This window comes from Zootoca vivipara, chromosome 1 (genome assembly GCF_965207765.1).
Source record: "Zootoca vivipara chromosome 1, rZooViv2.hap1.1, whole genome shotgun sequence".
NCBI lineage: Eukaryota > Metazoa > Chordata > Lepidosauria > Squamata > Lacertidae > Zootoca > Zootoca vivipara.
Genome location: NC_142582.1, coordinates 124,152,812 through 124,296,990, shown reverse-complemented (window position 1 = coordinate 124,296,990; position 144,179 = coordinate 124,152,812). Strand labels below are relative to the sequence as shown.

Sequence of the window (144,179 nt, the reverse complement as noted above, 5' to 3'; positions counted from 1 at the left end):
AGGACGCATTCTATTCATGTAAAAACACGCTGATTCCCAGACCGTCCGTGTGCCGGATTGAGAAGGCGATACGGCTGGAAGATTCCCATCTTCCCCGACCACTGGTCCTGTTAGCTAGGGATCATGGGAGTTGTAGTCCAAAACATCTGGAGGGCCGCAGTTTGGGGATGCCTGGTCTAGCGCTTCTGCTGCCACACCTGCAGATTTAATGGAGGAGACCTGCATCCCAGCAGCATCTTGCTGACAGTATGCTCAAGAACCACTGGTGACCAACATCAGGAATAAAACTGGACCCTGAAGAAGCTCACATGGAAGGCTCCGTGCAGCTGAGCAGCACTCCCTGGGTACCCTCTGAAAAGGACCATCCACCAGAAAGTGAAAGACTGCATGAGAAGCAGGGAAGGGAAGATCTCCCAGGCTGGGAGGCTGGGAGAAGAAAGGAAAGCTCCCAGGTGAGAGCTGGGAGGAGCCACACCGTTTTGGGTGAGACAAGGGTTCAGATCTGATAGAGGCCTCCCCCCCCCCCTTGTTCCTTCCCTTTACCTCCCTCTTCTATGTTCCTTTCTTTTTTCATTCAGATTAATCTGTTTTTATCGTATTCTATGCTGATAAGTTCCAATAAAAATAAACTGAAAAATTAAAATGGTCATCCAGGTAGGACTGGAACAATCACAAAGAAGGATACTGACAAGCTGGAACGTGTCCAGAGGAGGGCAACCAAAATGGTCAAAGGCCTGGAAACAATGCCTTATGACGAACGGCTTAGGGAACTGGGTATGTTTAGCCTGGAGAAGAGAAGGTTAAGGGGTGATATGATAGCCATGTTCAAATATATAAAAGGATGTCATATGGAGGAGGGAGAAAGATTGTTTTCTGCTGCTCCAGAGAAGCGGACACGGAGCAATGGATTCAAACTTCAAGAAAGAAGATTCCACCTAAACATTAGGAAGAACTTCCTGACAGTAAGAGCTGTTCGACAGTGGAATTTGCTACCAAGGAGTGTGGTGGAGTCTCCTTCTTTGGAGGTCTTTAAGCAGAGGCTTGACAGGCATATGTCAAGAATGCTTTGATGGTGTTTCCTGCTCGGCAGGGGGTTGGACTGGATGGCCCTCGTGGTCTCTTCCAACTCTATGATTCTATGATTCTAAGTACCACCTCACCCCACCCCATAGCTGCCAAGTATCCCGTATCCGCCGGGAAAACCCCTTTTTTCTTACTGTTTCCCGGCGGTCTCCCGTTTGGTGATAAATCCCGGCATTCTCCCTTAAATTCGCTTCTTCCCGGCGGCCATTTTTCTGGTGCCTCTTTGCCCTTCTATGGGCACCAGAAAAATGGCGCCGCCGGCGCCGGAAGTCGCTTCCGCGCATGACTGGAAGTTGCGTGACGCAACTTCCGGTGGAGCTTCGCCCTTCTATGGGCATCAGAAAATGGTGGCGCCGGCGCCGGAAGTCGCTTTTACGTGTTTCCGGTCATGCGCGGAAGCGACTTCCGGCGCTGGCGCCGCCATTTTCTGGTGCCCGTAGAAGGGCGAAGCGCCACCGGAAGTTGCGTCACGCAACTTCCGGTCATGCGCGCGCTGCCGATCCCGGATCTTTACGACCCGGACTTGGCAGCTATGCCCCACCCCCAAGTGAGGTTCCAGCCCCTGCAGAATACCATGGTTGGTGGTATTTGAAAGCCCAGGAGAAGCCCAGGAGAATTAACAGGGACACACTCCCCACCCCCCACCCCTAGTCGCTCTCTCTTCCTCCCATCAAAGGGTGACCAAGGCAGTCTCCCTGCCAAAACAGAGCCTAAACCCTGATTGAAACGTTCTTCTAGAAAACCACCAAGCCCCGATATCCATATGGCTTATATCAAAACCAAAACAGCAATAAACCAAACCATAAAATACTCCAGTGAAACTTCATCAGTCAAAACAACGCAGAGAATTAAAAAGCAATTTGAATTGAAAACAGAAAATAGGACGCATCTCCCTAGGAATGGAATATTGCGAGTATGGGGCTATGTCCAAAAGTCTCTTTCTCTGTGTCTCTGTCTCTCTCGGTGTCTCTCTCTCTCTATCACATTCTCTCTTCCTCTGTCCCCCAGGACTTGTGGGTTTTATTAAGGGCTTCTCACAGCTCTCATGATCTTCAAGCACTGCGCAGACTTTTAGCTAGCTGCTTGTGGGGAGCAGGGCGCTGGTCTAGACTGGATCTTCCAGCAAGGGAGTGATTATATTCTTGTTCCACTATATGCTGTTTTGATTTTACAAGGGGGGGGGGTCTTTTTCTACTTGGCTTGCATGTTAGGTTGAATACACTCCATAGCTGTTGGTTGGTTGGTTGGTTGGTTGGTTGTGTGTGTGTGTGTGTGTTTAGTGCCACTCAATGCATTTAAACACGGCAGAAACCGAAGCCAGTAATGAGAAATTGGTTGCGCTTTTCAGAGAGTGTGCCGCTGGAGTGACATTGCATGCCGTGAGAAATCATGTGAAACGGAGCCTCGAGCAAGAATGCTTAGCTGTACTATTTTGGTTTCCTCATCTGTTGCATCACACCTGACCAAGTATTTTATTTCATAGCTGTCATTGTTCATCAGCGGCTGAAATTCATACTGCAATAATGCATCTGAGCTTGGCTTCTCCTTCAAGCGCTCTGGGATACTGGTGCAAAATGCATATTTCAGCGTTTATTTATTTTTTTTGCTTGCCTTCTGTAAACTCGAGATCAACCGAGCAAATGAGAAGTTACCATTTCTCTCCATGGCAGCTTCCGTCTCTACTAGGCTCCTTTTGGCACCCTCAGTCCCAGCTTTTAAATACTTTGAAGCTGAAACAAGAGGAAGGCAGAGAATGAAGAATCAGAAAGGAGTTTAAAACAGGAGGAAATGGGATGGGGTGTGTGCCTCCCGCCCCCCTGCAGATTACCCTCTTCCCTTAAAAAAGCAATCAAGTGGTGTGTAAATTATATGAAATAAAATAATAATAACCTCCCAGCAATCCCCAGCAACAAAGTCTATGGCCGAGGATGATGGGAATTGTAGTCCACCAACATCTGGAGGGCTCATTGGCTGCTCTTGTACTATGGCAAAGTCTAGCTCTCATTTGCATAAATGAGTGGTTTGTTTGCCATCCTTCTGATTGCGCTCTCTCTCTCTCTCTTTTGAAAGCATGTCAAGACAATTTTGTCTCACCTTTTATCTGAAGTTGATGGAAATCTCCTTCCAGGGAGTTTATTGCCTTTCACTCTTGCCTTGTGTTGCGTTTTATGGATGGTGATATGCTTGTTGTTTCATGAACTTTATTGTTCGTTTGGCTTTGCTGATTTTTTTTCGTGCTGTGAACATCTCAGAGGGCATCGTTTCTGAGCTGCTCACAAATGGAATACCAAAGAAATAAATGCTATGTATTTCCTTCATTTTCTCTCTTTTGTGTGTGTGTGTGGGGGGGGTTGCCTTAGCACTTAGCAACCTCTTTTTCCGGAGGCTTTTAAGCATAGGTTGGATGGCCATCTGTCATGGATGCTTTATCTGAGATGCCTGTATTGCAGGGGGTGGACTAAAGGACCCTTGGGGTCCCTTCCAACTCTACAATTCTACAATTCTATGAGTGGGAGCCAGACCCACTCATCACCTATGAGACACAATCCTGTTGTTGTTGTTGTTGTTGTTGTTGTTGTTGTTGTTGTTGTTGTTGTTGTTGTTGTTGTCTATTGGACTTTAGCAGCCCCATTTGATTTCTATTTTGTGGTGTGACTCCCTCTGATCTTTCAACGGGAAGAGAACTCCACCATTGGAAAATTAAAGATGTACCTACGGTGGACGACTGGCAGTTGAAGCTGATAGAATTTATGGAATTGTCCGAGCAGACCGGGAAACTCCGGGACCAGAGGGAAGAATCGGTGGAAGAAGATTGGAAGAAATTTAAAGTTTATTTAGAAAAGAATTGTAGGATTAGCAGTTTTTATTAAAAGATTTGGATGTATAAGGAGGTTGTAGAAGAGGATTAGTTGAGTTATTATTATATATTAAGATTTAGTTAAGTGTTGTTATTGTATTGTATTGAATTTTAAGATTCAACTAGAATAGAATTGTTTTTTTTAAGATAATTATAAGAGATTTATAATATTGATAAGCTAACAAGAGTTATAATATGTTTAGATAATTATTAAAAAGACTGAAATCTAGATATTGAAAGTACTAAAGAAGTAAAATAACGAAACGCAGTTGGGAGGGATTGGAGGAAGTCGACAAAGATAGAATCTTTGACATGTTTTGATATTTTTTATTGTAGTGTTTGTAATTGGTTTTTGTGCATATTTTGTGTCTTTTTATTTGTGTTGTATGTCTTATTTTGTAAAATCAATAAACATATATTTTTAAAAAAGAAAAACTCCACCCGTGTTGAAGCATTCCTGCTTACACTTCCCCATGTCTGGGTTATCTTTCTCTCGCCGCTCCCGCCGCCCTGAACCCTTCCGTCGAATGCGCTTTGCAGACGTTGTCTCTGCCTGAGCATCAATGCCTTGTCTGGCTTAGCCTAATGCTGAATTTGCAACTCCATCTGCAGGCGCCATGGATCTGGCATCCTGGTGCAAAGCCCTTATCTGGAACATAAATTGAGCAAAAGAAGGCAAGTAAGCTAGTCACTTAAATAGAAATATAAACCCAGTCTCTCCCCCCCCCTCTGTCTCTCTCTATATATGTAAAGCCATTGAAAGGAGCACTTCAGTGGAAGAAATAATTTTACATAAGCATACTGCTGAATTTTTCCAGTTAGCCAACGAATGGAGATTTCATTGATTTCTGCCCCCGTCCCTCCCTTCCATTTACTGTAAGGTAACTTGGAGCAGGACTGTAACAGGAAACTTACAAATGCTCTTCGCGGGAGCTATATTTAGGCAGACCCACTGACATGATACTGCAGAATAAAATAAACATGCAGGAGATGGCCGCTCCTTGGGGACTTGCTGCTTCGCCCTCGTGACACACGAGGAATGAGCACATTATTCTGCGGCCTCCTGTGTGACCTTTGCTATAGGACCGTAGAGAAATCAAGGCCGTTGTTGTGTGAATGAGCAGGTAGGCGCCCTCCTATTCTGCCCACCCCACCAAAAGACCTGGGGCGAATGCTAAAGCAGCGTCCGTTTCCGCCGATTGCAATTCAAGGGGGTGGAGAGCCAGCTCTAAGAACGCCAGGCCATGTTGTCACCGAACAAGGCATTGCGCAGTGAGCTGCACATGGGATAGGAATGCAGCTTAGCAGTTGCTGGCATCCGTCTGTCTCAGGAGACAATGGGCGAATGCGCCTTTGGGAGTGAAGTCAAACTGCTGGAAGGTTGCAGCACCTCATCTGGCTGTAGAGACCGATACGGGAGAGACATGTTTTGTTGCAGCCAGGGCAGATGAAGGAGTTCGGTTGTGTTGCTGCAGGTGCACATGTTTATTCTCTTTGTTCTCCTCCCAGCGCTCATTTCTCTTCTGGTCACTGATGTGGATGCACAACCTGACTGCAATGCCCTCCAACATTTCTCTGATGAAAACAGGGACATCTTATTCCATAATAATAACAGTAACCATTATTTTATTTATACTCTACCCATCTGACTGGGTTGCCTCAGCCACTGTGGGTGGCTTCCAACCTATTTGTTGTTGTTTAGTCGTGTCCGACTCTTCATGACCCCATGGACCAGAGCTTCCAACCTATATAAAAACATAATAAGACATAAAGCATTTTAAAAAACTTCCCTATACAAGGCTGCCTTCAGATGTCTTCTAAAGGTTGTATGGTTATTTCCTTGGCTTGGGGGTTACATAACTTCATATCCTCCAACATTTCTCCAATGAAAATAGGGACGTCCTACCACAGAGCCTAGGGCTTGCTGATCAGAAGGTCGGCGGTTCGAATCCCCAGCATAGCTGCCAAGTTTTCCCTTTTCTCGCGAGGAAGCCTATTCAGCATAAGGGAAAATCCCTTAAAAAAAGGGATAACTTGGCAGCTATGATCCCCACGACAGGGTGAGCTCCCGTTGCTCGGTCCCAGCTCCTGCCCACTTAGCAGTTTGAAAGCACGTCAAAGTGCAAGCAGATAAATAGATACTGCTCCGGCGGGAAGGTAAACGGCGTTTCCGTGCGCTGCTCTGGTTCGCCAGAAGCGGCTTAGTCATGCTGGCCACATGACCCGGAAGCTGTACGCCGGCTCCCTCGGCCAATAGAGCGAGATGAGCGCCGCAACCCCAGAGTCGGACCTAACGGTCAGGGGTCCCTTTACCTTTAAGGGAAAGCAGGGCATTCCAGGATCAAATCAGAAACTGGGACAGCTTCTGTAAATCCGGGATTGTCCCTGGAAAATAGGGAGACTTGGAGGGCCTGTGACTGCCTGTCTCCAGGCCCTGCGTTCGTCTGTAAGGGATTCCCACAGGGCGGGGTGGATGTTGCTAGCCTTCATGTCATGTTTGCAGACATCTTTGTAACACAGAGTTGGTCTGCCAACGGGCCTGAAGGCTGAAGCCAGCTCCCCATAGAGCATATCCTTGGTGGGGTCCTGCCATCTTCCATTCTGACCGAGCAGTAAAGCATATTAATTGCATACAAAAAGTCTCAGGTTCAGAGATCTTCAGGGGGCTGACGCCGGAGTACCTCCTTGGCCACTTTGAGAAAGGAATGCTGGACTAGACAGACCTTTTGTCTGATTCCATAGGGATGCTCTTAAAGGAGTTGAGCCGTGGTGTTTGGGGAGGGGCGGGCGGAAATGTAGCAACTGGGCCAGGATTAAAGAGGACTTCCCATCCCTAAATATGGCGATCAGTCAGACCCTCCGGGACAATGGCATTTAAAGTGGTGATGCCCTGAGACAGAAGAGTGGCTCTGCATATATCAATCAGCAAATGCACTTATGGAAGCCATGTACCAGGGGCGGATTTCAAGCTGTGTGAGAAGGGCACACACACTGGGCTCTGAGCCAAGGTGGTACCGCCTCAAAGCCAGGTAAGTGAGGCACCGAGAAGGAGGCACAAGGCTCTCTCAGAGTCCCAGAGTCTTCCTGCCTCCTTCCCAAAGCCAGTTAGTACTTCCCCATAGGGGGGGGGAGGAGGAGGAGACCTCACCTGGAGTACTGTGTCCAGTTCTGGGCACCACAGTTCAAGAAGGATACTGACCAGCTGGAACGTGTCCAGAAGAGGGCAACCAAAATGGTCAAAGGCCTGGAAACGATGCATTATGAGAAACGGCTTAGGGAGCTGGGTATGTTTAGCCTGGAGAAGAGAAGGTTAAGGGGTGATATGATAGCCATGTTCAAATATATACAAGGATGTCATATAGAGGAGGGAGAAAGGTTGTTTTCTGCTGCTCCAGAGAAGCGGACACGGAGCAGTGGATTCAAGCTACAAGAAAGAAGATTCCACCTAAACATTAGGAAGAAGTTCTTGACAGTAAGAGCTGTTCGGCAGTGGAATTTGCTGCCAAGGAGTGTGGTGGAGTCTCCTCCTTTGGAGGTCTTTAAGCAGAGGCTTGACAAACATATGTCAAGAATGCTTTGATTGTGTTTCCTGCTTGGCAGGGGGTTGGACTGGATGGCCCTTGTGGTCTCTTCCAACTCTCTGATTCTAGGAGGAGGAGTAGTAGTTTGGATTTGATATCCCGCTTTCTCACTACCCGAAGGAGTCTCAAAGTGGCTAACATTCTCCTCTCCCTTCCTCCTCCACAACCAACACTCTGTGAGGTGAGTGAGGCTGAGAGACTTCAGAGAAGTGTGACTAGCCCAAGGTCACCCAGCAGCTGCATGTGGAGGAGCAGAGACGCGAACCCGGTTCCCCAGATTACGAGTCTACCACTCTTAACCACTACACCACACTGGCTCTCAAGGCAGGAGGGACCCTCTAGGACCCTTTGGGAAGGCAGCTCAAGGTCTGGAGAGGGCACCATACTTCGGCCTCACAAAAGACACCGTAGTACCCAAACCTGCCATTGCAAATAACGCTGCAGGGGGTTGGATGTTTTTGGAGGGGAGTGGAGGACATTTGGGGGCACATGCTCCCTGACCTGCTGGGCCTGGCTGCTGTTGCTCATGTGACCTGAGCACTCCCAATACCCTCCGGCTGTTGCACATCATGTTGGATCAGGAGCAGCGATGCTGCTGGACTCCAGCTCCCATCAGCCTCAGCCGGTCTGGCCAATGGCCAGGGATATGATATGAGTTGTAGCCCAAAACGTTTCTGGGGGACTCCAAGCTAAGGGAGACTGGATTGGAGATTTCAGACACTCCAGAGCAAAGCTCTCCCCAGACTAGCTGAGGAGCAGCCTGCTTTCCTTCCCGCAGCAAGTCTTGTATCTTAAGCTTTCCGAAAAGCTAATGCAGTGAATTAGCATGAGATGTCTAAACAAAATGCCAGACAATTAGATGTGTTTGCTGATACTGCTCCGTCCTTACTATATTTAGCCATCTGAGCACCAGGTGGGCCAAGCAAGGACTGGCCCATTAAAAATAATCTAATGAGTGACCTCACTTCACTGCTTCCAGAAGATCTTGCACTCCCTTATGGCCCACCAGCAGGCGCTTGGGCATTGCAGCCCACACTGGGTAGTGACTTGCTGGCGATCCCTCAGTTTCTCAGCATTGATTCCAGGAAGTCACATGTAGAATAGAATAGAATAGAATAGAATAGAATAGAATAGAATAGAATAGAATAATTTATTGGCTAAGTATCAACCATGTGGCGCTGTGGGTTAAATCACTGAGCTTAGGGCTTGCTGATCAAAAGGTTGGCGGTTCGAATCCCTGTGACGGGGTGAGCTCCCGTTGCTTGGTCCCAGCTCCTGCCAACCTAGCAGTTCGAAAGCAAGTCAAAATGCTTTTTTCTGGTGTTGGTTTTCATGATATCATGATGTAAGATGATGATACAAATGGAAATATTAAGTTGAAAATGTCAATAAATATAATTTAAAAACAAAACAAAATGCAAGTAGATAAATAGGAACTGATACAGCGGGAAGGTAAACGGCGTTTCCGTGTGCTGCTCTGGTTTGCCAGAAGCGGCTTAGTCATGCTGGCCACATGACCTGTAAGCTGTACGCCGGCTCCCTCGGCCAATAATGCGAGATGAGCGCGCAACCCCAGAGTCAGTCACGACTGGACCTAATGGTCAGGGGTCCCTTTACCTTTATCAACCATACTTGGAATTTTGCTTCGACTACATTGCAATGTAAAGAAAAACATACCTCAGACATGGGGGGGGGGCAGTTTTCCCTACACTATTCTAACCACTTTTGAGGTGACAGAAAACCGAGCTTATTCCCCCCCCCCCGGTTCCCCCCACTGCATGCACCCATTCCATAATATAGAGGGGTGGGAGGGGGAGAGAGGCATGGGAACCCAGGCGACCAGGATTCAAATCCCGACTTGGCTATGAAGCTCCCTGGGTGACCGTAAACCACTCACTGCCTCACAGCCTAACCTACCTCACAGGGTCGTTGTGGGGATTAGATGAAGGGGGGGAGAGGAATCATGCATACCACCCTGAGTTCCTTGGATCAAAGGGGGGATATAAATGCAATAAATTACTTACTTACACACACACACACACACACACACACACACACACACCATACATCTACCTTTCTTGGGGTGAGGGTCCTCAAAAATTCAGTGACGTGCGGGTTTTGAAGCATGGCCGTGTTTCATGTGGGTTTAGGGCGCTTCACCTTTAAAGGCAACTCGAGTTGAATTGTCTCCCAGCCCTACTTCTGTTTTGAGACACACCCACAAACCCACCCTCCACACATTTGGAGGGTGAATGTGCTAGGTCTCTTTTTTTTCCGGGCAGGTGGAAAGGTCATGGCCTCAGCCCCACATCCTCCTTCCCACATCCAGCAAATATGGGCTAGGCAGGGGGGGGGGAAGTCCCCCTGCACACCATTTCAGCTTGAGGACCAAGTGTGGGGACCTTGTAGTCCTCCGGATATTCTTGGACTTCATTTCCCATCAGCCCCAGCCGGTGTGGCCAACGGTCAGGGATGCCAAAACTGTAATTCAGCAACCTCTGGGAAGCTGTAGGTTCCCCACCCCTGTTACAGATTCTGCTATTTGGCTAGAAATGCAGGTGCTCCTCAGGAGCAATCACATCAATCGATTTGAAACACAAATGCACTACTCACCCTTTGCAAATACACCCAAAAGCTTGCAAATACCGTACTTTCAGAAATAAACGATAAATTGCAAGAACTCAGGCCAGAAGAAGATGGAGTTCAAATAAATCTTAGGTTTATTTAAAGGTTTTATTTATGTGATGCGGAGTTTAAATAGGAATCAATCCCAATATTGAAGGCAAATAAAGGTAAATTCCAGTAAAAATCAGGACAAGGCCCTGTTTCGACTATTCTTCGTCAGCTGGAATATTGAGAAATTTGAAATGAATCTTAGAATAATTCTCCTTATAATAAAAATTCATTCAGATCTCTAAACATGAAGTTTTATCATATGTAAAAGACAGAGAATATGTCTAAATGAACATAACAGGTATATCTGTGAGTAACCAACCTTACATCAAACTTACATTCTGTTTTCTAAATAAAGAGTTAAATTGCTTATAATGTACAAAGATAGCTTGTCTGTGCTTTAAATGATAAACCATCCTATATAATAATCTCCAAGATGTCCCTGCGTCCAGTTGTCCCGTGTGTCCCTGGGTCACTGCGCATGTGCCCCAGGGATACAGGGATTGGACAGCAGAGACTGCACGCGCGCACTCTCCCCCCCCGCCTCCTCCAACCGCCACTCCCGCCGGAAACTGCCTCACTGCAGGGCACGTCAGGGAAGCGAGGGTGGAGGCCGGCGAAGGCCTCCTCACAACCCTCCCTGGCCGTGAGGAGCGGCGGTTGGAGGAGGCAGGGGGGAGAGTTCGCGCGTCCTTCCTGTCGGCGGCTGGGGGAGAGGAACGGAGGAGGAGAACGCAGTGCTTTCTCCTCCTCCGTTCCTGTCCCCCTGCCGCCGACAGCAAGGACAGGTCCCAGGGTTCGGAGAAGCACTGCGCAAGCGCTTCTCCGAACCCTGGGATGTCTTCTCCGAACCCTGGGATGTCTTCTTCCTGTCGGCGGCTGCGAGAGAGGAACGGAGGAGGAGAACGCAGCGCTTTCTCCTCCTCCGTTCCTGTCCCCCTGCCGCCGACAGCAAGGACAGGTCCCAGGGTTCGGAGAAGCGCTGCGCAAGCGCTTCTCCTAACCCTGGGATGTCTTCTTCCTGTCGGCGGCTGCGGGAGAGGAACGGAGGAGGAGAAGGCAGCGCTTTCTCCTCCTCCGTTCCTGTCCCCCTGCCGCCGATAGCAAGGACAGGTCCCAGGGTTCGGAGAAGCGCTGCACAAGCGCTTCTCTGAACCCCAGGATGTTCTAGCGCCTGTTATTAAACGGGCTGAAATACACTAGTCTTAAAATAATAATCCTTATTTCAGGAATACATGTAATTTTCTAAAGACAAAGTTATATTACTTTATATATATCAAAACGCAATTCAATACCATACTTTCAACCAAAAAAAAAAAGTTTTCTTTTTTAAACATCAGTTGGAAAGCAGCAGCGGTTTTCTGAGAATTATAGTGGTTCATTAATGTTACCCTTTTTTGGCTTGAACCTACCCATCTGCAATAGATTGTGGTGTGTGCAATAATTTTGCGTTGCACGGCTAATGCCAGCCTCCAATCAGTTAAGAACTACACAGCTCAAGAAAGGGTTAATTAATGTCCCATTTTCTTCCTAGTGACATGAACCAGCTTGTGGAGAAAAAGGGGGGGGGGTTATGAAGCACGAAACTTCTGTTTAAAATTATAGCTGTAAGCAAAGGGTCCATTGAGCAGGCCATATTAGGCAAAGTGCAATCTTTTCTTGTAAAAAGTCGAAGGAAAGGGAGCTCCGCTGTCCCCACTTGCAATCAGCCCACTTGGATATCTGGAATAATAAAAGCAAGAAGGGCTGGGCTCCCCATTCTTCTGTGTTGGGAAAGAAGTCCACAAGCCTTCAATAAGAGGGTAACACAGTGTGAGGTGCCCCTTGCCCACTGCAGGGGATTAATCGGTGCATTCGTTTAATTCAAATTGGTGCATTCGTTAAATTCAACATCTTTATCCATGACTTGGATGATGGGCTTGAGGGCACCCTGAGCAAGTTTGCAGATGACACCAAATTGGGAGGGGTGGCTAATACCCCAGAAGACAGGATCACACTTTAAAATGACCTTAACAGATTAGACAACTGGGCCAAAGCAAACAAGGGAGAAATGTAAAGTACTACACTTGGGCAAAAAAAATGAAAGGCACAAATACAGGATGGGAGACACCTGGCTTGAGAGCAGTACATGCGAAAAGGATCTAGGAGTCTTGGTAGGCCACAAACTTGACATGAGTCAACAGTGTGATGCAGCAGCTAAAAAAGCCAATGCAATTCTGGGCTGCATCAATAGGAGTATAGCACCTAGATCAAGGGAAGTAATAGTACCACTGTATTCTGCTGATGTTGGGAAAGATGGAGGGCACTATGAGAAGGGGACGACAGAGGACAAGATGGTTGGACAGTGTTCTCGAAGCTACGAACATGAGTTTGACCAAACTGCGGGAGGCAGTGGAAGACAGGAGTGCCTGGCGTGCTATGGTCCATGGGGTCACGAAGAGTCAGACACGACTAAACAACAAACAAAAACAAATTCTGCTCTGGTCACACCTCACCTGGAGTACTGGTGCCTAGTTCTGGGCACCACAGTTCAAGAAGGATACTGACAAGCTGGAACATGTCCAGAAGAGGGCAACCAAAATGGTCAAAGGCCTGGAAATGATGCCTTATGAGGAACGGCTTAGGGAGCTGGGTATGTTTAGCCTGGAGAAGAGAAGGTTAAGGGGTGATATGATAGCCATGTTCAAATATATAAAAGGATGTCATGTAGAGGAGGGAGAAAGGTTGTTTTCTGCTGCTCTAGGGAAGCGGACACGGAGCAATGGATTCAAACTACAAGAAAGAAGATTCCACCTAAACATTAGGAAGAAATTCCTGACAGTAAGAGCTGTTCGGCAGTGGAATTTGCTGCCAAGGAGTGTGGCGGAGTCTCCTTCTTTGGAGGTCTTTAAGCAGAGGCTTGACAGGCATATGTCAAGAATGCTTTGATGGTGTTTCCTGCTCGGCAGGGGGTTGGACTGGATGGCCCTTGTGGTTTCTCCCAACTCTATGATTCTATGATTCAAAGCAAATACACAAGTTCTCTTTTCAGCTATGGCTTCGCACTTCTCAAAATGAGTTTTGGGATACTCCTGGATCCAACATTGTCACTGGTGGCCTGCTTAGAAGAAGGCATGGAGGAGAAATTAAGAGTCGATTCACATTTAAAGACTTACCTACCTAATTCACATCCATCGTTTCAAAATTCGCAACTCTCTGAATTTTGTGGCGCAGCTCTCCAACCAAGGAAATGTGTACAGATATGCATGACTATGGTGATGTGTGGAGAAGGTCTGGCTCTTCTGAATCTACTACCCCTTTTCAGTTTCTCTGGGAGGATCCTGAATTCCAGCTCCGGAATCTAAGTGTGGAGCACGTACGCGCCTGGGCAGGGGCGTGTCGGCAGCGCACAACCAATAAGTGCGCCTCATTGTGCAGAAAAGAGGTTTGTGTGGAAACACCCGGCCATTTGCACTGGGCTTTCCTTTCCGCCTACCTGCGGAAGATCCTCCGTTCAGAGCCTCGCATGCAATGCGTTAGAAGTCTGCTATTGTATAATGGGAATAAACAACGGCCTGCCGCCTGTTCTTCATCCACTCAGCATTCGCTCTCAAGCGTGCCTCAAATGTACAATCGCACATTAAAAAGTGGCTGCATAAACAAAAAAGTAAGCAACCTTCCTCAGGAAGAGGGCGAAAAAACATAAATTACCAGCCCTTTAAACAAATGGTAAAAACTTTCCTTATTAGGCTTTAGGGTCTCGTGTCTGCGTATGTACACATCCCTTGTTTTTTTCCTTTTACTTAAAAAAACCCTTGTCGTTCCAGTGGCTGCAGATCTGCATTTATTTTTTTATTTTTTAAGTGTTCCTCCCTCCTCCCTTTTGCACAGATCCAAGAGCCTGTTGCTAGAAATCCCCAGGACTGCCTGAATTTGAGAGTCAGTTCAAGGTACTACGGTACATGGCAAAGTTATGGTCTGGATTGATTCATGGGGAGAAGGGTTGGAAAGAAATGCTTTGAGACTGAAACTTGTGTAAAATTCCTCAGGTGGAAATGCAGGCACCCACCGAAACCACTACCTTGTGTGTCTCTTGCATTCTTCTATAACCAGGCCTTTGGCTTTTAAATGTGCTTGTGGGAAGGGGGCTATTGGTTTGTTATTGGTTTTTTGCTACGTATTTTGTGTTCTTGTTTTGAATTTTTATGCTGCAAATAACCCTGTGATCTTCAGTTGAAGGGTGGTATAAGTTTTTTAACAACAACACTGTACCCAGTTCTGGGCACTACAATTTAAGGAGGATGTTGACAAGTTAGAATATGTGCAGAGGAGAGCAACCAGGATGATCAAGGGTCTGGAAACCAAGCCCTATGAGGAACGGTTGAAAGATCTGGGTATGTTTAGCCCGGAAAAGAGGAGACTAAGAGGAGATCATAGAATCATAGAGTTGGAAGAGACCACAAGGGCCATCCAGTCCAACCCCCTGCCGAGCAGGAAACACCATCAAAGCATTCTTGACATATGCCCGTCAAGCCTCTGCTTAAAGCCCTCCAAAGAAGGAGACTCCACCACACTCCTTGGCAGCAAATTCCACTGCCGAACAGCTCTTACTGTCAGGAAGTTCTTCCTAATGTTTAGGTGGAATCTTCTTTCTTGTAGTTTGAGATATGATAGCCATCTTTGAATATCTCAAGGGCTATCACATGGAAGAAGGAGCAAGCTTGCTTTCCCCTGCTCCAGAGGGTAGGACTCAAACCAATTGATTTCAAGTTACAAGAAAGGAGATTCCGACTGAACATCAGGATGAACTTTATGACTGTAAGAACTGTTTGACAGTGGAATGGACTCCCTCGGGAGGTGGTGGCCTCTCCCTCCTGGGAGGTTTTTAAGCAGAGGTTGGGTGGCCATCTGTCATTGCTGCTTTAGCTGAGATTCCTGCATTGCAGAGGGTTTGACTGCAAGACCCTGGGGGTCCCTTCCAACTCTACAATTCCATAAAAATGATTTGATGACATTCTGAATTTAAGGGCCTATGACTTGGATCATCTCCCCCTGCCGCCAATATTCAGTGCTTGGCTCTTACCAAAGACGATGGAGAGATGCCTTATATCTGCACCTTGACATGGTAGAAGCTGTGGGAGGAAATTTGGAGGTGGAAAAGATTCAGTACTCCCTTTCCAGGCTGCTAGTTTTTCACTCAAAATTCCAGACCTATGAATCTGTTTTCCATAAAGGGGGAGGGGGAGGGAACAGGATTTTGTTATGTTCATTTGCCTACAGAGTGTGGCTTGCCCTTAAAGCACTGTAAATATTGAGGTTATGTAGCTTCTAATAATTACTCAAACAAGAGGCAAGGCATTAAGGCAGGCTCCTGTTATTGACAGATTAAACATAGCCTTGTTTTATGTCCTAATCTCAGAAAATGTAAACCTTCCCGCGGAGATATTATGACTCCCTCCTGAGTTGTGGCTGCCTCTGTTGTGCCATGGCATCGCCATCCCTGTTCTAAAGCATTCTGCTTTGCATGCCAAAGAACCCAGCATCTCCACATAGGGCTGGGAATGTCCTTTGGCTGAAACCCTGGAGGGATGCTGCCAGTCTGGGTAGACAACAGTGAGCTACATAGATAGACCAATGGTCTGACCCAATGTAACATAACCTCCAACATTCTTCAGATGAAAATAGGGACATTTCTCACTCCACCCACCCCAACTGACCCTCCTCGATTCCCCCATTTTTGTCCCTGACCTGCAAAATATTTCCAAACAGAGGAAGGGGGACTTGGGAAGACAGGCGAACTAAGACCAGTGTACTGGAAGAAGCAAAGATCCCCAGTTTTGAAGCAATGATTCTTCAACATCAACTTCGTTGGACTGGTCATGTTGTGAAGGTGCCTGATGATCGTCTTCCAAAGCAACTGCTCTATTCCGAACTTCAAAATGGAAAGCATAGGTTTAAAGACTCTCTCAAGGCAAATCGGAAAAAAACACCAACAATTGGGAAACACTGGCCTGCGAGCGCTCCAGTTGGAGACAGCCTTTACCAAAGGTGTCATGGGCTCAAACTCAGGATGCAAGGGAGAATCGTGCTAGGAGGAAGGCACGCTTAGCAAATCCACACCGTGATCAACTCCCGCCCGGGAACCAATGTCCCCACTGTGGAAGAACCTGTGGGTCCAGAATTGGCCTCCACAATTGCTTACGGACTCATTGTTAAAACCGTGTTTATGGAAGACAAGCTTACTCGGCTATGAGTGATCGCCAAGGAGAAGACGCATGCCTTATTGGTTTTATTTTATTCTTTTGGTAGATCTACAAAAAGGGAAAACAAATAAATTTTAGAAACGAGCAAGATTAGACGCGGATGCACAAAACATTTTTTAAATAAAAAAAACGAGAGTCCTTGCACTCCCAAATTCTTCTTGCAGCCTTTCCTCCCCCTCACCTCTTCTCCAGCAGCTGCTGTGAGCTGCCCAAGGGAGGAGGCCAGCGGTGGCAACCAAGGGGAGGCAAGGAGATGCTCCCTCACTGCCGCTGCCATTGTCATCGTTCGGGACAATCGCTGACTCATCCTCCTCCCTGAGTTCGGCTGCGGCAGCCCTGGCAGGGAAAATAGGGACATTCCGGGATCAAATCAGAAGCCAGGATGGCTTTCGTAATTCCAGGACTATCCCTGGAAAATCAGGACACTTGCAGGGTATGGTATAAGACACCTTCCTAGGTGGTCCGCTGGGTCTGCCATCTTCTCCCAGCCTGGGGAGGAAAAGAACTGTCTGCCTGCTAAGAGGAGTGGGGGAATTCTGTGGTTCTCACTCGGACACCAAAAACATGGTGCTTATAGCTTAATGTCCGACCCTGTCTGCCGACCCTCCTTCCTTCCTTCCTGCCTGCCAGCCCCTTTGCCCATCCCTTTCCTTCCTCTGTGAAATGCTGCCCATGTCAAATTCATTGCTGCCATGCAGCCTTTGATGAAACAGGAGACCAGCAAGCAAGATAGTGGAGAGGAATGACCACGAGGCCTCTCTATACGGTTCTGTTCGCTGACTGCAGGAAACAGCTTATAAGCCCTGCAAACACAGAGCTTTATCTAGCTTCCAAATGGTTATTTAGTTAAGTACGTAAGAGGCACTCGGGGCTCCCATTATTGACAGATTAAACATTGTCTTATTTTATGTCTTCCCCCTCACCCTGTTGGCAGAATAATACAAATGAACAGCGTGGAAAGTGGTAGGCCCACAGCTAGGCAGAACAAGGTGGTCACTTCTGTATCATCACAAAAAAATGGCGGGGGAGGGGGGGAGAGGATCCATTACCAGAGCAAGATAAAAGGGACATAGGTGTCCAAAAGATTCATTAGCAGGGGGAGGGGCAGAGTAAATATTTTGAATGGGGTAGGGACTTGATCCAGCAAGCAGTCTGAATCCTTATTGTTTCTTGTCAACCAAATACAACAACGAAAACCTAACAGGGCCGAAATGTTGCATTCATAGTTCCCAATATTTTTTTATCATAATCCCAATCTGTTTATGAACACAATTGGTTCCGGAAGTCTGTTCATAAACTGAAGCGTTCATAAACTGAAGCGAACTTTCCCATTGAAAGGAATGGAAAGTGGATTAATCCATTCCAGACGGGTCCGCGGAGTACTCATCCTGAAGCGTTCATAAACTGAAGCGAACTTTCCCATTGAAAGTAATGGAAAGTGGATTAATCCGTTCCAGACGGGTCCGCGGAGTACTCAACCTGAAGCGTACTTAACCCGAAGCATGGGTGTAATTGGTTCCGGAAGTCTGTTCATAAACTGAAGCGTTCATCAACTGAAGCGAACTTTCCCATTGAAAGTAATGGAAAGTGAATTAATCCATTCCAGATGGGTCCGCGGCGTTCGTAAACCGAAATTTCGTAAACCGAGGTGTTCATGAACCGAGGTCCCATTGTACTAGTGGAAAGTGCCTGGCGGTGCCCAGGAATTTTGAGAAACCCCTATATATTGTGGTTTTAAAATGTCATTTGTGAGTTTGGACCCATCCTGCCAAAAAGTGGACGAAGTCACGCCAAAGTCCCATTTTGGTCAGACACCAGGGCCTAGTGTCAAAACATCAACATGGACTGTACTGCCCCCACCTGAGGAAAACCTCATGCTGAGCTTGGTGGTGGTATCTTGAGAGGCAGACGAACCTATGCCCCCAAATGGGCAAAGTCACACCAAATTCACGTTTCGGTCTGCCATCTTGATTCAAAATGGTGGACAGCATCTTTATCAACAAAAAACGCCGCTTCCACCTTGGGAACTCTCATGCTAAGTTTGGTGATAAACTCTCCAGAGAGGGCCAAACCTATAGAAAACAATTTTCCAGAATGTCTAGCAGAATTAGGCCAAATCTGCCTAGCCTGCTTTGGTTGCTGTTGCAATTGTCTTTGTTTTATATTTTTAATTCTATTAGCATTTAGCTACATTTTAATGATTTGTCATTCCTATACAGTATTTTTAGCTTGTTCCATTTTATCTGTGTAAGCCACCTTGAGTCCCAGACTGGGGAAAAGGCAGGATACCAACAACAAACAACAACAACAACAACAACAACAACAACAACAACAGCAACTGTCCCTCTGAATTCCCCCTGATTGATCCTCAAAATTACCTTTCTCCTCCAACTAACTGCCATGGTGATGCAGAGATCCAGCACTTGAATGACAGGGCTTTCGATAGCAAAAAAAAAAAAAAAATGAGGCTGGCGCAAATACAGAAGAGATGCAAGCTCTCTCCATTGATGCAGCTGGAACACCACCAACCTTTGATTCCTCCTCTCCTGCAGTTGTGTCCGGCCCATGTAGCCATTGGACGAACTTGTGCCTAAGAACTGGCATCCGAGTTTGCTTATTTCCTCCCCGCTCACATTCCTTTTTCCTTTTGTGTTGTGTCTTTTTAGATTGTACAACTGTGGGGCAGGGACTGTCTTGCTTTCATTGATCTGGAAGCCATCCTGCAAGCCTTTATACGTAAGGAAATATGTTTCAGGGTGAAACCTGACCTTGAAACCTCTACCGATGTGCGAGACCTATCCCACTGTCAGCGCCAGATTTAGGGCAGTGTGGGTAGTTCCCCCCCCCCACAGGGTGCCGGAACCAAGGGGGCAGAAAATGATGATGATAATATTTAATTTTAAAAAAACCTTAAGTATTTGTTTGGGGTAACTCGGACCATTTGGTTTCCAACCAGTTGGTCCTGGGTCTCAACAACAACAAACAAACAACAACGGCCACCCATATTTATAGAGGCACCCTATATGTATACAGGTACCTACTCAAAGTTAGGGGTTGTTGGATTTAGTACCTACTCAAAGTTAGGGGTTGTTGGACAAAAGTTAGATTTTGTCCTCCCCTGCCATTTTGTATGCAGCCTACATGCTGGGAAGCCATTCTGAACTGCCCCTAACCTATCAGTGACTCTGGTTATTCTGCCCCAATCTCGCCTTATAAAACCATAGTTGTTCTTGCCATACTTCTTTAGACTCTCAACAACTCCCTCCCCGTGCCCCATATCACAGCTCTTGTCCCTACGGCAAGAGCTTGCGAGGAACCCTCCATTTTGGTGTGTGGGGTTATGGCTGCCCGATCTCAGCCAAGATAGCAAGGTTCGGTGCATCTGCTTATCACATAAGCAGCGATAGTTTGCGAAAGCATCTTTGCCGCGACAGATTTGTCTCTCCCAAAGTAGCGCTGACAAATGCAAATGAGGGCTAATTAATGTTTTCCTGCAGTCATGTTGGCAATGATAGCCCGGCATTCATGTCATTTCATTGCGGGTGACAATGTTGCTAATGGAACTGGGTGCAGATGGGTGGAATTGTGTTGCGAGCCCACATGGTTATCATGGGGAAAAAACCATTCACCCAACAGAGAGCCGAGTTTGTGCGTTGCTGGGAAAGAGGTGCGGTTCACATACGGGAGGTGTGGGGCGGGTGATGGAGAGGGGCGATGGGAGCTAGATTTGGGCAACACAGAGCCTCGTGTGTGCTCTGAGAAACAGGACCCCTGACAAGGCCATGCTCCTTTGCAGAACACCTTTGCTGATGAAACAGAATTCCCCACACGAAATGCCTCTGCCAAGCAGAACACCTGCTGCATCAGAAGAGAACACATTATTGGATCTCTCCGCATCCTCCTCAGTCTGTTCTGTGCTCTGCTGTCACCTAAACCATTGCATTGCTCCATCTTGCGCAAGAGAGTTCACCATAGTTCACATTAAGCGGTCTCTTAAAATTATATTTGCTATAATATAATTATAGCCGAGACCACATAACACCGGTCTTGGAAGACCTGCATTGGCTCCCAGTACGTTTCCGAGCACAATTCAAAGTGTTGGTGCTGACCTTTAAAGCCCTAAACGGCCTCGGCCCTGTATACCTGAAGGAGCGTCTCCACCCCCATCGTTCAGCCTGGACACTGAGGTCCAGCGCCGAGGGCCTTCTGGCGGTTCCCTCACTGCGAGAAGCAAAGCTACAGGGAACCAGGCAGAGGGCCTTCTCGGTAGTGGCGCCCGCCCTGTGGAACGCCCTCCCATCGGAGGTCAAGGAGATAAACAACTACCTGACATTTAGAAAACACCTAAAGGCAGCGCACGTTAGGGAAGTTTTGATGTATTTTAATGTTTGTTGGAAGCTGCCCAGAGTGGCAGGGGAAGCCCAGCCAGATGGGAGGGGTATAAATAATAAATTATTATTATGATTGTTGTTGTTGCTGCTGCTGCTGCTGCTGCTGCTGTTGTCGTTGTTGTTATAATACGGCAGCCTTATCCAGAAAACCACGTTTCTGGATAACCAAAATCTTTGTGGTCACCAGGTCCACTCTCCTAACGCACGCGAGAGAAATCTTGCCTCTGACCTCACACTTCACTTCCAAAACACACCGGCGACAAACTCTTGGGAGTAGGGGAGTAAGGGGATTGCACCTGGAATTGAAACAAGACCAGCAATTCATGTTTTGCTAGACAGACACATGGTAGGAGCTGAAGCTCACAGAGTTTTCCTGTAAGTTTGCTAGAGAGAACTCTGTGAGAGACACTCCCACTGTGCCCTGACACAGAGACAGCAGAGCTATGTATATTCTCTTACCTGCCTGGGCACATCCTTTCTTTTTCATCACTTCCCACCAAGCAAGCAATGTGAAAAATATCCGCTGAGTCTGAGCTACATGATGGAGCTCAGACACCATCTTAAACTAGACTAAGGTTTATCAGATGAGGTTTATCAGATATTAAGTGTATCTGAAGAAGTGTGCATGCACACAAAAGCTCGTACCTATGACAAACTTAGTTGGTCTCTAAGGTGCTACTGGAAGGATTTTTTTATTTTCATAGAATCACAGAATCATAGAGTTGGAAGAGACCACAAAGGCCATCCAGTCCAACCCCCTGCCAAGCAGGAAACACCATCAAAGCATTCCTGACAGATGGCTGTCAAGCCTCTGCTTAAAGACCTCCAAAGAAGGAGACTCCACCACACTCCTTGGCACCAAATTCCACTGTCGAACAGCTCTTACTGTCAGGAAGTTCTTCCTAATGTTTAGGTGGAATCTTCTTTCTTGTAGCTTGAATCCATTGCTCCGTGTCCGCTTCTCTGGAGCAGCAGAAAACAACCTTTTACCCTCCTCTATATGACATCCTTTTATATATTTGAACATGGCTATCATATCACCCCTTAACCTTCTCTTCTCCAGGCTAAACATACCCAGCTCCCTAAGCCGTTCCTCATAAGGCATCGTTTCCAGGCCCTTGACCATTTTGGTTGACCTCCTCTGGACACGTTCCAGCTTGTCAGTATCCTTCTTGAACTGTGGTGCCCAGAACTGGACACAATATTCCAGGTGAGGTCTAACCAGAGCAGAATACAGTGGTACTATTACTTCTCTTGATCTAGACGCTATACTCCTATAGTTTGCTATACTTCTCTATATTTTGTTTAGACTAAGGTATGTCTTTGTAACTGAATTACCATTTTAAGCCTGCCTGATCAAAGCTGCTGTATCTGTTAATTAAATGTTATTTTTACAAGGCTGTTTGTGCGATTATTGTTTCTAGGGGGAGAAAAGGGGGAAATACCAGGAAAATCCAGCCTGTCTGAAGGCATCCTGGATAACTTAAACTAAAAGGCTAACACTAGCCTATCTAAGCTTCCTTTTAAGCTGCAAATGAACGCACTCTGCCAAACTCACAAACATGAGGTAGGGAGGATAATATCTAATAAATATATCCTCCACTAGCATCTATTCATATCCCTACTTCATTTCTATCTCAACAGTCAGAATCACCCCTTCCATTGCAATAGGCTACTGAGATTTTCCAAGCCCAGCAGAATTGCAGGATCAACTCCTGCCCTCAATGCTGAAATCCATCTCAAGATCCATTGCAACACCAAGAGGAGGTTGGTCTGCAGTTGAGTACTTCTGAAGCGCAATGCAACTTGCACACACAATCACTTTCCTTTCTTCCAGCTCCTGTGATTCACCTGAACTCATTACGCTTGCCAATGGGCAGCTGAAACTTGCCACTGCAAGTGCTTCAGGTGAAACTGGGGGCCTCAGGTCTCAACGTTTTGTTTATTTCTATTAGGAAATCCTGACATGCTTTCTGCCCACTCCCAATCTGACTAGCAACGACCCTCGGAGTTTTAGATGCAAGTATTTCACTGATCTATCTGGAGATGTCAGGATTTGAACCCAGGGCCTCCTGCTTGCAGATTGTATGTTCTACCACTGAACCATGGAACCATTTCCAAATGGGCAGTGGTTTTCTGAACGCGGAGTTCTTGGGAAGCAAATCAGTGGTTCCTAAATAAGGGGGTCGGCAATAGTGGGTGGCTTTCATTAAACCACAAACTTGGCCACCACTACAATATGGATCTTCCCCTACTATGCAGGGTGTTCAGAGTGTTCTAGAGTATTGGCCTTCCAGGAGTTGGTTGGGATTCCCAAATGGACCACTCCCTGCCCTAATGGTTCTGTGTCTCTTGTGCAAGGGATTCTTTCAGTTGCATGAGTTATTCCACATACTCAACAAGCAGGAAATGCAAAGTCAGTATATATTGGGAAGGGGAACATTTTATAACATTTGTCTCCTGAAGCAAAAAAACAAAAACAAAAACAAAAAACCAACAACCCTCTAGCATCTCTCCTTTCCTGGAACAAAGTGGATTGCGCATTAGTCATGGTATATGAATTATTAGACTATTACTGAAACAAGGTTATAGAGGGAGGAGAGTGCTATTTAAGAGGAAGCCACTGCTGCTGTAATTTTGTTATGGAGCGTGGTTGCAGTTAAAAGCCTTTTAAAAGTAGGATTCTTTACATCCTTCCTCCTGATGGGAACTTTCTTTGATATCAGGTTGGATCCAAATGGCTGCTTCTAACACATTGGATAATAAAGTCAAGCCACATTATAAGTCTGATCTTTGCCACATTGACTTTCTAAAAGATGGCAAACATCATTTTTAATTGTATATCTCCCGTGAGAGATTCCTGTGCCGAAAAGGACTACAGAAAGCAAGAAGTATGCTCTCCATCAAGAAGACAACGCCGGTAGTTTCAGCTTAAAGTAACACATTTCAGTCAACGTTTTAGCAAGATAATATTTCATGTAAATGCATGTAAAAATGATAACGCACAGGGCATATATACAGTCAAGTACCCAGTACAAATGATTGCATAATATCCGAGATACAATCCATAAACCCTTGGTTAAAATAAATTCACAATATAATCAGTTCTACGTCTTCCTTGGATTTTCCTTTCTTCAATTTCATTCTTCCAGCATCCATTTCAATCCTGGATTTTCAGAAGGTCGCCTATATTGCCCCACCTCTTCTACCTACCCTTTTCCTTGACCTGCTGCCCTGGCAAAACCCCTAGAACAATATTTATAATGAGAGTTTTAGAAGAAGAAATGATTTAAGAAGTAGAGAGTGCTATATTAGTTATAAATGGAAACGTGGAGGGGGGGAAGGAGGAAGTCGACAGAGTAAGAAAATTTATTGGAATATTACATTGTAAAAGAAATGTTTTCTTTTTTGTATTTTTTATGTTTTCTCTTTGTTTTTGTTTTGCTTTCATCTATTTTTGTCTGTATTTGTTATAAAATCAATAAAAATATATTTTTAAAAAAGAAAAAAATAAAGAAAATTATTCCCTGATCAGCTGGGCATTCCATGCCACGACAGCAGCTCAGCCAATCAATGACTGTCAAGGCCCAAGAGGGTCAGAGACAAAAAAAAACATTGCCCAAACATGTAAATGGTCAGATTCCAAGGACTAAGATGACAAGAGGCAGAAATGATCCAGGACAGGTTGGCCATTGGACACGAATCAAGACGCCTTCTCTTATGGACAAGTGGAGAGCCAAGTCTAATAAAGGACCAGGTAACCACTCGATTCTTCTTAGGGAGACTGCATATAGTTTATTCTTCTTGCCACTATCAAGGGAGGATCCTGTGGTGCCGCAAAGGTCAGGTCAGGCTTCTATAGCTGCCCCTGTGGCACAGAGATTAGAAATGCTAGACCCTACTGCAGGATTCTCTGTTTGGGACCATTAGATAGATGGTGGCTGCAGTGGATGTTGGGGGGGGGGAGGCAATGGGTTTTATTGTGGGTCTTATTGCAGTTTTAAATGTGGGTGTCTCACAACCAGGCCCAGAGCTCTGTTCGATGGGTTGCTGATGGGCACATGGGAACTGCAGGGAAAAAATCTGACGAAGTCCTATCCCAAAATTATCTCACAGGCACTGCCGAAAGAAACTCCGGAATGCCAGGAGCATTCCAACCGTACCAAGTATAACGGGGTCCCTACTGAGCTGAGCTAGCACAGCTGCTCCTCCAGATCAATGGCAGATCGTTCATTTGGAAAGCTAGGGATTCTGCTCTGCTTCTCGGAGGGACTTCCTTGCATACCAAAAGCACATATTGTATGCAGGCTGGAAGGCGGCAGAGAGATAAAGATGATTTGTGAAGGCCTCTGGACAGAGTGAATGGCCCTCGAGGAGCAGAGAGCTTCCCTGACACATGCAATCTTCAGAAAAGGAGAGTGGCTCTGTGGTTTGAAATGAGGCTGGCTGACACATCCAGTCAGGGTTTGCACACAGCGCTTGTTGCACCAAAACATGGGCAGATGCAAACAAGTCAAAAGTCTGTGACAATAGATGCCGTCAGGAACCAAAGTGTTCTGCAAGCGACTGTAGGCAGGGAAGTAGCTCCGAGGAGTACCAAGTGAGAAAAAGGAACAGCAGAGCAGCTGCCATTTTAGATATCATTGTAAGAGATGAACATGTGGATATAAACATTTTCTTGTATTCTATTAAAGGTAAAGGGACCCCTGACCGTTAGGTCCAGTCGTGACCAACTCTGGGGTTGCGGCGCTCATCTCGCTCTATTGGCCGAGGGAGCCGGCGTACAGCTTCTGGGTCATGTGGCCAGCATGACTAAGCCACTTCTGGCGAACCAGAGCAGCGCACAGAAACACCATTTACCTTCCCGCTGGAGCGGTCCCTATTTATCTACTTGCACTGGTGTGCTTTCGAACTGCTAGGTTGGCAGGAGCAGGGACTGAGCAATGGGAACTCACCCCGTCGCGGGGAATTGAACCGCCTACCTTCTGATCTGCAAGCCCTAGGCTCTGTGGCTTAGACTGTGAACTGAATGTAAGTAAACTTCTTATTACTTTTAAAGAAGATTGTTGTGTCTTGATTCTTTTTAGGAGGGATAAAAGGGGAATTGGCCAGGAACAAAACTCAATCTGGACAAAGCCAGATTGGATTGCTTAAGCAAATAGATTCAAATGAATCTAACAACTAGTTTCCTGCTATATACTGGGGAATGTACTCTGCTGCTGACTCACTAGCATGAGTGAGGAAGGATAATATTTAATCAATATATCCTCTTCTAGTATCCACAACATTCCCATACCTTGCACCCAGGAACAACCTTGCAAAGGTCACAGAACCATCCCTTCCCATTGCCAGCACCTCGTGCAGTGGTCCAATGCATGCAACAGCTCTTTCCGACTGGCGTTGCTGCAGCCGAGCTGCAGAAGCAGAGCTGTCTGATGCTGTTCAAGACCTCGGATGCCTGGCTCACAGCCCAGCTCAGAAAGTATCAGGTCTCTCTACATTTCCCATTATATGTCGCCTCCTCTCTCACTGCCAATTTAGATTTTAAAGCAGAGCCAGGGTTGCAATACAACCAGCATTGTTGTTTTTAAGGCCATCTCGTTGATCTTCAAGTGGGAAAAATCCCCAAGATTTATGCTAGGACAATGACTTTATCAAGCTAAGCAAAGTATCAGAAAATAGCGAGCAAGCTTTGAGTTCTTGAGAACCCTTAAACAGGTTATCCGTGTTTCCCAAACTTTGGTTTCCAGCTGGTTTTGGACTACAACTCCCATCATCCCTAGCTAGCAGGACCAGTGGTCAGGGATGGTGGGAATTGTAGTCCGAAAATGTCTGGAGACCCAAGTTTTGGAAACACTGGGCTAGATGGTAAACAGGGCAATTGTACAGGGGCAAGGAGAGGGAAAAGGTTGGCCAATGGCTCAAAACTGGATTGTAAACCGCCTTTGAAAAATAGGTAGGGTGCAAAGTAAGTAAATAAATAACCGAATGAACAGATGTGTTTGTGTATCATTAAAGGCCTCAATATTGTATGCACTTTACTTGGAGAACACAGTTGTCTGGATTGAGGAGATGTCTGGGTACTGATGTGGTGTACTCCAAGGAAGACCCACTAGACCAGTGTTTCTCAAACTTGGGTCTCCATCTGTTGTTGGACTACAACTCCCATCGTCCTTTGCTGGCATGACCAGTGGTCCTACACGAATATATCCAGTCCTCTTTAAAAGCCATCCAAGTTGGTGTCTATCACTATGTCAAGTGGGAGCAGATGATCCACATTTTGATGGGGGCTTCTGTGGCCTTCCAGATGGTGCTAGACTTCCATCCACCTCACTCAGTCGGGGATGATAGGAATTGTAGTCTGGAGGGCCACCACCCCTGCAGTAAATAAAACCAGGAAAGAATATTCTGCAATCCACAGTGCGTAGCTCCTGGTTTTGAGGAGCTTGTATATCAATGCCACATTAAAAATCCAGGATCACTTCATTTCATTGCTTAATAAACGTCCAACAACTTAAAACTTTGTCATATATTCAAACACAGCGCTTCTTGAAGGATCATCCCTCAGAATGGCTTTTGTTTTGTTTTGTTCCCATATTCCAAGTACTGCAATCTAGCACAGAAAACCCTCACCATAGCAACTACCAACATTGTTAGAATTTTGCCACTTATAAAACACACACAGACACACACACACACACACAAAGGGGGGGGGGACAAAACACAAGAACCCAGGCTGTTTGTTTACCTCTCGGGGATGAAAGAGCAAGCCAAAAATTGCTAGTGGATTGGTGTAAAAATTAAGATTGACAGGCTGACTCTGATACATAAGGCACACAATGATGATGATTATTATAATTGTAATAAAGAGAATGCAGGGTGGCCAAAAAAATATATTTACAGGGGCCAGTGCATTCTCCAAGCCAGTCACTTTTGGCAGGCAATAATAAACAGAGCTCCACCATGAAGCAGAAAATGGTTTCATGGTTTCATACTGCATGCTATCATGTCTATGGACATAAATACAGAGCAAATGGTGTAGGGCCAAAATGCGGAATATCCCCAACTCTTGCAACATAAAAGCCGCTTATCTTTTCCTTACAAGCAAGGACAAGCTTTCTGCCACACCTTGAATAAAACAGAGGTGTCACTGGAGCTTGTGATTGTCCTAGATCCTGTCTCAGAGGCTCTGGTGCCACCGGCTGCAGACTTGGACCAGGTTCCTGTCTCCGAGCCTGAAGACCCAACGGAACCAGAGCTAGGACTCCCACGGGTGCCTCCCCTTGGACCCATAGGACTGAGTGTCTCCCACACCATTCTGGGCAGGGCAGGGAGCACCGCAGGCGCGAAACCATGGAGTGAAGAAGCGGCCGTTTTCAGGCCAGAGGACTGGCCCAAAGATTATCAGAGAGGAGAGGAGAGGAGAGGAGAGGAGAGGAGAGGAGAGGAGAGGAGAGGAGAGGAGAGGAGAGGCAAACCAGAGGCAGAGGACCAGACAGCCTCTGTTCATCTCCAGGCTCCATTGAGACAAGCTGCTCACCTGGAGCTATCTGCGGTTGTGCAACCGCTGGGATCCCTAGATGCACTGGGCTCGTCTTGAGGACCAGGACAGAGCAGCAGTTAGCTGGCGTGGAATTTGTCCAGCTCATAATGCTGAGCTGCATCATGACCTGAGCAGCCTTTTACCCCCAAAAGACGGCTAGGGATCTGAAACGAGACTGTGTGCATGAGCCCCGTCAGCACTCAGCACATCAAAGCCAGCTGCTTTGTAAGAGCATGCGCTGAAGTTCTTGTACTCTGCGTTCATCATCTGAGGCCCTTCTTCGTGTGCCTTCTCCACGTGAGGGCCAGAGGGTGGGACCACGAGAACGGGCCTTTTCTGCAGTGTCTCCCCGTTTGTGGCATGCTCTCCCCAGGGAGACTCACCTGGTGCCGCCATTACATATTTTTACGTGCCAGTCAAAAACCTTTCTCTATAACCAGGCCTTTGGCCGATGGATATTCTACAGCCTTTAAAATGTGTTTGCGGAGGGGTATAGTTTTGCTGTTTTTATTTTAACTATTTCATCTTGTGAATAACCCTGGGGTTTTTTGGATAAAGGGCAGCATATAAATCTCAGCAGCAGCAGCAGCAACAAAATCCTATACTCTGGCTAAAACTCCCATCATAGAATCATAGAGTTGGAAGAGACCACAAGGGCCATCCAGTCCAACCCCCTGCCAAGCAGGAAACACCATCAAAGCATTCCTGACAGATGGCTGTCAAGCCTCTGCTTAAAGACCTCCAAAGAAGGAGACTCCACCACACTCCTTGGCAGCAAATTCCACTGTTGAACAGCTCTTACTGTCAGGAAGTTCTTCCAAATGTTTAGGTGGAATCTTCTTTCTTGTAATTTGAATCCATTGCTCCGTGTCCGCTTCTCTGGAGCAGCAGAAAGCAACCTTTCTCCCTCCTCTGTATGACATCCTTTTATATATTTGAACATGGCTCTATCATCAACTGCTATGACCTACCTGGCTGCCCCTACATGGCTTTATGATAGAATCACATAATTGTAGGATTGGAAGAGACCCCCCCTCGGGTCATCTAGCCCAACCCCTGCAATGCAGGAATCACAGCTAAGGGATCTGATTAATTCCAATACGGGGAACCACAACCAAGAAGACCCTGTAACAGGTCAATGCCAACAGGGGAGCCTCCAGCAGTGGCACAATCACCACTAAGGCCTCCCCATAGAGTTGACATGGGGGGGGGACCATAAACAGAGAATTGTCCTCAGACAGACCTTCAAACAGAAGATTTTGGCCACCCTATTTGGCAGCAGTGGCAGACTTTGGTAATACGGTGCCCATCACAAGGACAAAAATTTTGCTCCTTAAATATTTCTTCTATTCACAATAATTCCTTTTGGAACAGTTGCTTTTTATGGATCTTCTCAGCAGTTACACTCATAAATAAAGGTAAAGGTAGAGGGACCCCTGACCATTAGGTCCAGTCGTGACCGACTCTGGGGTTACGTGCTCATCTCACATTATTGGCCGAGGGAGCCAGCGTACAGCTTCCAGGTCATGTAGCCAGCATGACAAAGCCGCTTCTGGTGAACCAGAGCAGCACACGGAAATGCCGTTTACCATCCCGCTGTAGTGGTCCCTATTTATCTACTTGCACTTTGACGTGCTTTGGAACTGCTAGGTTGGCAGGAGCTGGGACCGAGCAACGGGAGCTCACCCTGTCGCAGGGATTCGAACCGCCGACCTTCTGATCAGCAAGCCCTAGGCTCTGCGGTTTAACCCACAGTGCCACCTGCGTCCTACACTCATAAATATAGGCTTTTAAATTATTGTTGTTGTTAGTGCTTCCTTGGCTTGGCACTCGGTGTGCTTGAACCGCCCTAAATCCTGCACAACTCACACAAATAGAGGGACAGGATATTTGTAGAGGGGGAGCAAAGTAGCACAAGAGGGCTAGTTCAGCCCATGGCCATTTGTTCCCCCCTGCAAATTACACAGAGATACCGTTAGGTTTCTATTCCTCCCTCACTGTGCAGGTCACATGCCTGTGTTATGCATTCCAACAAAGATTGTTGGAGTCACGGGAGCGGGTGTTTGCTGTATTCTGTTTCCGTTTGTTTTTCTTCTCTCAGCGAGAGGAGACATGTTTCCTTTTGTTCTGCCTTACGCTTAATAAAGTAGCTTTTAGTACACAACCTCAGCCTGGCTTCATCTGCGTTTTATCTCTGCTGGACTCTGAATATGTACTCAGTGTCTCCAAGACATGGGTCGTAATCATAGCTGCCAAGTACCCCGTTTTCCCCGGGAAACCCTTGTTTTTTACTTACCTTTTCCCGGTGGTCCCCCGTATCACTTCGTCTCCCGTTTTTCTCCTGTCGGCGGCTATTTTTTTTCTTTCCGATTTGCCCTTCTATGGGCACCAAAAATGGCCGCCGCCGGCTTCAAAAGTTGCATCTATGCATGTCCGGAAGTACATAGACGCGACTTCCGGTGTCGGCGGCGGCCATTTTTGGTGCCCATAGATGGGCGGAGCGACACCGGAAGTTGCGTCGACACACTTCCTGACATGTGTACAAGCGACTTTTGAAGCCACCGCCAGCCATTTTTTGGTGCCTATAGAAGGGCAAAGCGACACCAGAAGTTACGTCAACGCAACTTCCGGTGTCACACGGCTGCCGGTCCCGGATTCTGCAGTCCGTGACTTGGAAGGTAAGGTCGTAATAAATCATCGGGAAGGGTTGTCAGAACTCCCTAGAGCTGCACGCCCAACACTGATGGGAGAGACGGGCTGGATTCGTTCCTGCATTATGCCTGTGGATCGTTCCTGCCCCCGGCTGACCCGACAGATACAACCAGCCAAGCTTAATAGGAATATCAGAGCCTGCTCTGCATGGGCGGTTAAAAATGTGGTCATTTGCAGTGGAGAGTGGTCAGGCACAGGAAAAGACAAGTGTGTGTAGAAACTATCCGGGTATACAAAGGTAAAATTAACACTAATTCCACTTTTGCCACTGGCATGTGGCCCTCTAAAGACTGCAATGTGGCCCCCGGGCTTATACGCTTCCCTGGCCCCTGCTCTTGTTCTCTCTCTGGGATCATGCCTCTTCTTCCCTGTGATGTAAGGAGTGCTCAGAGGCGCTCTGCCTTTTGCTTTTCCCAAAGAAAACAGCCTGCGAAGACTCTCGAGAGCCCTGTTCAACTCTTTTGCAACATCTATGCGCAGAGACCGACAGATGCTCCCCATTGAGAGCAAAGTACTTCTACATATGGACTGGAAGCTCATATCCAAAGCACAGCTTGCCTTCAGCAAATGACAGAAATCCTTATGCATTGTGGAAATGAATCTAGTATGAATCACTGAATGGTTCCCTCTGCCGCAAGTTGTTATGTTTTTCATCTTGGGCCTCTGCCAGAGATTTATGAAGCCTCTCTTTTTTTTTGTATATTTGGTCCTTGGCAGGTGGAGCGATCTGTTTCTTCCTAAGTGACTGCCTGCTTGTTCCATGGCGCTGCCTGAACCATTAATGTTTTCTCTAACCACATGCTGACATTTTCCCAGCAATCTGGCCTTGTGTAAACACCTTCGCGAGACTGTTATCCCTCTCTCGCAGGAGAAATTTTACCATAGATCAGGCGCAGGTCTCAGCAGCCCTGCTGAGATGTGCAGCCCGATCCTAAGCGCATCGCTTCAGATGCCAACTCCGCAGAGTTCAGCGGAGGTTAGTCTAGGAGATGAACAGATCTGTTAGATTAAGTTTCCAATTTTTCCATCTTAACTCCGGCTGACATTTCCACATCAGTTTGTCATTTTTAAGTCATCGCAAATATCTGTCAGCATTTGTGAAAAATTCTCCTTGCACATTTTTGCATGCCATTTCCCCAAATATAAAGCCACTCTGGGCAGCTTCCGACAGAATATTAAAAACACGATAAAACAACAAACATTAAAAACTTCCCTAAACAGGGCTGCTTTCAGATGTCTTCTAAAAGTCAGATAGTTGTTTCTTTCCTTGACATCTGATGGGAGGGCGTTCCACAGGGTGGGTGCCACTACTGAGAAGGCCCTCTGCCTGGTTCCCTGTAACCTCACTTCTCGCAGTGAGGGAAGTGCTAGAAGGCCCTTGGAGTTGGACCTCAGTGTCTAGGCAGAACGATGGAGGTGGAGACGCTCCTTCAGGTATACTGGACCGAGGCCATTTAGGGCTTTAAAGGTCAGTACCAACACTTTGAATTGTGCTTGGAAACGTACTGGGAGCCAATGTAGGTCCTTCAGGCCCAGTGTTTATATCATCTTGGCAGCCACTCCCACTCACCAGTCTATCTGCCGCATTCTGCATTAGTTGTAGTTTCCAGGTCACCTTCAAAGATAGCCCCAGGTAGAGCGCATTGCAGTAGCCCAAACGGGAGATAACTAGGGCAGGCACCACTCTCGCGAGACAGTCTGCGGGCAGGTAAGGTCTCAGCCTGTGCACCAGATGGAGCTGGTAAACAGCTGCCCTGGACACAGAATTGGCCTGTGCCTCCATGGGCAGCTCTGAATCCAAAATGACTCCCAGGCTGCACACCTGGTCCTTCAGGGGTACAGTTGCCCCATTCAGGACCAGGGGGTCCTCCACACCCACCTGCCCCATCCCCCCCAAACCGTACTTCTGTCTTGTCAGGATTCAACCTGAATCTGTTTTGGTATTGTGAGGGACGAGGGATACAGGGAAGTCCCTCCCATCTTAAGTTCCAGCCCATCCCCAAGCGTGGGAGAGAGTAAGGAGAGCTCTGCCTCCAGCGGAGAGTCAGGAAGTGGTGTCCGAGGCTCAGGCAAGGTTGTGGAGCCCAGGCCGCAGGTGGGACAGGAAGTAGGACGCACAGGGGGGAGGCCAATTCCCCCAACTCCCGAATTGCGACGCAAACGTAGGGGGAAGAGGTTGGGTCTGCCAAAGCTGTGGTGCTGGAAGAAAACGCGCCAATCGCCATTCGGGAGTTCAGACACCTCACCTTAAGGATGCATTTTTACTGCTCTGAACACTGTAAATAATCAGCACTTAATAAAAACCTTAAAAGACCATGCTGGAGTCGTTACTCTAGAGTAGCCATACCAGGCCCTCTGACAGGTATACAGGTGTTTTTATTCACTAGCCTGCCCCTAATCTGTGCACTGTTGTACATATCCATATTTTAGCCGGAAGACCACATTGCAAAATTTGTAGGAGTGTGTTGTTTCAGGAACTCTGAATGAGATAGACCTGTGTTAAAAGTGTCAACTGGATCGAACTTTGCCTTCATCCCTATGTCAGACTGCTGATCAGGTATTTTTGAATCTTCTTCCACATAAAGAACCCATTGCCACCAGAACAGCAAGGAGAAGGCTGGTCTTGAATTATAATATGCTTTTTATTAATAATCACAAGGCGTTTGTTGCCTGGAGAATTCAAAAACAATATCCCCACCTGTAGTCTGAAATGATGGCGTCTACAAATTCCATTGCCTCAGTCTACCACCTCATGCCCCTGCATGGTATAGATTAGGTCTGAGACTTTAAATGACAAGCAAAGCTTCTTCAGGTTGGAAAGCATTCCAATTTATTACCATTCTGCACACATATTGTTTTTGGTTTGCCTTCCTTTGGTTTTACTAGGTCAACTTTCTTTATATTGTTGTTGTTTAGTCGTTTTGTTGTTGTTTAGTCGTTTAGTCGTGTCCGACTCTTCGTGACCCCATGGACCAGACCACGCCAGGCACTCCTGTCTTGCACTGCCTCCCGCAGTTTGGTCAAACTCATGTTGGTAGCTTTGAGAACACTGTCCAACCATCTCGTTCTCCTAGTGCCCTCCATCTTTCCCAACATCAGGGTCCTTTCCAAGGTCTTTCCAGGGTCTTTTAGTCGTGTCCAATGCTTTAATGCAAGTTGCCTTGAGCAAAATGTTCTCTGAAAAGGCTGCCAATACATTCTAAAAATCAATAGATAATATTGTGGGAAAGCTGTTGACCACAAACTTAACTTAGAAATCAGATTCCATAGTTGCTGCAGGATGCCTGCAGGAAGCAGTGAACCAGTGGAGGCCCAACAAATTGAAACTCAGCCCCGACAATATGTGGTGGTTTAGGATGGCCCCCCTCACACATTGCCAAAAAAGGGAAATTACCACCCACCAAAAAAGGAGAAATTACTTCCCACCAAAAGGAGCACAGATTTGCCTATACAGACTCACATTGCTAATTTATACTACAGGCTCACATTTGATCATATGAATCAAAAATTTGCAAAACACACACAAAACCAGTGAAAATTGCAGTATGAAAATAAACTATAATAATAATAATAATTTATTATTTATACCACGCCCATCTGGCTGGGTTTCCCCAGCCACTCTGGGCAGCTTCCAACAAAATATTAAAATACAGTAGTCCATCAAACATTAAAAGCTTCCCTAAACAGGGCTGCCTTCAGATGTCTTCTAAAAGACTAAATCAGGCATCCCCAAACTTCGGCCCTCCAGATGTTTTGGCCTACAACTCCCATGATCCCTAGCTAACAGGACTAGTGGTTGGGGAAGATGGGAATTGTAGTCCAAAACATCTGGAGGGCCGAAGTTTGGGGATACCTGGACTAAATCAACCTGGCTTTGTCTGTGGCTACGGTGCTATGCTTCTGTTTGAAAAAGGTATCCACGGTGGCTGTCAACAGAGAGAAAAGACATCCTATGTTTCTGTTTCTTAAAAAATAACAACAACCCAGCACCTTAATACAGTACTTGTTTTGTATTTCAGGCACTCTGGACAAATTTAGTGCTTAGTACACAGATAGGGGTGCAAAACACTTTGAAAACAAAAATAACTGGCTCTTTCTTTTTTAAACATAGTGCATGCCGCTTTGTGGAGGATTTCTTCAAAAAGTGAGCTAAAAATTGTGGGATAATGATTAAGTCTTTCATACCCCCCCCCCCAATTTTTAAATATGGGGGGAAGGTCGTCCCCCCCCCACGACACTCTTCCTTTTGCTTTGGGATGGGGAAAGGGGAAATGTCACTCACAGGAACGAGACAGAAATTTGTTTCGGTCCGCCATGTCTATGAGAAAGTAGCTTGCACTTCTTGAATCAATACACCAAGACAATCATACAAGACAATCATTTATTCAAAAATGGGATATGTATAAAAGTTACTTACAGAAATATAATAGTGGCACAATATCTATGGCAGCATTTGAATGACCCTTGTTTAAAGTAATTGTTAAGAAATAAGGTAATGAGTACAAACTGTTGTAAGAAGGTATTACAAAATACAGAAAGAGTAAGGTGATCACGTTAAGTACATTCAACGCTAGAAAGAAAGTTTACATTGGGAAATGATAGGAAGTCCATTTTCTGTTAGTAAAAAGATAGGAAAAAAGAGATTGTATAAATTGAAACTAAGTTTAACTTTTGTGAATCCAAAGAAGAGTATTAATGCACGGTTGTTTTCATTTTTGTCGAATTAAGGGTCTGCATATTGTGTATATTATGTACGTTATTTATGAATTTCAATAAAGTTATGGTTTTTTAAAAAATCAATACGCCGTTCACGCTTTTCTGAATTCCACGATAGGCTTCTCCAACCATTCAGATTACAGAAGAGCATGCATGTAAACGCCTACGTCTGTGAACATAACAGAATGCATTGCAATACACAAAAAGGTGAACATTGTTCAAGCTGCATACCAGAAAAAAAGTGCTCGTTGGGAGAAGGATGTACATGACGAATCTTCCAGAGGATTTAATTTTTAAAAAATCACAAACTGCTGTGGAAATGAAATGAAGATTTTTTGGGGGGTTTGGGGTTTGGGAGGGGAGCAGGATGAGAAACAACCAGAATTGACAGGTCCCACCCCCTCTCAGCCCTAACCTCTAGGCAGAGACCAGCCTCGGTATTGGTGGCCCCAGAAAAGCATGAAGGTACGGGCGGTGGGAAAAGCAAGTATATATAGGTATTAAAAACCACACGCAATGAAAGCACAGATATGGTTAAGGTGCTGAGGAAGACGAACCGCAGCAGCAGCAGCGAGAGAGAAGCTGCCATCGCTGTAGTAGTGGAGGCCTGGGTGAGCAGCTGGCTTGCATTTAGCAGCTGCCGTGGTCTCAGCCGAGGGAGGGGGCTGCAGCTGCGCGCTGGCCATGAATAGCCAGAGTGGTGTGCCGGCTGGCGAGGCTGGGGTGTCAGGCTGGGATTCTGAAAGGGAGTGGGGAGGTGGGGGTGGCTGGCTTTGTGAAAGGTTTCCTAGCCCAGCAGGGAGGCTGCAGTCCTTTGACTTCTGGGTTATTTGTTCCCAATGAGGCTTTTCAGTGGGGCATGGGGGACGGAAGGGTTAATGGCAAAGGGGAACATGGGGTGGTGGTGGTGTCATCGCATGGCCTAAAAGGTGAGAACTGAGTTGTAACACACACACACACACACACACACACACACACACACACCTGTTTGTGTAGATGGCATGGATCAAAGTTGCTGTTTTTTGCTGCCCTGGAGGGGGAAAGGGGAAAAAAACCCCACCTCCAAACAAACAGCTGGAGCCAAAGGATTTTGCTACAGGTGCCTGAGCAGAAGCTTTTGAAGAGGATGCAGATGCTGTTGCCCAAGTGATGATTAAGATGGCCAGGTGGAGGAGGAGGAGGAGGAGAAGGGGGCTCCTGCAGCTTTTAATAGCAGTGCAGAAGAAGGAATTTCAGCAGGTGTACCTGTTTAAATTCCCTCTTCTGCACAGCTATTAACCATTCCTCTTTCACAGCTGCCCCCCCTCTTCCTTGTGATCTCAGCAATCACTCCTAACAGCAGAGTACCAAAAAAAGGGGGGGGGGAAATGAAGCAGAACTACTAACAAATTATTAAACTATTCAGAGGGAACCCTGAGGTTTGCGCATGTGTAGATGACGCCCCCCGCCCTCCAACCCAGAAAAAGACCTTGCTCCCCGATGCTCGGTGGATGTCGCGGAAAGTTGAGCATCAGTTGGGGCCGTCTCGCTGAAGCCCAGTATTCTGATGAGAGTTGCGATTCAGCCACAACCAGATGTTCTTGGGATGACAAATGTGTAAGAGGACACTTTGCCATGCAAGGGACACCTGATGAAATTCCTTCTTGGACACAATTATTAATTCCTTCCAGCAGCCCCTTAGAGACCAACTAAGTTTGTCATAGGGACCCAGGTGGCGCTGTGGGTTAAACCACAGAGTCTAGGGCTTGCTGATCAGAAGGTCGGCGGTTCGAATCCCTGCAATGGGGTGAGCTCCCGTTGCTCAATCCCAGCTCCTGCCAACCTAGCAGTTCAAAAGCACATCAAAGTGCAAGTAGATAAATAGGGACCGCTCCGGCGGGAAGGTAAACGGCATTTCCGTGCGCTGCTCCGGTTCGCCAGAAGCAGCTTTGTCATGCTGGCCACATGACCCGGAAGCTGCCTGCAGACAAACGCTGGCTCCCTCGGCCTATAGAGCAAGATGAGCACCGCAACCCCAGAGTTGGACATGACTGGACCTGATGGTCAGGGGGCCCTTTACCTTTAAGTTTGTCATTGGTATGAGTATGCCAATGACAAACTTAGTTGGTCTCTAAGGTGCTGCTGGAAGGAATTTATTTTGTTTCGGCTACGTCAGGCCAACCTGGCTACCTACCTGTAACAATTATTAATGTGGGCAGAAGACTTGCCTTCATTTGGCCTCAGCTTTCCCATCACTGGCACAGTATTTAGCATAAGACCAGGAAAAGCTAGGTTCAGATACCCAGTCAATTCATTTAGCCAATCGTGGACTTTCGGTCTAACCTACCTCACAGGGCTGTGCATCGCCATGTGCTTCTTGAATGAAGAAATAAAATATATACAGTACAGTGATGCACGTGGATGATAGGTGATGAACAGAAACGGAACCCAGACAAGATGGAGGTGCTCCGGGTTAGGAGAGTGATGGACTCCAGAATAGGGATTCAGCTTGTTTTGAACAGGATACTGACATTTCCTTTTTAAAATCAGGTGTGTTGCTTTGGAGAACTCTGATCTAGAAGCCGAGACGGTCACTGTGGCCAGCTGTTGTCTTTGCTCGCACCCTGAGACATATCTTGGTTATGTCGAGATTGGATTACTACAATGCGTTCCTACCTTCTAAAGCAGGCATAGGCAAACTCGGCCCTCCAGATGTTTTGGGATTACAACTCCCATGATCCCTAGCTAGTGGTCAGGGATGATGGGAACTGTAGTCCCAAAACATCTGGAGGGCCACGTTTTGCCTATGCCTGTTCTGAAGTGTCTTTGGAAAGGCAAGGATGTTAATGGGCACTTACCCAGGTGATACGTTTATTTCTATTATTCAACAGCTCCACTGGGTGCCAAATTGTTTCTGGGTATGATCCAAAGATTTGACTGGATTAAATATTTGTATGCCACTTTCCCGACAACACAGTTGACCTCAAAACAGTTCGTGACAACAGCGGAGCATTAGAAAGATACATTTTTTCCATCAATATAATATCACAGATCCATTACCGGAGAAGCAAAAACAGTTTAGTGCTGTTCAATAGAACCACATAACTCAAAAAGAGTTTATCAGAAAATGGTGCTGAGCACCAGCTGAATTTGATGACCTTTTAAGGCAACCTTTGAAACTCTGAATCAGGAAAGGGCAGAATCAAAGATCTGAGTTCCTCTGAACATGTTCTAAGTCTAGGAATTGATTTTCAGTACCAGTCTTAGGAAACTAGCAGGCTGCATTATACTGAGCCAGGCCATGGTCCATCTAGCTTTGGACGGTCTACAGACTGGCAGTGGTTCTCCAGAACTTCAGAAGGCTCCTCTCTCCCAGTCCTACCTGAAGATGCTGGGGACGGAACCAGGGACCTTCTGCAGTGCAGATACTCTACCACAGAGCTCTTGCAATCCTTTCACACAAAAGTCCAAAACCCGGTAACTCCAAGCTTTCTTCATTTTAGCATCCAATGAGCCCTTCCAGACTCCTGGAGGCTGCTGTCGTTTTGCAAGTGTATTATGCGACAGCATGCCATTGACACAGGAATAGTGCATTAGATTTATACTGGACATTTTTGCACACCATCCCGCTTTAAGAGTTATCCTACGATGCTTCGCCAATGTTTCCGCAATACTGTCATCGCGAGGGGAACTCTTGCGCTATATAGAGCAAGGAAAGTGGGGCAAAACCACCCCCAGACCATGGTTGGTATAGAAACTTGCGGGATTTCAGCAAGGAGTTACAGGACACGCACTGGTGGGAAACAAAACAGTACGCCCACCGGGAAACTCTTGAAAGTGCAAGCAAACTGGAAGTGGAGTCTCATGTAATTGCCCCGACACCATCATCAACGCAAATAATCATGAATGCAGAATAGAAAGGACCTCTGGAGGGGTCCTAATTTAAGGGTGAAAAGCCTTGTCAGTCTACATGCAAAAAACCTACCATTCTGACCTGCATTGTGTTCACCCTGCCATTAGAAGAGTTTGGATTTGATATCCCACTTTATCACTACCCGGAAGGAGTCTCAATATGGCTAACATTCTCCTTTCCCTTCCTCCCCCACAACAAACCTTCTGTGAGGTGAGTGGGGCTGAGAGACTTCAGAGAAGTGTGACTAGCCCAAGGTGACCCAGCAGCTGCATGTGGAGGAGTGGAGACGCGAACCCGGTTCCCCAGATTACGAGTCTACCGCTCTTAACCACTACGCCACACTGGCACAGGTGCAAGACACCTGACAGACCATCTCCTCTTGGACCAGGTTGCCCGCTCCTGAAGGTGTACTTCAGACCCCCTTCTCTGTGAGCCACCTATTGCTGAAGCATGATTGGTAGGGATGTGCAAGAAAGAGAAAGAAATTATTGCTGGCTGTGCCCTGATTTTTGGATTACCCTACCCAGAAAGATCTGATTGGCCCTCATTGTTTTTCTCGGACTGGCTAAGACCTTCCAGTTTTTATCTAAGCCACTCCGAGCCATGCAAGGGCAGATGTTATTTGTGGGTGGCATTTGACTACTCAGCGCAGACCCACTGAAAGTAATGAGCATGACTAAGTTCGGACCATTCCATTTCTATTGGTCTATTCTGATCAAAGCTTAGTTGACCGCTACCCTAAATAAATGCACACTGGAGACTTAAGGGCAGATGTTTTAGACTACAGTGCCCATCAGCCTTGGGGAGAGGCTTAAAAGGCCTTAAGGTGCATGGGCTATACAGACTAGTGTGTCAGTTCCTGTAGAAACTAGCCTACTGTACAAAGGTACTTCTATCATTGCTTTCTCAATCTGGCCTCTGGCCCCTAGACAACTCTAGCATGTGGCCCCCAGGAGGCTGCTTAGAAAGGGATGCGGCCCTTCGACTGTAAAAGATGCTCTCCTAAAACAGCATTGATTTGTATGACTCTTTTGGACTTTTGTGGTCCACCACAGAAGGTTCAGGGTAGGGTCCAATCCTGCTGGATCTGTGTGCCAAACAGTCAAGGAGAACAATGCAGTATAATGTGCTGAAGACTCCCAGCGGTTGATCACACAGCCTACCTCCTCAAACACAAGCCAGGCTTTCACTCTGGCTGAGACTATTCCACCTCTGCACTTTTTTTGAAAGGACCAGGCTGCAAACCTGCGTTGACTTACTAGGGAGATGGACCAGCTGAACTCTGTGGATGTGCCTCTCCAGAGTTGACATCGAGGGTTTGGCACAACGGAGGACCCAAATCCCCAGCACACCCGCTCCTTCTCTTTGCCATTGCATTGCAACCTGCCCATAATTCCATCTTCCTCCTGCTCTAGCCAGAGGAGATGAGGAAGGTGAGAAAGGGCTACTGGTTGCTACCACCAGCAAATTGCTCATTGGCTCCATCTGGCAAGCAGGCAGATGGAAGCAACAAGGCAGTAGAACAGCAGCAGCGGCAGCAGCAGCAGCTGGCACTCATAACACTGAGAGGGTGGGCTCACTGAGCAAGGAGGGGCCATTGAGGGTGTCTTGCTCAAGCCCCCTCCTCCAAAACTAGGACTGGGTTATTACTCACTGCAAATCAGAGTTACCTCAGGCCATGCACTAAACGTTGCTACAATTTGGTAAGCAGGGTGGGAAAAGGACATTCCTGTCTCATTAGGATCATTTTCTAATTTATTAGGCCAAGGCCCTCTTTGGAATGACAAGTATACTTCTGCCAAAATGATAAACTTTGCAGTTTGTTGGGGCTCCAAAATACTTTGTGGGCTTCCTCCACTGACTGACCTTATTTGACATAGTGTGATATTCCTACTGTAATTCCCCTTATAAAGGCCATACTCAGGAGCATGCTTACTTGGGAGTAAGCCTTATTATTGCACCAAAGGCCTTTCCTCCAATTCCTACTTTTCCTGCGGTGGGAGTTCTGCTGCTGGAATACTCTGAAGGCTCGACTCTTAAAAAATTCAGATTAACAACAGTGAAACGAATGTCGCTGGGGTTTAGAGGAGATCCGGGATCCAAAAATGCCTGGTTCGGGAGCCGATCCTAAGGACCCTTGCGAGAGAAGTTCTCGAGCAGGGGTGCCAACTTGAATAAAATATTGGGGTGGGCACATAATTGACCACAAGACGTGATTCCAACATGCCATTTGAATGGCAATGCCCATCAACTTTAAGGGGCCCCGGCCCGGCCCGCTGAAATACTAGTGTGAACGAAGGGACCACAACACCTTGTTAGGTATAAAGAAGCTTAGGATCGCGTTGCGCGCGCCACGCAACCATCAGCGCGAAAGGCTCTACCTGCACGCACGCGCGGGAAATGAGAAAAAAAGAGAGAAGAGGGCAGCCACTTTTCCTTCTTGCTCCCTAGTTCGCGGGCGGCGGCGCGAGCCGACGTGCCGGGCTCAAGAAGGCACACGCCCGATCCGCACCCCCGTGCAGCCGCGCACGTGCTGGGTCGGGCCCGGCCCACGCGCAACAAGTGGCTTGCGCAACAGCCCGCCGCGGGGCGGACGGCGAGCTGCAGGTCGGCGGCTGCGGCGCCTCCGACGGCTCGCTGGGAACCGCGCACGCTCCGGCGTCCCCGCCTTGGCCCGGCCTTGCCGCTCGCTCGCTCGCCCAGCCCTTTCGGGAGCCGCGTGGCCACACCCGCCCGCCGCCGCCTCCTCCCCCTCCCCGGACCCTCCCCCCTCATGAATATGAAGGCAGTGGCGCCGCCGTCTAATGGGCAATGAAGCTGTCACTCCGGCACCTACTTGTTGGCTGTTCGCGCAGCAGAGGCGCACAGAGGAGCGAGCGCAGTGGCTAGGCTGAGCTGCCGGCGGACCCGCGCTTCCCTCTGGCTGCCGCTGCGGCTGCAGGAGCGCGCCAGGCGCCCGCCAGGATCTGCCCTGCCTCGTCCGTCAGCCCGGGGCTTTGGGGATAAGGAGCGGCGGCGGCGATCTGCAGGCTCCGGCCGGAGCTCTCCACCTTGCGCGCGGCGCCCGCCCTGCTGCCCTTCCCGCCGCCGATGCTCCGAGCAGCGGCCGGTCGATGGATTGTCTTCCCTGATCGACGGCGTTCAGCTCGGGGTAGCAGGCATGCTGGATTCTGGCAGGCGGCACTGGGTTCTCCTCGCGGCGGCGCTTAGGCTGTGGCTGCTTCTAACTTTATGGGTGCAGGTAAAACAACGCGGTCTCTATCTTTTGGGGGGCGTCGTTGCTGTCTTGCAAATAAATAGGAACAACGGGAAAGGGGTAGGGGAGCGGAGAAGACCTTTATCGCAGCGCCCGCCTTACCTTTTTTCTTCAGCCGCCTGTGCTGCAGCGGGGATTGCCTTTTGGATAATATTTTTCCCCCTAAGAGTGGCAATCTGGAGCGCACCCTTTTTGCGAAACTTAAGCCCGATCTCGCTTAAGGCGAAGAGGAGAGAGAGATTGGAGAGCGTGGCTTCTGCTGCAGATCTCCGCCAGCCTCCCTTTCCAAACGCGTCGCTTCCAAGCCGGTGTGTTTGCTTTGGAAGAGCGCAGGCAAAGTTGCCGTGTGCAATGTTTGCATGGAGAATTTCGCTCCTCTTCTCTCTCCAATTATGATTTATAATCCATTTATCTGCTCACCCGCGGAACGCTTTCTTCTTCTTTTAACAGAAAACAAAACCGGTTTGCATAGCTCGGCTGGTCACCCTTAAGGCTTTGCGGTATGAATCCCAAATTATTTTATTTGGGAGTTGCTTATTTCAGTTGCAAATGGGAACATTCTGCAGTTCCCTTGCACGGCTTTTGAATGTGTTCCCTCTCTCTATTGCCACAGCTAGCCGGAATTGCGGCACCGTGTCCCCCCCCCCCAAATAGCTCTCGATCTCATCTTTTAATAGCACCGTCTAGTTGTGATAGTTTTTCGGGAAGACTTGCTTTGCCGTAGGAAACTCCAGAGTGGCTTGCTGGCTTGTAATTCTCCGCGCACTTTTTCTTCCCAAGACACTGTAGTAATGAGGTTGTATGTGTCTGTCACCCCCCCCCCCCTTCCTTCCCTCTCCCTTATTTTTAGGTGTCCCAGTCCACGGGCTATTTCGAGCTGCAGATTAACTCGGTGAAGAATGTAAACGGAGAATTGTTGAATGGGGAGTGTTGTGATGGCATGAAAAAGCCCCAGAACCTGGACTGCGCGCGGGACGAGTGCGACACTTACGTGAAAGTCTGCTTAAAGGAGTATCAAGCCAAAATCACGACCACTGGAGCATGCAGCTACGGCTCCGGATCTACTCCTGTTCTCGGTGGAAATACTTTTTATCTCAACAACCGCAATTTTCATCAGGGGAAAAGTCACGACATGGGCAGGATTGCTATCCCTTTTCAGTTTGCGTGGCCGGTAGGTCAACTTTCCTTTTAAAAATATATACATATAAAAATGTGCGCGTGTGTGTGGAGATATGCCTATTGTTTAATGGTGAGCAAAAGTGGTTTTGTGCACGGTATATAGGCTATGCGCTGAATGGTGTTTGGTGGGGGGAAGAATTAGTTGGATGACCTTCCCTTTTGTGGCTAGCTGCATTCTGTAACTTGAGGTGGTTTTCCTTCCGCCCTCTGTGGTTTTATGCGAAGTGCAGGCAGGGACTGGCTCAACTTGAATCGCGGTTCATTGCTTGGAAAATGCGAGGCATTTTATTATAACTGACAGACGAGAGGCGCGCACTGATCGTTTTCTCTCGGCTGCTCCCCCGGAAAGGAGAAAGAGGAGCGGTTGTTTGTTTCCTGGGGGTGGGAGAGAGAGCAACCTCGATGCCACTAGGCTTACATTATGGATTTGCAAGGAGGGCTTTCTAAGAGCAGCGACAGACTGTAGCAGACAAGTGACTTGCACAGCGCGAATGTGCAAGGATGTGGCAGCTGGTGGTGCAAATGGCTGGTTATTTACTGGGAGCGGGGGAATCGGGCAGTGGAGGTTTTTTCAGGGAGCCCCAGGTGTTGGGGATAATGAACTCCTAGCAGCGTGTTGCATGGAAAGTAGGGGGGGGGGACGATTCTGCCTAATAAAAAAACCTGGGAAAGGGCACACCCAGAGGCATCTCCTCATAGGGGCGTGCCTGCTCCTCATAGGAGCAACTGCGAGCGGCGGGGAGGAGGAAGTGCGTTGCGTGACAGCCTCCTCCCCGCGCTTTGCAAGATCCAGGTGTGAGCGGCCGAGGCTGTGCAGAGAGGGTGGGGTGCTGTAGATGCGAAGGTGCTGTTGGCTTGCATGGGCTTTGATCCACACCCTTGGGTGTTCGAGGCACAAGGCGCTGCTGCTGCTGCGAACTCGTTAGTTAATTTGTTTTCTTTAAAAAAAGGGGAGGGGAATGCTGTAAGCAATTCCCGCCCGCTGTCCCCCCAAAATGGGGCGTGTATGTATTTTGCAAAATAAAAATAAAATAAAATGGTACCTTCTCCAGCAGGGGGCGCGTGCGGCCAGCCTTGCGCTCGTGCAGTTTAATTACATAGAATACATGCGTATGTAAAATGCACAACTCCATCCCGCTCTCTCAATGCAATGCCTAGAGAACATTAGGGCGGGTGTGTGTGTGGAAAAGTGTGCCGGCAGGGCGTGGAAAGAGGCGGCGGCGGCGGCGGTTTCGCAGTGCAAAGCAGCTGCGCTTTAGCCCCGGGCTACGGGGAAGCGCGGGGCGCGCGTGCTGCTGCTCGCTTAGGGCGCGAGCGGCTTGGCTCCTGGGACCAGACCTGGCGGGGAGGGCGGGGGCGTGGCGGGAATGGCTCGCCCGCCTGGCGCGCGCCTCGGCAGCGACCGTTGGAGCGGGGAGGGCGCGAGAGGGAGCCGCCAGCTTCTCCCTCCTCTCTCTCTCCCTCCCTCTCCTCCTCCTCCCCCTCGCAGGCTCTGGGTTCAAGTAGTGCGCGTCGCAGTAGGGCGCACTTCTCTGAGGGAGGAATTCCGCGGAGAGGGCAAGGCATCTCTTCTCAACTTGGGGTCTTTCCAAAATGCATCCCTCCATGCCCAAAGTTTGAACTTTTGCCCATGAAAACCACATGCAGCTGCCCCTGCCTTCTGAATTTTTTTTTTTAATAGGAGCAAGCAGAGAGTGAGGTCATGGCGCAGTGTGGTGACCTACAAATGTAAACTTGGGGTGGGGTGAACCTGTTGACATTGACACGCTACTGACAGACTTAGGGCTGTTAGTCGCACGCAGGCCTGGTGTCTCTGAGCAAGTGCAGAGTGAATTGTGTCTGAAACGACTGCGAGAAGCTCGCTTTCTTCAGACGTTGGGTGGCAGGTGGAGGATGCGACCTGAGAATTTGTCTGAGGCTGCAGGTCTCCTTTTTATTTATCTTAAGCCTGGATTGGATCTGCTAAGTTTATCCATATGCACACAGCTGGGGTGCCCCCCCCCAATTTCTTCCTGTCAGAGGCCTGTGACTGACAGAAAACATCCTTCAGTCAAACAGCTGCTATTATTGCCATGGTGTGTGATTAAGAGAGGTTATTCTGATCCGGTGAACTTTGAAGTTTTCGCCATTAAATTACCAGAATTTTGGAGGTAGAAGTTTGGCATATTTTATTTTGTGTTTATAAAATTGTGTCCCCTTTTAAATCTCTATCTGGTCTAAATGGGCAGACCATGTGAAAGCTCATGAGGCCACCAACTTGCTGAGGCAGGTTTGGGCCTGGTCAATACCACATGGACACAACCTTGGGTTCCACAATTGAAGGAAAGTGGGGCTAAAATATTAGTAAGCGTTGTTCATGTGCGACTCGGAGATTTACTGTGTCTTCCACCAAAAGTCCGCATATCAAGTACAGAGCAACTGTATGGGGGTTTTTTCATCGACATTTTCAGCCTTTCAACAGCTGTGTGATAGTCCTTTTCTCATCAGCTGGTGCAAACATGTGTCAGTCAAATAGACCCAAGGAAATACTGGTAGTCATGTAGCTTGGTCTTCTCTTGCTGTGTCCACAGGATGACATCGCAACTCCACAGTAGCAGGTAATAGAACAAGGTGTGTCCTGTGTGCTACGAAAAGGAGTTGTCTAAAACATGGTGGTTGATCTTTAGAAGAGCTCTGGAATGGATTCCTCTGGACTCTTATAGTACATAACTGTTAGCAGTAAGCTCAGCTGCCAAAGACAGACTGGTAGATGGTTTTGTATATATTGGAACACAACTTTTTCATGCTTCTAGATACTGTAGAAGTATGTTCTGTTACTATGAGAATTTGCTTTGCAGACTCTGGGGTTCGGAGTTAGGCAACTAAGTGTTGTGGAAGAAACTTGATGGCAAGCAGTGTTCTAATAGTTCTATTTTCTGTTTTAATTGTTAAACTGTTTTAATGGGCATATTATACATTTTAATGATGGATGTTTTATGTCTTGCACATGCTCATTATTATGCATCTTAATTATGGGCAGCTGTATTTTTCCAAGTTGGCTTTTATATGTTTGCAAACCACCTCTGTATTTCTTCTTGAAAAGAAAGATGGTATATAAATTCCAGTAGTAATGCTGTTTGTTAGGGGCTGGGCTCTGAGCTTAGAAATCTGAAGAAAGGATTGTGTATTGAGTCGTTTCAGCGCTAGCAAGTACAGACCATGCCACCTTCTGTATTCAGCAGAGTGTATGTAGTAACTTGCTCAGTCTTGTGGCAATCCTCTGGACAAACATGCAGTTGATTGAGAGCAGCGCAATCCAATATCCGTCTCCTACCCAAATATATGTTGCTGGTATTCATTTTATGATTGCCATAGTCATTCTCTTTAAAGGGTACCTGGTTGAATAAGACTCGTGGCTGGCCTTCATATTCTCAGCAGGGGATACTTAATGATACCAGAAAGCGATTCAGAATCTTCATAATTGATTGCTAAAAACAAAGAGTACAGTTTTCAAATTAATGGGAAATCCAGGTCTTTATGTGGGATAGCGCTTCCATTGCCAGGAGTTATTGCCATTTCTAATAAACCAAAATAGATGGTATGCATCCTAGCAGTTCTATTCTGTCGAATACAGTTGTGTGAATGTGATGAAAACCTGTTAGGTTCCCTGCTGCGTTAGTAGAATTGCTAAATCCACTGTGTGCCATACATGCCCTTACGAATTTTAAGAAGCTGGAGTTCGGTCAAGAGACTGAACATGTACCCCTCATGCCTCTCATGGGGGGAGTTCATGTAGCCAGGGGTGGGGGAAGCAAATATTCCCACCGAGAAAGCTCCTTATTCCCACACTCGGCAAAGTCCCATCATATTGTAAGACAGGCATAGGTTAAGAATTTCTGAGATCATCTTCCTTAGTCTTGGCTTCACCTATCCACACTGTTTATAAGCAGTAAACAGGAATATAGCTATACCTCTACAGCTCTATGGAATACCTTTGCACTGCAGTTAGTTTCTGCACATTCTCAAGAAATATCCCAGAACCTTAAGCATACCTGTTGTCTTGCTGATATCCTGTACGTATTAACTGTGTTTGTGTCTTGGAATGCACCAGTACTCTCCTGTAATAGCCCATTGAAGATTAAGCTCAGTCAGAAATCAGAGCATGTGATTTGCACTCTTGTACCTGCACACTTTGATTATGTAAGTGCCACAGGATGTCATGCTCATCGGGTCTAGGATGAATTTAGCATCGAAAGAGAAGTGTGTTGTTTAGAAGTGTTGTGTCTTTGTCGATATATGTACCTGAATATTTCAAAGTGGTGAAAATGTCTTGTTTGTCCAATCTAACTTTGCTCCTCCTCTGTATTTTTGAGGACTTTTAACAGAACTACAACTTTTACTGAGACCTCCAGGTATAGGGTGGTATATAAATTCAATAAATAATAATAAGAGTGCCCTAATTCATGATCTCCAACAGCCCCCACCATGAGTCCTCTTTTGCAAGGTGATTCAGGTGAGGAGAGGTGCAGTCTCATGTTGCTTCTGTTTCAGCCCTGCTGAAATGGAAACAAGCCCAGTTGCTCATCTTCCCAAATTTTCTGATCTCACAGAGGGCATGGGGTGTGTTTTCACCTCTTGCAGTGCTTTCCAGTAGGCACTAAGTGGCATGGATTTCTCTTCCGTCAAGGCTTGGACTGCACCACAAGCCTCAACATTTCTGCAATGCTGGCATGAAAAGGAAATACCTTTCCCAAGTGCTGTTGAATTCCTGGAGAACTTGCAGGAGGGGGTTGCCACTGTTAAGCAGTTGAGGGGTTCCTTAGAGCTCTAAATGCAACTGGTTTCCATATTTGTGTTTGTTTATATTAACATTTAGCCATTAAAGTTATATTTGTCGCTTGGTCTGTGTTGACTATGACTACAGCTATTGCAGATAAATGAGTACAGAACAGGCAGCCTCTCAGAGACCAGAGACTCAATCTCTTTGGACTACTCTGGGAAAACCGGTGTATTATTATAGCAGCTACTGCACTTCTTGTATGATTTCTGAGTTTTGTTCCCTTTATTCTTTGTAATTCAATAAGAAATATTGAAACTGCCTTTGGATCTTCTGTTTCCTTGTGCATAATGTTGCAGAAACACTTATTCCTAAACATTTGATGTATACCTTCTACCCTTTGATCTTACCCCTATTTGATTTCAAAGAGACCAGTGCTACATTTATGGTTGTAGGTCTAGTCAACAGAGTGGTATAGAACAGCATTTAATTCTTGCAAGGTGCAGCTAGCTAAAGAAAACTCCTTCAGCTTGGATAGAGAGAGCCTACCCTCTGCTCTGATGCTAAAACTATCCCAGTTAATCTATCTAAAGCACACATTTTTATCTTAATCCTGGCTTGTAAATCACCACTTGCCTGGTCACCTGTAAAAAGTATAATGCATTCAACCAGGCATATTGCTTCCCAGTTCTTTCCTTCTCCTGTCCTCCAGGCTGTTGGTATGCTACAAAATAATTTACATGGGTATAAGTTGGCAAGACACCATTATATTTGTAGGTGAGTTACTCAGTAGGCTTACTAAAAGGGTTTTATTATGTCTGAAATGTGTTTGCAATCTTCGGGGCTGTCATTCCATGCAGATTTACTTAAGGATAAGTTCCCAAGTGACACTTCCTTCAGAGATAATACATCAGGGTCAGGCTCCCAAGTTACGTACAGTATCTAGAACAGTTAACACTCAGCTATTCAGATTGTACTTAGAACTTCTATCAGCCCTAGTGAGTAGGGCCAGTAGTCAGGGATGATGGCAAATGTAGTCCTGGCTCCTTGCAATTCATTTCTGTTTTACAGCCCTGAGCAATCTGGTGCTGTTGGCACCTTTAGATAATTTATGTGCAAGTTTAAAAGCGCATGTCCCAATACTGCAGTGATCCTTGGGGGACCTAACTTCTTACTTCACTTAAATTGCAATCCTAAAAATCCCATGGATTCAGCGGAATTTATAAGTAAACATTCTTTATGTTGCACTGTTGGTGATGGTGTGCTCTTTTTCCGTTGTCATAAATCCAAAGCCTTTAGCTGTTGAAACATCTTAATCTCTTTAGAAGTTCTTAGACTGCTACCTTGGGGAACATTTTTTAGAGTGAGTCAGGTGTGGTTTGTATATGCAGCTGTCCTTTCATTACCGCTCTTCCATACTCCATGCCCTAAACTTCGTATAAAGTTTTCTTGCTTAAAAAGCTTTAGCTTTAATTGACACTTTATTAGCTACTACACAAACACTGTGGACAAACGGTTAGATAAGCAAATGACTAAAACCGGCTCTTAGAACACCACACTGTTGGTTTACTATGGTTTAAATGTGACTTGATCTAAAACCAAAGCTTTATGCTTTTTATTTTCTTGGCTTTCATAAACTTTTCAAGTGAAGTTAATGGTCCTGCAAATGGCTTATATAGTTTGAAAGCCATCTACATGGCTTCTGGTTTCATAGTTGGCACAGAACTTTACTGAATGGCTACGATGCAATCTCCTTTTAAGTTAGTTCCATACTTGACAGGCAAAGAGTTTTCTGGGAATTTCTGGACCTCAATTGCTAGGGCATGCATTTTTTTAAAAAAATGCTGTCAAGATCTTCACAAATTATACTTGAATAAAAGTTGCTATAGCAACCAGTAAATGACATGCTGCCTGATACCAGCACTTAATTAGGGTTGTTTATCCTTTACTTTGTGTAATTTGGCTTTTAACATCCTTCCTTATTGAGAGGAACCTCTTAATCTTAAGGGCATGTTCTATTTGGTATTACCTGTATTTGAGTTGGTGTTCATAATTCAGGGGGGTCTGATATATCACCAATAATTTGAATTACCCTTATCATTAGATACCCTTTTTGCAAGGGATACATCCAGCATTTGTATTGTTATCAAGGACAAGTAAAGGGTTGCTCAAGAGAACCCTTGGAGCACTTGGCTTTTAGTACTGTAAAATTCCAAGGCTTACTCTTGTAAAGGTCAGAAACGATCTTGTGTCTTGTTCCATTTAACAGGTTTCTTCAAGCCTGCACATTCCTCTTAGATCATCCATACAATAGAACACATCCTCTGACTCAGGTTAACGTGATGCTAACAGAGTGCAGGGAAGATGAAGGGGCACAAAGCCAGAGGTGCCTAAGGGGCAAGGGATAAGTTTTAACAAAGCCACATGACTCAAGCCAGCAGCATGATGCGATGCAAAGGGAGGTGGAGGTAGCATTTTACAAGTTGTCAGGTAATTTGACATGAGAGAGGATGGTGGGGTGAAAAGGGGAACCTTCTCTAGTGTGCAAAATAAAGGAGACCAATATTCTGTGTACTGTACTACGATAAACAAAACTTCACTGGTATTGTGTACAGCAATATTAATTATCACTATCTTTCCTGATAAAATCTTAAGATTGGATTTACTGTCTTTTATGGCTTTTACTTACCGGTAACCTCTGATTGGCCTTCCATTCATGATTGCCTTGTACTTTCATTCTGATGAGTAATAACTCTTTTGTGAAGTCTTTCTAGATGCATTGCATTACAGTTAATAGAAATGGGCCATAGAATAGTTTGGGTCTGCACCTCTCTTGGGTCATTTAGACAAGTGGGCACCTATCAATCACATGACATCACAATGACGACCCAAATTAACATTTTTCCTTAGTGGTATGATAGAGCCATGCCTGCAAAGGAAGATCATTTCAATTGCTGGCTTTGGTTCAGCATCAAGTGTGTGCAGATGGACATGGTTTAGGGGAAACTTTATTATGGGCCAGATTGGGACCTAGGTCTAATTTGGCTCACAGGCACGGCTATATAGTATTCATTTTTCCTTTTTCTTCCCTTTTTTATTCCTAGAGTATTTTTCTCCTGGCTGTTATTACCAGTCGGAGGGTGTCTGAGCTGTGAACCCTTTTTCTATTTACTTATCTGATGACAAAATCTTCTGATTGCATACTACTTTTTCAAATCTTCTATAAGCCATTGCCCTCTTTTTCTAGCTGCTGCAATCTCTCCCTTGAAAATTCAAATAGGTGGTGGGGCAGCAGTATTCCCTCACCAAATACCCTGTCTCAGATGTGCTTTGGCTGGGTTTCTACTAGCCTGTGAGAAACTTTATGTTCAGAGTCCTTTGACTGCTAGATTTCTCAGTCTTCAAGCTTGGCTAATGTGTCTCAACTACATGGGAACCAAATGTCAACTTTCTATGCACTTTAGCAGTTCTCTTAAATGAATGTGGACTGTTGCTTTCCAACTTCAGCACTGCTAAATATTCCATTTGAAATCAAGGGGGAAATTGATAAAAGAGCTGTTTAGCCCCCAATTTTAAACTGGCTTTATTGCAGCTCTTTGAAAAGACCTTAAATTAAGAAGATAAACATTTGTATTCTGTGCATCACAAAGAGTAGATTTCACCAGCAAAACTGAGTCCTTTTTAAGACTATAATTTCACATTTGTGGATTCTTCACAGCTTATAGATTCCTAAAAAGTGCATAGAAATTGAAAATATCTGGAGGCTTTAACTTACCTTTTGTGATCACATATTCATTATCATTTATGTTTAAAACCATCAGAATCATGATAATGAATTTCAGTGAAGGAAAAGAGCATGAATGTTCCATATTGCTAACTCTTCCATGACTCATCTCAAAAGATCACTTAATAAGAGATAACTTTTGCACATGGATAGGGCTTGGTATGAGAGAACCACAGGTCTATGAGAATATGACACACATGGTCTATAAATATGACTTTTGCAAGTCGTATCCACGTAGTAAAATTCTTGTTGCAGCTTGGAGTAATGGAGCATCCATTGGAGTTGTGTGAATCTGAACACAGAACTCTTTCAGTAGGAGCTCATGTTTTAAGTAACAGATTTGCATGTTTTCCCTGGATGGATGTGGTGGTGATGGTTGTTTATGTAAGCATCTAAATTTCTTTAGCTGCCTGGTGGCTTCTTTTCAAAATAGGAACACGTTCTCTCCTTCCAATAATAAGTAGGGATAATTGAGCTTTTCCTAAGTTTCCGTTTTCGTTGCAGCAGGCAACTCCTCATTGTAACATGGCAATTGGATATGCTGTTGTAGTTAAAGGTGTTCTGGAAATTAGAAAATGGACTCTTCTGCATAGGAATGAAAGATGGGGGTACAAAGGAAGGGATTAAATAAATTGCAACTCTCAACATGGGCACTAGTGACATCCTTTTAAGTGGGAACAGTATGGTGCTTATGCTTGCGTCCTCTTGCTGAACTTAGTGGCTTCCAGTATCACAGAAGTTACTTCATTTCCTCCCTGAAGTTTCCCATTTGTTTCTAGATTTCAAGTAGGAGTCTTCTGATGCGTCTTCATTGAAGGGCGCGTGTAGGGGAGATTTAACCCTCATCCTTGTACTGCTTTCAGGTTTTTGGAAAATGTAACTTTTAAAAGCATACACCAATAAGCTGAATTATGTCAGAAGAGTATGGAGACATTTGCAACACCTTACTAAGATCCAGTAGGATCCAGGTAGGATTGTGTACATGTATCCAGTGTACATAGGATCCAGGTAGGATTGTGTACATGCAGAAAATCGACACATTAAAATAAAGAGGTTCTGGTATTGATGAAAGAAGGGGCAAGGGTTGGTGGTGACGAGGATGAGCATTTGAGACATCAGTACATAAGCAAGGTGAAGTGTGGGAAGGTACATTAAGATACTAAATTGTAATGAAAAGAATCTGAGTAAATCAGCCATCAGTTGTATAAAGAGCCGTCTGCTTAAGTCACTTAATGTTATTCAGTATCAATAAACAAAAACTGGCTGCTCTAGACAGGTCAAAGGCAATTCAGAAATCCTGGAACTTGTTCAAGCATGTGTAAAGTATCTTTGCCAGATAGAGAAACAACAGCTGGTCCTGCACATCTGCAGTTTCAGAAGACAAAGCTTCTAGTTTGTGGTTGAGATTTGTGGCTGCTTACTGGGCACATCTACATCACGTCTAGATTCACTGAAGCTCCTTCTCTTGCATGGAATAGACTTTTTTTTTTGTCCACAGGCCATTTCCTGTAAATGGAGATCTGCTAGGCAGTCAATGCCCCCTCCCCTTCATGCATAAACTCAAGAACATAATAACATGGGAATGTGTGTCATTACATTTGTACGCTGAATTGATGATGGAAGCTTCCTGTTGAGTTCGGGTGGTAAAAAAAAGAGCACCAGTATGCTTTACATCTTTACAAGTTACTGTTTGCCATTAGTTTTGTTCCTGAAGAATCTAGACCATGGTGGGTGAACATATTTGGATTTTTTAGATCGCCTTCTTTGCTCTATATGCACTGGGTTTCTGATGTGTGCCACCCCATCTGTGTTTTTCCTGGCCATACCCTATTTGGATATTTCTGGCTTCTTTACTTGCCTTGGCATGGTTATGGTTAGATTTCCCTATGATACCGTACATCTTTAAAAAATGTTGTCTGGTATCCACACTTCTGTAAGATCAAAGGGTGTGCTTTATGGCCAGTGTTTGGATTTCTAACTGCTTTTCTTTGTAAAGTTTAGTGAATACAGAAGTACACTATCTACATGTGACTACAAAGCAGATTCAGTTGGACTTTATGACTTCTACTTTGTGCTACTGTAAATTAAATAGATTAAACTGCACCATATAAATATGTGTTAAATCCATGCAACTGTTTGAGTTGTTCTGCATTATATAATGTTTATGTAGTGCCACCTTAGGGCATTATACTACCCCGGGGGGGTTACAGTCTAAAAATAGATGCAACAGAGAAACAGAGGCAGGGGTAAACAGTAGAGAGAACTAATAGTGTATATATATTTGTAGGGTAGGCCATTATTAATCCCAATAATAGACGTGTGTTCATACACTAACAGAGCATTGGTGACTTACCAAAGGCCCCCTGTTGAGTTGATGGCAAAGATAAGGGGTGGTATTTAACAAATGTTTTACTATTGAAATTAAAGGACCTCACTTAATCATGTTCATTAATTTCAGTGGATCTTTTCTGAGCAAAACTTGAGCAGTATTCAATTAAAATTTTGACTTTGGATTGCCAGTGCGCCAATATTGCAATGCCATTATACTATACAAATTTATGGTGTGACTTTATTTGGACTACTGTATGCAATTCAGGTCGTCTCACCTCGAAAAGGATATTGTAGAGTTGGGTGGGAAAGGTTCAGAAATATGAAAGCGCAACTAAAGTGATCAAGGGAATGGAGGAACTCCGTTATGAAGGAAGGTTGCAGCGCTTGGGACTTCTTAGTTTAGAGAAAAAGCGAGTATGAGGCAACATGACAGAGAAGTTTATAAAATTATGCCTTACATGGAGAAAGTGGGGAGAGAGAGAGAGAGAGAGAGAGAGAGAGAGAGAGAGAGAGAGAGAGAGAAGTCTCCCTTTCTCACAGCACTAAAATTCATGGATATCCAATGTTCTCATGTTAGAAGATATGAGATATTGAAAAGAAAGTGCTTCATGCAGCATTTAGTCAAACTATGGAACTCACTCCCCCAGGAAGCAGTGATGATTTAAAATCGGTTGGGAATTTAAGGTGGTTTAAGTTGATGAAAAGAGCACACAATTTCACATTCTAGATTTTAGAAATGCAGCTGGAGAAACTTCCTGGGACCTGAGTTGCTATCAGAGTAGATACTACTGAGTTAGATGGACCAAAGGTGTGCTGCAGTACAAGACAGCATCATGTAGGCGGAAGAAATTGGAGGACTAGGGTCAGATTATGCAAAATGATCTGAAGATGTGTGAAGAGTGATATGCAATAGACCTGCAACTTGTGTGCCTTTAACTTGCACAATTGCGACTTTAGGCGCTTGGTGGCTGGCCAGTTGACACCTCACAAATTAAACACATGCAGGGCAGAGAGCTTAAAAGCTCTTTCCTTGATGGGTTTTCCTGCCTTGCTTGGTAGGCATGGTCTGCTCAGCGTGTCGGCTGCAGAAAGATAGGGATGGTCACGTGAAGGCGGTTCCAGGGTTGTTCTGAATAGACGTGGTTTGGGGTTTATGCTCGGTACCCCAGAACATAATGTCTGCACAAGTTGTGAGTCTACTGTACTCAAGTTTGGAAAATGACTCTAGTATTTATAATAGCAGAACACAAAACAAGACAGAATCCAATTAGAATGAGCACAAAATAGTGGATGAAGTTAAAATTGAAGTTCTAAGCAGCGCACATTATGGCAAGTAAACCTGGACTCATAATTTGTTTGCAAATTAACAAGTTACTAGAGACACCTTTCTAATAGAAAGCTCATTGTGCACTTTGTCTTTGCATCACACATTACTTTAACAGACACTTTGGGTAGAAATAATTAATTGGAATACTATTACGTGAATCTAATGGCCATTCATATTTATAATGTTGTTTGCTTTCTTCTCAATGATTAGAACTCTTGCTAATATACTCTCTTCATTAGATGTACAGAGGCCAATATAGTATCAAAGTATCTGTGTATGGGTAGGATTATAAACTTCATTGGCATATGAAAGAGGGTTTTTGTCAGAGTTTTTAATGTACATCATGCAATAAGACTTGCCTTCCACACTTTTTTTATTCTCTGTTTGCTTAGACCATGGAGAAAACATTACTAGCAGGCCCCCTCAATTAGTGTCTTGTTTTAGTAAACATCTGCCTTAAATATTAATAGTCTCAGCTATGAAACTTACAACCTGTAGCCTTGTTTTGGTTGCTAACTTGGAACTTTAATTGTTTTAAAGATGTTCACCCTGTTTTCTGCTGTTGGTTGTATTTTGGAGCTGTTCTAAGACCATGAAGTATGCTTTGAGGCTCTAACTAATTATTAGCTAGCTGAAATCTGTAGGAGTCCACAAAGTCTTGACTTACTATCCCCTCTCCCCATAGTCTTGCATTGTCCTGGAATTTGGCAGGTAGTAGTTCTGGTTTGCAGGTATTGCTCTGACTGCATGTGTGACATATTTTACTATCCAATTTGAATGTTTGCCATCAATATCCAAGTTGGGAATCTACAGTGTCTAACTGAATAGCTCTTGTTAAGTCATGGATCATGTGAATGTGGCTGGATTCTGGTCAGCTGCTTGCAGTTAACCCCGTAAATCGCAGTATATGTGGATAGTACAGTTGGATATGAAGACATATCACTCACTCAATGAGCTGCTGTGGTGAAGAGGTTGCTGCACTGTCACTTAACAATTCATTAACAGTTAGTCATATTTCCATGAAATATTCACTGCATTGTTGCTACTAAGGTAACGGGACCCCTGACCATTAGGTCCAGTCGTGACCGACTCTGGGGTTGCGATGGCCATCTCATGTTATTGGCTGAGGGAGCTGGCGTTCAGCTTCCAGGTCATGTGGCCACCATGACTAAGCCGCTTCTGGCGAACCAGAGCAGCACACGGAAACGCCGTTTACCTTCCCGCTTGGAGCGGTACCTATTTATCTACTTGCACTGGTGTGCTTTCAAACTGCTAGGTTGGCAGGAGCTGGGACTGAGCAACGGGAGCTCACCCCGTCGCAGGGATTTGAACCACCGACCTTCTGATCGGCAAGCCCTAGGCTCAGTGGTTTAACCCACAGCGCCACTCGCTGATTGTTGCTACTACCCATGCCTAAAACTTATCCTGGGGTTTGTGTATGCACATGACATAGTGAAATGGAATATGAACTCGTCTAAAGGAATGTACTTAAAAACTTTGAAGGGTTTGTTAGTGTGCTTCATCATTAAAATTCTGTAACCTTTTAACCGACCTACTAGCTGCTAGGTATAGGTGCTGGGAATAACCTGACCTCATTCATACATAGTTCACATGTTTTAAATGTGAATGTACAGTACAATGTGTTCATGCACACTGCTGAAATTATGGAAGTTTCACTCAACTGCTACTGGGAAACGAGCTATAATCTAGTTGAACATTTTGTCTGAATCTCCAGGCTCAGTTTCTCTCCAAACAAACCATCATTGTCCAAAGTCTCATATTGGCTTTCCACGAAATAAATCACAAGCCTGGGTTTGGACATAATGCTAAACCTAACCAGGGCTTGTTTCCCAGCAGGAGAGGGAATAAGTGAAGCACCGGCAATTTCGTACTTCCTGCATGTATGCTCTGTGTTCATACTTAAATGACAGTTTAATTGTAACCCTGGTTTAAGGTGATGTGTGAACTAGACCTGTGTTTTTGAGCCTTTGGCTCAATGAATAAAACTCTTAATACTAAATCTTCTTTTAACTGGAAAGATCATGTTGGAGGACTGATAACTAAATTATAAACTTAGGCTTGCTTCATGGGGAGGTTGCTAAGAAACTGATGAATAGTCTCTAGAGTAACCAGTTATGTGTTGTCTGGCCAGAGGCATGAGCTTGCTCTCTGAAGACTTTAGCTCTCTTGCTGGCTCGTAGCTTGCTTCATATCTAAGCATGCACCTAGATTTGCATGTTTTAGGTCGCTTTACATATCTTTCTGAAATATGAACCTCTGTTCTTTAATACTGATTCTGGAGCCTTAGTATTTAATGTTCACTGTTTTTTTATAACATAACTTGCAAAATCTAGGAAAGGTCTTGAGTTAAGAGTTAGAAATTGAGGTGCTAAATTTTAAAATTCTGAATTTCTGCTGATGCAGAAACTACAGAACTGAAATGGTGTCTTTTCCCCCAATAATGCTCAATGTTCAATCCTGCACATGCCACTTTCCTGCTGGAGATGATCCTTCCGATAGTTATGGAAAAAGAGACTTTAAGCTGGAAAATGGGATGGAGAACAATCAAACTTCTTTCCTCCCTCCTCTTGCACCATAGTCTTGATCTGTGAGTGGGGGCTGCTCTGATCCATCACTGAGAGGACATGTAGAGGAAAATAAACGGGGAATCCAAAGTATGTTCAGGCATGCTATTAAAATGATATTTAGTGGCTCTGTGCATATTGTAGAATCCCACTGATTTCAGTGGAGCTTATCAAGTGAGCTTTAGTGTCTGTCCAACTGAACCATGATTTCAGCAGACCAGTTAGATTATATGGTTAAAAGGGAGCCAAGTCTTTGCCCTGCAGATTGATAACACTCTTGTCCATCTGAGCCCAGCCTAGAAATACCTGTGAAAAGCAGACTGTGAGGAGATAAACTACTGTGTGCATACTGGTGTTTTTCTGCAGCAAACAAATGGGAAACACACATCTGCTGTGGGACATAGCTGTGTACATGTAATTTGGCATGCTGTGGGAAGTGCAAAGTTGCCTTAATCTTCATCTCTTGTAATTTCTTCCCTGTGATTTAGAAATATGTACATTCAGCGCCCATACCTCTTCTAAATTATGTGATGTTCTTCCTGGCTTTACTTCATCCTGCCACATACCAAGAAACTACTGACTTCAATTGTCCCATCTGTTTGCTTATCCATTGTTTCCCATCCCCCTCAGTTAACATCATCTTTTGTCCTTTCTGTTTAGAGCAGGCTTCCTCAACCTCAGCCCTCCAGATGTTTTTTGAGACTACAATTCCCATCATCCCTGACCACTGGTCCTGCTAGCTAGGGATCATGGGAGTTGTAGGCCACAAACATCTGGAGGGCCGAGTTTGAGGAAGCCTGGTTTAGAGTACCTTATTGGCCCGAATATAAGCCGTACCTGAATATAAGCCACACCTTTCAAATTGGAGAGGAGGAGAAAAAAAGAATACCCAAATATAGGTCACTCCCTTCCTCGCTGCTCCTGGCTACATACTGGGAGCGGGGTGGTGGTGATGGCGGCACACGGCGTTCCCCTTCCTCGCTTTCTCTCTTCCCAGCCTTGGAGAGGATTGGGCACAACGCGTGGGGCGGGCGCCGCTTTGCCACGCTCCTGGCGCTGTTTGCCCCTCACTCCTGGCTGCATACCGTAAGGTTGCAAATATAAGCTGCACTTTAACTTTTCATGGTCGGAATTTTTTTGGGGGGGGGGGAGTGTGGCTTATATTCAGGCCAATACGGTACATGGAGCCATGCAAGGCACATCATACAGGGTCAGCCCAAGTTAACTTGTTACTTTACTGTTACTGTAAATTTGGTGTTTTAACACTTCCACATATGCACACCCACTATATAGCAATAATACAGTTCCAGTTGTTGTTGTTTAGTCATGTCCAACTCTTTGTGACCCCATGGACCAGAGCACGCCAGGCACTCCTGTTTTTCACTGCCTCCCGCAGTTTGGTCAGACTCATGTTGGTAGCTTCAAGAACACTGCCCAACCATCTCGTCCTCTGTCGTCCCCTTCTCCTTGTGCCCTCCATCTTTCAATACCAATTGTAGTTACCCCATTGGAATTGGCACTTTCTGCAGTGGAGTAGGAATGGAAGGAACTGAGAAACAAAAATAATATGTGACATAAAAACATTTGTAGTCAACATTTGTAGCTTTAAAGGTATTGTAGAAGTGAGACAAGAATAGCAGGCATTGGTAGACTAGACTGGAATCCAACCTGCATTCCAGTTCTTTACACTAAGTGAATCCTAATTGAACTGAGCTCTACTGAAATAGGTTAAGTTTGCTTAGGAGTCCACCTTAAATGTGAATTACCGGGAATGGAACATTTTCAAATTCCTACGAGCCATCAACAAATTTAGGGACTATTGAGACATGTTTTAGAACCTAAATTTATTTAATTATTAGTTCTAGGAGTAAAATGTTGACACTTGAGTTTGCCAGTATTTTAATTCTTTTGTACATGCATGCATGTGGTATTTTAGTTCTGTGTTCTGAATGAAGATGTAACTAAGTTAGAACAGCTTATGGTAACAGTAAATGGCATGCGTGTAACTCAATATTCTGGATAGATCTGCAACTTACATTGGCAGTAACAGATGGTTTCCTTTTTTAAGGTGCCCTAGTTGGAGGCATTAGATTGAAATGATCTTACAGAATTGTAGAACAAGATTTGTTAGATACAGAAACAGTAGATCTCTATTGTTTCATCCCCTGTCCTGCTGTGCTGCTACCGAAGAACTATCAAATGTTAAGTGATTCTGAATATATTACTGTTTGAGTGACATGTGGTATTATTTCAGTCTGCAAAGCATTACAGTATATTAAAACGGGAGTGAATGAAGCCTGGCACTGAACTTTTGTCCATAGTAAAGTAGCTAGGAATGGGGGAGAAATTTGATTCAGTTCTTACATCCATCCACCAAAATTCACATCTCTGAATTTTACAATATGATTACCCAGCCAACTAATTGTGTACAAAAATGTATGTACTATGGTGCAGTGTAGATAAAACAATATACAGTAAAAAATAATATACAGAAATGTATTGTATTAGGAAAAATGAATACAGGTGTGTAGATTAGGAGAAATTAGCACTAAAATGCTGATTAATTTTCACGAACACATTTTAAATTGTGAATTTATGTGAAAATGAGCTGAATTTAAGATTGGAAAAACAAAAAACAAATCAACAGTCCCTAAATGTAATGAGTAGCTTAAATATAGTTCTAGACCTCACATGCCAAGTCCTTAAAAAAAAATTCATTCATCTCCAGGCATGATGATACTTTGCTGTCTTAGAGATAACCCATCTGAAGCCTGGAATGAACATTTGCTTTGGGAGACACACTGTGTGTATGTGAATGCCCTGTCCCAGCTGCACACAAGGCCTTCTGGGCATATCTAGTCTTGGTGATAATGCCTTTTCCACCCTAAGGTTCTTCCATGAAGAACACTGTGGGGAAGGCTAGCATTTTGTCAGTGAGGAACCAGCTACAATCATACCTCGGTTTAAGTACGCCTCGGTTTGAGTACTTTCAGTTTAAGTACTCCGCGGACCCGTCTGGAACGGATTAATCCACATTCCATTACTTTCAATGGGAAAGTTCGCTTCAGATTAAGTACGCTTCAGGTTAAGTACGGACTTCCAGAACCAATGACACTCATACTTTGGGTTAAGTACGCTTCAGGTTGAGTACTCCATGGACCCGTCTGGAATGGATTAATCCACTTTCCATTACTTTCAATGGGAAAGTTCGCTTCAGGTTAAGTACGCTTCAGGTTAAGTACAGATTTCCGGAACCAATTGTGTACTTAAACCGAGGTACCACTGTATTCCCATAACACATTCTGGATATGGTCTTAGTCAGACCTGGCACTTGAGACTATGGCACTGCTTATACGCTGTATATATTGATAAACTGATAGTACCTTTTGATCTCCAGAAGTCTCTGCAGGGAAGCATGGGGCTGTATATTGGAATACAGTATGTGTTTTCTTCTCCATTCTCTCCTTTCCCCAATAACTCTGTAGTCAAGGGAACCCTGGGTTTTGTCAGTATAAATTGCTTTCACATTGTGTAATTGCAGTCAGTATAATACCACTGCCTGCTACTGCACAGCTCGCCAACACACCCACACACACCAGTGAAGGTGAGGAAAAGAGAAGTGGTGGGTGTCAGCAGTGGCAAAGCAGAACTGGGGTGTAGCTGTTGGAAAGTTGGCAGGGAGGTCAATGAGCTGCTACCACACTGTAGTTTGCAGTGCCACCTGTCAGCAGACATGTGAACTTACATGGTGATGACACCCTTAACAATTTTATTATATGTACAGTGGTACCTCAGTTTAAGTACACAATTGGTTCCGGAAGTCTGTACTTAACCTGAAGCGAACTTTCCAATTGAAAGTAATGGAAAGTGGATGAATAGAATAGAATAGTAATTTATTCGCCAAGTAACTTACATACTTGGAATTTGCTTTGGCTAAGTTTACAATGTAAACGTACTTTGTACAAAATATCTGTTAAATATCTGTGTGAGGATCAGAGTGTGCAGAACTCTATTTCAAGCAAAGAGGAGCCTCTCCGACTGCGCCTGGAGCTTTTGCCTTCTGTCCCTGTAGTGACAGAATCTGTTCCAGATGGTCCGCAGAGTACTTAAACTGAAGCATACTTGACCTGAAGCAAACTTTCCCATTGAAAGTAATGGAAAGTGGATTAAACCGTTCCAGACGGGTCCACGGAGTACTTAAACTGAAAATACTCAAACTGAGGCATACTTAAACCAAGGTATGACTGTAGTAGGGGACTCTTCCCCCAGACTGCTTGCTGAATTGTCCACCAAATCAAGAAATCTCCCCAGCTTCTCCCTTCTATTCTGTAGACCCATTTTCACCTTCATTCCCATACCCATGCCGCCTTCTCCCCCACCTCCTTTTTTGAAACCCCTCTTACATGTAGACCAGAATTGTGGTTCCAGAATTGGCCTCCACAGTCACTTATGGACTCATTGTTAAAACCGTGTTTATGGAAGACAATCTTATTCGGCTACGAGTGATGGCCAAAGAAGACACATAGACCATCAACAATCCTGCATGTTCTTCCTCTCACACATTGTAACTCCTCACCACCCTTTTACTGACTTATGAAGCCAGTATCCTCTCCTACTCTACAGCCCTCCTGCTTCAGCAGTTAATAGTCAGAGCAACCCTGGAACTGTCCATTTAAGCTCTCCACCTTGCTTACCAGGCTCTGGGAAGCATGGGCTCTGGGAGGCTCCATCAGGAGACCTTCCCAGAGCCTGGGAAGCAAGTCTGAGAGCTTAAAAGCTATTTCTGTGGGAGGAAATATACAGAGCTTTAAACTCTCCTCCTTGCACACATTTAATCTGTGCGATGTCAGCAGGTCACCCAGCAAGAGTGTGTTAAGCTGTGATCACACAAGTTAAATATGCATGTAGTGCAAGTCCTACTGTATGTGGGTGCTAGCTTGTTAGTAATAACCCGTGTTTTAAATGATTAAATTGAATATGGAGCTTCATATTGAAAACAATACATGGTAACAGTAGTAAAATAATATTTGGGGGAACTGAGAGGGAAAGGGGGTGGCAGCTGTAAAGGTTTGAGTAGAGCAAGCAGAGGGGAACATTGAGAGAAAAATGTGGTTTAAAACAAGGTTTGAGTACAGCAAGAAGGGAGTTTAGAATTTGTTGTGCTAGCTTTTTGGAGTTGGCTTCTGTATTGTACCTACCTCTGCTATTTCTCCTTGCAATTTTATTTTAAAGCACCCCTCAGGGTTCTTCGCCTTTTGGTCTATTCAAACCCTTCTTGTTGTTTTAAACCACCATTTCATCCCTTATTGCTTCCATGTCACATCCACTACTACTGTGCAACCTTCCTTCTCTTTTGCTTCCCTTCCCTGACTTCATGCAAATGCAGGCTTGTGATGTGCCACTACAAAGTGAGGGCTGTGCAGTGATAGGCTGCTCCTGTAGAGTATATAGAGATAGACAAGCTAGAATGGAAATCATTCAAGGGAGACCAATTAAATTCCTCTCTCAGCAGAGTTGATGGAGTTGCATCAGTGTCTATGTCTTCCTTTCTGTAACCTGATGGAATACTGTAGTTTGTTTTTAAATTGACTTACTCACCAGCATATCAGATTACTTGTATTGAGGTTCTGATGACAATATGTAAACTTAAAAGGATTTTGTTTAATTGGTTTTGTTTACGGTAAACACATTGTAAAAAATGTGATCGCTATGTAAGCCATTTCAGGCTAAATGAATGACCACTGGTCTATATCATCTGAGTAGCTGACCCACTGTTTTTTGTCATGATTCTTTGCAAAGATAGGAGTGCATGAGATATGAGCATGCAATGTGATTGGCGTTTCTGTTTGGAAACATTGTGAAGAAGATTTTGTGTGTGTGTGTGTGTGTGTGTGCGCGCACACACACACACACAGTTCATTTGATTAACTAATGGTTTTGTTATTTAAGGCATTGGCATTTCTAAGTGGTGTACATAAAATATGGGGGTAAAAGAAAAAATCATCTAAAAAAACAGATATTACCCTAAAATGATTCCTGGAAAGGAATGTTATTTGTCAAGTGTCTGAAGTTAAGGAAGAGGGGTACCTATCTAATCTCAGTTGGGAGAGCTTTCCTTAAACTTGGGTCCCACAACACCAAATGTATGGCTTCTGGCAATTAGGAATCACGCATCTGAGCCAAGGGTGACCACCAACAAATACTCCCACTAAGATCGCAGTGATCAGGCAAGAGTATAAGGGAACATGTGGTCTTTATGGTATCCTGGACCCAAGTTGTTTAGGGCCTAGTAACATATGGGCAGCTAGTGCAAGCTTTTATTCACCACAGTTACGTTCTGGCAGTAATCTATCCCATCAACTGTCTTGAACCAGCTGCAACAACTGAACCAGGTGCAAGGGTAGCCAGACATAGAACACATTGTAATAATCCAGTTTTGAGATTACTAGTGCATGAATCATCATGGCCAGGATATCCCTGAACAAGAATGGTTTCAGGAGCACTCCCAAAGTATGAAACTGTTACAGTACTTCAGAGGTTTATTAAACCCTATCAAGGTTGAGCAAAATTCCTGGACATGGGGCACACACATCCTAGGGCCTCCACCTTCTCATGCTTCAAACTCAGTTTATTAGTCCTCATCCATTCCACAATTGCATCCAGGCAACATTCTATCTAGACCATGCTCAGTCTAGAAATAGCTATAATTCTTCTTTTCTTGGTGGACACAGCAAGGTAACCTGAACTGAACTTGATTCTGTATTTGAGGCGTCTGAGAGTTCTTCTGTCCATACACAGATTCCTAATGGTGTCATATGATCACCCTGAAGGTTTTGAGGATACAAATTACCTTGAATGCAGGAGTGCATATGACACCCCTTTAGTATCAAGAGCACAAATAATCCCAAATGAATATTCAAAGACCCATATCATTGTCTAATTCTGAAGACTGTTGTGTGTAAGATATTCATACTGCACATGTTGGATGAATAAAACCTTGTTTTAAAAGTGTTTAATCCCAAAGGAGAAAATACTTTTTATGGAGGTTTTTTTTTTCCAGTGTTCCCCAATTTTTCCAGATTTTCTAATGGGGAAAAAAAGAATTTTTCCAATCCTTCACATTTCTTGTGTTGTGTTGCACTTCCTTCTTCAAAAGTGGATCTACTTTATTGACAGGAAAAGTGTTGGTTGTCCTTCCCGCCCTCACAGGTTTTACTACACAGGAATTAGTTTGTCAAACTGGTTTCCTGTTGTGGGTCTGGGAGGTGAGAGTGACGATAGAGATAATCTCTGGCCAAGATTTAATAAAGTCTGAAGTGGGGGGAAAGCCCGACTTCTGAAACCTTGATATAAATTGCGTTCCTTTCCTGGCCAGTACAGAATTTATGGTGGTTCAGTTTGTCTCTAAGGTTCTCTACACACTTCAGAGTGCAAAACCCGTACATTCAAGACAATTTCTCCTTCGTGCTTCAACTTAACGTATTTTTCCGTCTATAACGCTCCCTATTTCGGGGGACTCAGATTTAAGAAAATGGGGGGAGATGGCCCAGAGTATAAAATGCCCCCTAATTTTTGACCTTATTTTTTAGGGGGGAAACCTAGTCTTATACACTGAAAAATATGGCACATGTGTGTACTATAATGAGTCGCACCTGAGCAAGGCTTCCTCAGCAGCATTGGGTAGCCTCTTCATTGGTTTACTGGGGAGAGGCTTCAGATGTCACCCACCCTAAACTGCGTTTCCTCCCTTCTCTGATAACTGAGAGACTCACTTGTGTGCAAACATGAATTAAATCAGCAGTATCAATTAATCACTCTTCCATCACCAGTATCTTGCTCAGTTGAACAGAGATGATTCATTCCCAAAAACAAAATGTTAATCTTGATCTTGAATTTATCCATTTATCATAGGAGTATCTTTCAAAATATGTTCATTGTCGTTTCTGACTCAGGACATAATAACTTATGCAAACTTTAAAATCATGAATACTTATAACCTGGTAGTTTGTTTTGTGATGTTACCTCTTAGCAAAGAGAAATAGCTCTGCTGTGGTTGACACACGTGTTTCAGGCCAGAGGTTAAGTTTCTAGCTCAATATCTCTCTAGAATATATGCTGGGAGCCATTTAGATGGACCACATGGACTTGCACAGTTATCTTGACACACACACAATCTAACACACAAGGCATTATTAAACCTGGCCATTTTTGTGTTCTATTTACTGGAGCAAATGTGGGGGAATAAAAGGTTTTGCAATCAGAGCCGTAGCTAGGTGATCTTGTGCCCTGGCAGAACCGTCCAGATTGCGCCCCACCTAGCCATGGACAAATTAGCTCTTCTTTCTCCCTCTCCTCCAACCCCCCCCCAATTCAATCCACCCTCTATTTAAAACCTTTTCTAATGAGGCAATAATGGATATTTTAATTGACATATTTCCACCGATTTTGCAGGGGGGAGGCCCTCGCCTGCGCCCCTGCTGGCGGGGACCCATCTCACCACCCCCTAGCTATTTGCAATAGTCAATATAAAGCTTGTGTATTCAGGTTGGTAGCTGGAAGCATGTAGAATAAGCTGCAAGTCAATAAATTCCTGGGATAACATGGTACTATATACTACATATTTATTTAGCCCGTTCGTGGCATGCCATTCTATCCATTTGAGACACTCATTGTGGCTTGCAATCCTAATTATAAAACCTTATTTGCATTAAGGTGACTGCTTCAGGCTCAGGTGAATGGGGCCACATCCTGTGGGTCCAGATGATGATGCAATCAGTTTTTCCTGTGTAGGTGTTTGTGGACAAGACCTGAGGAAGTAGTCAGCCCTGATCAGATACGTCGGCATGCTGTGATGCTAGTGTTGCTTACCTGGAAGATATGAACAGCATTCACATATTATTATAATTATTATTTATTATTTATACCCCGCCCATCTGGCTAGGTTTTCCCCGCCACTCTGGGCGGCTTCCAGCAAATACCAAAATACATTAAAATATCAGATTAAAAACTTCCCTAAACAGGGCTGCCTTTAGGTGTTTTCTAAATGTCAGGTAGTTGTTTATCTCCTTGACCTCTGATGGGAGGGCGTTCCACAGGGCGGGCGCCACTACCGAGAAGGCCCTCTGCGTGGTTCCCTGTAGCTTTGCTTCTCGCAGCGAGGGAACCACACGAAGGCCCTCGGCACTGGATCTCAGTGTCCGGGCTGAATAATGGGGGTGGAGACGCTCCTTCAGGTATATACGACCGAGGCCGTTTAGGCCTTTAAAGGTCAGCACCAACACTTTGAATTGTGCTTGGAAACGTACTGGGAGCCAATGTAGGTCTCTAAGGACCGGTGTTACATGGTCTCTAATGACAAGTTAATAAGGTTGAGCAACTAGATGTGCCATTGTTACTTTTCTGGTAGCATATACTGTAGTCCTTGTACTCCTTCATGTTGCTAGCAGTTACCTAACAAAACAAGTATAAAAATTGCAGTTCTGATAATAGATATGCAAACCCCTTGCCTTGGTTTAATGGTCAATATTGTGTGTTGTAAATATTCTTGTGAGTTTCTTGCAGGATGGTGAGCTGATACAGATACTGTGCCTGGTATGACTTTGGGGGGGATTGGTCTCATGAGAGCTCTGTGGTTCCCCTTCTGTGAAATTAGAAACCACAACCAGCAATTACACACACACACACCAATATTAATGCTTACGTTCATGGCTCCCATGTTGTGCTACTCATGAGCAGGGATTTTTAGAGTGAGTCCAGGCCTGTGGTAACACAACTGACCTTTTAATCCACTTGACTGATTCTGAAATGATTGGCTTGCTTTCATAATAATAAGCTTACAAAATGAGGTACATTTAAATAAATTTAAAGCTCTTCTAACTCTGCTCATCAAAAAATGAAATGAAAAGAAAAAGAAACCAATTCCAGAGTGGATGACAACTAAATTTCAGCAGAAAATTGCAACCGAATAATAAAGCACAACAATTAAATCTGACATTAAACCTCATCCAATGCCTGTGTAAATAGGCAGGTCTTCTAACAGATGCCAAAAGCTTCCATTTGTTCTAATTGTATCTCAGGAGTTTTAAAGCTGGGATGCCACCACTGAAAGGTTTGATCTTGATTCTAACATCGCGTTAGTGCTTTGTAGTTGTTTTAAACAGGCTCTTATCCTACTGGCTTAGGCAATCTGAATTGTATATGTTTCAGTAAATGTGGGTTGAGTATATTAGTACATACGTGTACAAAGAGTGGAGAAATACATACCGGTAATGAAAATGTGGACTTTGTTGGATGCTGCCCAGAAAAAATATATATCTGTATTTGGCCAGGCCTGTGTGATAGATGTATGTTCACTTGGCGTGACCGATCTCTGCGTTGCACGATAATATTCCAAAATGTGGTTTGAGGTATCCTTCAATCTTGTACAGTATAGATATTTCATGCCATTATTTGTGATCACTGCTAAACCTGGCAGATGCAACAGTCATGGAAAGTCAACTGTCGAGAAATTCTGGAGTAGGGACAGCCTCCAATCTGTGCAGTTTTAGGAGAATTCATGAAAGGGAAATGGAATTTGTTTGCTGCTGTGTTTTCTATCCAGGACTACGGCTTCTGTCAATGGGCCTGGAGGCTTAGTCTCATCTGACCACTGCATTTGTAGAGCCCTTGTTCAAAGGAAGTATTTTTGCAGGGACCACTACAGTCAGGACTGGTAAAATTCCCTGGGTACTAGAATCAAAGTTCCTAGGCACCTGGGCCTTTGAACCATTCAGCAGCACTGGTTGTGGACATTCATTAGTGCTGGTCTTAAGACTCAAAATTAGTACTGGAAGAGCCCGCTACACTTTTGGAATTTGTACTTGATCCGGGATGGCTTAGTGCCAATTCAAATGTATGCACTGCTGCAGGAAGCCATTATTCCAAGCATCAAATGAGAAGGGCCAGCATTAGGGGTACTGTAAACATATTTAGAATTCAAAGGAATTGTTGCCAACAGTTGAATACTGTACATAACCAAATGTTACAACTCCATATTCCTTTGCAAAGTTGTCTATTATTGTCCCAAATTGTTCCTAGAATGAAGAATAGGAAAGGAGTGGGAGAGTAAAAGCAGGTAATTTCTGTAGCTGACCTGCTACAGCATTTCACTGTATCACTGTATCTGAAGCATTTCACTGTATCTGAAGAAGTGTGCATGCACACGAAAGCTCATACCAAAATAAAAACTTAGTTGGTCTTTAAGGTGCTACTGAAGGAATTTTTTTATTTTACTTCGATCCAGACCAACACGGCTACCTACCTGTAACCACTGCTACAGCAGGGATTGCCCACTATTCTGAGGTGTCAGACCAGTGCTTGGAGGCAGTGATAGGCTGGATGTGGGCCAATACATTTGAGGTTATATCCTGTATAGCCAAGTATGTCTTGAAGTTGCACGTCTGGGAGGGGAGGTGGGGAGATTGCCAGTCCTGGAGAGGGTAGCACTTGCCTGGAAGGAACAGGTCTGCAGCAGGGGATTGCTTCTGGGTTTAGCTGGAGACTCAGGTGTCCTTTGTATTGAGATGATGGAATTAGGATGCTTTGATCAGAACCACTTTAGCTACTATGCAAGTCCTGAAGATTTTAAATCTGTTGGCTATAACAGCTTACGCAGGCTGAAGATTTGATGTCATTCTCACTGATACTAACTCTCCAAGTGTACTGTGCGAAGTTTGACATGATAAAGAGCAGGATCCCAAAACTGCGGCCCTCCAGATGTTTTGGCCTACAACTCCCATGATCCCTAGCTAACAGGACCAGTGGTCGGGGAAGATGGGAATTGTAGTCCAAAACATCTGAAGGGCTGAAGTTTGGGGATGCCTGATAAAGAGCTCCGGGTGGCAGCTTGAACAGTGCTTTAAATGTAGTATTTGTATGCTGTGCAGAGTTTGAATCATGTAGATTGGTAAAGGGTGTGTAGAGGAGTTTTCCTTGGTGGCCATTCTGGAAGCTAACTTAAAATTTACATCTTTATGGTTTTGAGTAGCTTGAAGCTGAATTGCTATTGTGTTGTAAAAGTTGGGTTTTACAGAGATTATGTTTTAACAGTGAAAGTTTAGAATTGTGTTGCTTACTCCTTTTAGATCTTCACTTTTTTATCTGAAAGAAGGCTTCTCTCCCATTCATCACCATAATGTTTTGTTTTCTAACATACTGTTATACAGCCTTAACTTTTTAAGGTCTTCCTTTTAAAAAAGGAAAAGAGGGATATTCTTGAAGCTTAGTTTGCAATGTATTTCAGAGAAGGCTGAAAATATACTGTAACTAGAATTAGGAGGTGAGAACAGTGATTATTTCAATAAGTGGGGACTACAAAGTGGAGCCATATGTTGTACCCCTCTCTACAACTGTCACTTCTGTGGAAGGAGGGAAAAGTTTATAATCCGGAATTGGCTGTGTTAAATCTCTAGTAGCAAGTTCTGTAAACTAACGAGTCTTAACATCTGTAGAACCCCTATTGCTGAGTCAGCTTTGCCATATTTTCCATATGTCTGACAAGGTATAGGTAGAATCTGCAAGATGTTTAGTTAGTGAATTCCATACATTCTTCAGGCACTAGTCATCTCTCACTGTTGTTCCCCAGCAATTCAAAGACATTCTTTATCTGAACCTGGTAGCCATCATGATGTGTAGACATTTATACATGAGATTGAAGCCCACCTCCAGGCAAGTATATGGAGGGTATCCTTCTCCTGGAAGCTATCATGAAAAAAGAATGCAGGGAGGATTCTGTTAATGCTCAATTGGGGGCTTGGTATGAAGAGTTCTCTGTTTTAGCAGGAGTAGCCAACGTAAGTCCCATGATCAAGGATGATGGCGTTGTAGTCTGTAATCTGGAGGGCACCGAGTGGCCACTGCTCTGGACTGCATTGCCATGATATCAGGAGCACAATGAGTTCTAGAGGTCTCTTTGATTCTGTATAGGTCCTGTTCAAAATAGGCCTCCAAATAAGATTTAATAGGGCGGAATCCAATATGGGATGGTCTGCTCACTGGTGCTTTCTACTGCCACATGGCAGTGGGACTACAGCTGTGTGTATGTATATATATATATATATATATATATATATATATATATATATATATATATACCCTCTTTGTGTGTGTGTGACTTACGGGAATGGGAAGGAAAGTCAGTGCCGTTTCTGTTTTAAACAATAAACTAGCTGAAACAGCCATTCACCAAAATTGTTCTCCATTCACCAAAATTATTTGCAGTGCATTTCTCCTCCAGCCAAGTAATATGTACAAAAAATGCATATTTTAGGGAACATACAAAAAGGTGTTATTTGGGGGGGGGGGGTTTAAAGTGAAACTATGCTTTATTTCATCCAGGTCAAAGACCCAGTTGTCACACCCCCAAGTGCATTTGCGTATATACACACACACACACACACGCTGAAAGCCTCAATGGCGCCCCTTTGGAGGCTTCACCTGGGGGCAAAAAACAGCTAGCCCCCCTGTAGCTACAGCTCAGGGAGGGATAGCTTTGCAAAAAATGTGTGTTAAAAATTCACACTAAAATGCTGGTGGCAAAAAATAAATAAACTGATGTGGAAAACTGAATTTAAGATTGAAATAATGAGAAGCAAAAACGAACAGATGTGTCCATCTCTTAGTGACTTACCTCACCTACTTGAGTTCTCTGCTTCAGATTATTTGTACTTGCGACACAGCTGTCTCCGATTGTGTTGGGTCTGTAGTGGCCTGAGATCATTTGTGGATGGCATTGTTTGGCAGCAGGAGCTTATGGGCACAAGTAGTGACTTCTTCCTCCTCCTCCACTACTTTTTTAAAAAAGACAAGCTTACGCAGAGCTATGAAGTCCACCCACTTTAGATGCTTCCCTGACTTGATATTCACCGCTTTTGTACAGGCCTAGGGATGTGTGCATGCAAATTCAGTATTGATAGTGCTCAGCACCATAAACACAGATAGATTTGCGAAGTGCATGTTTTGGTGAATTCTGGTAATGCATTAAAAGAAGAATCTTAACGTTAGTTGTTTTTTTAAAAAACAACTACTTGCCATTTATTCTTGGTAATATTAATCTGCTGTGGCATTTGCCTCTGGCCACCAGTATGATTGCCTTGTGCATATTGTCACTGCTGTCATGCTTGGTAGAATTGAAAATGGGTAGAATTCCCTTTTCCAGGCAGCAACATCCTTTTCCAATGCAGGGAAGCATGAGGTGAGCTCTTCCCTTCTTTGCATGGAAGCAGAAATAAAACTCGGAGCAATAGTTTAATTCCACCTCTGTATCAGCTGCAAAAATAATAACAGTTGTGAATTAAATTTCCTTTTCACATCTTCATAAATACTGGTGGGAGAATAAATATGGATGCTTCTGTCTCCTCAGTAACTTTGTAATAAGCCTTGGGAGGCAACAACGGTGGCTTGAAGTTGTACATTTGTATAGATCTTATTGCTGTTTCAAATCAGAAAGCAGTCTTGATGCCTCACCATGACCTTGTAAGTCAGAACCACTTAAAAACCTGATGTTTCTGTCTGTTCAGACTTCAGTATCACTCTTTAAGTTAAAGTTCTATGATTGAGGAACCTTTCCTGGACTTGGAAAACAACTTGTCCATGGCACACTGAACTGTTACCACTGTGAAGCGAGTTTCCTCATTAAAAGAATACCAGATATTTATAGTGAAACCTGAGAGCGCTGGTTGTTAGTGTGTGAGGCAGGGAGGATTTAGTAACCAGTACAATCTGTGGCATCTTAAATTAGCTCAGCCAACTACTCCGGACAGCCGCCAGTTGCCTGCACCCGTGCCATTCTTCCTCCCCATCCCCATGCTACTATAACACTTATGCCAATCTCCACAGCAGGAGAGGGAAGGGACAAATAAAACTGCATGTACTGCCCTCATCGCGTTGCCTTGTTTATAACTCTTCGCCCTCCTTTAGGGTTGTTGGCTCTGAAGTGAGAAAGACCAAGGAGAACCGTGTCTGTACTTTCATAGAGCTGCCCTGCTTAAGGCGGAGCTATGTAGTGATCTAACTTGCTGATGTAGCCTGCTGCTCTCGACAAGCCTGTCACAAATTAGTCTGTAGTGTGCTGCTAAAGGACATACGCACCCCCCCTGTTCCTTGTTGTGGGTTTTTGTTTGTTATATTTATACCCCACCTCCTCCAAGCAGTTCAAGATGGCCAACACCGTTCTCCCTCTCTTCATTTAATCCCCACAACAATAACCTCTTGAGGCAGGTTAGGTTGAGAGGCTCAGTGTCGCCCAGTGAGTTTCATGGCTGAGTTGGGGGGGGGGGAGGATTTGAACTCTGGTCTTGCAAGTCCTAGTCAGACAATCTCACTTAGGGTGGTCCAGCTTTTCATACCAAGTGGGCCACAGTAGACATTGAAACAGTAGGCCACACAATGCTTTGTCATCCAGTGGGGAGGGGGAGCGAGGGCTAAATTTGATGCCCTCCCTAGCCCTTGCACTGCCTTTCCAGAGGTGTGAGGGTCCTAGAGCCCTCCCATCTCCTTCCCAAAGCCCAGCACCTCGCTTGCCCAACTTTGGTAAGGCCTTGCAAGGGCTGTGGCAGGGTGTGTGTGTGTGTGTCAGATGTTGTAGAGGGACTCCAAAAAGGTATTGAGGGCCACATGTTGGACACCCTGCTCTAACCACTATACCACGCTGGCTCTAGTCTGTTGGAACTATTGAGCAGGCAGCATTACCAGTGCACCATAAGAGAGGCAGATTGGAGCGCAGGGCTGGCTATTGTCTGGGAAGCCCAGGATCTTCCTCATCTGCCCAGGCAAGACAGGTAGATAGGTAGCCGATCTATACCAACCAATTTTCAGCTTGCAATATGTGGAACAACTACTGAGCAACCCATGAGAGGTTGGCACTTCAGTTAGATAAAAAAAGGGTATTGTTCCTCCATTACCATCATCTTGCCTGAATGCCACTCCCATTGCGTGGCAGGTACTCCTATGTCTTAGCAACAGTGGGCAAGCCGTAACGAGAAGGTAGCTCCTCCTCGCATCTAGGGACCTAAGCTGGCTTTCCCATTTTCCTACACTTTCCAGATGACCAAAAGTACATGGCCTACCTCTCACTGTGGAATCTCCCCAGCCACTAAACTTGCCTGCCTGATTCTTATTATTATTAGAAAGCAATTGGGAGCAGTACTGAAGGGCAGAACAAAGCTGCAGTAGCAGTGCATACCATTGCATCATGCTTGCCTGTCAAACCTCATTGGGCAGCTCCAGGGACAGGCTGCTACTACCCTGTTTCTCATATTTTAAGACATACCCATAAAATAAGCCATAGCAGGCTTTTTAAGCATTCAAGGAATATAAGCCATACCCCGAAAATAAGACATAGTGATAGGCGCAGCAGCAATGCCGGACGCGGCAGGAGGAGGAGGAAAAAAATAAGACATCCCTTGAAAATAAGCCATAGTGTGTTTTTTTTGAGGAAAAAATAAATATAAGACATGTCTTATAATATGAGAAACACGGTACCTGTTGATAGAGGAGCAAGCCATGGAGACTGTCTGCCCCAGTAGCAGCCAGACTTTGTGCACAATGTACCACACCCCACCCTGTCACTAATACACACAAGCGCTCCTGTAGCAGCCACAGTTGCAGCTTGTTGTCACACCCAACGAGGAGAAGAAACAAATAATTAGCCTTGCAAATAGGCTTTTCAGGGTGGCTGCATGCAACCTTGCTTTGCTTGCCTAGATATTTCATTCCCTGTTTCTTTAACATAGCTGGAGTCACAATATTGAAGTATTGCCATGGCACAGTTTGTCTCGTTTGATACATAACTTCTGAATGTTCAACATGCTTCACATACCTTGATTGTTATGGTCACCCTGTAAAGTAGATCAGCGTTGTATTAGATATAGGTGTATGAGGTTGGGAGTGGCTGGCTTTGGAAAGCAGAGGGAAGAAGGGGGGGACATGCCAGCAATTGAAAGCCAATTGTAACAAATCTGGGCTGGGCAACCAGTATTGCTCCTTGTTCGCCTCCTGCCTGCTAGTCCTTAATCAGGCATCCCCAAACTCTGCCCTCCAGATGTTTTGGGACTGCAACTCCCATCATCTGTAGCTAATAGGACCAGTGGTCATGGATGATGGGAATTGTAGTCCCAAAACATCATAGAATCATAGAGTTGGAAGAGACCACGAGGGCCATCCAGTCCAACCCCCTGCCAAGCAGGAAACACCATCAAAACATTCTTGACATATGGCTGTCAAGCCTCTGCTTAAAGACCTCCAAAGAAGGAGACTCCACCACACTTCTTGGCAACAAATTCCACTGTCGAACAGCTCTTACTGTCAGGAAGTTCTTCCTAATGTTTAGGTGGAATCTTCTTTCTTGTAGTTTGAATCCATTGCTCCATATCCGCTTCTCTGGAGCAGCAGAAAACAGTCTTTCTCCCTCCTCCATATGACATCCTTTCATATATTTGAACATGGCTATCATATCACCCCTTAACCTTCTCTTCTCCAGCCTAAACATACCCAGCTCCCTAAGCTGTTCCTCATAAGGCATCGTTTCCAGGCCTTTGACCATTTTGGTTGCCCTCCTCTGGACACCTTCCAGCTTGTCAGTATCCTTCTTGAACTGTGGTGCCCAGAACTGGACACAGTACTCCAGGTGAGGTCTGACCAGAGCAGAATACAGTGGTACTATTACTTCCCTTGATCTAGACGCTATACTTCTATTGATGCAGCCCAGAATTGCATTGGCTTTTTTAGCTGCTGCATCACACTGTTGACTCATGTCAAGTTTGTGGTCTACCAGGACTCCTAGATCCTTTTCACATGTACTGCTCTCAAGCCAGGTGTCTCCCATCTTGTATTTGTGCCTTTCTTTTTTTTCTTTTCTTTTTGCCCAAGTGTAGTACTTTACATTTCTCCCTGTTAAAATTCGTCTTGTTTGCTTTGGCCCAGTTGTCTAACCTGTTAAGGTCATTTTGAAGTGTGATCCTGTCCTCTAGGGTATTAGCCACCCCTCCCAATTTGGTGTCATCTGCAAACTTGCTCAGGATGCCCTCAAGCCCATCATCTAAGTCATTGATAAAGATGTTGAATAAGACTGGGCCCAAGACAGAACCCTGTGGCACCCCACTAGTCACTACTCTCCAGGATGAAGAGGAGCCATTGATGGGCACCCTTTGGGTTCGGTCAGTCAGCCAATTACAAATCCACTGAATGGTAGGGCCGAGTTTGGGGGTGCCTGTCCTTAATAGTCACTAGCTAGTTATTAACCTCCGGAGTCATCGGCGATGTCTAGCCAGAGCAGCAGCCTTCACCCAAGCTCTATTGCACCAATGCTGCAAACAATGTCTGGAGTCAGCCTGATGGTGCATATACCTGCCGACAGGATCAGCACAGGTGAGTATTGACGCAGATGTGCACTCAGGAGGGCCATCACTCAGTGGCAGAGTATCTGCTATCATGCAGAAGATTCCTGGTTCAGTCTCCAGCATCTCCTGTCTGAAACTCTGGAGAGCTGCTGCCGGGCAGTGGCAGGCAATATTGAGCTCTGATTAGTCTGATGTTGGTGCAATGCAATTCCCCGTGTTCTTGCACTTTGATAGGAAAACGGGGCGGGGGGGGGGGCATCGCAGCTGCAGTTCTGGAAGTCTCAATGGTCGTGTTTCAGCGGATCCACTGGTGTATTTAGCTTGAAGCTTTGATATGATTCTGGGCCACACTGTACGGTGTGTTCAAAGTGGGTGCCCTTGATGGAGTAACCTCACAGACATAAAGTTACTAGGAAGTGGTATGTGACACTCTTAGGCTCACCCTCTAAATGCCGTCTCAGGGCAGGGATTAGTGATTACCTGGAAAAATGAAGCAAGTTTTGCTGCTTTCTAGGTGATGCCGATATTGCTTTGGCGTTACTAATAGGGAAGTATTTATTGCAGACGTTACTGTTTTCCCTGACATTATGATGCGGAGATCAAGGTTGGATGCTAGTCATTAATGGGTGGAATCAGGGATGTGGGGTGGAAAAAATCAAATTACAGTTTTCAGGGGGAAATTTATTAAAATGCTTATTCAGAAACTAATGGCTGGTTGCAGTACCAATCAAATTGTGCAGTTTTCACACAGACTTGCTTATACTAACAGGTAGGTAGCCGTTTTGGTTTGAGTCGAAGCAAAATAAAAAAAATCCTTCAGTAGCACCTTAAAGACCAACTAAGTTTATATTTTGGTATGAGCTTTCGTGTGCATGCACACTTCTTCAGGCATGCACACGAAAGCTCATACCAAAATATAAACTTAGTTGGTCTTTAAGGTGCTACTGAAGGAATTTTTTTATTTTGCTTATACTAACACACCCCAAAAGTTAAGCATGATGTACCTACGTTTTCTATGCATTCATTTCGCTTAAATTTTAAGCAGTGAAGGGAAGTATATACATTGCTGCTGCTACTACTGCAGCAGCATTTATCTTCTTGTGTCTTTAAAAAGATACATATTCCAATAAAAGCTTTTAGTTTGTTTGAATATAGCATTTAAACCACTATAAGTGCACTTAATTGATTTTTTAAAAAAATCACATGCTTTCGGTCAGCTCCTCAGCCTTTTGAACATCTTTATGGATTTATACAGGGCATAAAATGAACATAGTGTACTTTAAACAAAATTAGTATTGGGGGTTTGGAAAACTTAAGGGTTCAGTTTTTTAAAGAGAAAAAAACCACTGAAGAAATCAATCCAAAATGGCTAGCATTCCAACCCTTTTGTTATAGGTACCATCAAACTTTTAGACACTATGATTGATTCTGATACCTTGGGATCTGATCAGAAAGGACTTGAGGGCTGCAGTGTGCAGTTTCTTGCCTTCATAAACTAAAAGGCAGTGTTTCTGTAGGGGGTGTGTGTGTGAGCCTGCAACCGTAATTTCCTTTTAATGCCCATGCTGTCTGAAAACTTTTGTTTTTAACTTTTTCTGTTTTTACTGTATGGTTTTATGCATTTTGTTATAAACCGCTCTGATACTTTTCATGAAAAAGCAGTCTATAATTTTTTTAAAAATAACATGAATAAATAAGGCAGTGTTTCATTTCTCGGAAGCATATCTGCTTTACTGAATTCATCCTGATCTACTTGTTCCTAGTGAACTTTCGGTTAATGAACTTTCAGAAGAATACCTGGGCCTAATGCCCTTTTATGCATACCATGTGTGTATAAGGAGATTGCTCTTGAAGTCTGAACCCTGGTGAAAACTATCTAAAATTGCTTGACAGCCAAGAATGCCTTTATTTGTTCTGGAGTTATCCTCCAGGTAACAGCTTAACATATCTGTATATACAAAGAGCAAATATTAAAATACTTAACAGGCACTGTAAAGTGAAATGAAGTGCTGGCTCCTTTGAAATCCAATAAACTCACAATAGCCAAATCTCTGCATTAAGGTAGCTGGAGAATAAAAAGAAGTTATGATATGATTTGGGGGAAACTTCAAGACTGAACAAGACACCAAAGTTTACTTAAACAAAACAGTCCTCAGTGGATAAACCAGGCTTTGGGTCATATGTCTTTACTTTATAAGCATTTGTTTTGTTTTGTTTTGTTTTGTTGTGTTGTTTTTGTTTTGTTTTGTTTTGTTTTGTTTTTGGTTTAGTTTAGTTTAGTTTAGTTTAGTTTACATGCTCTGGGAATGCTTTTATATATTCCCAGTTTGACAAATATGTAACTTAGCTGTGTGCTTTTCTAGTGTAGCACAAGATTATTAATTTAAAAAATTCCTTCAGTAGCACCTTAAAGACCAACTAAGCATGCACACGAAAGCTCATACCAAAATAAAAACTTAGTTGGTCTTTAAGGTGCTACTGAAGGAATTTTTTTAATTTGCTTCGACTCAGACCAACATGGCTACCTACCTGTAACTAAGATTGTTAATGTCAATCTTGCTGGATAATGCCCCTAAAATTGATCAGGTGTTGTAAAATGTTTTTTTCTGTTTTAACAGTTGACAGTACATATATGCTTTTGTTGGGGGGGGGGGGCATTGTTTACTTTGCTCAGAACATTTTTCAGTGAGTTATATATGTGCTGTTGCAATGCACGTTATGTTGTATGAGCACCATGTTTTGAAGCAAACACTCTTGCTCCACAGAAGCAGTGGTTGCTAGAACTAAAGCTAATAATATATTTTTACTTTTGCAAATGGAATTTTGTAATCTTTAGAATAAACTCATACAGTATTCAGCTACGCTTGCCAACAAAAAATTATTCTAAATGTTAGCATCTTAAATGTTCAGCCTTAAATTAAAAGTGCTTAAATAGTTTTCCTAAAGCATTCTTCTTCCCCCGCACCCCAGAAATTAAAATGTTGGAATCCACTCTCTTATTTCTCTGGAAACTATCATACTGTTGTTTAGATCACACAGAGACATGTGCACACCTACGTTTTTCAGCAGAGTCAAAGCATGAAAAATTAGGGCTCATGTCTATCCACACTGTCTCCCAGTTGGATTTTGGCTTGGACGCTAACTCTTAAACTGGTTTATCCCCTCTGGGAACTGATTCATAACATTGCATCATTAAACATTTTATTGCACCAACTAAGACAATCGTGAATATGTAACTCAGATATTACACATGGTACATCCTCATATCCGGTCATGTTTGACTACTGAGGACACAGAATATGAGTGGCTTCAGACGTTGAACAATTGAGGGAAACGGAAAGTGCAAATGAACTTGTGCTTCCTGTTTTTATGCTTCTGTTTTAACACGTAAAACAGGGGTTCATTCATATCTTCCTCATGAAAAGTGCATGTTCCCTCTTCATTTGGAGCTCTCACTTAATCCCATAGGGGAAGAGGTGCTAATTCCACTTCAGAAGTTTCACAGAATTTTAGAAAAACGGAAAGCAAAGCTGGACTCCAGATATTCCAAAGGAACGAGGAAAGGACCAATTACAAGTATACTCTGAGAAGTAATGCAGGGTTGTTACCCAGACATTTCTGACCCAAACCCTGGTCACTCAATTTATTTGAAACAAAACTTTAGCCCAAAACATGTACTAAATTCTACCTTTCCCTCTTTCTGTCCTCCTGTGAGGGGGGGGCGAAAAGCCTGTACCTAGGATCTGTGCTTTTTTCCCTCTCTAGGAAAGATAGGTGCTGGTACTCACCATGAAGTTGTTACAATAAGTGCCACACTTTTTAACGACAAAAAGTGGTGCTGGTACTGTGTACCCTTGAGTAACCCCCTTTAAAAAATAAAAGCACAGCCTAGGATCAAGGTAAATGCAGGAGAACAGTCAGTTTCAAATGGCTCCCTTGCACTCCCCCCGCTGCCCCATTAAATACCCAGAAACCTGATAGAGCAGGTCTCCATTTCTGCACGCTTGTCCCCAAACAAATCTTCTGCGCACTTGCTGCATAATGCCTTACTTTGCATGGTTGCCAGCTTTGGTGTGGGGATAGGGTTCAGTTCGGGGTGAAGGGGAGCAGGTTTAAAGTTAGACTGAGTTCCGGTTTTCTGTATCTCTGACCTAGCTTTTGAGTTCAACTTTATGATTACAAGAAGGAACCCAATTCCATGCACTCGGGTCTTCTGTCTCTCTCTGGGTTTTCTCCCTTTGCACCAGCTGGGAGGGATTGCTGCTCGCAGGATCTGTCCAAATAGCACAGCAACCCAGGTGCTAAACCAGCTATGTCAATGTCAGCCGTGATATTAATACCCGATTCCCGGATAAAGGCAACACAGAAGCGATTAGGAGTTATGGCATTTATTTATTTATATTGCCTTCAAGCAATATATAATAATATCATGCTTGGTAGTGTCTTAGTTCCTCCCTAGAAACACCTTTCATGTGAATACCAGTGGCACCATCCCTTGCTTGAGGCTGCTGTCACTCAAGGAAACTTACACCAAAACTCCTAGGTCCCAATATGTGCGAAGCCTTTCTTATGAGCAACTTTGAAATGACTTCATGTGGATAATTCATGCTGTGAATGAGTAGTTGTGTGCATTATTTTTTGGCAAAAACAAATATTTGCATTATTTGTGTTTATCTAGCGCACAAACTTTTAAAAGATTTTTCTTCTCTCCTTGTGTGAAAAGGAGAGCCATGTTGTTCGATATTCTCCACTATTCTTTATGGAACCTGCCACTTTTTAATCCACGTGCTGATGCCACTACTAATGATAAACCTCACCCCCAAAAAATTCTATCCAGAGAATATTTGGCAAAATGATCCTCCACAAATTGGGTGAAGATTGTGGGAGGCCATATTTGCTCAGCTTCGCTCCCACTTTTCATTGAAAGGAACTTGATTAACAACATACAGTACGTGGGCTTCCTATGTAGCATATCCTGGCCATGACCATCCCACCTAGACATGGTAAAGGCAAAGGACCCCTGGATGGTTAAGTCCAGTCAAACTTGACTATGGGGTATGGCGCTCATCTCGCTTCAGGCCGAGGGAGCCGGCATTTGTCCACAGACAGCTTTCCAGATCATGTGGCCAGCATGACTAAACTTCTTCTGGCGCAACGAGACACCGTAATGAGTGCCAGAGCACACGGAAACACTGTTTACCTTCCCGCTGCAGCAGTACCTATTTATCTACTTGCACTGGTGTGCTTTCAAACTGCTAGGTTGGCAGGAGCTGAGACAGAGCAACGGGAGCTCACCCCATCGCGGGGATTTGAACCGCCGACCTTCTGATCAGCAAGCCCAAGAGGCTCAGTGGTTTAGACCACAGCACCACCTGCATCCCTCCTCTCACCCCCCCCCCCCGGCAAGGTTGAAACAAGTGGTATGGGCTTAATGGGAAATTTTGAATTGGGAAATTTTCCATTTCAAGCTAGAAAGTGGCTGACCTGTGGCTCTCCAGATGTTGGTGGACAATTCCCATAATCTGTCACCAACAACATCTGGATGGTCACAGGTTAGCCACTGCCCTAATAATAATAATAATAATAAATTTATTTGTACCCTGCCCATCTGAGTAGGTTGCCCTATCAAGGTATTATCTCCTACATGGCTGCAGTGTTGAATAGCTTTCATTTAATAGAGTCTTTTTGACCATTTGTGACTTGGGTTTCTAAAGTACAATAAATTTGAATAGTTACACATATCAACACTTAAGTGCAACCGTAAAACTTGCTTTATAGTTTGTGAGGTTCTCGATGATTGCCTTTTGAAGCTTTCCTTGCACAAATGACTTGTATGTTGTTGGAAGAAGCAAAATAACATTTGTGAAAACAAAAGATGCTTCGGCCAAATCACATTCCTGCCACTTTCATAATCACAATTTATGTTGTTCCCCTTCAGTAATTAATTTGTGTTTTTGTTTCAGAGATCGTTCACATTAATAATAGAAGCCTGGGATTGGGATAATGAGACAAAAGCTGGTGAGTATATCGTTAAAACTTTAACATTATGAAACGGAAAAAGTAGAAAAGTTTTGCATGCCATTTTTAAAAAGCTTGGGGTAGCCATTTAGACAGCATTTGAAATGAGGGTGTTATTACAGATTAAGCTACAGCGCTTATGAATGCATTGATATATTTCCACTATAACTGGAAATGTGTTCTTTAACACATTTTCAGGAGTTTCGACTAGACGATCTCTGGGGTCCCTTCCAACTCTACGATTCTATGACTCTTCGATTCTAAGAGCCAGCGTTCTAAACACCCATTGTTCTAGGCACATTTTGCCACAGGGAATTTCATTAGCACGAACAGCTTCTGAGCTCTGGGCGCAGTACAGCGCCTAAGTTTTCAGATTAAAACTGCAGAGTGGAAGGAAAGGAGGACCTTTTTCTGCCTCCCCACTTCCAGCAACTCTCTGAAGACTGGAGAAGAGACCCTCTTAAGAATATTAGAGGGGTGGACAGGGGAAGGACTAGACCATATGAAAAATGAGCATAACATTTTAGCTGCAGTTCATTCCATTTTCAGCTTTGTATTCTTTTTATTAAAGAAGTGTGCCTAGACATTCCGTTGTTGCGCCTATAACCTGGGTTTAAGGTGCCATTTAGCTCCTAGCTTTCATATCTCAGTTTCTAACACTGCTAAGAGCAGCAATTGCTCTCAAGCTTGCAGTTTGGCGGATAATGAGAATACAGTGCTTCCTCGGTTTATGAACACAATTGGTTCCGGAAGTCTGTTCATAAACTGAAGCGTTCATAAACTGAAGCAAACTTTCCCATTGAAAGTAATGGAAAGTGGATTGAATCTGTTCCAGGCGGTCCGCGGAGTACTTAAACAGAAGCGTTCATAAATTGAAGCGAACTTTCCCATTGAAAGTAATGGAAAGTGGATTAATCCGTTCCAGATGGGTCCGTGGCGTTCGTAAACCGAAAATTCGTAAACCGAGGTGTTCATAAACCGAGGTTCCACTGTAACATTTTGTGTGGGGCTGAATACAAAGTGTCAGTTAACACATGCTGTGTTGCCTTTAGTTTTATTCAGTCTGGCCTGTATTGTATAATGTATGGTCCCATAAATGTGTGGAGAAACGAAAGTAGAAACATCCTTTAGGCCACTGACAGCAGTTTCCTTTGGTGCTTCAGTTATGGGCCTCACTGCATTGGTTTCATTGGTGTATAGATTCATTATCTGTTGGACATATACCTAGAGACATTTGGGACCCATAACATCTTCTGTGAATCAACACTAGCAACACCTTCAAATCTCTGAAAATAGGAAATTTGCCAAGAGGTGTTTTTCCTTAAATTCTTCTTCGCCTGCTAAAAATTGTGGCTCAAGACAAGGAAAAATCTGTTTGATGCATATATTTATCTAAATGTTAAGCACCAAAAAAATAGCTGTTCTGGTTTGGAAACTGCTAATCTGATTGATCCTGGTTCTGCAATACTATGGTTCACTTTACTTCGTTAGCATTAAATTGAAACCCCTGCCACTCCTTGGATATTTCTGTGCTGTTTGTTGTTGACTTCTTGTACCTTGGTAAGGATCAAAATAGGAGAATGCATCTCTTCTAAAAAATTGTGTGTCTTTCTTAGGAGTCCTTGTTTTATACCTTAAAAACTATGATCATAGCGTGCCTGCTGGTAAAGCCCGCCAAATTTCCAAAATTGTGTGGTAATTCTTCTCTACCTGCATGCCAGCTCACAAGGTGTTTATCTTGGTCAATGTAAGATGGATTTCACCAAACAAACCCCACCAGTATAAACCCTGCAAAAGGGCTTCCACATACACAATGAGGCTACCCCAAATGCCCTTCCTTCCAAATTGGCTGGGGGGGGGGAGAGGCATCAGGAGAACACCCGGTGGGTGGGGGGTAACAATCAAGCTTCAAGCATGTGCAAACAGAATCTTTGTGATAGCACAACGTTGAATTCCACTCAATACATTTTTGTTAAGGCTGGCTCAGTAGTTTCTGAAAAAGTAGTATTCAGAGAAATGGCTTGCTGTAGACAACCTGTTGCCTCCAGTCTATTTCAGAATTTTGGCTTATACTACTTAAACAGCATACGGCTTTCCACGTAAAACAATGCTGGTTAATAAATCATTTTTAGTGAGGGCACTTATGTAGCAATGGGAAACCTGGGGTTTTTAATACAGAGATGAGCATCCCATTGAAGACAAAGCAGCGCATCTTTAGTTGGCTGTGTACCTGATTTATGACCACGGTTCTTTATCAGGCAAGTTATCATATTTGTGTACTTGTGTGCTTGGGGTGTGAATGAGTAACTTGTTCCCCTACTGCTGGCCTTTGGAGAACTGCAACAATCGCCCGAACCAACGTTAGCAAAACAACTGCAGATCTGTCAAAAGTTAGCTTGTTGTCTGTGGACAAAGCCTGTGGCTTAATAGTCAATGGTGACTTGTGGGCTTAAAACACCCCAAAAGGTGTAAGGGGGGCAATTATATAATGCCAGTTGTTCCTCACCCCCAAAGGCACTCTCCTCCATTGTCTCCCAAGACAGACAGATATCAGTGAATGTTCCTAGCCAGAGCAAATAAGTGCTTCCTTTGTTTTCTACCAAATTGGCACATGCAGTTTCTGAATCTGAGCTCTTGAAGCAAAGCTTCAGCCGTCCAAGGTGTGGGAGGTATAGGATGCTGACAGTTGTGGTGGGGGGGGAGGGGTAAGGCATGGGCACCTGCGTCCTAGCCAAGATTCATTAGCAGAATCCTAGTGGATACCTCTATGTGGAGAGAAGTTAATTACCAGTGCCTAGTTATGTATCATTAGAGCCGGAAGCAGCGTATGCCGGGCTGTGTGTGTGTGTGTGTGTGTGTGTGTGTGTGTGTGTGAGAGAGAGAGAGAGAGAGAGAGAGAGAGAGCACACCTCCCAGCAATTTAGCACCTGCTGATTCTCCCCCAGGCTCCTTCTTTCCTGCCCATTCAAGCTGCACAGGTTTCCAGTTTCAGAGCTGTGAAATTATTTGCAATAAGAAATCAGACAGGAGAAAGGGTAAGGATTCTCCCTTAAAATGACTATTTACCCCTACATCTCCTTTGAAAACCCAGTGTTTTCTCTTAACGGCTAGTTTCCCCAGTAATGTCTAGGCGGCTGCCTACATTTTTGTGCTTACCTTCACAAACTCATAGAAATCCTCCCTCCAGCAAAGCACTTGTAACAAATGAGGTTCTGGCAAACAGGATGCTGAGTAAGATACCTAATAAATATTAAATGAATGGTACCATAATGCATATCAGAGTACTGCACTTAAAAGCTTGAACTATATACCTGGAGTCATCTGGTTTCAACATCAGGCAAGGCAGTTTCCTCGCAGGCTCCTGCCACCCATCCCTTTATTAGTGATACATCTGGCTACAGATGTGATTGGAAGTTGTTTTGAACTGTTTTTAATACTGTGCTTCAATGATGGTGACGCACCCTGGGAAGTTAGGGTGAAGGACGGGGTATTAATAATAAAGGTATGAGCTGGGATTTTGATGATAGCCTTATGTGAACCCTGCAAAAAAAAAAAAAACAAGCATGCATGCATGAGAAGCCCATCTGGAAGCACTCTTGCTGAAGGGAGCAGTACCCTAATATGTATTCAGGAGGTATATGCAGAAGGCCTGGTGAGAAGAACCCTGATAAACTACTGTACTGAGTAGCAACGATGCTGCCTTTTGCCTTGCATACACAAAGGGCTAATTCTAGCTTCCCTTCTCTGCTTGCACAGGTGCTGGGTGGGTTGAAGGGCAAAATGCCAATGCAACAAGAGAAGGTCAAACTGGAATTAACCCTCCTATACTGGAACATGCAGGAATCCTGCAGTTTGGAGTTGCAAGAGCATGTCTTAGTACAGTGGATATTTTACAGGGTTTAAAAAAGGGAGGGAGGGGAGCTCGCTTGCTGTAAGCCATTGTTCTTAGATTTTGTGTTGACTGGGTAGAGCAACACAGAGACTTCTTCACTGCTACCCTTCTGCATTTTTGATTTCAGGATTCCCTTCTCTCTGACACTGTCCAAACTAGCTGCAGCTTCCTGGTTCACGGTACATTTTAAAGCTGGCCCTTTGTAGTGAACAACATGCCTCTTCTTGCATATAGGAGAGAATTTCCTCTCCTCCCTTTCCCCCAAACAATCTAAAATAGTTTGAGATGAAATTTGAGTTCAACTCTAGCAGAGCCTAGCTGTGTATTCTCAAGTGGGTGTACTTCTGAGAAACTGGCTACAGGAATGTACCAACTTATCATGCCTCTGGTATTTTCCCTTTAATGTAAGTAAACCCCGGAGGACCGCAAATGTAAAGGCTAAACTATAGCTGTGACATTGTTAAATGCATTTAGCTCTTGTGTGCATGCATTTAGTTTTGTTATGGAGGGCAGGAGGTGAACTGGTAGAGACCATGCTGTGTGTGTGTAGAGGGGTTAAAAATCATAGCATCATAGAACCATGGAAGCAACCAGGAGGGTCATCTAGTCCAACCCCCTGCAATGCATGAATCTTTTGCCCAACATGGGTCTTGAACCACGACCCTGAAAATAAGAGTCTCATGCTCTACTGACTGAGCTATCCCAGCATCTGTCATCTGTCCTGGAGCCCTGTGCTTTGAATTCTCACTGGGGATGAAATCACACAATGGTATCATTTTTAGTTCAGTTTAGCCACAGCAACATAGCAGGATTGGGATTGTTGATTTGTTCATGTTGATGATGATTGTGCAAAGCACCATTCAGAGTCAACACTTCCTGGTGCAGAGTGCTGCGAACAAGCCACAAGTTGACTTACGCTGACCATTTTGTCCCTATGATAGGAGCTACTCTGTGTCAGAATGGATATGCACACTTCGGATATTGAGCTCTCTCTTTGTTTTTTAGATGAAGAACTGTTAATTGACCGAGTGCCATTTGCTGGTATGATCAACCCGGAAGATCGTTGGAAAGCGCTGCAGCTGAATGGTCATGTTGTTCATTTTGAAGCACAAATACGAGTTAAATGTGATGAAAACTACTATGGCCCCCAGTGCAATAAATTTTGTGGCCCTCGTGATGACTTTGTGGGCCACTACACATGTGACCAAAATGGAAATAAAGCTTGTATGGAAGGCTGGATGGGTGACGAATGTAAACAAGGTACCACACTACTCATTCTTAAAACTGAATATTATGCTTGTATCTTAAAATTCTTGATTCTTTGTTCATGACCTGATCATGCCACAAGGAACATTGCATAATAATGTTTAAAAGGCCCAAGTTTGCTGCATACAGAGTCAGACCATGGATTTCTCTAGACCAGCCTGGCACCTTCCAGATGTTTTGGACTGCATCTCCCATCAGTAGTGCTGGTGATGCTGACAGAAGTTGTAGTTCAAAACATCTGGAGGGTGCCTGGTTGGCAAAGTCTGAACTAGTTTACAACTGTCTTCTCCAATAATGACTCTCCAAGCTCTTGGAGGACTTATCTGACCCTACAGTCTTGTATCTTTTTAAACTGGAAATGCCTGGAATGGAGCCTGGGAAGGTCTACATGCTCGCCATGTGCTCTTACACTGAACTATGAAGCAGAGATTAACTTTCATATTCATTCAGTGTTCTCCACCAAATCTGCAATGCCTAGATAGGCAAAGAATCCCAGAGTTTTAGCTGCACACAGTCTTTCTCTTGAATTCTTTGCATGCCCACCCTCTGCCTTCATTAAGCCATTTATTATTGAGTACCTTGATACTCAAACAGCTTGGCTCCCGAACGCCTCAAACCCGGAAGTGAGTGTTCCGGTTTGCGAACATTTTTAAGAAGGCGAACGTCCAATGTGGCTTCCACAGCTTCCACTTGAGTGCAGGAAGCTCCTGCAGCCAGTTGGAAGCTGCTCCTTGGTTTTCGAACTGTTTTGGGAGTTGAACAGACTCCTGGAACGGATTGAGTTTGAGAACCAAGGTACCACTGTATTTTTATCTCACCTTTCAATTTATAAAAGGCTCAAGGCAGCTTGCAAGGTAACTTCCCTCGCCTTGGTGCCAGCGATAATCACTTTGTATTTTTCACCTACCCTGGTTGTAGCTGGGAGTTGATGTTTTTATCTAAGGACATTCTCCTTTCAACATATTTCAGCCTCAGCTTTAACAACTTGAACATGTAAACTGATGATCAAATGAGATGCTGGACTGCTCTACAATCTTAATCTGAGGAGCTTGTGCTAGTGCACAGGGGACAACCTGAAGTCTGATTCTGGTGCAGAAACTTAAGATGTTTATAGAATGGATTTTTGTGTAGACCTGGTTGATTTTTTTTTAAAGAGCTATGCATATTTTAAAAGCTGCAGAGCTTCAATATATAATCGTTCGTAGGAGTTCTTATATCATTGAACGTGTATCTTTCCAGAATTAGAAAGTGTTCTTGGCTGTATAAGAACAGAGATAAATGCCACTTTAGACATGAAACTCCTGTAAGAGGAACAGGAAGCACAAGTGTCTTGGGCTTCCTTTCCCTCTGCACTTCTTGTCGTGTCTGAAATAGAACTTCTGCATCTCTCCTGCCTGGAGAAAACGGCTTTCATATTCAGGAGATGCTGAGAAGTAGTTAAAATGCTTGATAGTTGTGTTATTGAGGTTTGTTTCATGAAGAAAATGCAGTGTTCAAAATGAAGCCATTTAACTAAATTTTCTAAAGTGTTGGCATTCACTGATGTTTAACCCTCTTTCTGTTGATAGCTGTATGCAAACAAGGATGTAATTTAGTCCATGGGGGCTGCACTGTACCTGGGGAATGCAAGTAAGTATATATGCAGATTTGGGTTTTTTTTGGGGGGGGGTTATTTTCTTAAATCTTCTCTTACACTCTTGTGAGAAAGATGCAGTGATAAGCAAACCTTCTAGATTTGACATAATGGTCTGGTTCACACACAACTCCAAGCCCATGGTTTGTTAAACAACCATAAGATGTTCAGCCCATGGCTTGTTCCATGAATGCTTGGTTTGTTTTCCAGATGTTCTTGCCTTGTTCCATTGTAGCTTAATGGATGTCTGGCATGTAATGTCAGACTAATTCAAGCTTCAAAAACAGATAGACTATGGCTTCAGGTTATGGTTTGTTAGTAGTACACAGGCCATATTTAAGGTGCTGGACATGATTTGGATGATAAAGCAAGCCTTAATGTAATAAACCATGGCTGGCCTTAACATGCAAACCAGGCTATTGACTTCTTAAGGTTGATCTTTTTATTTCAGATATGTTACGTCCTGCTTTTTAATTTGACCCTAGATTTCCAAAACTGGTGCTTTAAAAAAATGCATATAGCAGCAAGCCAAAAGACTTTTTATTTTATAGATGAAATAATCTGAGAGGTGTGGTAATTATTTTGGTCTCCTTTTTCCAGTTTCCATTTTACCTGTTCTGGAAAGTATGGCAGCCTGTCTCCAAGAACAGGCAATTCTGAACCTTAGTGCTCACATTTCTAGCAAGCAAAGTGACTGTCTCCATTATCAGCTGAATGTGTGTGGCAGGAGGGCCTGGGTATTACGGGAACATACTGAATTACATTTGTTTGCTTAAATGTGTTCAGTTACATGGAGTTCTTATTACTGACTGTTGGCAGCTGAAAACGGGCTGGTGCCATTACACTAACCATTCAGTGTAATGACACTAGCCTGTTTTGAGCTTCCAGCATAAAACTACATACCTCCTTAGGGTAGTTAGTCTGAGTTGACTAATGGCGATTAGGAACATGACTGCCTTAATCCAAGTAATACCACTGGTACATCTAGCTCACTGTTGTCTAGCAGTTAGTCTGTTCTGGTTGGCAGTGACTCTCCAGGGTTTCAGGTGGGTCTTTTGTGGCCTGACCAGAAGATGCCAAGGATAGAACATGGACTTTCTGTACACAAAGTAGGTGCTCAACTACTGAATTACAGCCTTGTACCAGCACCGTAGTCTGCATGTCCACACTTCTGCTTGTTCTGTGCTTTGTAGCCACAAGCCCAGGCGATTTCCCCCTTGCCCTGCTCCTTTCCCAGGGAAAACCTGCTCTTTAGTGCTAAATCGGAGCAAACGTCAATCCATAGGAAACAGGAAGTGCCGTGACAAGAGGAAATGTGGATAAGCCCTAACTCAATAGCAGTGGTGGTGGTATGTTTTGAACTGGGTGTGTGTTTATCCCTTCCTATGATGCAGTTGGCTTCTGAAATTAAGATATGCGCACACATCTCCACTAGTCCTTTCCTGTCTTAAATGTTTTGCCTAAATTTTCCAGTGCAAGCATATGTGCAAGAGTTTGCTTTCGTTAGGCTGATGGCCGTGGTAGTTCTTTTAAAAAAAGATAATATGCATCGGGTGCAGGTGTACTTTGCAGGCCCACCAGTGGTGTGGAGTATTTCTTAGTTTTTCTCGTTTAGCCTCCATCCTATTGATTGCATTATGGCTCTTACTTTATGCTAGAGATGGGGGACTCTGTGGCCCTCCAGATGTTGCTGGACTCCAGCTCCCATTGAGATCCACCATCATGGCCAGTGGTCGGGGAAGATGGGAGTTGTAGTTCAGCCACATCTGGAGAGCTGCAGGGTCCCCATCCCTGTTTTATGCTGAAGTGCCTCCTTTTCAGAAATCCTTGGGTTCATTCTGCTTCTGAAATGTTTTGAATGGAACTCTGGTATATCCGTTCTGATCTCTTAAATGATTCCTAAGGGAATATTATGCAGAAAATCACCATATTATAAGTTAATTGTATGGTGAAGAAAGCTCTTGAATTCATGAATAAGTGGCTGTCACACACACATATATGCACCAAAGTTCAATTGTCTTTTATGACTGCTGGCAAAATAGTTTGGGGCTTTTCAGAGGCAAAGGGGAATCTGTGTGACACCGTGTGTTTGTGGTGCCTCAGTGATACAGACGTTACTCTTTTTAATTCTTCATTATAAGGTTCTTAATAAATTTTTTGCAGTAGCAGTTTTTATGTAGCCAATCACAGAACAGTCCTATTAGTTCATCAGTGACTTAAAGCTGCAGCGAGCTCAGACTCCCATTTTTCTTTCCCCTTCCTTAGTTTCAGTCATGATGGAGAACTGTTCTGTTCAGACACCCTTTTAATTTTCCCTGTGAACATTTTAATTTTTCAGCAGGTTCTGGGGATGTGTAGTAATTCATGAACAATTTCACATACAGAAATGAAATTAAGCTGTTCTAGCTTCTATTCATGCTGAATATGACCAGACTTCCTGTTAGGCAGGAAACCTTCAATTTATCCTTCCTTTATAGATGTGACAACTAATCAGTTTGCTGTACATAACCTTTTGACTTGTAAACACTGCGTTCCTTTGGTTAGGCAATCAGTTTTACTGGTACAACATTGTAATATGAAGCTAAGCCTTTTCTTGCAATAGGATCACGTGCAGCAGCAAAATTTGGTAGCTACCAAGGGCCCGTTGGTGCTGATGTCTTCTCTGAATTGGACCTTGCTTTTCCATCCCCACCTCCAAGTTTGGTTTGTGAGTTGCCTATGATTTTAAATTTCCCACAGTGCCCACAAGCTGTGCTATGTTGGGGAACTGTGAGAAATTTAAAATTACAGATAGTTTATGGCCTTTTGATTTTAGGAGGACAAGGCATCAGCCCCCTAAAAACCTGGAGCCCCCACCCCAGAATGTACTGTAGGATGCCAGCTCTGCAGATGTTTATGTTCAAAACTAGCTGCTTCTTAAAAGTTGCGATATATATTATGCGCTTACTGCTTTCTTGAATAGCGTATAAGCCACAGGGGCAGCAATATGTGTTTTTACTTCCTTTTGATAATAGAAAATATATAGTTACAAAGGTACTTGAGTTCTAGAAATGTTCTGCAGAGTTTGAAGCTTGCAACACACATTGTACATAAAGTGTGCTTTTAGAATCATGACATGATTCATGACATTGGCTCTGTTCAACCTTTGAAATTTGGGTAATTCATTTTTATCCTGCCTTGTGGCCATAAACACACACAACTAAAAATCTGTAAAACAACAACATTTAGCTTAAAAATAAGCACAGAATGCAATAATTGGATGAGAAATTGTATTATATTGAACCATATAGTCTCTTCTCCATATTGTAAAAATGAGTTCCTGGTATGATTTTTGTCTCCTGTAGCCTGAAAGTTTTTTGTTGTTAGTGGGTTTTTTCCGCTTAAATGCATTTTTGTAAAGCAGCAGCATGTATGGATAACAAGAACCCTTATTTAGCCAAATGCTTTCTAAATTAAAGTAATGGCATTAAACTGAACCAGTTCTGATGCTACGAAGCTAAAAAACCAGGGAGATAGTTGTTTCCGCATCCCCCTCCTAATATATAAATTAGCATAGGAGTGGGCTGTTGTAGAATATTGTGGGATGTGTGACAGTATACCGAATCTGCTGTAGAGGTGACGTAAACTAAAATATTCCACTTTAATTATATCCTGCCTCTTAATTTTCAGCTGTATTAATGTGTATCTTTATCCGCATTTCAGCTACATATTTCTATGCCTAACTTTCCATTATCTGAGTATGCAAATATTAGAGATGGTGGGCTGAGGCAGAGACAAATAGCTTAGTCAAAGTTACTTAACTGAGTTTATGGCAGACGTGAAATTTGAATCAAGGACTCCCTGGCCCACGGGCATATTTGCATAGTGGCTATTACTTATTTTTGATTCTGGAACATCATTGTGAGGAGTATCTTTGAAGGCATTGAGGAGAGTGGGTGGATGGGGAGATAAACACAAATTCTCATTGCCCCTAACGTCCTCTTGCATTATTTACAGATGTTTCCTTACTGATGTGTGGGCAGAAAAAAAGGGTAGCAGGTGGGAATCTCATGAGCAGTTTTGAAATTCTCTGCACGTTGGCGCCAGACCAGCAGTGCAAACTTCCAACCCTTTTTCCATTTAACTTTATACCTTGTGAAGTGTCAAAAATCTGCAAGGTTAAAAGATAAAAAGGTGTGAAGGGTTTCTGGCACTTGCTTTGATAGCAAATTTAGATACTGACATATACGCTGACAAAAAGGGTTGTCTAAGGGGATAGGAAGAGCAGCTCAAGCTTGTGTACATTACTCCCCCTCCTTTTTTATCTTCACAGCAGCCCTGTGAGGTAGGCTGAGCTGGGAGTTTCTAGTTCAGACACCAAAAGGGTGAAATTGCACTTATTTAAATTATTTTTGGCTTGTTATTTATCAGGGTTGGCAAACTTTTTTGGAAGGGGGTGTTTTGTGGTAAATATTAGGACTATGAAATCTTACAGTTAAAGCTAGAGGGGTTGCTTTTCTAGCTTTGTGCTTGTTTGTTTTCTTTACATTAATGGCATCATATATTGTGTTTCGTTTTTCCTCCCAGTAGCTCAGGGTCATGTACATTGCCATATTCTCCCACTTCTTATCGTTGTAACTCTCCTGTGAGGTAGGCTAGGCTAAGTTAATACATGTACGTTAGCAGCAGTTCTTGGTGGGGATTTGCGGAGGTCCCAATCCGCACACAGCCTAATGGGCCTAGGAAATCCTGTTGGCATCGCTGAAAACAATTCCCATAACTCATCTCTTGATGTTGCAGCGGGCAAAAGTTGGTTTCTTTCGAATTCTGTTGTTCCTGAGACTACTGTTCTTGCAAGGCGTGTAGCAAGGAAAATAGCTCCACATGCGCAAAGAAACTGTCATAAGGGGCCGGGGATTGTCTCACAGGCCAGGCTTATTTTGTTTGAGCCAAGAAGGTTAGGGACACTGGGAGAATATGGTGTTAAAAGATCCTCTGCCTTGCGCTTTGTTTGGAACGGCAGCAATGGCAAGAACAAATGAATAGTGAGGGAGAGGCTGTTTTTGCACCCCATTCCCTCTGATCAAACGCCAAGGTTGCAGGTTTGGTCCCCGAATGGGACAGCTGCATATTCCCACATTGCAGGGGGTTGAACTTGGCGGTCCTCGGGGTCCTTTCCAACTCTACAATTCTTTGATCAAGGGAGGAAAGATGCGAGGGGAAGAGACATTCCATCTAGGGCTAGTATTGGTTTAAATTCCCGAAATGAGGCCCCGTAGGCCTTCAGTTCCTGGGTGTAGAAACCTCACTAGGCATATTTGCCTGGCCTCCCTCCCTCCCTCCATTCACTGTGCCAGTTCATCTTGCACCTGAAGCCTTCAGCCTTAGCAGTCAAGAACATGCAGCTTCATTCTCGCCTTTCAGCAGTCTCTGTGGGAGGTTGCACTTTGGGAAAACCCGTGCTTTGTTGTTTAGGTTTATGAGGCGCCCAATTATATGCCTGCCTCCCCCACCCACCCACATTTGAGGAAAACCTGCGCAAGGGTGCCTTGCTGTTCTAGATTGTAGTCGCAAGGACGCATGCTGCGCTCGCTAACACAGCAGGAGCTTTTGTCGTTTAAGCACCTAGCAACCCCTGTTTACCAAAACTCTTAATTATCCAAATGAACTCTCTGTCCCTTGAAACATGTTGATAGTACAGCACAAAATCAACTAGATCGTTGCAACTTGCATGGTAAGGGAGCATGGAAAAAGTGGATACTGTAGATAGTCACAGGCTTATTTATTTGGTTCCTGCAGAAATTCAGCAGTTACCTGCCTTTTACATGTGCAGGTAACTAGTTTGCATATCGGTAAACAAAATGAATGTAAATGAACCTCTCTCTGGTTTGCTTTGTTCTGATGGGTCTTTAGCTTTATACTGCCACCGGGTAAGTTCCCGGTAACAATACTTGTTTCTTAAATGGAAAGACTGTTCCCCAAAGAAATGTGATTCCTCCACGACTCCTCCCACGTGGCTTCATAATGTTCCATTTGCCTTCCACATTTCAAAGCCAACTGTGTTTTGTGGGATAGACCCATGCAGTATTTTCTCATTCCATTCATGCAATCAATTCCAGGTTGTTGGGTTTTTTTGGGGGGGGGGAGTGCTGTTGTTTTCATACAGCCAAAGCAGCACTACCCCTGCACAAGAGGGGTGGCATTGGCAGACTTGCAGCAGGAGGAGGAGTGTTTGGAAATCCCAGGAGATGCACGGGGGGGGGGGGGACTTCAGGATGAAAAGAGGGTGTTTTTTTAAACAAAAACAAAAACATCAACCCAGAAAGAAAAACTTGAAGATACGTATTTTGGGGTTGGTGGGAGGAAAAGAGAGCAAATGAGGTGAGAAGACTGGTCTTCAAAAGCTCCTGCTCATAGCAAAAGCCGCATGTTAGCCAAGAGGCAGCATGTTCATTGGGTCTTTGGGGGAAGAGGGAGGCAGGGAGGCTAAAGCAGAAAGGGCAGTACGAGATGTGGTAGGGAGAGGCAAGCAAAGATGAAAGAAAAACCCTGTAAGAAGGAGGAAGGGAAGAACATGGCAGAAGCAAAAAGGAAAGGAATTAAATAGGAGCCATACAGCAAGAAACGGAATGACAGACAGAGCCGTAGCTTGGTGATCTTGCACCCCTGGCAGAACCATCCAGATTGCGCCCCCTAGTCATGGAAAAATTAGCTCTTCTTTTCACCTCTCCTCCAACCCCCCCCCCCATTCAATTCACCCTCTATTTAAAACCATTTCTGATGATGAAGAAAACAATGCCAGTAATTTCCAGATGATTAAGCCAGTCTCTGCTTCCATCTGCCTCCATTTTATTACTGCTCTGCCCTTATACTCCTGTTTTGTGACTGGTTGGCCTAAGCCATTTTTTGGCCTCTCAAATGAGCCCTAGGGTTTGACTATCTTGTAACTTACTGTAAGTAAGCAGGGATGCTGCTGTAAGCTTAGAGAGCATTGTGAAGACGGATTAACTTTACAGTCCTATGCACATGTAAGCCTCATTGAAACTGATGGGATGTATTAAGCAATAAGTATGTTTGGGATTACAGCAAATCTGACACAGTCTATTGAAATGCCATTGAAGTAAATGGGGTTTGAGCATCATAGTGGCAATTTGGAGAGCTTTTCATTTTGGGCTACTGTCTTTCTGGGCCTAAAAGGTACAAATAAGCTGCTCTTGGTTATGCCCAAAACAAATTCCGCTTTGTCAGTTGTTTCTGTTGCAGTGGAGCTATATTTCTCTTATATATGGAAGTTCTTCTGGGCAGAAGTCCTTTATTCACCTGGGAACTGTCAGGTTGTTTTTTTAATCCTTGTAGAGTATGGCTAGCACATCACGAGATGCGCATTCTGACAGAGGGGGACACAATAATACTCCAGTATTTTGTTACATGTGGAACAATTAGCCAGCTTTAAATAATAAATGCAGTGCTCTGAATATGTGTATTATAGATAATTAAGCATCATGTTGCTAACATTTAACATGCACTTATGTCTAGGTGTAATTATGGTTGGCAAGGGCAGTTCTGCGATGAGTGTGTCCCCTACCCAGGCTGTGCTCATGGGAGTTGCAATGTCCCCTGGGAATGCAAATGTGAAACCAACTGGGGTGGTCTGCTCTGCAACAAAGGTACTGAACTTCCATTCAAAGTAAAATTTTAAATCTCATTACTAACTGGAAACCTGATATCGATTGTTTTTGCCAAGCATGTGCTCACTACAGAGAGCATCTGTCTTCTAACTCTTTGGTGGCAGTTGCCTATTGCATTTAAGCAAGCAGGAAGGTTTTGCCTTTTGCAAGCTTGCCCTTGCATGGTTTGCATGTCACGCCTTCCCTAACCATGGCTTAACATGAGCACATGGTCTCCCAGAGAAGAAATGCATCCACTTTGCTCCTCGCCAGTTGTTTTGCTGCCACACCAACAGTGAACTAACCCATGATTTGGCTTACTGTGTCATCCAGGCTCAGCTACATGGTTTACAGCTTGTGGATTGTCCAGAAGGCTAAACCACAAGCCTGAGTCAGGACAACATGCTAAGCCCAAACCATCGCTTAGTTCAGTGTAGCACAGCACCAAAACAGCCAGGAAGGAGCAAAGCGGCTGTGATGTCCTCTCCTGGATCCTGCAGGCTCACCCTAAGTCCTGGTTTGATTTAGTGTGATGTGCAAACCAGGCCAGTGTGAGTGTAAAGCATTCATTCCTAAGAGATGTTGGTTGAGATGGCAATATACCCAGTAACTGATACGAAACCAAAATGAATTAAAGGGGGAAAGTGGGCACAGGTGTGTGGGTGTTAAATACATAGCTGCCAAGTTATCCCCCTTTTTAAGGGAAATTCCCTTATGCTGAATAGGCTTCCTCGCGAGAAAAGGGAAAACTTGGCAGCTATGTAAATATACTCTGCCTGTCTCTACCCTTCTTTTGAAAGATCTCCATGTAGTAGTTCTGCATCTTCTTGTGTCAAATAACCTGACTCCACCTTCTCCCTCTGTCTAGATTTAAACTACTGTGGAAATCATCACCCATGTGTGAACGGTGGAACCTGCATGAATACGGAACCAGATGAATACAGCTGTGCTTGCCAAGATGGTTACTCTGGAAAGAACTGTGAAATTGGTACTGACAAAACAATTGCATGTCTTGTTGTTGTTGTTGTTGTTGTTTGTAGTTCAACTTTCTAGGATGACAGGAATATTCCTGCATATACCTTGCATGATTAAATGAAACATAGCTATTGGTGATTTTGTCATTATTTGTCACCCTTGATGACTAATCTAAAATCAGTTTTCTTCAGATGGCTAAATACCAAACCTGTGTGCAGATTGATAAGACTTTGGACCCCTTTAGATAGTAACAAGCCTTGAGGAGCTTTGTTCTCTCCTCTTGTTCCTCGCCCCCATCCCCAGTGCTTGTTTGAAGCAAACCACAGTTTGCTGTTTCATACGGATAGGCAAAGCAGGGTCAGAAGTACGGAATCGCTACCCATGAGTCAGGAGAGCCTAGGAGTGCATGCGCCAAAAGCTTCTGCTTATGGCAAACCAGGATTAGGAATTTGTGCAAGCCCTTTGTGCTGCATAAGGAAGTTATAGTTCACGTACAGATAGCTTACAGAAGCAGACAAATTTCAGAGTCTAAAAGTATTCTAGATAGAGCTTCCAGTAAACTTGGGAAGATGGCAAAAGGCCCTTGTGCAGGAAGGACAATGCCTTCATTACATACTCGGAAATAAAAGTGTTTAAACCTAGATTTGGGTACTGAGGATAATTTTCTTTTCTTATTAGCTGAGCATGCTTGTGTATCAAATCCCTGTGCTAATGGTGGAGTTTGCCACGAAATTTCATCAGGCTTCAAATGCCAGTGCCCAGCAGGCTGGAGTGGACCAACATGTGCTATTGGTAGGTACAGCTTGGTTTCAGATGTATTATGACTTGTATGCACACATGAAACAAACTGATTATGCAAACGGCCCTCTTAGGTGCTTGTAACTATAGCAGATGAATGTTCAGTAAGTGAATTGAAATCACACTTCCACTTTGATACAATAACAGGATTGTCACTTAACTAATAAAAACTTAGTTGTATGAGTTTGTCAGTCGATTGATTAAATCTGCATAATAAATCAATGCATCTGAAGGAGAACAGCTTCTACATCTTTAGTCACACGCGCATGTATGTATAACAGGCGGCACCATCTTAGAAATAGCATTTGTTCTTTCATATTTGAGAAGGGCAGAGGCTACTTAAGATGTCAGCTGCCATTGTAGTTTTTAGATTTTTTTGTGGTTGTCCAGTTATTAATGTCTTTCTTGGTCAGTCAGAAGCTTAATTGGTTGATGTGGCAGATTAATAGTTAATCGAGCATTGCACAGCACCTAATGAGTGTAAGTGCTTAAGAGCCTTGCTAACATGCTTATAATAAAGTGTTATCTAGGAGCCTTTATCCTTTTCCTTGTGGCCTCTGCAGCACCACATTTAGGATTACAGATGTATAGGATCATAACAACAGAACTCTCTTGAAAGTTGAGGCAAAAAGCAAACTCTTTGATTTCTTCATGCAGCAGCACATTTGCTAGGAGGTGGGGGAGGAGAGTGGTATATTTTTGGAGGTGGTGGGTAGCAAAATAATCAGTAGTGGCGAGTTGTGTTTTTCTGTTTCTGCTGAGAGCTTGCATCACTCTTCCTTGACATACTTTGCTCTCAAAAGCATGTGGTGAGGAATTAGTGATGAGAAGGATCAAACCCTCATCTTTCAGCAAGGGTTCTGTCATAAATTTGGTTGCTGCCATGAGCATGGTTGTTACCCCCAAATGTGACTCCTGGAAGCATAGATGTGACAGGTATGCAGTTATGCTCTTAGCTTTATTACAGATGAGAGAACACCCTGTTCCTAAACCAGGCAAGAACTGCATCGCTTTGGTGTTTAACCACTACACAAACAAGGTGCTATAATTGGTTTAGCAGCTCCATTTGTTCAATTCCAGTGGAAGCATCCAAAATCATTAAGTAAACGGCAAGAGTCCAAGCATCTTGTGTTGTGCTGCTGTGTACTCTCAGGCTTCTTCATCTTGCAGAGTTTTCTAAAACTTTTTTTATCATTTATAGCCAGTGTGGCAATAGATACTGAATTAAATAGTGAACAAAAATAGGGACAAACAGAGGGTGTATTACACGGGTGTCCAAACTTTTTTCAAAGAGGGCCAGAATTGATGAGGTGAACATGCATGAGTGAGGGCCGACCAAAGTTGTTGACCTTTTTTTAGGATTGAAATTGTTGAGCTTTTTTTATACCCAACAAAATTAATTGCCACAGGGCCGGATTAAACCGACCGGTGGGCCAGATTAGGCACCAAAACGGACTTTGGGCATGCCTTGGTTATAACCCAAATTGTAAAGATATATTTACACTTAAGCAAATGGTTAGTGAATGAGACTTGGTTGTCTTTCTCTTTTAAAAAAGAATCAGGATTGTTCTTGCAATTCTCACGCTTAATGTCGCGGAAGGTTTAAAACGTGTCTGCTTATGAGTTGCACTGCAGTGGAACTGCTTTAGGATCTTAAGGCGGGATGATCACTTCCTGATGGGGAGCACTTGAGCATAAAAATTTCAGAGCTTGAGTTGGTGATTCCCAAACTGTCCATGAGATTTGATAGCCTTTTCCTAATGAGTTATGGTTATGCCCATTTATCTGCATCGAAAACAACATGTATGGTTGTCTCAGACCATTCTTTTCCTCCCCAGATATTGATGAGTGTGCCTCTAACCCATGTGCTAGTGGTGGAACTTGTGTTGATCGCATTAATGGGTTTGAATGCATATGTCCACAGCAGTGGATTGGGGCAACCTGCCAGCTTGGTAAGTCAAGAGTGTAAACGATCTTTAAAATTAGTCGCGTTCATTATTGTTAAGTATATTGTTGTCATTTTGTGCAAATGGTTCCTTCGATGTTTTAGCTGCTTCTGAGTCATTTTGTGTAAATGCTTCCTTTGATGTTTTAGCTACTTCTGAGTTAATCTTGTAAGAATCGGAGTGTGTGGTGCTTTTAATGCCTCTGAGTGCAGGAACAGACAATGTTGCATCTTGAAAAGCATCCTTCCCTCACTTGCGGCAAACTTGAGCAACGTATGAAATTGTCTTCAGCATGATAATAGTGGTGGACTTAACTCCTAGGGTAGCTAAAATTAGGGCATGCTTGCACTGTTAAGCTACTACACTTGGCTCCTTTGCCTCGGGGTGTGTGCTTATCAACTGCTCCCTTATTCCTGCACGTTGCTTGACCCAAAATATTTTTCCTGTACTACATGTGTGCATGCCTCAGGGCTATGCAGAAACATTTAAGTAGTCTCTGAAGATGAGTGGGCAGGCTAGATCTGTCTGTCACTCCTTGAGCGCAATCCACCGTTAAGCACTCCCCCAACCTGGATTGTATTCTGCCAAAGACCCATCAAACCACAAGGGAAGTCGCAGGAAATGGGGAATGACAGCAGGGGAACAAGTCAGAGAATGCACAAGTAGAGGCCGTTGGGCCCACACATGGTAACCAACATGGCATATTTCCAGAACGAGTGAATGATTTCAGTTTCATTCTTCCAATCTGCTGCATTTCCTACCGCTTCTATACAAATTCCTAGGCATTGTCGATGATGGATATCATTTGCATATTCTCCACACCTGGAGAAAAACTCTTACGGTAGCCGTCATTTCTCACAGTTCCCCAAACTAGTATTTATTATACTTTTGCTCAAAGACTTGGGGAGCTGGCCTGTTCAGATAATCTCTATTAGCTGCATAACTGGAGTTTAATACAACCACAAAGTCTGAAGCTTATTGGTGCTTGCTTTATAGGGAAAATTATGCAGCATGCATGTTGAAAATATCAGCAAACATGTGTCACCGTGACATGTAGCTGATATTTTGGAGGCTCTGCTTTGGTGCAAGGGCAGTCTATTTCTGGGTTTGTTCTTCACTCCCTGCTTTTCTTTCTCTTCTTTCACAGATGCTAATGAGTGTGAAGGGAAACCCTGTCTTAATGCTCATTCTTGCAAAAATCTTATTGGTGGATATTACTGTGACTGCATTCCAGGATGGAAAGGAGTAAATTGTCACATCAGTCAGTATTTAATCTTGCGTATATATATCTGACCCTAAAAGAGCTCTTATTTATAGAATATATCAAAACATTCCTAATTCCTAATTTAAGACATCTTTAGAAATGATAAAGATATCTTTAAAGCCTTTCAAAGAACCATGTATGGTGATTCCCTTAGCAGATGTTTCCTTGCATCTAAAGCCTTAACGTTTGAGTTGTGGAATGAACTAACTTGGGGAGTAGCTTCAGTATTCTGGTCTTGGGAAGACTAACGTGACGTTTTTGCTTGAATATTGCCTGGTATTGAAACCTTCATCACCCATGCAGCTTGTATTTCCTTGCCTCTGGAAGACTTCAGATTGCTTATTAAGAATGAACAGACGTTGCTAACTCATCTTCAGTCTATTCGTTGCAATTGAGTTCCTGTCTTTCTTTCTTATTTTTAATGCCATTTGTATTTTATCCTTAGATATTAATGATTGTCATGGGCAGTGTCAAAATGGAGGAACTTGTAAGGTAAGATTAAATGCATTTGTTTTGTTCTCTTGTTTTGAGGTGCTCTGGAGCTGCTGCTCCTTAAAATTCAACCTATGGCCCAGTTCACATATGGCTAAGCCATATGATGGTTTAGTTATATGCTGGAAGTTGACCAAAGTGACTGGGGCAACCAAGTCAGATGGGTGGGGTGCAAATAATAAAAATATTACTATTATTACTACTACTGTGAATGAGCAGGTGTGCAGGCTCCTGGAAAGAAAATTTCAGCTGCTTTGCTTCTCCAATTCTGCTGCTGTGTTGAGTGAAACCATGGTTTGGTTTTAAGTGTTGCCTTAAACCAGATTCATGATTTCACTCTCCCAGACAAACCACAAGCTATAACCAAGGTTTATCCTATGGCTTACAGTTCATGGTTTGCCTGGGAGATTTAAACCATGAGCCTGGGTTCAGAGGACACACTAAGACAGGCATAGCCAAACTTGACCCTCCAGCTGTTTTGGAACTACAGCTCCCATCATCCCTAGCTAACAGGACCAGTGGTCAGGGATGATGGGAATTGTAGTCCCAAAACAGCTGGAAGGCCAGGTTTGGCCATGCCTGCACTAGGACAACCCATAGTTTCACTCAGTGCAGCAGCAGGACAACTGGAGGAGGAGCTAAGTGACCATTATCTCCCCTCTGGAAGCCCACACATTGGCTCATCTTCGCCAAGCCATGGTTTAGCTTAGCTCCGTATCTGAATGAGGACATGGCAGAGCAGGTGACACTGGTTGTCAGACTTGGAACTGCCCCTCACCCTCCAGGTGTTGTTTCCCTGTAATTCCCCACTCTCCTCTTCTTCCCCACCCTAACAGTTCCTCAGGAACAATTTGAGTGTTTGGGAGGTCTGTAATATATTTGAGCTCTTTTTCTCCTGGCAGCATTTAGCCTTGCATTGTTTATCACTTTAAATGTGACGATATATTTTAAGTTGCTTGTGCATTGCTAGTTTAAAGAGTAAACCAAGCCAGCCTCTACAAAACCATATTTGAGGGCAGTGATGTGGGTTTTCTGGAAAATTTGGATTATTTGCATGAGAATTTATTCAGATGCCAGGCTTGTATTATATCATAATTTGCAGTTAGCATCCATTCATTGTTGCTAAAGAAACTTGCAAAACAGGGGGGAATTCCATCCCACGTCACTGAGGACCTCCTTGTATCATGCAGCTTGTTGTGCTTCACATCCCATACACACATCTTTCTTTTTTGAGAAGCTGAAAATTATGCTGATGAAGGGATAAAAGCCACACAAAAATCTAAATAAATGAGATATGATCTAGCCAACCTGAGTGCTTTTCAAGCACAATTGATTTCAGCAGGAGCAATTCATACCCCTTCCACTGAAATCAAAGGGACAGATGTCTAAATTTGGTGGGTCATACCTGAGTAGTTTGTTGAACCGTATGTGCCTACTGTACTATTTTGGTGCTGGTTGGGTAGAACTTTGTCCACACTCACCCCTTCCCTTTCTCTTAAAAAAAAGGCTGTTGACTTTATGGTACTATGATTAGGTAGGAATGCTGCATTTAAATGATTAATGGAATAATCAAGAACATTTGAAGGTACAGTCCACATGTTAGCATTTTGAATGGCAAACGGGAAGAACTGTTCCTCTGAAACATTCATAGGATGGCTTTGGAGCCAACTGATTTAGTTAGTAGTACTAGGTGGCATTTGTCCAAGAATTCTAAAAATTCAAACATGAAACTGCTGAGCTACTTACTCTGGTATGTTTCTCTGTGTCATCAGTCTCTGCACTACAGGGTTGGAAAGCTTTCTTTCTTTCTTTCTTTCTTTCTTTCTTTCTTTCTTTCTTTCTTTCTTTCTTTCTTTCTGGTTCTAGGAATTTATCCTGGAACAATAAACATGATTTTAAAACGTAGCTTTTTCACTTTCAACCAGAATAGCTATGCTAGGGGGTTGAAAAGTGAGCATAGGTTTGGTAAAAGAAAACACCTAATGCGATTTACATGGATAACCAATTTGGATATGTAATGAATTTAACCTTGCAATGTAGCCTTTTCATAGGTGCAGTTTTTTGGATGCACTGCAAGCTGCCTTCTCCTGAGAACACAGTTATAAATCATCAGTTTGTTAAAAGGCAAGAGGTGTAGAATGTAGGCCTATAAACAGTCACTTTTCACAGTGTGGAGAAGTGAACCTCCAGCAGGCTCAAAGGAAGCAGGTAGACCCCATGGGTCTAGATTAAATCTCTATTGGAGAATAGCCTCTACCAAAGGCGTCATGGACTTTTGACGAAGCACAAACTCAGGACAAAAGGAAGAAACGTGCTAAGAGGAAGGCATGTCTGACAAATCCACACCGTGATCCACTCCCGCCCGGGAACCAATGTCCCCACTGTGGAAGGATGTGTGGATCCAGAATTAGCCTCCACAGTCACTTACAGACTCACTGTTAGCACCGTATTCATGGAAGACAATTTTACTCGGCTACGAGTGATCGCCAAGGAGAAAGAAAAGAGATTAAAAACTATAGGAGAATGGGCTCAGTAGCCACTCGTTCTGTACTAAAGCATAACTTTGTTGTTAATCCAGATTAATCTTGCCTCTCTCTGAGATTCTAGTTTGATTTTATTTGAAGAAAATGATATGAAAGTCTGTTCCCAGTACCTTCTGACATAAGCGCTCTCCTTTCGATCTTTCGTTTGCCGTAGGATGTCGTGAATGGTTACCACTGCATGTGCCCTCCTGGTTTCATAGGAAAGAACTGCGAAACAGAAGTTGATGAATGCATGAGCAACCCATGTCAAAATGCAGGGCGTTGTGAGAACCTGGTCAATGGATTCCGCTGTCTCTGTCCTCAAGGCTTCTCGGGAGAACTCTGTGAGGTGAAGGATCCCTTGCCCTTCTTAATAGCTCTGATGGGTTGAATTCTGGAAAGAGTCCTGTTATAATTTAAGCCCGAGTGACCCAGGGCTGTATAATTAGATAATTGCCACTCAGCTGTTCACTTTACTGTCCCGTGTAAACAGACAAACTTCTGCAGTAAGATCCCAGTAGCTATAGTATTTAAGGTCATAATATATTTGGAATAAGCACCTATTAGTTACTGAAAATATCAATGTGAGGCTTTTTTATAGGGGTCTGATTTTTACACTATGTGCATGCCGCATTCATAAATGCTAAACTTTCAAACGGGCAAGAAATCAGATTCCAAATTTAACGTGGCCAACGTGTGCATTCATACTGCTGTGTGAATTTTCTAATGTGTTTGGACAAGTTTATTCTATTGTGCTATGTTCCAGAGATAAATAGTGTAGCTCATCATATCCTAAGGGAATAACTAACTGCTCCGTGTCTGGGTTTCGCTGCAGGAAAATAAATTTTTCATTAAAAGGATACAAATGCCCTTGCAATATTCCACACTAGGGAGTGTTGAATTTCCCCTCTTTCGTATTCCAAAAATGACATGTGATAGCTCTGAGAAAGATAGTTCTGAATCAAGAGCAGGTCAGGGACAACTTCCACTGTCTGCAAAAGGACTTTTCAGGTGGACATAGAATAATAGAATTGTATATTTCATTGAAAGTTTTCCCCCAAATTTCAGATCTAGGAGCTTTATCAGATAGGCACCATGCTTTTTCTATGTGTGCCTTGCTGACAGGTAGGTGGTGCTTAAAGTAAATGCAAGTGGTACAAGAATACTGCATTAAGATTAATAATTTCCTTAAAAGGATTTGTCTTTGTAAATGCTTACATGATACAAGGCTTGTTTAAGTTTGTCCCTTTTCATCACCATAATAGTAACAAATCAGCTTTAAACCACCTTGCTTAAATGTACACACAGAATTAGAAGAGCGAGCCTTTTTCCCTCTCCTACAATCTGAATCCCCTGCTAAATTCTCCAACGGCTGTGTCAGCACATGCTTTTCAAACATTTTCCCACTTTGCAGAGAAGATGCCAACCCAGAAAACAAATTTATTGAGAGATTATTTGGAAACGATACATGTAATCCCTATCTATTGCATTTTGCATAATACAGGGGGGAGAACCATGGACACTGCTCTAAGCTCATTTGATAGATAGACACTGTACCTTCAGTTGCCTGAAGTTTGCTGTAAGGTTCAAAGTGGGCAGTACATGAAATATAGGGTCACCTTTCAGGTGTCTTGTTTTTTAAACATGTGGAGATGGGGGTAGATAGATACTGGAGGGATGCAGCCATAGTACTCTGCAGCACCATTCTGGTCTTTTTGGAAAACGCCATAGTTTGCAGCTGTTCCCCAGCTCTTCGTGGGAATATGTGAGGGCTGCCAAAGTCCATCAGAAGTGAGGACTGAGAAATATAAAAGTTTGTGCTCCACTTTTTCCACCCTACTAGATCCAACCAGTATCCCAGCTAATATCCAGGCATACTAAGCAGCCCAACTGTATCTAAGACACAGGCCCAGCTCTAGGGGTAGGCTGGGTGGCGCGGGGCACCAGGGCACTGGGCCGGCAGGCGGGCGCCGCGCTGCCCGCCGTGCCCGGCCACCTGCCGCGGCAAGGGGCGGGGCGGGGGCGCCGCTGGAGCGATCTCCGCACCACGGCGGCAGGGCGCCCGACATGCTTCAGACGGCCCTGCTAAGATACCTTCAGTGTATGAACTTATCGAGAGAGAGAGGCTTGTCTGCTGCTGCTGCTGGAAAACAGAAAAGAAAGAGGGAAAATAAGCAGAGAATTGGGGGAGTCAGAACAAATACCTGCATGGTTGGGAAAAGGACAGGGAACTGAAAACAGCAGTGCAGAGAGCTGTGGTTGAACAGCATATGTGTGTTAGGGCAGGGTGCAGTGCCGGATTTATGTATAAGCTAAACAAGCTATAGCTTAGGGCCCCATTCTCTTGGGGACCCCCCAAAAATGTAAAGGGGAAAAAACTTGATGTACATTTCCAAAACATAAGATAAAAAACAAATAAAATAAAACCTACATACAGCAACAGAGCTTTGTGTTGTGTAGGCTCCTATGATGTAAATCATGGACCTCGCCTGCTAGCCTGCTCCCTATATACTTCTTACTTGTATTTCAGTTCAACAATTACTTTGATAAAATACATATTTTGTTATGTGCAAATGGCTTTAGATACTTATTAGGTTTATAAATTACCATATAGCATATATTCAATGCAAGAAACAGCAACAATTTGTTGTTGACAAAGGACAGCTGGACTTACAAAGGACCCCATTACCTTCAGTAGCTTAGGGCCTCATCAAACCTAAATCCGGCCCTGGCAGGGTGACATCTACTATAGCTCTTTAATGGTGCAGATCCCATGTTTTCAAGTGCACAGAGTGGGGAGAGATGCAGAATGATGAGAGAAAGGGAGGAATATCTACTTTCATAATATATCTTTTCTTAGTTATTGGCTCTGTTCACTTACTTAGTTAATGAGACTCAAGGTCACTTTTCCTCATGTTTTTGTCATCCTGTGGAGAGGGGCTAAATGTGGTGTCTTCAGTTTGCACTGTAGTGACCGCCTTTAGGTGGAAACAGATTGCCTTGCCTGGTGTAGTGAGTCTTACACATTCCCATCTTTCTTCATTGCTACTCCACCTGCCCATGACCTTTGCTATCCGTTTTGCTAGAGGGGGCCAGATGAACAGGAAACCTTTGTAAGTTTCACACGTGGCTTGAAAAATGAACCACTTATGTACACAAATCAAGAAGCCCATAAAAGCACTTGTGTGGAGAGAAAGCTCCCTTATTTGTTGGAAACTTCCAGAAAGACCTGGCCTGATGCAGAAAAGAATATATCAAGGGTTTCAAAGTAGGCAAGTGGATTAATAGAATGGGCTAAAAAACATACTGAGTAGGATAAAATAAACTGAACTGAAAAATTTAAAGAAGTCTTAACGTAGCAATGCACCCTCTCGTCTTAGCAGAAGTGACACTCCGTAGTTTATGCTTCTGGTGTAAACAAAACTTGTTTTGGACTGGAAAATGCTTTTGTTACTGGAAAGCTACATCCCTTATAAGTGTGTGCAACCAATTTGTAAAGACTGAAGTAACTGCAACAATTTTAACATGCAACGTTATGTGTTGGCATACTTTAACCCATGTTGTCTTAAACCTTTTGCAGCTTGATACTGATCTCTGCAAGCCTAGCCCTTGCCAGAATGGAGCTAAATGTTATGATCTGAGAGAAGACTATTATTGTGCTTGCTCTGATGACTATGATGGAAAGAACTGCTCTCACCTTAAGGATCACTGCAAAAATAATTCGTGTAAAGGTATATTTGTCCTGTAAACCTGTTTGCTTGGTAGTAGCTAAGTTCCTACCGCAGAAGCCATATAAAAATGGACATTTGCAGGAAAGGTGGCCTTTGGTTAAATTGCTTTCCCCCCCCCTTAATTAGTGTGACAAGTCTTGGAAGCTTAAAAATGTAAAAGCAAGCAATACATTTTGATTTTAGCAGTGAAACTAAAACACTCTAGGAAGGAAAATTGAACAAGGTACAAAAACTAGAATGTGCCTTCCTTCCTATGGAAAATTAAATGAAAGGGGGAAAACATTGCCTTCTTTTAATGTACCCTTTTAGGCCCAGCTCTCTAATCTGCTTGTGAATGAAGTTTCTTATGGAGCATTCTAAATATGCCTACTAAATGTTAGGAAGACTTGATTTAATGAAATGCTGTGCAGTAGTGATGAAGCTGAATTGGAAGGTGAACTGTTTGCAGGATTTGTTTTGTGTTACCTAAAAGCCATATGTCTTATTCTTAGTAATAGACAGCTGTACAATAGAGGTCTTCACAAATGCTACCCGGAAAGGCGTCCGATTAATTTCCTCCAATGTATGTGGACCCCATGGACAATGTGTCAGTCAACCAGGAGGCAATTTTACTTGTGCCTGCGAGAAGGGCTTTACTGGGACATACTGTCATGAAAGTAAGTGACCGGGGGGGGGGGGTATTAAATAAGCCGGCATGTACATTGTTGTTGTTGTTGCTGCTGCTGTTATTTCAATTTATATGTCACCCTTTATCAAAATATCTCAGGGTGGTGTACAGCATTAGAAACACATTTGTTTTGAAACCATTTAGCGTGAGAGCTTAGGCTCCTAATGGGATTTAAAGCATTTCATTCCTAGGTCATTGGTTCAAGATTCAAAGCTTGAGCATGGCAGACCATTTCTATAAACAGGGAAAAGGCAGGTGTCATACCACAGACAAACATCATTGCAGTGCAAATACTAAATAGCAGCTACTTCCTCCTGAATTCTTGAAGACTGATTGGATAATTAGTCGAACGTCATGGTTTGCTGGGTGCTTGTTTCTATTTCTTTAAAACATGCCTGGGTACCAAATCAACAGTTCCCAGCAAAACAGTCGCCTGTTACCAGGGCCGGCCCTACGGCCAGGCTGGGTGGCGCCAGGGCGCCTGCCCGCCGGGGGTGTGTGCTGCACCCGCCCGCGCAGCTCCGGCCATGCAGCTCCGCCCGCCCGCCGCGATCTACAGGAAGATCTTGGGGAGATTTGTAGTAGACTAGCAAGGGTTTCCAGCTTTCAAATGTTTGAAAATAGCAACTCCCCCAAAACCAGCTGAAACAGAAAGTGTGGAGAGGGGATAACCAAGGGCTGGAATTTTGTGTGACAGAACTTGGAGGTTAGTTGTGGCACTGAAAAATTTCTGGACTGAACATGTGTGCAGAAGCATCCTTTTCCTTTAATTCTGTGCTTTGCCCCCTGATCCACGACTTCACACCTTTCTTCCAGTTGAGCTCCTGGTGCTTAAAAGGTATTCCCATCTCTGTTCTACAAGCTGACACACCTTTTCCAGCTGGAGCAGACATGACTTTCCTCAATAGATGAACACTCTTGTGGTGGCTTGTCACAACAAATAAAATGTTTCCAGTGGTGATTGTGCATTGTCTTCCTTAGATATCAATGACTGCCTTGGAAATCCATGCAAAAATGGTGGGACTTGCATAGATGAAGTTAACGGTTTCCGGTGTTTCTGCCAGACAGGCTGGGAAGGAAAACTCTGCGATATAAGTAAGTACAACTAAATGTTTAAATAGCAGAAGTAGTCATGAGTAGGGATGAGGGAGAATTTTGTTTTGGTTCACATTTTAATGCAAATCTACTTAATTCACATGTCCTAAAAATGCAAGCTGAAGTACAGCTCTCCTTCAGAATTCACACTTCTCCACATTTTACACACTGCAGTTCTGCAATCAGATAATCTGTACAAAAACTCATAGTTTAGGGCAGGTGCATAAAATGCATATATTTTACTACAAACAAGTGGTGTGTAAATTTTGTTTATAGTAAAAATAAATTTAAAAAATATGTGGGTGAAAATAACAAAAATGCATTAGGATTAATTGCTTGCAAAATGTGTATATCAGGGAACATTAAATATAAAAATGTGTACAGTAGGCAAAAGGCACACTAAAATGCTGATGAATGTTGACTGGAGAACTGAATTTAAGATTGGAAAAGTGAGAAATATTGAGAAGCCAAAACTGACAACCTTGTCGATGCCTAACCAGGAGACTGACCCTCACTTGCAGCCCCCGTTTTACTCAGAGGTTTATTGGAGCTTGTTTCAGGAAAATAAAATTAAGATTATAACCTTAAACTCAGGAAAACTAGTTTTTCATCTGACCAACAGTTCCACAGTTGCCCTGTGTTGGCTGCTGACTGGCATTGCCTGTCTACTGTGTCGGGCAGAGTTTCCTTTTCCAGCTCTGCAGCATGAGATGCTTTAACTGGAAAGGGCAGGGGTTCTGGGTGTGACGCGAACACTTGTCTTGCTGAGCTGTGGTCCTCCCATAGAATTAGCAGGGTTGGGAAAGGGGGGTGATGTAAGGTGCTGAGATTTCAAATGGTGGTTTGGTTCAAAAGACTTTCTGGTTTGGTGCCCAGGAGTCGAAAGAGCCTAGTCTACTGTTTAAAGTAGGATTTGCCTTCTGATTAAAATATAGTACTATAAAAAATACTGATAGTCTTAATCTCAAGGTTGTGGGTTCAAGCCCCACATTGGGCAAATGGTTCCTGGATTGCAGGGGTTTGGGCCAGATGACCCTCATGGCCCCGTCCAACTCTGCAGTTCTATGATTCTATTATCTCATATTGGCTTGTTAGGTCATTTAATACTGAAAACAGTTTCTAATTGCTCCTGCACAAGCCAGGTTACAGTACTGAGATAGTCATCTCTCTTGGTATTCTTTTCAAAAATTAATTTCTGCCTCTTTTGCTAAAGTCTTTCTTACCTTGGAATTTTTTAGATTTCAATGACTGCTTGCCAAATCCATGTCACAATGGAGGTCGCTGCATTGATTTAGAGAATGACTTCTATTGTGAATGTACAAGTGGCTGGAAAGGCAAAACATGCCATTCAAGTAAGTGTGTTTTAGATGGTATGGTTCAGCTCAAACCCAGAAGTTAAAAGAGGAAAGTATTGTATAGTAACTGAAGTAGCTTTGAAGGGACTCTAAAGAACTGCAGAAAGGGATTTGATGAAGAGAGTCATGTACAAACAAGTCCAATCACTGTCTGCTTTTCCACAAATGAAATGAAACCACTAAGTAAAAAAAAAATTGGCACACTATATTGAAGCTGGAGAAAGAAAGTTTGGAATCCTGTCATATCAAAATGAAAACTGCACCTCTGCCCAATGCTTATGGCATAATTTTATGAAATTAAAACTAATTTCAAACTGTCTTTTGGAGCAATTATTTCCACGGATGAGTGAATCGTTCATATATATATATATATATATATATATATATATATATATATATATAAACACTCATTTAGGTTTGTTAGCCCCCTGCTATCCTAAAAAAACCCCGAGTTGTTCCAATGCTCTAAACATTTTGGCTTTTACGATTCCATAGTAGTGTCTCTGACTCTAACAAAACATTCGTCTCTGGTTCCTAAAGCAAAAAACGAAACAAAAACTTAGACATGCGATCAGCTGCTTAAATTTGTTTTCATGGCTTTTTAGGTGAGTACCAGTGTGACGCGAATACTTGCACAAATGGAGGAACGTGTTACGATGACGGGGATACTTTTCGGTGCTCTTGTCCTCCGGAATGGAAAGGAAGCACTTGCAACATTGGTAAGTGCTTAATCTGCTCAGTAATATATTCAGATTGGATGTACGTCTGCTTTGCTCAGGAAGCTAAGTATATACAGCCTGTGCTTCCCCCCCTTCCCCAATCTCATTAGTGACCAGGGGAAAACATGGTTAAGTGCATAATAGTAAAAGGGGAAGCCTTTACTAGTCTTGCTTTTGCTTAGCGAGCTCTCTTCCGTCACAAAAATCACAGAGGGTTTTGACTATAACTGCACAGCAGAAGAAGTAGGAATGGTTTTCTTCAAGTTGGCTACTCTAGAACTATTTTGAAGCCAGAGCTGTGGGAGGAACCGTCATTTCTCTGAACAGATATGGGTAAAAATATATTTTGGCAACATCAAGCTATCTTTGACACATTTAGAATACAGTATATAAGGTTGTAGGTTCAATGGCCATAAGGGATAGCTACATATTCTTCCATTGCAGGGGGTTGAACTGAAACATAGCACACACATGCTTGCAGTCAGAAGTCTGGTTTGTTGGTGCCAAGGAGGGCAGTGCCCAGACTACAGAATTCTCCCCAAAGGAGGCTCGCCTGCCTTTTTTTGATACTGGCTTTTAAATAACCTACAAAAGCTCATTTCATTTTGGCAGGCTTTTGCTGACAATTGTAGTGTTAGGTTATTGACTATTGTATCGATTGCTGTTGTAATCAGCACTGGGGTCTCAAAACTAAAAGGTGGGATTAAAATACGTTTCATAAGATTGATGCAGTACTAGGACTTTTGGCTGAACGCTTTCATATTTTTAATTTCCTATCTTTCTTTCTTTTTAACATTAAAGCTAAGAACAGCAGCTGCCTTCCTAACCCTTGTTTAAATGGTGGAACCTGTGTTGGCAGTGGAGATTCCTTTTCTTGCATTTGTAAAGAAGGTTGGGAAGGGCGTACGTGCACACAGAGTAAGTGTTTTCCTCTTTTGTGTCAAGACTGACACTTCTAATGGCTGTAGATTACGATTTTGGCCCAATTCCCGACAGCTTCACTCACAAGGATCACGGGAACATGCAAGCCCACTCACCACAACAAGGTGACGATCCAGCGAGTGAGTGGCTTTTACATATAAAGCCCTAAATGGACTGCAGTATCTCAAGGACCTCCTCCCCCCTCATGACCAACCTGGACCCTGCAATAATCATCTGAGTCCCTTTGTATACTTCCTCTATGAGAGGTCCGGAGGATGACAACATGACAACCAGCCTTTTCTGTGGTGGCTCCACGTTTGTGGAATGCTCTCCCCAGGGAGGCTCGCCTGGTAGCTTTTGGTGCATATTTTTAGGCACCAAGCGAAAGCATTTCTCTATAACCAGGCCTTGGGCTGATTCTCTGGCCTTTTAAATGTCGGGTTTTTGGGGGAAGGGGGCTATTTGGTTTGTGTTTTTGTTTTGTTATGTGTGTTCTTACTTTGTATTTTTATGTTGTGAACTGCCCTGTGATCTTTGAATGAAGGGCAGTATACTACTACTACTACTACTACTACTACTACTAATAATAATAATAATAATAATAATAATAATTCAAAATATCCAGCTATATAACAAATATCAAAATATCCAGAAAGGTCATTATTTCTTATGATTGGGAGTCCTGCATATCACCAGCTTTTGAGACTGAACTATATAAATCATGTCGGAATATTTTCCTTAGTACTACCTTGGGAGATTTTAACTAGCATGCCAATATGCTGATTTGCTTAGGTGTGGCACAGTTTGAGTTTGTGGCTCAAGTCGGAACATGCACAAAAAGTTATACCTAGTTAAAAACTTCAACCCTGCATTGAAATTACATTTAATTGCCTCTGTCTTGGTTAAGTTGTTAGCCCTCGCCACTGTTTATAGTGCATGGAGCTACCATTTATTTATACCTAAAGCAGCTGGCTAGGAGAGGAAGGGAGGCTGTTCTGGTAGTGGCTCCATGTAAGGTACCTGGAAATGACTTCTTGCTATTCTTCATTCATCAGCTATTCTAGAGCCATATAAACTGTTTCCTTACGCACTTTGCAAGTTGATTAGATAGGAGAGGAAGATTGAACACACTTCAATCTGGAATTTAGCTGTGCAGTCGAAAGGTCAATGGGAGATGGAATCTAGTTGAAAGCAAGGAAAGGAATCCTTAATTCAAATATTGTCTTGTGTTAAGTGGTCATTACACAAATTACAAGCCCAAAGTTCTAAATGTGTGATCCAGCCCAGATTACTTCTACAAGGTGTGGTTTACACACATAGCCTTATATAGTGGGAAATGATATAAAAGCTGGTACTTGCTCAGCATATCTTGAGAAACGAATTCAGAGGTCCCATGCCTCCTCTTAAAAGTACATTTGTTTTCCCTCATTATATTTTGATGGGCCTTACAATACAGTTCTCCTGTATTGCTGATAGCCACATTTAAGAGTTAAAGTGGTGCCTTTACTGTCTAAAATGTGTCATTTTTGAGGTTGGTAACTGATGTTTGTGTGCCACCTATACCTGCAACAGTCATGTGACATTTCCATAGCGATGTCATGTCATGAGAGCACATGTAATGACATTGGTCACACACAACAGAAAACCATGGTTTAGTGGTACTCAGCAAGCTTCTAGGAGCCCAAGCAAAACCTTGGAGTTGCATGCTCTCCCATTTTCCTCCTGTATAGTCCATCTTCTCCTCCTACATATGAGAGGAAGACTTCTGAGTTTAGTTTTACTTTTAACAAATCACTGTTTAACATTTTTAATGTTTGAAGTTTTATTCTGTTTTTAATGTTCTGTTGAAAGCCGCCCAGAGTGGCTGGGGAAACCCAGTCAGATGGGCAGGGTAGAAATGAATGAATGAATAAATGAATAAAATAAATATTTATTTTATTACATTACATTACAGGGATTCTGTTTTAAAACTGTATAGTTTCTAAATAAGCCAATAAATTAATATGGGTGGCATGTAAGAAAACTTTGTGTACATACCGTAGACCTGCTAGATCAAGGTGCAGTTTTTATACTGTGTACATAATTCAATGCACTGATTCAGTTTAATTTTCTCTGTTCAGATATTAACGACTGCAATCCACATCCATGGTAAGTACTCATGATCATTCTTTTTCAAAATGTCCTAGTGAATGAATGTGAACAATCCTGTGAATCAAGGCTACTTAAGCCCTATACTCTAAACTATTGTGCTGGTCTTTCCAATGAACTTCCTGTATTTTTTTGCTAATGTTCCTATGGAGCCTGGTTTCTGCTCTGTAGTGGTAATATGAGATTTGTAGTTTGAAAAGTTCTATGAAATTAGCCTAAAAAAATAAAAATTGAAAAATCCCACTAAAGCGATTAGGCTCATTTAGTTATAGGTAATTGGCATTTGTGTCAAGAGTAGGAGTTTAAAGTGGGAAGACAGTAACAAAGCAGAAAGCGCATAAGTTAACCGTAATGAATATTGACATGAAAATAATACCAATGGTTTTATAATTGAGCATTTGAGGACACAGTGTATACGAAAGACTCTTGTGCCCATTTTTACTAAATCCTTGCACTTGAAGGACTGAAAAGGACCTCTGCCATCTAGTTGAACGTTGTTCTGCCCCACATTTTTAGAAGCCAAGTTGTAAAGGTTTACATACATGCATACCCATAATTGTCATCAATGAGACAGTGTGCTACAGACAGAAGATCTTAGACATACAGTGGTACCTCTAGTTATGGACTCAATCCGTTCTGGGGTGGCGTAACTAGAGTGGCGCTTCTGTGCATACACGAAGCGCACAGAACGCTTCTGTGCATGCACGCGCGGTGAAACCCGGAAGTAAACACTTCTGCGTTTGCTGCGTTCTTATCTTGAAAATACGCAACCCGCAGCGGATGCAACATGAGGTTTGACTGTATCTGGCTTCAAAAAATAGTTCAAACCATTTCAGATAAGGGTAGAAAGCTGCTTGCTCCGGAGGCAGTCTCAAAGGCTAGGTATCCAGTCTGACCAAATCAGCAGTACTTCCCAGCAGCATATATGAGTGGCTAGTTGACCCTTAAGTGTGAAGAACCCCCTGCCCATCCTCTTAAAAGCTGCCTCACACATGTTAGGGATGAGGAGAGAATCCAGAAAGTTGTATCTCCAAAGTGGACACACCCTACCCGATCTGCCCAGACCAATTAGGGCAGGTGCTTACTCTGAAACCCACACTTGTCAGATTCCTAGCCTCCTGCAGATTTGCACATGAGGTGGTCTGACAGCTGCTTGTCTGTCACCAGCTTTCGCTGTTTTTTAAAAAGGTAATTTCAACTGCCTACGGGTGGTTAGCTAGCACACGGGGCTCCTCTCACCTCTCACTTTGAAATCAATGTAGAAAGCCCACCTGGGAGTAGTTGGTCGTGACAATATGCTGTTGGTCTCAGGTAACTTAATGTTCAATTTCTCCTGAGACTCTATAAGGGGGAATTGGATGTAAAATGCACATAAAATTTCTCCTGAGAGCCATGGCGCATCGTCAGAACTTCTCTCCTCGGAGGACTTGCTATATTGATATCAATATGTGAAGCAATAGGAGCCTCACACTGTCACTAGTTTACCTTAGGCTGGCCAAATTATGTTATTAAAAACAACAAAATATGGGCAGGCACCTCGTAATCTTTTTCTTAATTTGTACATTTTTTAAAATCTGTGCACCGTTTTAGGGATTTATATGGATTTGTCCTCAAAAGCACACCTGAAAATAAAATAGAAGAGACTTTAGTCCCATCCCATTATGAGGCAGACTGACACAGATTTTGTCCCTGTGTCCATCCATAGCAGGGGAATACAGGTCCCGTTTCCACAGAGTGTTGTCCTCATATCTCCGTCACGCTCGTCTTGAAGCGAAACAGTACAGACATCTAGGGAATGTTCCTGGGAGTGAGCCACAACTGGCCAGTGCTCACTTCATATGTGAAGTTTTGATGTGTTTGCGTCTCCACTCTTTCCAAACATTACCAAAAGGATGCATGTTGAGGATGCAAAGGCAACACATGCTTTCCCCTTGTGACGTGTAAAGCAGCCTTCAATTTATTCAGAGAAATAATTTCTATCCCTTCTTTATAGTCCGTACCCTGTCTTTTTTTTTTAAGTACATTGTTCCTTCCACAATCTCAAGAAAGCTGATTGCTATCTGCTTATTGAACAGCACAGTTCTCCAGTGCCTCTTTGTCTTTCAGTACTCCTGCCCTGTGTATAATAATTCAGACTTTGCTGGACTTTGTCTACATGTTGCAAAGCTTCCCAGTCTTGTTCCCGGCCCGTGATGGTTGTACAGTTTCTGGAATTTGCTATAACTGCATTCAGAAGCTCTGCAGTCATAAGAACTTGGAACATGACAACCTTTTTCAATGCAGTAATCTAAATGTGGGATGCGGGTGGCGCTGTGGTTTAAACCACTGAGCCTCTTGGACTTGCCGATCAGAAGGTTGGCGGTTCGAGGCCCCGCAACAGGGTGAGCTCCTGTGGCTCGGTCCCTGCTCCTGCCAACCTAGCAGTTCGAAAGCACGTCAAAGTGTAAGTAGATAAATAGGTACCGCTCCGGCAGGAAGGTAAACAGTGTTTCCATGTGATGCTCTGCCTTCTCCAGAAGCGGCTTGGTCATGCTGGCCACATGACCCGGAAAAACTGTCTGCAGAAGCAGACAAACGCCGGCTCCCTCGGCCTGTAAAGCGAGATGAGTGCCGCAACTCCAGAGTCGTTCGCGACTGGACTCAACTGTCAGGGGTCCCTTTACCTTTACTAAATGTAATGAAAGCAAGTGGATTTTAATACGTCAAGTTAGCTTTTGAATGAGTACACATTTCTAAATCTGTGTCTTCGCTTAAACAGTAATTGGTCTAAAAATTATTCTATATTGCTCCTTGTATTCTTCTAAAGCATGTCTGTCCCATAGTCTCTTGTCTTTCTCTCCATTTTATTAGAAAATACGGGATTTGAATTAAAACTTATTCAATGCCATCCTTTAATATGCTGCTTCTCTTAATGGGAATAGACCTCTCCTCTGTGCCACTGATTATTTAATTAACAATGTTTAATTGGAGAAGTTAAGACAATGCAGATGGTTTATTAAATGAGCATATATTATGAATTAACTAAGCATCTTGAATCCTGCATGACTCAATAGTGAGACAATGCCTGTTGATACAAATAAAAGAAATTTGCATTTGAACAGGCTATTATGTGCACGAACCCAAAGGTTCCTTATCTCTCAGCTTGTGAAACTACCCTGACAGCCTTCATTGCAATGATAGGTTTATTATTTTTACAGCTACAATGGAGGCATCTGTGTTGATGGCGTGAATTGGTTCCGTTGTGAATGTGCACCTGGGTTTGCTGGTCCAGATTGCAGAATTAGTAAGTACCTGTGTAAGGAAACGACCGAGGAGGTCGTGCCATTGACCTGAACTCTTTGTTGCATTGTATCCTTTGAGTTTCCATGCATTAAGCTTTCGTCATCTGTATCCCAAATAATGAAGCAGAAGCTAACTGAATTATTCATAGATGCTGATCCTTACCTTGTTAAGAATGGTGACCACTTTGTTTTGGGACAGAATTCTTTTCTTCATTTGACCAATGCAACTAACAGTGATTTGGCGTAAATTGTAGTTAAGCTGTACACCCCAGCCCTTGAGATATTTAGTGAAACTTTTCTTTAGACAGTATCCATAAACAAAGCATTGGTATTTTTTTTAATAGGACTTGCCCTTTGAAGTGTATCTTTACATGCTAAATATATGCTGCTTGAAAAAACAGTAATGTTCTGATATCTTCCTCTAGTAAGAATGCATACTAAAAATGGTGTAACCTATCCTGAATCTTTTAGCGGCAATACAACTCCAATAGAACATCTTAATTCCTGGAATGCTCAGCAGTGTTGCTAGATCATAGGGGCATAAATGTTAGTTAGCATGGGGAAATGTAAACAGAATTATTTGGGGGCATTTTCAGTGCACAGCCACAGGTTACATTATACTGATTAATGCTTCTACAGATGAGTCCTCTTACTTTTTATCATACTGTGATACTGTAGAAAGCCTGTTTAAAACTTTATTCAGATGTCTAGTTAAGCTGAACTGTGCTCCAAAATTGTAAACAGTTTGTACATAGAGCATTGTATTAAAACACATGTGCTTTTTCTTCCCTTTCAGATATTGATGAATGCCAGTCCTCTCCTTGTGCATACGGTTCTACGTGTATTGATGAAATAAATGGCTACAGGTGCATTTGCCCCCCTGGGCGAGCTGGAACTAGATGCCAAGAAGGTAACTTAATGCTTTACACTGCGAGCAATAAATATCAAACACTACTTGGCAGTGTCTTGCACACAGCAGCATGTGCTGTTAGCTTATCTGTTAGGTGAACTTGGTATTCTCTTTTGGCTTGATCCTATACTTAAAATGAAAACTATTCCCTGTTCTTTCTCCCCCAAGTGATAGGATTTGGAAAGTCTTGCTGGCTTAAAGGAACATCCTTTCCCCATGGCAGCAGATGGGATCAAGAATGCAACATCTGCCACTGTCTGGATGGCCACATTGACTGCACCAAGGTAGTTACATGAAGTTGAATGTAAATCCCCATTTAAATCCCCTATTCCGTCAAACTTTTCAACCCTCACCGCACTCACGTGTCAGCTTCGTTAATTTACTTCTATGACATTTTTCAGCATGTGGTTGCATTGAGAACTGCTGCTCCTCCATCCCTTCGCTCCCTCCAAGTTTCACCTGATATGCACTTAATGCTTAGAAATATTATAACTTAGGCTTGGCATCCGTCTCGCTCGGGAGGCAGTGGAATAATCCCTGTAATGATTGTGATAGGATATGCGCAATGTAAAGAAATCCGTTTGATTTGAGTGGCACTGCTGAGCCTAGAAGTGCAAGTCTCGGTGCTTTGTAATAATCACCTGAGATAGAAGATGAGTCTCCAAAATCTTCTGTAGCTTGGATTAGCTAGAAGAGAAGCCTCCTTGTTTGAACTACAAGCTACTACATCCCTCATTTTCATGATTGTCCATTGTTACACGCTAAAAAAAAAATCCTCTTGCTACATTATAGGTGTGGTGTGGGAGAAAATCTTGTTTGTTGACCAAACATGGGGACCATGCTAGTCACCAGTGCTCCAGAGGTCAGGAATGCCAAGAGAAAATGTACACCAAATGTTTCCAACCTCCTTGTGCTGACTGGGGGGAATGCAGTGAATCAGAACCTCTTCCTGTCAACATCAAGTGTCCCCCCAATTCGGGTTACTTGGACAACAGCTGTGCAAGAATCACTCTGATTTTTAACAGAGACAAAGTACCCCAGGTGAGAATTTAAAGTCTTACGAACATCTTGACAGAGTTTCTAAGCAATGCACAGTGTTGAAACCTACAAATCTTGCTTGAATAATGTGCAATTCTTTATCACTTCCAACTGCCTCGGTTTTTCGGACATCTGCCATGGAGTTCAGCTGAGTGATCCATAAGAAGGTACCTTAGACTGAATTAGACCCATTGGCCCATCCAGTGGGCTGATAACTGACTGGCCCTGGCTTTCTCAGTTTTCAGATAGCAATCTTTCCCAGGGATTGAACCTAAGGACTTTCTGTGTGCAAAGCATTTACTGTACTGTACTACTGAGCCCTTTTCCCTTTGAGCTCCACTGAGCAGAGAAGGGAAAGTGCTGCTTCTAAGCACCAGAATTATTCAGCACTGTAGTTAGTTCTGAAATAAAGGCTTTGCGTGGGTGCAGATTAGGGTGCAGCTGGTTTCCTCCGAGGAAAATCCATTGAGACTCCTGTGTCTTGATTTGAGTTAGCTTTGGATTTAAAGAAAGGTGTGAACTGTTTGTTTTAAATGCTCTAATGCGTTTCAGTGCACTGCCCCAAAGAACGAACATCAGTGATAGATTGCAGCGTAGAGCTTTCAGAATGATGGAAGGACGCAAGCCAGTTTTGTGAAGGTTAGGTACAGGTGCTGTGGACCTTGGACTTTTTCCTGTATTTGTTTTTTTAAGTGTCTTTTAAACAAGCCACCAGCTTTCCAGTCTTTCAGAACTTGCCTTGCTTGTTAGGCCCTTGTCTGCACTATGGAGTTTTCTGCAGGATGTTGGGAATGTTGGGTGTCCTTTGGCGTGCCAGTGGCATCTTCAGTGGGCTACCACTCCTCCTGCTTCTAGTGAAAATGAAATGCAGCAATCCCAAAGAGCAAGCACAACTTTAGAAAAGCTTTGGATGCCAGTCCATAGAAATTATTTATTACTGTCCTTTATACTTTTCCATCCATCACCGTCATCAGTCAGTGCAGCAGTTTGGAGTTGAGGTTACTTTATAAGTAACCAAAAGACCATTTCACATTGGATTTACCTGTAAAGTAAGCCAGTGTTGTGCTTTACCTTTTCTACCTATGAATTCACAAGACAAACACTTTTGTAGTGTCAGATTGTTTCCTCCCAGCCTTGAGTATAAATTCGGGGGGGGGGGAGAGAGAGATCACCCTGGAAGGTGACACCCCCCAATCCCTTTTGTTCAGGGCTTCATTAATACCGCCTGTGATTTTAGGCGAACTTCAGCTCCCTTCCTGTCTTCCCAGAATGCTACTGTTATATCAATTTATTATTTATAAATTGTTCTGAAATTAGTGCGTACTTTAATTTATATACTCCGTTTTTATAGAAGAGTTGGTCTTGGTTTTTTCTCTCTCACAGGGCACTACTGTTGAAAATATTTGCTCAGAAATCAGATATTTACCAGCCACTAGGTCTGTTTCTAGTGAGAGAATGCTACTGGTGTTGTGTGATCTATCTTACTCCATAGAAAATGCCGTGGAAGTTGCTATTGTAAGTATTGGACGTCTTTCTAAGTGGGGAAAATGTGTTGTCTGTAGTAGCCTTGTTGAAAGCAGGTGTCAGAAAGACTCAAGGGTACTCATGACCCTGAGGTAATTACCATGAGCTTCATCAGGAAACCAGTTGAAGACTGACTAACTGACTGACTTACTTATTAAAATATTTCTGTACCCACATATCGTAAAATATATCAAGGCAGTATACACTGAAACAAAACATTACAAGGTTTCCTTGCCTTTTTTTAAAAAAAAACAAACAAACAACACCAATAGTCGATTCAGGTGACAGACTATTCAAAAGCTAAACAGATGTTGAGATGCATTGTTGAAATGTGGCCAAATCTATCAAAGAAACTGGCATAATGACAAGAACAGAAGGGTTGGGTGTGTGAGTGCGTGAGGCAGAGGGAGAAAAGGGTTGAGACCTTCCTTGGGTGAGAGACAGAGGAGCAGAAGGCCTTCAGTTCACAGTTAATGCAATTATGCAAGAGGGCAATGGATGTCTTGGGTAGGTAGAAGCCAGGGAAAGACTGGGTTTAAGCCAGTAGCCACTATACAAAAAAATTAAAGCATTCCACTAAGCGATCTTTTGCTGCTACCCTGTACAAACTCCATTGTAACATTTCTGGTTACACTAAGACAACTGCTCTAACAAAAAACTATCAGAGAATGAAGAGAAGTATTTGAGATTTGTCTTCTGCCTAAGAGCTCATCCATACTTTTAATTTAATCCATATCTTGATCAGATTGTGTACTAATCAGTTCCCCGGGTACATCATAGCTTTGCCTTGCAAAAAATCCCATCTGACCTGCTGAACTGAAGCTCGGTTAAAGCAAAATCTCTCTTCCAGTTTTATGCACATCTGATACGATCTGATTCAGCAGGTACAATCTGGTTTTTGCAAGGCAAAACAAGGAAAGCTCTCAGACCTTGGGGGGTTAATTGATGATACACAATATGGGTCAAGCGAAAGTGTGGGTGTTCACTAGCACTCTGCTGCTTTTCTTAACTAACATCAAATTATAAATTGTTTACTGATTATAACATTTAAGTTGCCATGTATGCCTCTTTTGGTGGTGGAACAATGGGATACATGTTTTGTGTGGTGTTGGTGGTGGTGGTTATTTGTACCCCGTGCATCTGACTGGGTTGCCTTAGCTACTCTGGGCTGCTTCCAACAAATATAAAAACATAAATATAAAATATATATAATGCTGGAGTCAAGCGTGAATTGAGAGGAAGGCTGCTACCTTTTCTTTATTTAGAAGGAAAACATTGTAAGTAATGTAACCCATCCTGGCCCATTGTTTTCCATGTGGCAAAGCAGTTACGATTACAAACACAGCTCTATATAGGACCAAAGACTGCTGTTGATGCAGGAGATCCTATTTCGTTTGTGTGTGTGTACGTACACACACACACACACACATACACACAAGAGAGAAAGACACTTAAAATCAGGTGTGGAAGTCTCCGTTTTTTTATTGCGGCAGTGGTGCCAGGGAAGAAGGCATCGAACCCTTCCTGTAAAGAATTAGCCATAGGGTGAGGTAAATGTGTGAGCCTCTGTTTCTTCCCCCATCCCCGCTTTTGTGGGATTAATAGTAGCTTGTGGGGAGTTTGCACAAGGGAATATCTTCAATTACTCCCTTCCCCCGGTAAAACTGCTCTGACACACATATACACCACAGCTGTTTTCAACAAACAAAAACCAGATGGGATACCAAGCACGCATCTCTGGTGCCACATCTGTTTCAGCCCCAAGGATTTGATTAGTAGTTGGTAAGCTCATTGGGGAAAGCTACATAGTTGGCCCTCTCAATACATGGAGCTGGTCAGAAAATAACAGATCCTGCTTGACTCTATCAGCCCTTAGTGCCTTCATAGGTTGGAGAAGGGAAGAGCAACGATTATAGGATATACACATGAGCAAGCTAGAGGTTGCTCTCTTAAACCTGGTTTCTTTCTACTTGCAACATGAATTGCCTAGGAAATAAACAGTAACCTACAATTGTGCAGTTCAGAGTTTGGCTGTAGACTTCCCCTACTGCACTGCTTCTGTTTAAAAGTTGGTTAGTGAAGTCACCATGAAATTGCCTCTGATGCCTCTAGCAGAAAGGTAAGGTGAGTTTAGCTTGGAAGAGAGGAATGAACTTGGATTCCCTAAGAGCAGACAGGCTGTTAGCTGTCACCTTCCTTGTTATTAGGGCAAGGGAAAGAAGCCAAAAGGTGTACTGTTGGCCAGATATTCTTGGTTGCTCTGCTTAGACTGCTCTGCTACATCTGCAAGTAAAGAATACCCTGTGCTATGATGCAAACTGGAAAGCGCACAGTTATATATAACAGATCATATCATTAGTGTAAATGCCTAGTTGGATACCTTAAAAGCCTCCAAACGATGACTTAAGTTTAGCTCAGAGGTGTAAGTAACACGGAAGTTTGTCATGTGTAACTTACCCATACTGCTCTTAATGGGCAGGGCGCACGATGCTAGCATAATATTTCTATACTGGCGTCAAACCAACACTCATCCTTTAGCAGCAAACTGGGATTCTCAGGTTCTCAGACTTAAGTCTGCCCCCCCTAAATATAAGGTAATATGGCTATTTTAAAAAAAATACTTCATTGTAAACTTAAGTTTCCTGTCTGTCTTCTCTGTTCCCAGTCTTTCATCTCGCATCAAGAGGAGACCGATAACAGCCTTATTCAGAATGCAGCCAACACTATAGTAAACACCATTACAAAGCGACAAAACAGTACAGTTATGCTGGCAGTAACTGAAGTCAAAATAGAGACAATAGTGGTTGGGAATTCTTCATCAGGTAAGTTGTGTGTGTTTTAAGCGCTGGGTTATTTGATGGCATAACTCAAGTTAAGCTGTGTATCGCATGCCGTTCCGTGAGGCTTTTGTGAGACTATTTTTGTTCCGTTTTTACACAATGCAGCTGCTGAGATTGCAACTTTGAAATGGAAGGCCGGTGGGGAGGAGCCTCTTGCATGGTTCCCCCCCCCCCCCCGCTCAAAATAGTTTCCTGGAGGCTATTTTTACCTCCGCTACGAAAAAGATACCTGTGTCTTTTTGGCTGCATTGTGTAAGGGGTGTGGGCAAGGGAGACCAATAAAGAATCATAACGTGTAGCATTATGTTTCGCTTTCTTTCATGTGGTGAGCAGTATTAGATGCAATTTCAGCCCCCTCCCCCTTTCTGGAATAAGGGCCGTGATTCAGAAGAGTGCCTGCATATCACTGCAAGGTTATTCTTGCTAGATGTGCTAAATGTGGCTGACTGGTACAGACGTACCTTGGAAGTCGGACGGAATCCGTTCTGGAAGTCCGTTTGATTTTCAAAACTTTCAGAAACTAAAGCGCGGCTTCTGATTGGCTGCAGAAAGCTCCAATTGGAAGCCCTTTCGGATGTTTGGCTTCCAAAAATAGTTCGCAAACTGGAATAGTCACTCCCGGGTTTGCGGTGTTCAGGAGCCAAAAACGTTTGAGAACTAAGCTGTTTGAAAACCAAGGTACAACTGTATTTGAAATACTAACAAATTTGATACCTATCATATTTGGCCTTTCCTCTCCTCCTTTTTTTAAAAAATAAAAAAATAAATAGTGTTGAAGTCTAGGCTGGCTATTGAGGGGTTGTTTTTATGTCCATGTCACTTCTATTTCCTCCTGGCTAATAGATACCATTTGCTTGGGCATATTGTGCCCATAAAGGTTAGCTTTTGTGTTTTAGTAAACTGAGGCAGGCACTTTACGTGGAAGCAAGTTCCAAATGGGACAGCTGTAGGGACAAGGGGTTTGTGTTGTTGCTTTCTGCTTTTCCACACAATGCTCTTGGAGGACCAAAATAGGCAAAACTTAAAGAAAAAACTAAAAATCTTGGGGATTGTCCACACTCCTATTTGTCCTGTGCCTTGAAAGCATGGGTCCAGATCCGAGCAGTTTCCCCCTTGGCCTGCAAACAGTCAATCCAGAGAAAACCCGAATTGCCATTTTTTTTGCTCCAATTGAGCGCTAAAGAGTGGTTTCCCCCTGGGAGAAATCAGCAGGACAAGAGGAAGTGTGGAATGAGACTTCAGTTGAACAACAGCTAGATAGTTAATGTCCCCTTGGAGCAGGTATTTATCACGCCTCTTGGAGACTTTATTTGCACATGCCTTCAATTCTATCTTGCTTAGCAGTTGCTCACTAAGCTGTGTGTTTGGCTTGTGTTTTCTAGATTTCCTGGTTCCAATCCTTTGTGTAGTTTTTAGCATTGTGTGGTTAACCTGTATAATTATCTGTGTGTGGTGGACACGAAAGAGGAGAAAAGAGAGAGAGAGAAATCGCCCATCCATAGAAGAGGCTGCAAATAACCAATGGGCGCCTCTAAATCCCATATGGAATCCTATTGAGAGACCTTGCAACCGCAAAGGCATTCATTACGAACCCAACAATTGTATAGCTCCTCAAAAAAGAACTTACGACGGAGTAGAGGAGTACACAGAGTATGAGGAGGAAGAGGAAGAAGAAGAGAGAGAGGTCATGGAAATGGACAAATTCCTCTCTCACAAACACTCTAAGCCTTTGTCAGCAAAGGCAATGGACTCCTTAGAGAATAGTCCTATTAAGAAATCTCTTCAGACAACCAAAATGGACAACAGATCTGTAAAAAATGTGAACACAGCAAACCATGAAGGCGGAAGAGACTAAATCTTTGTTCGGACCATATCCGCGCCGTCAACGTTGAACAGAGTTGGAGAAATTGGCGTCTCCGCTTTGCACCAAGGACTTAATTGTCTGGAGTCAAATGTTCATAGTTACTTTATTTTGAATAAAAAAAGTTAAAATGATAAAAACTTTATTTTGTTTCTTTTAGCCTTGTATAAATTATTCAATGACTGTCAGATGATAGAGTAATCTTTGATAGTTGCTATTTTTGTAAACTTTACGTGGAGAACACTTGCTGTGTTGGCAGAGGAGGGAAGTTTGTATTTTCGATTTCATAAAAGTTTATCGCCCAAGACTCTACACTGTTTACAGGACGTGTTTCTTTTTACCTGTTGTAACAGTAGCTAAAAAACCTCCTGGTTGAGGAAGTTACTGGACTTAAGGGGTAAAAAAAAAAAACCCTCACATGAACTGTTCTTTTGAATCCTTACTTAGAAACCACTCCCTGCACTTAAGTTCTGCAAGTTTCCCCCACCTCAAAAAAAAAATTGCCTTATTTTTTTGGAACAAAAAAAAAATCCTATAGAGATCTTTCAAACTGTGGTTGGAAAAAAGTGGCCTTTTTAATTTGACTATGTAAATTTGTTTTAATTACCTTAGGATTGCAGTATTGAAGCACGTGTCAAGTGCCTTGAGATTTCAACTTCCTTTTTCTATAGCAACTGTCAAAGACTGCCATGCCCATCTAAGTTTACCACAAGAGGATTCCATATTTGGTATCCTCAAGACTGACAACAGTTTATTTTCAGATTACGAGAGTGTGTTTTTTTGTAAATATGTACATATTTAAATGAATCATTTCTGTATATTTGAGTTAATAACTTAAAATATTTTTGGTCTTTTTTTTAAAACGTCATTCCTTTTTAATTTATGTCACGGAAAGGGAAGTTTTATGGCAGTTTCTAAAAAAATATGAAAAAAAGAATACAAATAAAACTTATTTTGGTATTATGTCCATATTAGGAAGTGATGTTAATGCAATCAATGTTGGGAATCTGTTGATCGCTCTTTTTTGTACTTTTCCAATGTATCGCCATCATTTCACATGTAAATAGAACCAGACTGTTTCCTCCCATCTCAAGAACGCAGAGTAAGTATACTGTACAGTATAAAAACAGGGCAATATTTTTCTTTCTTTCGTGAATGTCTTACATGTGGTATTGCTTTTTTTGCATTTTTTTAAAAAAAATACAGGCCTAATGAAGGGAACAATATTTTTTTCTCATTTCTTGTTTCTGTTTTGCTTATTCACCTCTGTGGAACAAGGCTGGCAAACTCAGATTGGAGCCAGGCATTTTGGCAGATCCCACCGCTAACACCAAAACAGCAGTCCTGTCCCCTCTTTTGTCTTTGATAGCAACTAGCGATTCAAAATGTTTGACATGGCAATGCCCCCCCCCCACCGCGTTGAGTTTCCCTGCCTCTGCTCCACTTCTTTGGCTGCTACTTGTGGGGGTTGGGAAACTTGTAGCACATCATGCCCCACCTTTTGTGGGTTAGATGTTCGCAGGACTGCTCTTCTTGACCCCGTGGTGCCAAGGCTTCCACTTACTTGGACTCTTGGCTTGATTATTATTAAAGGCTTTGTTTCAGAATCCACTACGGTGCCCGAGCATAGATCAGGTTGCATGATTCAGAAGTCACTGCAGAGGAAGGGGTGTGTGGTGGGTGTGGTCCTCCCCGGGCGTCACCACTGAGGGGGGGGGGGTGACAAAATGCCAGGTGGCACTCACTGCGGTGTCTGTGGTGTACCCGAGCCACGTGTCTCTCTTGGGAGAGACAACAGTGGCTTGGGCACCCACAGGCTCTGCACTCCCCAAACCAGGCATCCCCAAACTGCGGCCCTCCAGATGTTTTAGCCTACAATTCCCATGATCCCTAGCTAAGAGGACCAGTGGTCAGGGATGATGGGAATTATAGTCCAAAACATCTGGAGGGTGGAAGTTTGGGGATGCCTGCCCCAAACGGTCCACCCACTGCCTTCCCCCCCCCCCCCAGCTGTAGGGCGGCTGAGTGGGAGGAGGCAGGTAGACTCCGGAGGCTCGGTGGTGCGCCCTGCCCCTGGGTGCACCACCCCAGGCGCCGCACGAGTGGCTTCCTCTGCCGCTGCTGCAGAGCTCTAAGCTGCATGGCTAGGTGCAAGCTAAGAGGCCCCAACACTTGAACCACACCCTAGGCTCCGCTTTTGGAAACCGGGCCAGTCATTCATGCGGTTGTTTTCACAAGCCTTGGGTCTGGGCAAGCAAGTGGGAACTCCCACAAGGAGGCTGAGTCTGCTGCTCGCTGTCCTTTCTCGTCTCAGGCCTCTCCCTGGAGGCGGGCAGTGCTTCCCAGGCAAGTCAGACTGCTCCCTGTGTCAGCCAGGGTTATCTGCTGTCCACCAAGGCAAGGCCTCTCCTCTCCTAGCCTGCTCTTCTCCCCAGCTCCTAGACTAGCCCCTCCCTGGGACCCCCAGTTCTGCACTCTCATCCTCTCCTGGCCAGTCCTGCCAAGATGTCTCCAACAAAGGGTCATGGCACAACATCTGTCAAAATGTCTGGTTCCGTCTCAGAAGGTGGAATGCCTCGCAAGAAATGGTTATTCATAACGGAAGGCTTGTGCATTATTTGTGGGGTGGTTAATGATTTTTTTAAAAAAAGAAAAAAAGCTTTATTATTAAAGAAATGAGCTATATCTTTATTTTAATTACTGGGAAAACTTAACCCTACGTTACTTAGCTATCCTATCATTGCAAAGAAAATTGATGTTTCTCTCTCAACGTTTTGGCCACTCAATGTAACCCTGAATGTTTTTGAATCCACTTTTATTTTATACAGTACATGAATGCGGGAATTTGCAGGAACTTCTGTGCAGTACATTTTGTTTGACATGTTCTTCGATAGCTTTCGGAAGAAAACTATTTATTAAAGCATTTTATAACAAATGTTGCCAGTTGACACTTTTGTTCCCCCTTGCTTGGTTCTTTAGATTTTCAAAATGGTTTTGGGACTGTCATCACAATATCTCCCTTCTCATTGGTTATTACTCTACCCCCCCCCCCAAAAAAAATCTAATGCAACTTTGAATGGGAACCTTTTAAAAAAAATCATTTGTTGTCCTTGTATAGCAGCGCCACTGCCTTCCGAAACCTAGTAAAATGGTTTCACTGGTGTAACATTTCAAACTGCTTTTCCAATGCTTTCTGCTTTCCTAGTCCCTTGGACCCTGTGGTCGTTCAGATTTGGAAGGCAAGATGTCGAGCTGGCCGTGCTAATAGCAACTCAATTCAAATGCTCAGTCCCAAAAAGACTTGGATACACAGGTGCTTGTAACTGCAAATCACTTGAGGGGGGGAAACTGTTCTTTACTTAATCCACCTGAAGTGTTTCGACAGTGGATTCTGAAGGGGGGAATTCAATCTGCACCTCCTAATCTGAATTTTGGGCTGGCACTGCTATTATTATTATTATTATTATTATTATTATTATTATTATTATTATTATTATTATTGCAACCCCTTTCACTCTCCAAACGCCTCTGATGTTCCAGCACCAATTTATGCAGTCTGTAGTTCTTTTGGCCATTTGCCGTTTTCTGTGTTTGTTTGTGTTCTTTCACCAACCAGGATAATTAACCCTCGGGAGATCAAATAATACTTGAGTGAGACTCTTGCTGCAGAATGAATCTGAGGGAGGTGGCCTGCTCTTATAAGATGATTCTTGGGGTGTTGTGAACCTCTTGGACTTCCATGTCTTCCCCCATCCCACTGCCTACCTTCAATGGGCAGCTTCTAGCTTCTGTGCTGTGGGCCTGGAGATCCGTTTCCTAATAGAGGAATCCTGTGAACACTCTTCAAAAGCCAGCAGGGTCCAACCGTTCACAGAATCTTTGGACTGGGCTTTTAGGGTTGTATTCTGGAGACAAAATGGATTGTGTTTTTTTCTGTTGCAGCTTGCAACCGGGCGCTTCCTTTTCTCTCTCTCTTGGCATTTTGCAGGCAAGTCCTGGCAAGATTTGAGTTTAGGGTGGAATCTGGGCCAGGAACGGTAGAGTGCAAAGGCATGCAAGTAGGCCAGAAAGAAGAGAAGCATCGGCAAGTAATAGCAAAGGTCCTATGTAGACATTGTCAGTTAAGCACACACACAGAGAGGATAATCTGGCTTCTGCCCCTTCTGCTGTAGGGTGTAACTTCCCACCACCAGGCCACTGCTGCAGAGACCATACATGAGTATTTGGACCTGTGTGCTGTGTACAGAATTTTTTTTGCCCTGAGGGAGGAATGACTTGCATGTTGAAATTAGCAGTTGGTCACCAAACAGAGAGACATCTGGTATTCCAGATGTTGAATTACAGATCACATCATTGATGACTGCTTTCCGTGCTTGCTGAGAGAGGTAAGATTGACCCCAGACATCTAGAAGACCACAAGTTCCCTACCCCAGGTACAATGGCATGCTCTTCAAAGATGCATTCTCAACAGTTTACTTGGGATCTATCAAAGAGTAGTCTTGTAAAAACCTTGCTGGAAACGCTTTACTTCCTTCTCCGACTAGTCTCTTTGCATCGTCTCCTAGATCCACTCCTCCTGGAAGATGGCCTTAATAGAATGTGGGTGACAATATTAATCCCTGGTGCTCTTTTCTTTTTTTAGCTGATCCAGGGAGAGGTGGATGGGGTGGCAGGTCAGTGGGGAAAGATGCCGGTGAGCACATTACTTCAGTGTCACGTATAAGAAGAGGGCGCTTCAGATAAGTGTGAAGTGCTGCACTATCACTACCATAAGGAGTATCAAAGCGGCTAACATTCTCCTTTCCCTTCCTCTCCCACAACAAACACTCTGTGAGGTGAGTGAGGCTGAAAGACTTCAAAGAAGTGTGACTAGCCCAAGGTCACCCAGCAGCTGCATGCGGAGGAGCGGAGACGCGAACCCGGTTCACCAGATTACGAGACTACTGCTCTTAACCACTGCACCACACTAGTCCACCACAGAAGTTCGGCGGCCCGAATCCCCACGACTGGGTGAGCTCCCATTGCTTGGTCCCAGCTCCTAGCAGTTCAAAAGCACGCCAAAAAAAGTGCAAGTAGATAAATAGGTACCGCTGCGGTGGGAAGGTAAATGGCGTTTTTGTGCACTGCTCTGGTTTCAGTGTTCCAGACGCGCCTTAGTCATGCTGTCCACATGACCTGGAAAAACTGACTGTGGACAAACGCTGACTCCCTTGGCCTGTAAAGAGATGAGCGCTGCAACCCCAAAGTTGTCTGCGACTGGACTTGACTGACAGTCAGCAGTCCTTTACCTTTACCTTTTATGGAATTTAGAAACATACCCACTCGGTAAGTTTTGAGGAACTGACTAAGCAGTTAGGATGGGATGAAGTGTTCACCAGCTCAAGTTGTAGATATTGTGTGTGCGCATGCATATGAATACGATAGCATCTTAACGCTCATTTAACTTGTGCAGTTGAAGTCCAGCCGTCTGAAATTGCACCAGTTAACATGCGCACAAGGCAGAGAGCTTAAGAGCTCTGTTTTGCTCTGGGTTTTCCCAGTGTGGGAAGAGTTTTTAAGCACTCTGCCTCGCTTACCTGGCACTCAGCACACTGGTTCTGGAAGCCTGGGAATGGTCACGTGAGATGTCATGGGAATTTGGAAGGCTCTGCGAAAACTCCCAAGAGCATCCCAGAGACCGTGCACTGTGCGGGACTTGCTTGGGGTTCCAAGGCAACTTGGTGCACCAACTGCAGAAAAATAAAGATGCTCATATGAGGGGCACGGTTCTAGTGTATGCATTTTTGCATATACATTGAACCCTTGGAATGGAACCCGTGTGTGTGTGTGTGTGTAGCAAAATCATCATCATCATCATCATTTCTTAGTTGTATGCTGCCTTTCCATAGTTAAAACAATGCTCAAGGTGGCTTACAACATGACAAGATTTAGAGAATTACCAACATTACAGAAGTCGGAAGCAATAAATAAAACACATCAAAAAGTACACAACCAAATGGAAAACCATTTCCACATAAATCATAAAATCTAAGAATACAGAATTAATATCAATCACAGTTTAAATGACATAGATAAAAAAATGAAAGCAATTTTTATAAAAACAAAAACAAACCAAAAACGTTCAGCTGAAGGCAGAATGACAATGCTCAGTTCCCCACAAAACCACCCCCATTAAGCTTTTAGGATGCTCCACTTTACAACCGATTAAGCGGCTCTTCATTTATTATGCATTAGTGCTGATGGAGGGAAATGAGTCCCAGCAGAGCGGGCAGCGGGGATTGAAGAGAACCTCTGAAAATGGCAGAGCATTTTCCAGCGGAAGGGCAAACAGAACAGGCTACCTTAGCCTTCCAGTGTTGAGTCCACATCCGATTACTAAGTGGGATCGCATCCATCGTGATTGGGTATATTTTGCCAGATTAGTTCACGGGTCTTCTTTTCCTCCTTTGAGGACTGCATTTAGAATGTACCACCCACCTGTTGGCCTCTATAACTATGCCTGCACAATCTAACATGTCTTCTGGCCTCTAGGAGTGTTGGGGGGGAAATATCGCCGTACTCCAGGGCCTTAGATACCAATCTGCAAACAATGCAGGAGTCTGGACTTACTTTTCCGGGCATCCAGGAAATTCAGCCGGTTACTCTGAATTATTTCTAAGCGTAACAACAACATCAAAAACCGAATCCTTTTATCACAATCGACCCTACTAGACATTAAACAGCCTTTTCATTTTCCCTCAGTCCAAAGCTAGGTTGAGAAAGGAAAGGCTTTTATTTTGTTTTGGTGAATGTGAAAAAAAAGAGGGCTGTGGGAAGAATAGCTAAATAAAAATAGCTGACAAGACTTCAGGGGATTCAGCAACAATTCGGCCCAAGGCGCTGGGGGGGGGGGGATGTTGTTCCAGCCACGAAGAATGTTAGGCCAAGTTAACAATGGACACAGTTTACATCGATCTGTATGATCTTCTGCCAAGATCATCCCTTGGAAAGGAACTGGGAAGGCAACTCTGTAGAGTGTGGCGGTGCAGATACCCCACAGCATATCCTGCTCCCTGTCTAAGTCTGCCTTTGGAACGGAGTGTGAAATATTTAGCTTACAATAGCTTTAATACCGTATCTAAAAAGAAACCTAGAGCGGAGGGAGTGGCCCACCCTTCCAGCAGGTTGCTTAACCCACAAAGAAAGCGAATGGATTTTGTGCTGGGTGTACAAGGAAAGGATTCTGCGTAACACAAAGCACGCCCCCATACCTAGCCTCGATGGAGTGGGCCTATATCATCGGTATACTTTTTTTCCCCCTAAAGTGACTTCATTGTGGTGCCTCCATGCCACCAGCGGCATAGCGTGGTTTGCCGGTGCACGGGGCAGGTGCACACACCAGGGGAGTGGGGTGTGGAGGGTGAACGGAGCCTCCCACACGAGCCCTGCCCTTGGTGCCAACGCTCCCAGAGTGGCGCCAGCCCCCAGCTTATTTGCAAGGCTGGGAATTGGCTCGGGCCTGACAGGGCAGTGTGAGAAGGCCACAACACACATGCACCCTTCAGTCCCAACCTCGCCAAACAGGGCTGGCAGGGCGGCGTCAGCAGCGTCACCCCCCCCAAAAAAATGCACCCAGGACCACTGCCCCAGCAGAACGTCTCCCCGAACTCTCTTCCACAAATGCAATAGAGGGCCTGGAAGGCGGGAAGGGAGAGAGGGGGCAGAACAATGCAACGAAGCTTTGGCCTGTTCAATTTCCCTCCTAGGGGAGAGAGGGTGCTGAATAAGAATGTTATTATTTATATGCCACCCATCTAGCCACTCTGGGCAGCTCCCAACAGAATATTAAAAACACAGCAAAACATCAAACATTAAAAAAAAACTTCCCTATACAGGGCTTCAGATGTCTTATAAGAGTCATATAGTTGTTTGTTTCCTTGGCATCTGGTGGGAGGGTGTTCCACAGGGAGAGTGCCACTTCTTAGAAGGCCCTCTGCCTGGTTCCTGTAGCTTCACGTTTCACAATGAAGGACCGCCAGAAGACCCTTGGAGGTGGACCTCAGTTTCCAGGCTATGGTTGTTTTCTTTAAAGGTCTACATGAGGGTGGATAGGAACTGATGGATCAGCACACAATTCTTTCAAATACTTTTTTAAAAAAATGCATCAGCCATTGGCCTAGTGGGGACATGTTGATCATTGTGGGTAACTAGACCTAGATCTGAAATGACTCTTTCCCTGGCTAAATGGCAGCCTCTTCTTCCCTTTATCCCAAAATGCTCCATGCCTGACCCAAGCCTAGTTGTTGCAATGAAAAACAATTCATTTCATTTCTTCCACTCCAGTAACACATCTGGAGCACTTTCAACTCTTTGATGTGTTTGTGTGCTTTTAAGTACTTGGGCATCCTCTGTACCATTGAGAGCCAAGATCGGGGACATACCTGGGAAGGACGCGCATTCCTAAAAATAATGGATTTCTTCCAAAGATGCCCAGGATCACAAGAAGCATTGTTCCGATAGTCCTTCAATGTGCCTTTGACAGTTGCTCCTACAAGAAGAGGCAAAGAGGAATGGGTGAAAATTAGGATTCAGGTTGCAATTTAAAGGTGAACCAACCTAATTCACTTTCTCTGAAAGCAAATTTCTGAATATTCACTTTCTGGGTGTAATTTCGCTTTCTGAAATTCGGAGGACAGAATTTAAGATTGGATACGTCAGAAACAGAGAGAAGTCAAAATTGACAGCTCCTTCCCTCGTTGGTGCAACATGATTTTGTGTGGGTGTTTTGTGGTGAAGGAATATCAACAGGAGGCTTCCTTCATATAGAGAGACTGTCAAGAGTGTGTCTTCTGCTGACATGGAACATTTATAAGCTACTGGGAGAAAGTTTAATTAAAACGAACCAGCCTTTAGCTCTTGAGGCGTTTTTGCTTCTTCTCACCAAACACTGGAAAGGCACCTTTTCAGCCTTTTCTATCTCCCTCCCAGAACCAAGTGGGAAGGGAAGATGAGAAGAATCTAAGGAGCTGGAACTCCTGTTCCAAGAGTTTCCCCCTTTTTTTGCACAAAATTGGATTGGCAAAAAGAAATGCAAGAAAGAATATATAACAGGGCTATTTCCCCATCCCCACTCCCTTTAAAAAGAAGAGAGAAATAACAAGCCCTTTCTCTCTGCTTGAAACCCTGCTGCACACCCCCAAATAGCACTCGCAAGAGTGAATGCTGGCTATAATAAACGAGATAAGATCTCTTCATGGAGGTATGGCAGCAGGTAAGAGCTCAAGGGAATTGTGCAGATCTATCAGGCAGACTGGTTAGCATTCCAGAAAAGAACAGCTCTGCCCCAGTGCTTCCTGGGCTAGACCAGACCAGGCACGCTTGCCCAGGGAGGAATGCCGTGTAGTGTGCTAAAGAGGAAGAATGAAGCTAAGCGAACAGGGAGGATGGTTATCTCATTTCAGTGGGATTACAAGAGGCAGGCTCCCATTAGGCCTCCTTTATATTTTGGTGTGTGCTCAGTATGTCCACCATGTGCTAACTCCTTTAATTAACTTTCTCCTGGTATTTCATAAATGCCCCACAATCACCAGGAGGAAAAGGAGGATTTGGGAGGCAGTTGCCCAGCTTTGGGAACAGCAAGATGTTCTAGAGAGAGAGAGGGATGAGGAAGGATTGCAATGTTTGGGGCTTCTATGCTCAGAGGTGGGTGGGAGGAGACATGGCAGGAGTTTGTAAAATTATTCTTGGCATGGAGAAAGTGGCTAGAGGAAAGGTTTTTCTCCAGCTCTCATAACCCTAGATCTTGTGGACATGCAATGAAGCTGAATGCAGATTTTAAAAGAGTCCTTCTTCGCACTGTGGGCCAAATCACAGAGCTTAGGGCTTGCCGATCAGAAGGTTGTTGGTTCAAATCCCCGTGATGGGGTGAGCTCCCATTGTTCCGTCCCAGCTCCTGCCAACCTCGAAGTTCGAAATCACGCCAGTGCAAGTAGATAAATAGGTAGCACTGTGGCCGGAAGGTAAACAGCGTTTCCGCACGCTCTGGTTTCCATCACAGTGTTCTGTTCTGTTCTGTTCTGTTATGTTAACCAGAAGCAGTTTAGTCCTGCTGGCCACAAGACCTGGAAAGCTGTCTGTGGACAAACACCGACTCCCTCAGCCTGAAAAGCGAGACGAGTGCTGCAACCCCATAGTCTCCTTTGACTGGACTTGACCATCCAGGAGTCCTTTGCCTTTAGTTTAATAACTAGTGGCAGTGATGGCTACCAACTTAGACATCTTTAAAAGAGAATTAGGGGGGCATGGAGGAGAAGGCTCTGTGACTATTAGCCATGATGGCTATGATCTGCCTCCACAGTTGGAGGAGGGAATAACCACACAAGAGGAAAATGCCTTGTGCTCTGGCCCTGCTTGGGGGTTTCTGGTTGGCCACTGTGAGAACAGGATGCTTAACTACATGACCCATGGGCCTGATCCAGCAGACTCCTCTTACATCCTTATAAACACTTAGGTCTTTTGGCTTCCTTTAGAGGTGAAGGAGCATATCAATATAATATCTGAAAACAGGCAATCAGGAGAAGAGAAGGTTTGCTTTGAACTAAAGGCCGAAGGCACCCAGGAATTATTCTGCCAAGTGAGGTGGATTTGCTGTGCCAGCTTCCCAGCAGGTGGGTTGCTGTTGCTTTCCAGGAGGAGGGAGGAGTGATGCACGGGGGGGGGGGTGTAAAGCAGGCACCCCCAAACTGCGGCCCTCCAGATGTTTTGGCCTACAACTCCCATGATCCCTAGCTAACAGGACCAGTGGTCAGGGAAGATGGGAATTGTAGTCCAAAACATCTGGAGGGTCGAAGTTTGGGGATGCCTGGTGTAAAGGAACCAGCAGGAGCACCAGTTTGGCTCTACCACTGCATTTGCAGATGCTTTACGGCAGTCCTTTAAAGGGCGATTAGACAAATTCATGGAGAATAAGGCTGTCAACAGCTGCTACTTTATATCCTACCTCCATGATCGGACGCAGCCTGTCTCTGAAAACCACTGGCTGGGAAGCAGCAGCAAGAGAGGTCTGTTGCACTAACATCTGGCTGCCCAAGATGTCAGACTTGAAAGGCCATTGGCCTGATTCAACGGGGCTCATCTCTTCCTCTGGCTCAATTCCAGCTTGTGTGCATTTATCAAGATGCACCCTCTGAAAACACCCCCCTCTACTGGCGTTCCCATTTTTGAATACCAGCTTTAGCTCATTGGGAAGGCCAGAGAACCACGGCTCTCATGACAGCCTTTGACTTAGATGGCTGCCGACAGCCTCTCGGCAGGCTGCTGTCATCACACATTCCATTCCTCTTCCCTCCTTGGATAGACTCTGCAGAAAGCATCCCCGCAGCAGGAACCCTCGGCCTGAAACATACAAGCCCGTTTGTTCCGGACCACTCCCTGGATGGCTCAATGCTGATTGGCTGCTGCGTTGGCCTTAAATTGGAAGCAGGATGGAGATGGGAAAGGAGTCGTGCAAGGAATAAAACGATGGAAGGGTGTCTGAAGAATGAATGCTTAATTTTGCAAAATGGCATGGTTGCCTCTGCTGCTCCTCTTAGTCAGAAGGGAAGTCATGTTTCTCCATTGCAGCAAAGGCCGTGACCTGAGAGCAGAGCTGCCGCTGGGCGTGAAGAGCCAGGCTCCAATGAGGGAGCCCATTGGGGGGATGTTCCTGGTCACACCCCCTCTCAAAAATGTGCCCGGGCCGATGCATGCCCACTGGCACGTGTGTGTGACATCAGCATGCCACAAGGTGTGCCGACACCAGGTGTGCTGATGTCAGACACCCTTGTACCCATGGTGTGCGTGGCCCTGGGCACTCACAGTCCCGGGGCCAAGCCAGCAGGCCTGGTGACCAAAAATGGATGTAGCACTGTACCAGATCCAGCCAAGGTTTCATTTAAACAGAACATCTTCAGCTGGTGCAAGAAAAAGAAGACATGAGTGAAGAATGCAAGAACATAAGGCAGGGATGGGGAACCTTTGGCACTCCAGATGTTTCTGGACTACAACTTCCATCATCCCTAACTGCTGGTAATGTTTGTTGGGGCAGATGGGATTTGTAGTCTAAAACATCCAAAGGGTCCCACATTGGTTCCCTGGCATTAGTGTAAAGGATTTGCTTGGAAGCTCATGGGAGTGGCAATACTTTTCAAAACTGGAGTGGCAGGAAGGCACCGCTTTGGGCAGCAAAATGTCTTCTGCCAACACCAAACCTTTAGGGATGGAAGAGTCACGTGCAGTAACTCTCTTTGCCTATTGCAATCTATATATATATAAATGTGAACTGGCCATGTCCGTTGGTTTCCACCTTTCACCAAAACCGCTTGAGCGATAGCGATGAAACATGCCACTATGGGAGTGTTCCTAGCTACATGGGGTATACAAACCCTGTTTTTAGGACCTAAAAAGTCAGCCAGGAGACCCTGTCAAGCATGCTGGGAAAAGAACCAGGTTACAAAACATCGCCCTCTAGTGGCAGCTACACTGGTACTGCAGCTAGAAAAACTTCCCTCTCCACAGCACCTTGGCTCGCCTTTACAGACTAGGCCAAATGAAAGCGGGGACTCGCCTGGATGGGGGTAGGGGGAGGAGAGGGTGGGATATGTTATGGATCGGGACAGGGTGGGGGGAATCACAGGGATGAGCCGGGGTGGGGGGAGGAGGGGGCAGAATAGTCCATGGATCAGGACAGGGTGGGGGGAATCACAGGGATGAGCCACAGCAATGCGTGACCAGGCCAGCTAGTTCAGAAAATAAAATGTGCTTCCATGAAAACCTCTGTTTATATTTCCTACTATGGGGAAAGAGTCTCAGGAGCAGAGAGGGAGAGTTGCAGTAGAAAAGTGATGGGAGGGGAACGGGTTAAGCACACTCACCCCTGCTGTTTCTCTGCTGTAAATCCACACAACACACACCATGGCTTCTTTTTCTCTTGGAGAGACAGACAGACAGACAGACAGACAGACAGACAGAGAGAGAGAGAGAGAGAGAGAGAGAGATCCCATCTGGGATTCCAAGCCTATCAGAGGTCCGGGGGATGCTGAGCTAAGCAGATCAGCCCTGGCCTTGCAAGCACATCCTGTGCTCCACCTGTGTTCTGTTCCAGGGTCACTGAAGTGTTCAACTCCTCTGTGAAGCCATGCCTGCTCCCCGGCCCCCTGTGTATTAGTGCTGCCATGCCACCCGTCTCCTGCGTTGAGGTGCTGCTATGCTTACTGGTCTCCTGAGGGTTACGGCTTCCCTGCTCGGCAAATGAAGGCTTGTTTTCTTCCCTCTTCTGTAACAGAGTCTACCCTGGATAACCCCTAATGCGCCTAAATAAATAAGCAAAGGGGGTTGTGCCAGTTGCTCGCCTCAGCACGTTGCTGCGATCCAGTGCTCAGAATATGCGCCGCCTTCCTGGATGTGTGTTTGGAACAGAGGGGGCCAAGGAGGCTGGATTTGCGGGTGGGCAATCCAGGTTGAGTTAGCCAGAAGGGTGGTCGGAAGCAGGTGCATATTGGGGAGTTTAGGGGCACCATCAACCCCAGCAACTGTGCTCTCCCAGCACATCTGAATGGCACTTTCTTGCAAGCTTCCCAAATAGGCACCTGCTTGGCCGCTGTGAGAACAGGATGCTGCACTACATGGACCATTGGCCTGACTCAGGAGGCTGATCTTATATTCTTATGTTCTTAACTAACTCTGGAAGCCAAGAGGTACAATGGATAGAAATATCTTGCAGCGTCATTAGGAAGATAGGGACCATCTAGCTCAGTATTGTCCACACTGACTGGCAGCAGCTCTCCAGGGGTTCATGCAGGGCTCTCTCCAAGCCCTACCTGGAGATGCTGGGGATTGAACCTGGGACGTTCTGCATGAGAGGCAGATGCTCTTCCACTGAGCTACAGCCCTAGATGATTTGGACGCCTGGGTGCTTCAATCCCTGGTGCTTGGGTGACAGCCATGCATGGAGGGCTCAGTTGAGCTCCTTCCCTTCTTTCAGCACCCACCAGCATCTTTGCTGCACAAACGGCAAATCAGGTCATCAGGGAGGTCAAGGCTAGAGGTCTGTGTGCACGTCCCTCATACCCACCTGGCTTCTCCGCTCTGCATGAGGTAGGATAACTCAGGCTTGGAGATCGACTCAAGTGTATGCAGGAGAGAGGGGGGGCTGTGTTGAGGATGAGGGAGGCACACAGAGACATTGGACGAGCCACTGTAAGAATAAGGAGGCCACCAGCTTGATCCAGCAAAGCTCGGCTTATGTTCCTCTGCTCACTAGCATAATTGCACCTACATACCCTCCAATATTTCTCCAAAGAAAATAAGGACGTCTTATTCAATAATAGTAGTAGTAGTAGTAGCTGCTGCTGCTGCTGCTGTTATACACCAGCCATTGAATTTTACAAAACATCCCTGTCAGAGGTTACTCCTGAGTAACGACTCTCCACATACTTGTCTTTCAGAGTCTTTATTGGTGCACATTATTTACAGTGTGATGAGCTGTCGGTTTCATGTCCGCTTATTCCGTGTCAGAATCCGGCACTGCCCCTTTCCACCCCTTGGACCAACATAAGAGCCTGGGGACAGCGAATCTCCTCCCTTTCCTCCTCCTCCTCCTTAATTCCGGTGCCGGGGGAAAGGGTCTACGCTCCGTCTTTTCCCTCCCCCCCCTTTCCGTCTCTCTCTCTTCCCGCCTGTGGAGCAGGGGCTCTTCCATGCTGCCGGAGCCCTGGCTCTCCCTCTCTGCTTCCTGACTAGCTCCTTCAGACCCTGCGCTTCCATGGCTGCTTGGGGAGGAGCTGCTCCTGATTAGAGGGGGAGGTTCTCTATACTCTCTCCCCCTTACAATCCCTATACAGAGCTGCCTTCAGGTGTCTTCTAAAGGTTGTATAGTTACTTATCTCCACGTCTCCGGGGTCAGATGACTCCATTCCCTCCAACATTTCTCCAGTGAAAATAGGGACGTCCTAAGGAAGAGCAGAGGGACGCAGGTGGCTCTGTGCGTTAAACCACTGAGCCTAGGGCTTGCCTATCAGAAGGTCGGAGGTTCAAATCCCTCCCGTTGCTCGGTCCCAGCTCCTGCCAACCTAGCAGTTCGAAAGCACGTCAAAGTGCAAGTAGATAAATAGGTACCGCTCCAGCGGGTAGGTAAACGCCGTTTCCGTGTGCTGCTCTGGTTCGCCAGAAGCGGCTTTGTCATGATGGCCACATGACCTGGAAGCTCCCTCGGCCAATAACGCGAGATGAGCGCCACAACCCCAGAGTTGGTCATGACTGGACCTAATGGTCAGGGGTCCAATTACCTTTTAAGGAAGAGCAGGACATTCTGGATCAAATCAGAAACTGGGGTGGCTTCTGTAAATCCATGACTGTCCCTGGAAAATAGGGACACTTGGAGAGTTTGCCCTCAGTGCCTTACAGTGAGCAATTGTGGGCAACCACACTGCCAGCTGCCCAGGACACATCAGAGCACCAGTAAAGGATGTCCCGGCAGCTGTAGATTTAGCAGCAGCAGCAACTGTGGCTCCTTGGCAACTGTTTGTGGATGCAGCTTGCTTTATAGAGAAAGGTCCTAGGCCAACGTTTCGCTTGCTGTGTTGTTGCTTTCAATTTACAGGGCATTCTGGGCAGGTATTATTATTATTATTATTATTATTATTATATACTTTATTTGAAGAATTTCTGGGAAATAATTATCTGCAATCAAAAGAAAAACTCCCTTCGATCACCCTAACACCACCCTTCTCAGATTCTGGGCTGTCCCTCGATCAACTTGGTTTCATTTCCGGGGCGGGGAGAATGAGGAGGGCAAAATGGCTGTGTGTTTAACTGAGGTAAAACAGGAGGTTTGAAACTCCCTGCTCCGCTGCGACAGTCCTCGTTAATTGCACGATCCAGCTCACTAAACATGAAAGATGATCCCAAATCATCGCAAATCACTGTGCCTAATGGTAGTGTTGGGCAATACGCACCAACCGAGTGGCAACAGCAGCAGGGTCGACGAAATAACAAAGTCATCTTCAGTATCTTTGCTTGCTTTTATTTACAATTATATACAACACACTCCTCCACTCCATTCATTTCATTTCACAAACCATCACCACCACACCCATGAACCATTTGGGTAGCTTAAATTCAGAATTCAAAATAGTCAATTACCCAATCACATTACAGTGAGCAAACTCTACCTTCAATTATTCAAATTAGCAAAAGCTCACAGGTGTGTTAATATTCACATCAAGGTTACAAACACACATCTCTGTGTAGCACCATTGACCACATCAGTCTTAAAGAAAAAAACCTAACAGGTACGACCGGCATCGGCAGAGTACACAACATTGATCCCGGTGAGCTTT

The 144,179-nt window shown here is 44.1% G+C and overlaps 1 protein-coding gene across 2 annotated transcripts; it reads left to right on the top strand.

The window, feature by feature from the left end:
- Positions 1 to 42,554: 42,554 nt before the first annotated feature.
- On the top strand, positions 42,555 to 129,010 carry JAG2 (jagged canonical Notch ligand 2). 2 transcript variants are annotated; one of them, XM_035104725.3, is made up of 26 exons: positions 42,555 to 42,931; positions 43,797 to 44,117; positions 83,246 to 83,300; positions 88,198 to 88,452; positions 90,027 to 90,087; positions 97,607 to 97,737; positions 98,606 to 98,725; positions 99,391 to 99,504; positions 101,349 to 101,462; positions 102,604 to 102,717; positions 103,166 to 103,212; positions 105,910 to 106,083; positions 109,315 to 109,465; positions 109,957 to 110,121; positions 111,114 to 111,227; positions 112,466 to 112,579; positions 113,188 to 113,301; positions 114,103 to 114,219; positions 116,343 to 116,370; positions 119,568 to 119,653; positions 120,448 to 120,561; positions 120,730 to 120,845; positions 121,354 to 121,602; positions 122,983 to 123,114; positions 125,789 to 125,945; positions 127,346 to 129,010. In XM_035104725.3, the coding sequence occupies exons 1-26, from the start codon at positions 42,851 to 42,853 to the stop codon at positions 127,816 to 127,818; spliced, it is 3,717 nt and encodes a 1,238-aa protein (XP_034960616.1). In that variant the 5' UTR covers positions 42,555 to 42,850; the 3' UTR covers positions 127,819 to 129,010. The 2 variants fall into 2 exon arrangements, with proteins under 2 accessions (XP_034960616.1, XP_034960624.1); XM_035104733.3 differs by lacking the exon at positions 102,604 to 102,717.
- The last annotated feature ends 15,169 nt before the right edge of the window (positions 129,011 to 144,179 follow it).

Coding starts and splice junctions, on each gene's coding strand:
- JAG2 (XM_035104725.3), top strand. CDS start 42,851: ATGCTGGATTCTGGCAGGCGGCACTGGGTTCTCCTCGCGGCGGCGCTT. Junction 90,088..97,606: donor ACTGTACCTGGGGAATGCAA/GTAAGTATATAT, acceptor ACTTATGTCTAG/GTGTAATTATGGTTGGCAAG. Junction 121,603..122,982: donor ACAGAGACAAAGTACCCCAG/GTGAGAATTTAA, acceptor TCTCTCTCACAG/GGCACTACTGTTGAAAATAT.